The sequence below is a fragment of the Staurois parvus genome, unplaced genomic scaffold, assembly GCF_062004578.1.
Source record: "Staurois parvus isolate SC_StPar_1 unplaced genomic scaffold, SC_StPar_1.0 ptg000151l, whole genome shotgun sequence".
Lineage (NCBI taxonomy): Eukaryota > Metazoa > Chordata > Amphibia > Anura > Ranidae > Staurois > Staurois parvus.
The window spans coordinates 5,571,164-5,711,328 of NW_028317947.1; the positions used below are offsets into that span (position 1 = coordinate 5,571,164).

General features: G+C 43.0%; 2 protein-coding genes across 2 annotated transcripts; both read left to right on the forward strand.

Annotated features, from left to right (window-relative positions):
- The first annotated feature begins 643 nt into the window (after positions 1-643).
- Positions 644-37,530, forward strand: TMEM106A (transmembrane protein 106A). Its single transcript, XM_089674372.1, has 10 exons — positions 644-716; positions 806-883; positions 12,262-12,313; positions 14,188-14,407; positions 15,711-15,774; positions 22,812-22,971; positions 28,509-28,649; positions 33,543-33,586; positions 35,562-35,615; positions 37,024-37,530. Exons 4-10 carry the CDS (start codon positions 14,215-14,217, stop codon positions 37,121-37,123), a joined length of 756 nt encoding a protein of 251 aa, XP_089530498.1. The 5' UTR covers positions 644-716; positions 806-883; positions 12,262-12,313; positions 14,188-14,214; the 3' UTR covers positions 37,124-37,530.
- Positions 37,531-65,185: 27,655 nt separating this feature from the next.
- On the forward strand, positions 65,186-90,734 carry LOC149463871 (amine oxidase [copper-containing] 3-like). Its single transcript, XM_089674373.1, has 4 exons — positions 65,186-66,843; positions 71,944-72,229; positions 77,985-78,114; positions 87,396-90,734. The coding sequence occupies exons 1-4, from the start codon at positions 65,262-65,264 to the stop codon at positions 87,681-87,683; spliced, it is 2,286 nt and encodes a 761-aa protein (XP_089530499.1). The 5' UTR covers positions 65,186-65,261; the 3' UTR covers positions 87,684-90,734.
- The last annotated feature ends 49,431 nt before the right edge of the window (positions 90,735-140,165 follow it).

Below are 140,165 nucleotides of genomic sequence, written 5' to 3' on the forward strand. Positions count from 1 at the left end.
ATGGGCAATAGGGGATCATGGGGCCCCTGTGTCCTTGCCCAAACTCAAAAAAGCCTATGAAAAAGGTACCAGGGGCATTTCATGGGGCCCCCTACTGACCCCGGGCCCTCGGGCAGTGCCCGAGTTTCCAAATGGTCAGTCCACCCCTGCTGCACTCATAAATGAATGTGTGTATGACGTATTCCCAGAATGTGATTGAGAAACACATAATACACATGTAAACACCAATGCAAGAAAGCGGTGTTCACCTGAATATGGCCACATACAGCCATCTCTTTCTATGGACGGCTGTACGTGTCACCTTTTGGCTTGCCATGTGTGGAAAAACCATGGCTACAGCATGCAAAAAGGGTAAAAAAAAAAAAAAAAAAAAAAAAAAAAGGGGGAGGGGGGGGGGGGCAGACATGATGGACCATTTGGTCCTTTTCCCTTGACACTTTGCCATGTTTTTCATATGAGCCCAGTTGTCTTTTTTGTTTGTTTACAATTTCAGACATGCCCGGCCTTGCTAATATATCATTTTCTGTGTATGACTTTCCGAAGGAAGCTCATTGATAAAATCAGCGTGTGCTCCTTTCACGTGTATTTCCTCCTCTCCATGCCTTACTCATGATTTCACAAGGTTCCTCTCCGCCCAGAGGAGGTGCGGCCTGGTCAGGCTTAGTTCCTGGAGTCACTACGTCTGCTCCAAACCTTTGGACTGCAGAGAGGTGCAGGTACTGTATGCTGCGGAGTGCAGGCCAGGACAGACCTAGACTTTATAATATGTTCCCGTTGTGTAATCTGCGTACTGTCATTTTTGTAGGTCGGGTTTTCACTGTGGAGGATAACCCTTCAGATTCACTTCCACGGATGGACGATCTTCGTAGTTTGGGACATATCAGTGAGTGAAATGGTTTACCCTTCCCTGTATATGATCGTATAAAGCAGAGCAGACGCCATCATGCTCCAGAGAACAGATTTATTTCATTTATTGCAGGCTGGACCCTGCGTGATTTGGAAATAGCTTTTAAAAGTTTGTTTCTTTAGGGTCTGTTTATATTCCTGTGCTAAAGGCCTCATTCACACGGGCGCCTAGACACATATGTCCGTGCAGAGGGATGAGTTTATGCGCCCGTGCCTGTAAAAATCAATGACGGGCTGAGAGACGCAGTGGCTGCACATCCTGGCATGTACATCAGCTACAGATGCAGTTTATACGCAGCTAGATCTGTGCTTCCTTCCTTTATACCCCGGTCGCACTGGGTGTGACTTGGCATGCCATACGACTTGCATATCGCATGGCAAGTCGCACCCTATTGTCCACAATTACAGGGATCATATGGGTGCGGTTCTAACTTGACACCGATTTCTAAAGAAGTGCATGCACTACTCTTGGTGCGATTTGTGTCCAATGTCTTGCAAATCTAACCTCAAATCGGCATGTCGTTCAACTTTGAAATCATGTGAATTCACTGTAAGTCATACGACTTGGCATTGGTGTGACTAGGGGGTTATGGGTTTGTCCACATGAATCCGCACCTAGCGTTTGAGGAGCAGATGTCACACTGGAAGTAGCGTCCTAATTGATGGCAGGTGGAACTACCTTCACGGGTATGCACTGGACCCTATGCAGCCCTTTATGGCAGGGGTCTCCATATTTTCTTAACAGAGGGCCAGTTTACTGTCTTTCAGGATTTAGGGGGCCAGGTGGGAGTAGAAAATGCCCCACCATTGGTTTTATTGGGGGAATATTGCCCTATCAATAGTGCCAGTGGAAGTAATAGTGACCGATAACTAGTGCCAGTTAGAGGAATGGTGACCGATAACTGGTGTCAGTTGGAGGAATAGTGCCCCAAAAGCCAGATAAAGGCAAGCAAAGGGCCGCATCCGTCCCCAGAGTCGCAGTTTGGAGGCCACATAGAAAATGCAGTCGTCATATGGGGTACAGATTCATACATCTTGTGTGAACATGGCCATATGACTAAGGCTGGCCATGCGTTAACCAATTTTCTTTCCTTCAACCAAAGGTTGAAGGAAAGAAATTGCTCGATTTCCCCAATCAACACATTCATTGTTGATGGGGGATTGCCTTCCACTGCGCTATTGTCTTCTGACAGCAAGAGGTTTTCCCGCCATCAGAATACAATGATTACTGCTGCTAGCTATAGCCGGCAGCAGTAATCACACCAAAAAAAAAACAGGCCGGTTGTACTGAAGTTGATCGAGCCTGCCCAGAGATGGATCGAAATTCGTCCGATTCCTGCTGAACTATCCAAATTTCGATCCATCAACTGCTGGCTTTAGACACTTGGATGCAGGGGCGGACTGACCATTTAGTCACTCGGGCACTGCCCGAGGGCCCAGGGTCAGTAGTGGGCCCCATGAGATGCCCCTTGTACCTTTCATAGGCCATTTTGGGTGTGGTTTGAGTGTGGGAGAGGACACAGGGGCCTCATGATTTCCTATTGCTCGGGGGCCCCATGAGTTTTCAGTCCGCCCCTGCTTGGATGTACAGGAATACGGATGAGCATAAGCGTGTTTTTGGACGCAAAGTCAGAACCCGCCTGAGCTATCCCACCAGGAAGCTATAAAGTTGACAGCCAATCCTAGGCAGCAGAGACATTCCCCGCAGACAGACGGATACAAGAGACATCTATATGTGCAATTGCGGGGAACAGCTATGCTTCCCGGTAGGATATTTCAGGTGGGTTCAGACCCACTTGACCTCATCACTGTTTCGGAAGATCTGTTCAACCACTGCATCACTTGGGCTGTCATTGATTATGACAGGCTGGCTGCATTTCTTGAGCACACAACCCTCTGTATAAGCGGGCATGTCTATGCACACATTGGAGTGTTTTCCCATACCTGAAACTTCAGCTAAGCCAGTATTCGCAACTGAGCGTTTTGCTGCGTGATTTCTGAAGCATGACAGTGCTCAGGATGAAGAATTCCTTTATCCTCAATGGGCCTGATAACATCTAAGCTTTGTGCTGCTTGTCGCGTCAAAAAAGTACATCAGCTTCTTTGGGGCAGAGTCACATTCTTTTGCATGTTTAGGTGCGTTTTTCAGGTGCCAAAAACAAGCTATTCTGCTCCTGTACTACAGGTTGCGCATAATAAAAGATTAAAAAGGCTTCAAAAAATTGCGTAGCTACGCTCATGCTCAGTGTGACTGGGGGCTTAAGTACATGGAAAGTTTTACACAATTTTTATGCATGGTGTGTTGTTAAAACATTCTGCTTGCTGCAATTGATGGGCAGGTTCAAACCAATGCATTGCAGTAACATGCGTCTGTTTACGCAATGCGCAGCTAATCACGGTGCTTGTATTGGTGTGTTGGATGCCATTCATTTTGATGGTCGCCCATGGCTTGCCACAATGCACTGCATTACCAAAAATGCAGGTGCGAATTTTAATTCATTGTGGTGCGCTGGCAGCCCATTATAACGAATAGGCTGTGCTAATGTGTATGTTAACGCACATGCGTTAAATGCACTGCAGTGGTCTGGTGTGACTGGGCTCTAACGTGTTGTACAGAACTTCTCCACCTTTGGAAAATGGATTAGAAAATGCACCACCATGCATGTCTGCTCCAGTATTCATTGCGGCAATTGCAGTTTTCAAGCTCACCTCTGGGGTTGAAGTTAGGATGCTACATGGCAGAAGATTCAAAACTTCACTTTATTTTTAGTTGTGTATACACCGGGGAAGGATTAGAACCTTTGTCTAGTTTTTACTTCTATCGAGGACTCCATTAGAGAGAATTCCCTGAACGTCCTGTCTTGCTCACAACCGTTTCACCAGACAGGAAGTGAGGGAAAATCTGCAACAGGGACATAGGCAGCAAAAGACATCTGACAGGCACTCTACCCTTCCCCTAACTTCTGGTCTGCCAAACAGTTGTCAGCATGATAGTGTCAACAAATGAAGGTAAAAACCTGACAGGGGTTCTAATCCCTGCTCTTATCTAAAACTAAAAAAAACATACATTTTTAGTTCAATTACATTCAGGCAAGGTGCACACCATTGTGCTGCAGTGCAATTTTAACTGCGTTGTACACGTTGTTCCCATTAACTTCTATTAGACTGTGCATTTTCTGAAAGTGCTGGGCACTGATGGGGGGCACTGGTGGGTGGCACTACTGGGTGGCACTGATCATCACTGATCATCGTCATTCGGCTATAGCGGTGTTACCAAATGATTAATTTGTTATTTGTGTTCAAAGCAAACTCACCCATGTCTCCATATTTTTATGTCTCTCATTTTGAAAAACACCTCCTGGAATTTGGGGCAGTGGCCATCTTGAATAAGGGTAGATAATTCATGCAGCATTTACTTCCTGTAATCCATCTGCCCTTAGCTCAGGCAATGGCTGAGCTGAGAATACCCCCCCCCCACACTCCTGACATCATTTGCCTAGGCATGGAAACCAGGAAGTTACATAAGTAAATGCTAGCATTTACTAATGCTAGCAGCATAAGGATCAAAAATAGTCCATTCTGATTGAGTAAAGTTCTGCTTTAAGTCTCACCACTTGGTGTGCTTGTCCATAGCCCTTTCAATTTACTCTTAAATCAGAACAAGACCACTGTGGGTCCCCAGGATTCTTGCCATAATCCGACTTCAGGTCGCCAGGGCTATTGCCATAATCCACTGTGGTTCCCCACGATTCTTGCCATAATCCAACTTCAGGTCGCCAGGGTTGTTGCCATAAATCCACTGTGGTTCCCTACGATTCTTGCCATAAACCAAATGTGGGTCTCCAGGGTTCTTGCCCTAATCCCATTTCAGGTCCCCAGGGTTCTTGCCCTAAACCAACTGTGGGTCCCCAGGGTTCTCGTCCTAATCCCGCTGTGGGTCCCCAGGGTTCTCGTCCTAATCCCACTATGGGTCCCCAGGGTTCTCGTCCTAATCCTGCTGTGGGTCCCCAGGGTTTTTATCCTAATCCCGCTGTGGGTCCCCCGGGGTTCTTGTCCTAATCCCGCTGTGGGTCCCCCGGGGTTCTTGTCCTAATCCCGCTGTGGGTCCCCCGGGGTTCTTGTCCTAATCCCGCTGTGGGTCCCCCGGGGTTCTTGTCCTAATCCCGCTGTGGGTCCCCCGGGGTTCTTGTCCTAATCCCGCTGTGGGTCCCCCGGGGTTCTTGTCCTAATCCCGCTGTGGGTCCCCCGGGATTCTTGTCCTAATCCCGCTGTGGGTCCCCCGGGGTTCTTGTCCTAATCCCACTGTGGGTCCCCCGGGGTTCTTGTCCTAATCCCGCTGTGGGTCCCCCGGGGTTCTCGTCCTAATCCCGCTGTGGCTCCCCCCGGGGTTCTTGTCCTAATCCTGCTGTGGCTCCCCCCCGGGGTTCTCGTCCTAATCCCGCTGTGGCTCCCCCCCGGGGTTCTCGTCCTAATCCCGCTGTGGCTCCCCCCGGGGTTCTCGTCCTAATCCCGCTGTGGCTCCCCCCGGGGTTCTCGTCCTAATCCCGCTGTGGCTCCCCCGGGGGTTCTCGTCCTAATCCCGCTGTGGCTCCCCCGGGGGTTCTCGTCCTAATCCCGCTGTGGCTCCCCCGGGGGTTCTCGTCCTAATCCCGCTGTGGCTCCCCCGGGGGTTCTCGTCCTAATCCCGCTGTGGCTCCCCCGGGGGTTCTCGTCCTAATCCCGCTGTGGCTCCCCCCGGGGTTCTCGTCCTAATCCCGCTGTGGCTCCCCCCGGGGTTCTCGTCCTAATCCCGCTGTGGCTCCCCCCGGGGTTCTCGTCCTAATCCCGCTGTGGCTCCCCCCGGGGTTCTCGTCCTAATCCCGCTGTGGCTCCCCCCGGGGTTCTCGTCCTAATCCCGCTGTGGCTCCCCCCGGGGATCTCGTCCTAATCCCGCTGTGGCTCCCCCCGGGGTTCTCGTCCTAATCCCGCTGTGGCTCCCCCCGGGGTTCTCGTCCTAATCCCGCTGTGGCTCCCCCCGGGGTTCTCGTCCTAATCCCGCTGTGGCTCCCCCCGGGGTTCTCGTCCTAATCCCGCTGTGGCTCCCCCCGGGGTTCTCGTCCTAATCCCGCTGTGGCTCCCCCCGGGGTTCTCGTCCTAATCCCGCTGTGGCTCCCCCCGGGGTTCTCGTCCTAATCCCGCTGTGGCTCCCCCCCGGGGTTCTCGTCCTAATCCCGCTGTGGCTCCCCCCCGGGGTTCTCGTCCTAATCCCGCTGTGGCTCCCCCGGGGTTCTCGTCCTAATCCCGCTGTGGCTCCCCCCGGGGTTCTTGACAATACTACTATGGGTTCCTTGGGTTTACGTAATAATACCACTGTGAGTCCCCAGGGTTCTTGCCATATTACCTCTGTGCGCAAGGAGAAAGATGGGAGACACCCTGGACTGGCATGATTGTTGCTGGTGACATATCAAGGCCCCGCTAACATGCGCATTCTCAGCAGCAGGATGAATGAGATCTTGTGCGCATGCGCAGGAGTTACACCATCCTGTGTGTAAAGACCCCACACCTAGAAGAAGCCCAAAAGATTTCGCCTATTCTGTCTTTCCTGTTTCATACAGGTCCCCTTTAATTGAGTGTAGGAAGCAGAGGCAGCCATTTTAAGTCTTGGCAGCCTTCGTCTGTAGAGCTAGGAACCTTCTCAATTGCTGAATCAGCTTCACCCTCCTAGAACTGCAAATGCTGCTAAAGATCAGTACTTAGGGTCACTTCCTGTTTTCCAAACTGTTCATTTTGAAGCAGATAAATCTTTGCAGGCTGTCTGCATAATAGTCTGCTTTGCTATTGACTACACTGTATCTACAGTTTAACCATTTTATTTTTGTTTTTGGATTAAAACCCCTGTCATGTTTTTATTGTCTGTATGCCTGCTGGGGTCATTCTCGGTTTCCTTTTGCCAGATCATTTAATGTTGGTGTAAATGATCTGATTCCTGGGCAGGCAGCTTCTACACCCCGAGCATCTTCAGGATCTCCTTGGCCTGTAGTGTAATGCAGCTTTTCTCAACCTGAGCGCTGACTTGCTTTGCCAGTTCACCCGGCCATGTGGGGGGGCCAAATATACACTGAATGAAAGTGAACCTCAGCCAGCAAGAACGTGTCTGGATCATCCATGTGTGTAGGTCTGCATTTTTTTTTAACCACTTCCAGTCCGGACACTTTCACCCTCTTCCTGTCCAGGCCAATTTTCAGCTTTCAGTGCTATCACACTTTGAATGACAATTGCGCAGTCATGCAACGCTGTACCCATATGAATTTTTTAGCATTTTTTGAGACAGATAAAGCTTTATTTTGGTGGTATTTATTCACCACTGGGACTTTTATTTTTTTTGCTATGTAAATTAAAATGTCCAAAAATTTTGAAAAAAAGTGTTTTTCTTATAAAATTTTGCAAATAAATAGTATTTCATCATAAATCTTGGCCAAAATGTATTCCGTTATATTTTCAGTAAAAAAATAATAACCCAAATTAGTTTATAACCAAAATTATAATTTTTTAATTTTTTTTTTTTACATTTTTTTAATTTTTTTTTATATTTTTAATTTATTTTTTACATACTGTCACCCTAGCAGTACAGTGTCACTGTACTACTTGTGGGGGGTGATGAAGATTTTTTTTTTTATTTTTTTTTACACTGATTGCTTTTACACCCATAAAGGATGTAAAAGCAATCATTTCTCTTTCTCTCTAGCTGCATTCTTGCAGCCATTGAGAACTACCGAGTGAGCTGTGATTGGTCACAGCTTGTCACATGGTACAAGGCTATTGTGAATAGCCTTGTACCATGTGACCTCTGTGATCATTTACAGATTTCACACGTAGTAAGCAATGATGTCACAAGTGACATCTTGCGTACTACTTTGCATGTGATCACTGATTGGCCAATGAGTGATTACATGATCGGGACCTCACATTGAGGTCCCGTCCGACGATCAGTGTTCCACTGTGTCCAGAGGACACAGCGGGCACCAGATCGCGGTGCTGTGCGCTCCCAGGGAACGTGCACAAGCATGGTGCAGGGAGGCCATTTGTAAACGGCCACCCAACCCTGCACTGCCACCGTCCCGCCGTTTATATACAATGGCCGGACGGGAGATGGTTAAAAAAAGGCTATATGTATGTGGCTGTGGGTGTATGTATGTATGTGTGTGTGTGCAGATGGCTTGGAAGCAGGGGCGGACTGACAACTCATGGGGCCCCGGGCAAAAGGGGATCATGGGGCCCCTGTGTCTTTGCCTACACTCAAAGTACACCCAAAAAAGCCTATAAAAAAGGTAACGGGCATTTCATGGGGCCCCCTACTGACCCGGGCCCTCGGGCAGTGCTCGAATGGTCAGTCCGCCCCTGCTTGGAAGAATAGAGGACATTCCTAATGAATAACAGAGCATGCCCAGACTGAGTGGCAACACAGAAGGATGATATTCACCCTCAACAGCGTTGCCACCCTGCACTTGGGGACTCCAATGAGCTAGCACTAATAATAGACTTTGAAACCCATAGGCAGACAATATATTTTTTGATGCTTAACTGCAACAACCATCATTTTATTCTTCAGGGCCTTTGATTTCAGAAAATATATCACATTTGGGGGTTCTATGTAATTTTCTAGTAAGCAATTGCAGATTTTTTTCATGTATGTAAGAAAAGTCCAAATTGGCTTTGTTTTGCAAATGGTTACTACAAGGACAGTCACCAAAATGTTGGTATTCCCCTTTGGGTTAGAATGAGATAGTCAGGCTGGATAGCAAATAAAAGAGTAGATTTCCCAGTTGTCAGTGCGGTCATTTTGGAAACCAGAAAGGGTTTGGTCTTTTTTTTACTTTTTGCAGTAAGAAATAGGCCTTAGAAAAAGGAACTGAAATATCGTTCTTTCTGTGTAAGCCAAGAAGTCTAGGTGACTCCAGGGCTCTAGTGGAAGGAAAACTGCAGACCCTCATCAACCAGTGGAAACAAATTTCATTTATTTTACAAAGTAGTAACCAGGGGCAGACTGACAATTCATGGGGCCCACGGGCAATAGGGGATCATGGGGCCCCTGTGTCCTTGCCCACACTCAAAGCACATCCAAAAAAGCCTAGAAAAGGTACCAGGGGCATTTCATGGGGCCCCCTATTGACCCCGGGCCCTCGGGCAGTGCCTGAGTGCTCGAACGGTCAGTCCGCCCCTGGTAGTAACCTACAATTCTCTTTCAGGGCCCCAATTCCTTTTTTGTTGCTAACTGTTCCCAGTAAAGTCTACAGCAAAGCTGGAATATCCACAAGAGATGGTAAACTAACACATTTTAATTCCAGTCCAGCAACTTAAAGACTAATGTGTTTTTATCTCCAAATTTCCGTTGGAGCTTCTGGCCATTCTCAAACTGCTCACTTCCTTTATTGATGACAAGATTTTAATCGGAGACAAGATTTTAATCGGAAACCATCTTTTCAAAAAAAAAAAACAGATTTTTATCATCCTTTTAGTGTTACTAAAATATAAATGTATTCTATCGAATTCTTTGTTTAAAAACATATAAGCATGATGTACCTGCCCATTGACCATTTTTGATTGTATCAAAGGGTAAAGAAATGTGTAAACATCCTTTACCATGTGAAGCAACCGGGGAAGGATGTAAAGATGGTGAGATCTAGGAAAGTATAGATATTTGAGGGTGGGCTACGTCTTCTAAGAGTATGGAGGAAAATGGTAAGGAAACTTGCTTAAAATAATACCTTATGCTTTAAATAATGGATTGTCCTGTTTTTATGAGATCTTTGGGTGTATAACATTTAAAGAAAGGGTGTATGTTACAGGGAGCATGGGGATCTCATACATCTGCTATGGCATCCCTAATTTCAGATTTACTGGACAGGAGTAGAGGGTGAATGGTTGACCCAAACTATTGTATTCTGGGTATACTGGACCCACTAGAATGACAAGAGTCACTTAGGGAGGCTATTTCAAGAGCCTTATTTCATGCCGATAAACTTGTTCTGGTTCATTGGAAGTCTGATACCCCACCTACGTTAGCTGGGTGGATTAAACACAGTGACAGCATGTGGCTTGAACGTCTTATCTGTAAACATAGAGGCTGGTCAGGTTGGCTGGATACACCAGGCCTGAGCCCGCTGGATTGTGTGACTGGCAGGCTGGGAATCCAAGCATAATCTAGTGGTACTGCTCAAATCTTGGTGTATCTCCTTCAGAGACTAGATTATTATGTTTCCATTTACTCTCTGCTATTTAACCACTTTTGGGACATCCGCCTGCAATGTACTACGGACGGATGGCAGTTACAGGACCATTGATGTACGCATCGCTGGTCTTTTGCCAGCACAGGGGTGCTGCTCCTGAGCGAGCACACAACCTTACCCCCCTTCATATTCGCTGTGTTCACTGGACACAGCAGAATGAGAAGCCCTGTAATCGGGTCACGGTGATCACATGATTGCTAAGCGATCACATGATCACAATGACAACAAAGCTTTTATGAATCAATTTGCTTCATAAAAGCTTTGCTTCTGTTCCTGGAGAGATGTGATTGGTCCACAGCACTCACACGATACATGGAGCAAATCCCAGCACCCTGTACCATGTGACCAGGTGGGGCCAATCACAGATCACTAGTATATTGAATTGTCATGAACTTAACACATTCATGTCAGCTCAAAGCAAGCTTTGCATTGCAGAACAATGATCTTCATTGCTCATGCAATGCAAAGTGTTAAAAAAAAAAATCCCTGATCACCCCCCCCCCCCCCTCCCCCAGAGAAGTTACTATGAAAAAATTGAAAGACTGTTTATTTTTTTATTAACTACTTGCCCGCCAACAATGTGCGGACGAGCGGCGACTCTGGGCAAAGCGACATAATCTTACGATGCTTTCTATTTACGTGTGTGCGTGCACATGCGTGTGCCCCCCACTGCACCCTATGCCGTCCAGGGAGAGAGGAACAAACACTACATTTTACATGCACACATTAGATTAGCACATTTAAATCTTTGATTGCCCCTATTAACCCTTTCATCACCCCGCCACCCAGCCAGTGCCATTAGTACAGTGTCAGTATATAGAACTGATCACTGTATTACTGCCACTAGCGACATCAGGGTCAGTTAGCACCCCTCTCAGCCAGGGTCAGCTAGTGTTAGATTGCCCACACATTATCACACTCACTCTATAGGTCGCTGATCACCGCCATTACTAGTATAGTGTTTGTACAGATTAATATATTGATCATGAACAGAACTATACTAGTGCCTCCTTTGTATAGTGTCCCCAAAACCGCAGTGTTAGCAGAATCAGCCCCATTCGCTGCCAGAACTAGCGTTTAGCCCCTCAGCAGTTTTTCAAGGAAGATTTGTATCAATTGATTGTGGGTCAAAGCAATTTATACATACAACAATACATCGTCCCCCACCCACATTCAGCTCTTGCCAGACAATTCGCATGGAAACCTATCACAGTTTCTGAATTTATAACTTTTTTTGATCGAACCCTCAACATGGGCATTACAAAACAGAATAAATTGCGGCCATATTGGTCTACAGACCTGATATATCATTATACCCATGTTCTTTGCTGTTACATATATGCCCAACATGGACCAGCAATGTACTGGTACATTGCTGGACTTTGAGTGGTTATACCGGGAGGATGCCTGCAGCATCATTCTGATATCGTTCCGCGGTTGGCTTTTGTGTAAAAACAATCCTAGCCTCTGGATTGCTTTTACAAGCAGTGGGAAGAGACTCCCCCACCCCTCCTGCCACCTTCCAAGCTTTACTTGGGCTGTCCTGTCCCTCCGGAGAACCCAAAAATGCAGCTGGCAGTTTCACTGGCTGACAATAGAGCTGATCAGAGACTGGATTGCCTCCAATCATCTCTATGATCTAAGAAACTGGAAGCTACAACCATTTATATAATTTCCATTTTGCCAGATATTAATAGCGCCATTTTAAAATTGGGAAAGCATCTGATTACACTGATGTTGGTGTGATCAGATGCTTTAAAGGCAGAGGAGATATCTAGAGTCTAATAGAACCCAGATTTCTCAGAAAAGAGTACCTGTCACTGCCTGTTGCTATCACAGGGAATATTTACAATACCTGTGATAGTGATAAAAGTGATTGAGGAAAAAAAAAAAAATGAAAGGGACCGTGATTTTAGACAAAAAAAAAGTATAGGTTCATGAGGTATGTTTATGTCATCACACTAGATTTAGGCCAGTCAGCAGTCAGATGATGGTTTGTGGGAAGGCACCTGCATTTGGACACGTTTGCTATTATTGTGAGAAGGGAAAGAACTGGCACCACAACTAATTAACATGTTTTCCTTGGCAGGTTGAAGAAGCACTATCGCCAATGTCTGCCTGTCCATGGACAACAATTATCGGTAAGTACCTTTATTTATATATATATATATATATATATATATATATATATATATATATATATATATAGATTGTAAGCTCCAAGGAGCAGGGCCCTCGAACCCCTCGTGTATTGAATCATATTGTTACTGTACTGTCTCGTGTACTGTCTCCCATTATAATTTACAGCGCTGAGAAAACTGTTGGCGCTATATAAATACTGTATAATAATAATAATTATGTACATATACCCAGGGGCGGACTGACCATTTGGAAACTCGGGCACTGCCCGAGGGCCCGGGGTCAGTAGGGGGCCCCATGAGATGCCCCTGGTACCTTTTTCATAGGCTTTTTTGAGTTTGGGCAAGGACACGGGCCCCATGATCCCCTATTGCCCGGGGGCCCCATGAGTTGTCAGTCCGCCCCTGCATATACCTTCTCCAAGATAATTTTTTCCTTGCTCTTTCATCTTGGTGTATTCCCCTCATTTCCCATCAACGATTTGTTGTTGCCTGGCAGCATTGCACATAGCAAACCTTTGCATAGTGACTTATGATTTTATTTCAGGCAAAAAAGCCATTCGTAGTCATTGAAACTATATATCAGAAGAAAAAACAAATTCCATATTTTAAGGTTGCATTTCAAAGGTAAACTTGCAGAAGAATTTACCAAACCTAATTCACATGTTTACATTGTTATAATACACAGATCCTTGCCTAGTGCCATTAATTTTGAATAGGACCCCAAGATACATCCCCCACGAACCACATTGGACCTGCATTTATTAGCACCACAATGTACAGATGTGAGCCATCCGTGGATTGTGGTGTGCTAAAAAAAAAAAACAAGGTGCATTAAAAGGCCTGTTGTGGTGTATTATCAGCCAATTCAGAATGAAAGGACTGTCCTACCGCATGTAAATGCGTAACATAATGAATATTAACATATGCAGTGATGCACTGCAAAGGTCTGAATCCAGCCTTAAGCAGCATCTTGACATTAACCAAAGAATGATTGATAGGGTGAGTTTGAGACTCCTCAAGACTGTCAAATTGTAATTTTTTATAGTTGGTATGTTCAAACGTTCACAATCAAAATTTCCATCTTTAGAAGCATAATGTGATCTGATCTTGGCTGTGTGGGATATAAAATTATAGCACATGAAAAACTGTTAGCACCGAACTAAAGAACTTCGCGGCTCCTGTTAATCTTGGTTTCAATGCCATTCACAATGGTAGAGTCAGATAATGGTTTAAAAACGTTTGGTACAACCTTCAGGCCCCTGAAAGGGACATCCACTATATATACATGTGCAGATGTCAGAACACTGATATCGGTAGCTTTCGATTACACTGGATGGCACAAAGACCCTAATGTAGTCACTACGAGTGTTGCAGCTGTCATCCGTTTGAGAAGTAGTCCAAAGAGACTACCAAGGTAATCCTAAACCGAGATTTGCATTTATTTATGTATTTTGGCCACTAGGAATAAGAATATTTATACGGTATTCTAGTTAACTTGGATTTTAATTCAGACCCCCAAAGCTGTATTTTGATAAATGGGAATTTTAATAAAACTGGAAATTGCAAAATCTGGTGCAATTCTACATGGAAACCAGTTAGAGTTCAGGTTTTATTGCCAAAGCCTAATGAACAAGCTGCAATTAGAAGCTGATTGGCTACCATGCACAGCTGTACCAGATTCTGAGTGCACCAGTTTTAGTAAATCCACCCCTGTGTTTTGGGAAAGGAAGGAGAACTAAATTGGACAGATTGATTGGACATTGGTTCAAGTTTTATAGATCTGTTCTGGTTCCAACCTTCAACTATTACTGAGTGTGATATTAGCTGAATGGTCAATACTGAATGTTATTATTTTTCTTATTCTTCCCATATAGTTCCAAGGGGGAAATTGTAAGGTCATCATGAAAAGATTACTGTCCGCTTTTAAGCGGCCAGACAAAGAAGAAAGGGAATCTATACTGGAAGGATCTGAATCAGGGAAATATCAAAAGTACATCAGTATTAACAGCGATGCATCTGGATCAAGTACTTCTTCTGAAGAGTCCTCTACAGTCACCTGTCCAACCTGCAGAGGGATAGGGAGGATTCCCCGAGGTATGGCAGCTTCCATGTTTTATAGAAGTGTTTTCCCAACATTTTCAGTGGAGGCTTCCTATAAAATTCTGCTGAATCTCCAGACACCCCCTTCTAAAATGTAAAATTCTAAACTAATAGTTTCACATATCACAGCAGCATCCACACACGTGGGCCACCCATCACTAGAGGGGATTTACAAAGCAAATACTCCTTCACACACTGGTGTTGACTAGTATTCAGTGTTTCTCTTCTCCCTCAGTTTTTCCTTCACTCAGCTAATGTGACCCCAGTGGTGAGGAAGAGAGGCGGGAGGGGCAAATGAAGATGCGATGTGGGCGTCCAAAGTCCTTATCATCCGATGATGTCATCAGTTTTTTGGATGCCAGTGGCTGGCCTGCACAGTGACCAAGGTTGTAAAGTCAACAATAAAAAAACAGCATTTTGTCATTGAAAAAGGCTGTTTTATAGTATAGGGTGGGTGGTTTTCGTGTTTGGAAAAGTCCTGGAGTTCATAACCTATTTGGTTCAGAGTAGTTTGCTTTGAGCCCTGGATTGGAATCTAGAGCCCTGAGAATTGGATATGTTTCTCCAAGTACCGTACTTTGTTCTGCTGCACACTCAAACATACTGAATATATGGGTCAATTGGCCTTCCAAATTGCCCCTTATAAGGTAGGAATATTAAATTGTGAACTTTTTTTGTGCACAGTTACTGATGTGAATAGCTCCAAGACCTGCTTTATATTTAGGCATTCGGCTAATTCCTGAATAAATGGTTAGATGTTTTCACTTTTTATAAGAACTATACCAAATGTTACAGTATTTAGAGGGAACAAAACATACTGTATGTGCTTGTATGGTGACTACTAATCTCTAACTATCATGTGTTAATTTATGGAACCACAGCCTCTGTTTTTGTGCACAGAAAATGGGAACTGAAATTGAAACGTCACTTCTTCTTAACAGAACATAGATTGGATTAAAAATAAAATAAAAAAACAGAGAAACCGTGCATCTAGCTATAGTAGTTTGTTGGTGCTGGTTACCATCCTGTAACCTGCTCTTGATATATTCAACATGAATGCTAACTGGGTGCTTTTGGCATTAACTCAACAGTTTTATTTCCTCCAGTTTTTATAAATGCTGCACTACAATGTTCATTATACGACAGAGTTGTATTGTTTTTAAAACCACCAAAAACGGTGGCATCTATCACTGTGTTGTATGTAATAACCATAGGCTTAAATCCCACACAATAATGACTCTGTCCCTCATCTATTGCAGTGAACAAGATGAGACTTTGTTTTTTTGTTTCAATTTAGGCCAAGAAAAGGAGTTAGTAGCTTTGATTCCATACAGTGACCAGAGGCTACAACCACGGAGAACGTAAGTTGGGATCCTTTTATATTTATGTATCACTGTGTTTTATAGCTGTGTGTTTTAGTCGATTTACTATTTGTAATCGGGTATCGGATTCATTACAAGAAAGCAATGTACAAATTAGTTTAGTTTTTGTTTCTGTAGTTTTTGTTTCAATAATTCAGTTTCCAAGTAATATGAAAATGGATGCAAACGCTCAAGATTTTTCACCTTCATGCATTCATGAAGATAAAAAACCTGTGTGCAGCATCCACCCCAGCCCCCCAAATACTCAAGCCCCCTCTCAATCCAGCGATGTACACACGAGTCTCGGCTATCCCAGGACTCCCTCTTCTCATTGGCTGAGACAGAAGTGGGAGCCATTGGCTCCCAGTGCTGTCAATCACAGCCAGTGAGCTAATGAGAAGAGAGAGGGGGCGGGACTGAGCCACAGCTCCATGTGTGAATGGGCACACGGAGCAGCGGGTGCCCCCACTGCAAGCTGCTTGCTTATGGGAGCACCCAACAGGAGGGGAGGGGTCAGGAGAGCCTGCCGGGGACCTGAAAAGAATAGGATCCAGGCTGCTCTGTGCAAAACCACTACACACAACAGGTAAGAATTGACATGTATTTTATTTTTTGCAAATAAAAAAAAAACCTTTAGAATCAATTTTAAAGTGTGTATGTAACTTCTAGGATCCCAGTAGACCAGGGGCAACTCTGGGCATATTAAAATGTTGATGGCCTGGTAGGATACCATGATGACCGTTTTGGATGATCACTTTGGATCAAGTCAAAAACTAAAATGTATTCTTTCTAACCGAACTAAAATTAATTTGTCTAAAATGTCACATTATGGTGACAAAATAGATGGATTGATAGGTTGATTAATAGACTCAGGACTCTCAGTAGAAAACCTGGGGCACGTCAGCCATCAGAATTTTTGGGGCCCCTTACACAGCTTTAGGCCCCCCCCAGGCGTGACAATCAACATTCCCCAGTGCCTACCCACTGGCCGTCTCGCCAAATCCTGCAGAGTCATTGCAAGGATCAAATGTGGAAATGTGTTTGTATTGCAGAGATGTACTGCATATGTTTTTTAGTTTATTTTTCCTTGACCTTTTTTTTTTTTTTTTAAACCAGCATTAGTAAACAAAGAAATAATGAACAATCCTATATGTCGTTCTGTACCTTGTCGCCATCAGGGGTGGACTGACAACTCATGGGGCCCCCGGGCAATAGGGGATCATGGGGCCCCTGCGTCCTTGCCCAAACTCAAAAAAGCCTATGAAAATGGTACCAGGGGCATCTCGTGGGGCCCCCTACTGACCCCGGGACCTCAGGCAGTGACCAAGTTTCCAAATGGTCAGTCCGCCCCTGGTCGCCATTATCTTACAATCCAGTATGCTAAGAACAGCAGCAAAGGATCAAATAGCATTTCACAGCCAATTTCACACTCAGCATATACACATTACATCTGAGTTCCTGTTTATTTATACACAGAAGGCTAAGCTATTGCTTGTTTTGCTTTTTTGGACCTTGTAGCTGACAGATGAGCTGATTGTATACTGTTGTTGCTAAGTTAGTGTCCTATAATTGCTCAGTGTAAAATACTGACTTTAAAGTATATGTAAACCCTCACCTTGTAAAACAAGTTTAAAATAGATATGCAAAGCAAAACATTTGTGTGTGTATATACAGTTGTGCTCAAAAGTTAGCATACCCTGTCAGAAATTGTGAAATGTTGGTACTGAAAATATGACTGATCATTTAAAAAACGTCTTTTATTCAAGATTATTATTATTATACAGGATTTATATAGCACCAACAGTTTCCTCAGTGCTTTACAATATAAAGGGAGACAATACAGCAACAATACAGTTCAATACAAGAGGGATAGGAGGGCCCTGCTCCTTGGAGCTTACAATCTAGGAGAGTGATCATATGAAACCATTTATCATCACATAGTTGTTTGGCTCCTTTTTAAATTATAATAACAAATCACCCAAATGGCCCGGATCAAAAGTTTCCATCCCCTGGAATGTTTGGCCTTGGTACAGACACACAAGGCGACACACACAGGTTAAAATGGCAATAAAGAGTTAATTCCCCACATCTGTGGCTTTTTAAATTGCACTTAGTATCTATGTATAAATAGTTAATTAGTTTGATAGCTCCCACATGGATGCACTGAGCAGGCTAGATACTGTGCCATGGAGAATAAAAAAGAACTTTCAAAAGACCTGCGTAAGAAGGTAACTGAACTTTATAAATATGGAAAAGGATATAAAAATATATCCAAAGCCTTGAATATGCCAGTCAGTACTATTCAAGAAGTGGAAAATTCGGGGATCTCTTGATACCAAGCCAAGGTCATGTAGACCAAGAAAGTTTGCAGCCACAACTGTCAGAAGAATGTTTGGGATACAAAGAAAACGTTACAGGGAACATCAGGAGAAATAAAGGCTGCTTTGGAAAAAAGGTGTTTCGAGTTGCACAATACGATGATACTTGAACAAAATGAGCTGTATAGTCAAGTTGCTGGAAAGAATCCTTTACTGCACCACTGCCACAAAAAACTTGGTTATAATATGCCCAACATCTTGACATGCCTCACCACTTCTGGCACACTGTAATCTAGGTTGACAAGACCAAAATAGAGATTTATAGTCACAACCATAAGTGCTATGTTTGGATAGGGGTCATCAAGGCTTTTAGTGACAAGAATACCATCACTACTGTGAAGCATGGTGGTGGCTCACTGATGTTCTTGGGGGTGTGGAGAGGGGTCATCAAGGCCTTTAGTGACAAGAATACCATCACTACTCTTGGGAGTAGTTCTGCAAATATTAAAATGTCTTGATAGGTGCATGTCGGTCTAGAGGAGTGAGCATTCATAGGCAGGCTGCCCTAGGTAAAATGCACATGCAATGCCAGACCCTTCGTGATTAAAAGAGCTGACACTCAAGCTCCATTTACACCAATGGTTTTTTAGTGCTTTTTGCAGAAACGCACTACAATCCATTTGACATGGTTTCCTATGGAACATGTTCACATCTATGCTTTTTTTTACTGTGTTTTTGGAAAGGGTCAGGGATTTCTGAATTTTTGCTACAATAAAGTTCAATGGAGAAGCTGCTGAAATGCATGGTAGTTTGTTTTTACTGCGTTTTTGCATTTTTATTATTCCCAGAATAAAAAAAGAAAAAAGCTGAACAAAACGCAAAACACTGTAAAAACGTGTAGAAAAACGCAAAACAAACTGTGAAAAGCACTGCAAAATGGACAAAAAGCAAACTGCATAGGTGTGAACGGAGCCTTAATGAATAAAAGATCAGGCCAGGGACTGTAGGACTAGGGAGGAAAAGGCTTGATGATATTTTATGTGGTCCAGCCAAAAAATAAGATAAGCGCTGCCTGACTTCCTAATGCACATTGTGTGAAGCTCACATTGTAGAGTGAAATCGGACTAGAATGTTTTCTCTACGAGAAAGGAACCAAACTGAAGAATTCCCTTTTACCAATAGCCAAAAAGAACATTAGTAATAGTGGTTACTTTATTTGAGAGGCTTTAATAGCTGGAGGAACCCTGGTTGAGAGAGGCTGCCCTAGATTCACACAACCCAATTGGATTCATTTGAATGCTTGCTTTACAAAGGGTGGGGTATGTTGAGTTTTTTCTTTTTTTTCAAAGGAACTGTATCTTGGTTATTGTTGCTAAAGAGTTATTGTAGCATCTCACAGCGCATGGTTCCAAAATGCCATTAATTCTTCCTCCAGGTCCTTTGCAGCAATATGCTGTCTTTGATTTTCATACCTGGCAAGGCTACAACCAGTTCTGCCAGATTTTTTTCTTTATCTCATACAACCTGTCTTGACTTCGTTTTCCTCTATTTCCGTTGCTTAGTGACATTCTGGGTAGTGGGTGCATGAATTTAGATGGTTATATAACCTTCCTTTTTGCTTTTGTAAGATTCAGTTCTCTTTAATTTCTTATCCTCACTCAGCTGCTTAAAGAGGCTATTGGGGAAAAAAACCCTTAAAGCTTTCTTGACACTATGGGGTCAATGTTTAAAATATTTACCCTTCAAATCGGGGCCATCTTAATAGCATCATGGGCCCCTGGGCAAACGAATGCACTGCACTGGTAGGGCCCCAGTGCATTAGTTTGCCCAGGGGCCCATGATGCACTTACTAGAATTAAAGTAGAATTAAAGTATAAATAGTTAATATACTTAAACATATATTTATTTAGTACTTTTAATAGAATAAATTTTAAGCAACAAGAAAACATGCCATAAATCAGAGACTAATCAGCACAAAGGGCACAGTACAGGGAGGAGGCAGATAGGCACCACAGTACGGGGGGGGGGGGGCAGGGCACAATACTGGGATCAGAAGGGCACAGTACAGAGTCCAGTAAGATGCCCGGCACACAGCCATCCCAGGACAGCTTAGTTAAAAGCATGAATGTCCCAGCAAATTCGGGACAGTTGGCAAGTATGATTTAATGCAAAATTATAATGGGGCCCCCAATGCCTCTGGGATGTGGGCAAGCTCTGTGTATTGGGGGGTGCTAGGAGGTGGGGAGAGCTCTGTACATTGTGGTGTGCTACGGGGTGGGGGAGCTGTTTAATGGGGAGGAGGGGAGACTTCTGTTCTTGGGGGGGGGGGGGGGGGAGCTCTGAATTGGGGGTTTGGAAGGAGGGAGTGCGCTTTGTGTACTCAGGGGTGGGCGAATGGGGAACTCTGCATCCAATCAGTTTCCCAGCTTCATTCTCTGCACCGGTTGACCTCGTCCTGGCACTGGCTGTGTCACATCAATGTGAATGGGCACCAGTGAGAACAATGTCATGTGATTCCATGCGACTCAAGTCATATCTGAAATTGCAGTAGTGTGAACAGAGCCTTAAAGACTCAGAAATTATATTGGGCACTGGATTGTCTTCACTTGATTTGGATTAACGGCCAAAAAGTAAATTAAGTTCTTGTACCTAAAACTTAATGCAAGTGCATCCAGTATATTCAACTGCGCAGGTATTTGGCAATTTTGAAATATATATATATATATCCTAGATTGTAAGCTTGAAAGAACAGGGCCCTCGAACCCCTCGTGTATTGTTTTGTTACTGTATTGTCTCATGTTCTGTCCCCCACTATAATGTACAGCTCTGAGCAAAACTTTTGGCGCTATATAAATACTGTATAATAATAATAATAATAATAATAATATAAATATATATTCTAAACATTTTCATTTCCACACTCACTTGGAGCACGAATTGTACCTAATCGGATCTTTGAACTTTGTCATCATTGAAGCAGCTTTTTGCACCATAATTAGACGCAATTCACACACTCACTGGGGCGCTATTTAGCACATTCTTCTATGATTATTGTTTTTCTATTGGGACTTTACACAGCCTGGTTGCCTTAATATGCAATTCAGTTTCTGATGTTTGCACATGCACGTTTATAAACGCATTTTGTATTCATATTTTAAACATTATATATATTTTATGTATTTTAGAGCGCTGCATGATTTATTTATTGATTTATCACTATGGACAGGCAGGTGTAAATCGACTTGTGTCCATTTACACCCGCCTACCTCTGAGTATGATCAGGCCTGCTAAAAAAAAAAAAAAAAAAAAATAAAAAATGGAGGGGACTCTGTCCTCTTCTGTTTAGGCGGATCGGAAGCAGCTGGGTGTAAACAGGCAGCAGATTCCATTTACCCCCACCCGCCCAGGGGTCTCTCCATGGCCACTATGGAGATACTGAGCGGACGGATGTGTCATCCGATCACCAGGGGATCAGTTCACAGATCCCCTGCTGATCGCAACAGAATCCATCTGTTGAAGCAGCCTTTCTGTAAGCTCTGGCCTCTAACTTTAAAGATGGACTCCCGCCTTACATTCAATCTTCAGATCCCTTCCCTGTACTGACGTTGCTTACTCTAAGCTCCTCACAGTGTGCCTTAGACTTAGCAGGTCATTGAGATCCCACCTCATTTCCTGGCTGGAGGACATCTAGCATCATGTATTCCCCTCCTCCCCATCCTGACTGTACCTGAGCTTTCATTTATTGGATTTCAGTTATTTCAATGATGAAGCTCAGCAACACATATGGGCATTACCAAGTGTGGTCTCCATACAAACACAACCTGCCTAAGAAAGCTCCCTCCTCCAGACTCACATCCACCCATCAAGGCATTTTATTATTTGCATAATTCCTGCCAAGAGACAGCTCACTGCTCGTATCAGAGCTGTGGGATTTTGAGAAGAATACCAAAGCAGGGTGATGTGATATTTTCCTGAGGCTATGTACAGTACCCTGCTGGACCCTCCCACCAGCCATGATCTCCCTGCATTGCATAGAGAAGTGCAAAGATCCAGTGATGATTTCACAGAGTCTAAAATAGGAATGAAAACAAAGTAACTTATTTAGTAATTACATTAGCATGTTGCTGGGGGAGCAGATTAAATTTAAGCTTTAATATAGAATTAGGTAGACTGAACAAAGGGGGGGTGGTCCCTAAAATGGACACCGCAAGCCTGGCTCTCAGGCTCTTAAAGGTACACGAACCCTTCTGTGGAAATCCTTGGAAACTTTGTGGTTCTAAAGGCAGAAGGTGTTTTTACCTTCATGCATTCTGTGCCCCCTCCCCCCAGCCACACCTTATATTTACCTGAGCTCCATCTCGATTCAGCGATGTGCATGAGAGCAGCGGCTCTGCCAGGTCTCTCTCTCCTCGTTGGCTCACACAGCAGCGGGAGTCATTGGCTCATGCTTCTGTCAATCACAGCCAGTGAGCCAATGAGGAGAAAAGCAAGAGGCTTTCTATTGGGGTCACTTGGCAGGGAGGAGGAGCCAGGATAACTGACACGGGACCCAAAAGAAAGAGGATCTGGGCTGCTCTGTGCAACACCATTGCACAGAGCAGATAAGTATAACATGTTATTTATTTTTACAACCTTTAGAATAACTTTAATATATTAGAATGAAGAGTTTGTGTTGTATAAACATGTAATAAATATTCTTTTATGGTGGCTGTTTTTCAGGAAGTTATATGTGACCTTGGCTGTCTGCATCTGTCTGCTGATATTTTTCCTTGTTGTATTGTTCCTGTATCCACGTTCTGTCACTCTGGATCATGCAGGGGTGAATTCATCATTTGTTACCCACGATGCTTCCAGTTCAACTGTGAACCTCGAAACCACGGTAAGTTGAGAATAAACTGTTTGTTTGTTTTATCATGGAGTATTCTCTGTAAGGATATAGGATACATGCACTTAAAAAGTAGAGTACTTTGTGGGACTTAAAAGGAATATGTCCTACTGGTGTATATATTTTTTTAAAATAAAAGGCAATATTATTATGTTCAGGGACAATATTTAATTTTCAAAGGTTACATAGTATGGGTGAACCATTGGCTACTGGAAGGTGGCGCGGTCTGCATCCCTGGTATTCATTCCCTTGTTGTGTTGACTAGATTGTGCAAAGCTGAGCGCTATGCAAGCCAATGTCTTTACCTACATCTGTTTTTTTTTTTAGTTTATGTATAATTTTTCTTACCGGTTTCCAGAAGCGTGAAGCAGCTCCAAAAGATATGGAGAAAGGAACCACCTCTGATACTGGCATCTCCAACATTAGAGACACTTTGGGATAGATTTGGTGTTGTGTGACTGGAGGTTCTGTACCACCATTACAATATTTTGAAACTGGTCTCCTAGTGCTTGTTTGAAATAGAGGATTCATGGACGAATAATACCATGCAGTCTTTTTTTTTGTTGTGGGTAAAAGAGGTATTACATTTTTTTCCCATTTCTGTATATATAGTGCCTGAACAGTTGGATCTGTATTTACAACCATAGAGTGAGTATGCCACAGGAAGTGTGTGGTGAATTTGAGCGTAGCTAGTAGGTTTGGATCAGAAAAAAGAATGTAGTATGTTTGAAATATTCTGTTTGGAAATTGATCTGAGCTATTGACTCAACTGTAAGGTTTAAGTAATTTCCCAGCTTCATTTTTAGTTCCTTGGTGGTGTGGAAACTCCCATTTAAAGTAAAGTGTACGGTCCTGAGCCCAACCCCTAGGTGTAGACGTTTAAAGTATGGGAGTCTTTTATTCTAGGTGGGAGTTTGTTGGTGCAAATGGGCAAGGTTTTGTCATCATATGGTTGTTACAATTTTTTTTTTTATAATTGTCAGCATAGGGCCAAAAAGTTAATAGTCCTTGGTATTGGAGCGTAGGGGTATAACCCCTGTCAGATTTATTTCTTTGGCCATCTGTATCCCATTGCGGATATTTCCCTTCACTTCCTGTCCCATAGCCAAAGAGAAAGTGAGAGGAAATCTCTGCAAATTAAGGGAATTCCTTGCATATTCGTATGAATGAGGAAAGAACAAAGAGAGGGCGCACAGGCCTAGTGCATTACCACTGTGGCTCTGAGGAAGAGGCAAGTCCTCGAAACGCGTCAGCCTATTGGATGTCTACATTCCCCATTACGGACTGTTACTCAGCACGGTGTTGACCCAGCTGTTCTTTTATGATGTGCCTTGACTTTATTGTCGTTTGTGAGTACAACACCTATTTTATTTCTTATTAAATATTTTTTATGGTAATGCACTAGGCCTGTGCGCCCTCTCTTTGTTCTTTCCTCATTCAGTATATTTGGATTCCCCCGGTCTGTTGAGGGCAGCAAGGTGTGCATGTTCCAGGACATTCTTAATGTGGTTGCAGCCTGCATCGAGTCCATCCCCAAGCGCAGGAGCATTTGTGTTTGCTGGTTCAATATTCGTATGAATACCTGATGGTTTCAGGATTATTGTTTGCATGACTGGCCATATAGCTTGAGGTGCTGTTGATTTATTTCTGTTTGCAGAAGAAATTTTGAGCCTACCATTTGCAGAAAATACATGCTTTTGCATCGGTAACCCAATCTTTACCGAGCAAGGACAGATCCAGGCTCTCAGTATTCCTAAAATACATCTTTTAAGGCCTTTACTTTCATTGTCATTGAAATTACACATCTCCTGTAATTAAGGAAAATGCATGCAATATGCTCATCCAGAATATGTAGTTTTGGCACCAGTTTGCAAAAAGAACATTGGGGTATTGGAGAAAGTACAGAGAAGGGCAACTAAACTGATACGAGGCATGGAGGAGCTCAGCTATGAGGAAAGATTAGAGGAACTGAATTTATTCTCTCTTGAGAAGAGGAGATTAAGGGGGGATATGATCTCCATGTATAAATACATCAGTGGTTCATATAGTGAACTCGGTGTAGAGTTATTCCCCCTGAGGTCATCACAGAGGACAAGGGAGCACTCTTTACGTCTGGAGGAAACCTCCAAATACGGAAAGGCTTCTTGACAGTAAGAGCTGTGAAAATGTGGAATAGACTCCCTCAAGAGCTGGTTCTGGTCAGCTCAGTAGATTGTTTTAAAAAAGGCCTGGATTCTTTCCAAGATAAACAAAATATAACTGGGTACCAATATTTATAGGCAAAGTTGATCCAGGGAATATTTGATTGTCTCTTGGGGATCAGGAAGGAATTTTGGCCCCTCCCCCCGGGAACAAATTGGATCACATTTTTTGGGGTTGTTTTGCCTTCGTCTGGATCACCTGTGGGTGTAAGTTTGTGTATATAGCATTGGTCCCCAAACTGTGGTGCCAGGGCCAGATGCGGCCCTTGTTATGCCTTTATCAGGCTGTATTCCTCCCACTGATACTAGACACTATTACTCTCATCTACACCAACAGTGAAGAACCATTTTTTCCACTGACATCAACAGTGGGGCGTAATTCCTCCAACTGACACCAACAAATGGGACTTTATTTCTCCCAGTAACATCAATGATGGGGCACTATTCCTCCCACTGAGAGTGGGGCACTATTCCTCCCACTGACGTCTGTGATGGGGCGCTATTCCTTCCACTGAGAGTGGGGCACTATTCCTCCCACTGACGTCCGTGATGGGGCGCTATTCCTCCCACTGACGTCCGTGATGGGGCGCTATTCCTCCCACTGACGTCCATGATGGGGCGCTATTCCTCCCACTGACGTCCATGATGGGGCGCTATTCCTCCCACTGACGTCCGTGATGGGGCGCTATTCCTCCCACTGACGTCCGTGATGGGGCGCTATTCCTCCCACTGACGTCCGTGATGGGGCGCTATTCCTCCCACTGACGTCCGTGATGGGGCGCTATTCCTCCCACTGACGTCCGTGATGGGGCGCTATTCCTCCCACTGACGTCCGTGATGGGGCGCTATTCCTCCCACTGACGTCCGTGATGGGGCGCTATTCCTCCCACTGACGTCCGTGATGGGGCGCTATTCCTCCCACTGACGTCCGTGATGGGGCGCTATTCCTCCCACTGACGTCCGTGATGGGGCGCTATTCCTCCCACTGACGTCCGTGATGGGGCGCTATTCCTCCCACTGACGTCCGTGATGGGGCGCTATTCCTCCCACTGACGTCAGTGATGGGGCGCTATTCCTCCCACTGACGTCAGTGATGGGGCGCTATTCCTCCCACTGACGTCAGTGATGGGGCGCTATTCCTCCCACTGACGTCAGTGATGGGGCGCTATTCCTCCCACTGACGTCAGTGATGGGGCGCTATTCCTCCCACTGACGTCAGTGATGGGGCGCTATTCCTCCCACTGACGTCCGTGATGGGGCGCTATTCCTCCCACTGACGTCAGTGATGGGGCGCTATTCCTCCCACTGACGTCAGTGATGGGGCGCTATTCCTCCCACTGACGTCCGTGATGGGGCGCTATTCCTCCCACTGACGTCCGTGATGGGGCGCTATTCCTCCCACTGACGTCCGTGATGGGGCGCTATTCCTCCCACTGACGTCCGTGATGGGGCGCTATTCCTCCCACTGACGTCCGTGATGGGGCGCTATTCCTCCCACTGACGTCCGTGATGGGGCGCTATTCCTCCCACTGACGTCCGTGATGGGGCGCTATTCCTCCCACTGACGTCCGTGATGGGGCGCTATTCCTCCCACTGACGTCCGTGATGGGGCGCTATTCCTCCCACTGACGTCCGTGATGGGGCGCTATTCCTCCCACTGACGTCCGTGATGGGGCGCTATTCCTCCCACTGACGTCCGTGATGGGGCGCTATTCCTCCCACTGACGTCCGTGATGGGGCGCTATTCCTCCCACTGACGTCCGTGATGGGGCGCTATTCCTCCCACTGACGTCCGTGATGGGGCGCTATTCCTCCCACTGACGTCCGTGATGGGGCGCTATTCCTCCCACTGACGTCCGTGATGGGGCGCTATTCCTCCCACTGACGTCCGTGATGGGGCGCTATTCCTCCCACTGACGTCCGTGATGGGGCGCTATTCCTCCCACTGACGTCCGTGATGGGGCGCTATTCCTCCCACTGACGTCCGTGATGGGGCGCTATTCCTCCCACTGACGTCCGTGATGGGGCGCTATTCCTCCCACTGACGTCCGTGATGGGGCGCTATTCCTCCCACTGACGTCCGTGATGGGGCGCTATTCCTCCCACTGACGTCAGTGATGGGGCGCTATTCCTCCCACTGACGTCAGTGATGGGGCGCTATTCCTCCCACTGACGTCAGTGATGGGGCGCTATTCCTCCCACTGACGTCAGTGATGGGGCGCTATTCCTCCCACTGACGTCAGTGATGGGGCGCTATTCCTCCCACTGACGTCAGTGATAGGGCGCTATTCCTCCCACTGACGTCAGTGATGGGGCGCTATTCCTCCCACTGACGTCAGTGATGGGGCACTATTCTTCCTCACAGGCAATCTGTCATTTCTTTACTCCCTCTGTCTACCAAGCCTGAGGCATTGTTACTCCCACTGGCCACAGTCTAGCCCCTCTAAAGTCTAATGGACAGTAAATTGGCCCTTTGTTTAGAAAGTTTGGATACCCCTGACATATAGAATTGTATAAATTCCCCCCCCCCCTTCTATTGGTTGAACTGGATGGACCTGTCCTTTTTTTTTTTTTTTTTTCCCAAGCAGACTAACTTTGCAATTATGTATGTATGTTCCTGAGCTAGACTGACCCAGATGAATAGTACAACTTTCGCTGGGTTTTGCATGCTTGACACAGATGTCAGTCAGGAAAACTGTTGTGTTGATGAAAAGTCACCAATAAGTTGAATAATTTAGGAACTGCTGGTTTCAATTTACTTCCAACAAAAGCCCCTCTAATATTGCTGGAGTGTAATACTCTGTTTCGTTAGTGACCTGTATTGTATAATTGCAACAAATCATATTCAAATTTTCATTTTCCAACTGTTCCAGGTACACAGTTGCACCTGATTAGTTGATATAAATTAATCTATATATATTATATATGCTGCCATAGCAGTCATCTGTATTTGGATGACTGATACTATTTTACCTGACCAGCTGCCCCTTCTTTGGTTGCAAACCGAGACAATTCTGGAAATTGGGAAGATTTTGGCTATGGGAAGTTATGTGAACTCCTCTGGTGACAGTGCTTGGGTCTTCAGTCAGTCATTAGGCCCAAGTACTGTCACATGATGGAGGCGATGACATCACTGCCCTCCTCTTCCCAATCACCAATTCCAGGCTACACCTTGGATTTCAATCTGATGCGTTGAAAGCAGGAGCTGCCAGGAAGTGCTGGTAAGGATTGTATGACTGGGGCTAGGCTGTGCATGGGAAAATTGACAACAATTCTTCAGACAGTTTGCATACAAAAGATTTTGTAATTTCACTGCATTTTTTTCCACAGAATAAACTGAATATAAGTAATAGAAACATGTTTGGGATAACAGTTCTGAACCTCAACGTTGAGCTTCTACACATGTCTGCTGTAGTCGGTACTCTCAACCTGAAAGAAAATAAAATGGTTGGCCCACTGGTAAACAACCAGGTAAATATTTCCACTACTGTTAATCTGATTAGAAGATTTTATTAAGCTCTTATTTAACCAAAGCTTTCATCAAATCTTTTTGGGAATTTGGATGGGGCATAATTTTTGCCTGGTATTTATTGTGGTCGGTCAGCTATGTGAAAAGATTTACCCTTACTTTGTTTCTGAGTGACACCAGATCCAGAAACGGGGGAAACAAGTGTTGTCTGGGCAGGAAGATACTGGCAGCAATAAAAACCAGACAGAAATTGTAACCTTCCACCATGCTCCTAAAAAGGTTTTTGTTTCCCTACTGAGAAATTTCCCCTTTACTTATGTGTCTCTTACCTGCAAACCAAGAAGAGAGGGAATATTTCCCCAGTTTGGATACCATAAAATCACTTACAGAGATTCTAACTTCCCCTACTCTGTTAAATTAAAAAATAAATTGGAGGGTGTTGGGTTTAAAACTCTGAAACTTTACCAATAAGGAGTACATTGGGAAGTTATGTGGGCTTCTAGTGGAATACCAGTTTTGGATATCCATTTATATGCTTTCAATTACCTCATCTATGCAGGCATGTCCAGCTATCTCTTTTAAATTCAGTTATTCATGTTTTTACCCAGTTCTTGGTCCAGGAAAAAGTTCAGTTGCATATAGGAAGTATAGCACTACCCTCTTGAGGGCTGCTGGATTTGTTTTGGGTCCTTCTAAGCTCTGCATGGCCAGGCAACATGTATTTTCCACACTTGCACATTCAGAGTCAGTAAACAGTCCTTGAGCTGGTTTTTAGTTGTTTTTATTAAGGGGTTAGCAACTTGGTTGAGGTATATGGGATGCACAAGGAACTGTAAACTTGAAGACAAACTTAGCAACAAAACTGTACAAGAAATAGTGGACCAACAATGGCAAATGTCTCTGTTAAGGAGCACTGAAGTCCCCTTGGTGTATATCCTCAGATTCCAGATGAGTCTTTCCTCTTCACCCTGCTGCACTGAGGGTATCCCTTGGCAAGGGATTCCAAGAGCCCTAGCAGTTAAGTAGTTCTGGATGAGAACTATTTTAGTCTTGCACCTGACCGCCCGCTCCCTTTTATCTGGCTCAGGGGAGTAGGAGTACTCACGCTGTCCTGTTAACTTGGTGGGTTGATGCAGCTTTCAGGCCTTTTCACTGGACTGGCCCCTTCCCGGCTGACAGGTTGTCCTCCCTAGGAGACGGTGGAACAATGGAGATCCTTCTGTCCAGCAACCAGCCTGTAGGTAGGCTCCCCTCCCAGGCTCCACACTCCAGCCTTCCTCTCGGTCCATCTTCCACTCTACTCCCCTGCTGCTCAGGCTCTATCTCCTTGGCCAAGGTCCCTCAAACATGCAGATCTGGGCCTCCTCCCTTCCTCCACCCCTGTTCCAGAACATTCTCTGAGTTTCTGGAAGAGTAGGATGGCTCCAGAAGCCTCCCAGCCTGTCTGAAGTGAACGCCACTACCTCACTCCCAGGCTGACTCACCCCAGGCTGCAACCCAGCCTCTAACAAAACTCTTATCTAGCTAACCTAGAGCGCATTACAGAAATATGCACTATTCTTCTTAGGCATACAGTGGTACCTCATTTTACGAACGCCACGGTAAACGGAATTTTCGGTTTACGAATTAAAATCCATGGAAAATAATACCTTGGTTTACAAATTTTTCCCGCAATATGAAGCAAGTTTCCCCAGGATGCATTGCGTGTGGGAGGTTTATAGCACTGTGCATGCCGGAGTCTGTGTTGTACCTGGGAGGTTTATAGTACCGTGCATGCTGGAGTCTGTGGAAAGGTAGGGAGCTGAGGTTTGTCGTTTGCATGCCTTTTACTATGTGTTCTGCATTGTGGGTTGGTTTCCATGCCAGCTCATGTGCTGTGCATGCCTGCTACTGTGTGTTTTGCATTGTGGGGTGGTTTCCATGCCAGCTCATGTGCTGTGCATGCCTGCTACTGTGTGTTTTGCATTGTGGGGTGGTTTCCATGCCAGCTCATGTGGACAGATTTTTGGGGTTTTCATTAGCTTGTGTGGATAGACTTGGGGCTCTTGGACTGGAGCATTGAGAGCCTGGGTGTGGGTGTAAAGCATTTTTTTAATTTTCTGCTCACTTAGTGACTGTGGTGTCATGGCACCCAAGAAAGCAGCGGAAGCTGGGAAGGAGAATGATTCTGCTCGGGTCAAGAAAGAAATCGTCGGGAAGCATGAAGGAGGAATGCGATTGACTGCGCTCGCCAAAGAATATGGAAGGAGTGCATCCACAATCGCCACCATCCTAAAGATGAAAGAGAAGGTAACTAGGAGAGATGCAGCCAAGGGAGTCACCAGGGTCTCCAAGCAATGGCCACCTATTCTGGAGGACGTCGAAAAGTTGCTCCTGCTCTGGGTTGAAGAGAAGCAGCGTGCAGGGGACACAGTGACCGAGGCAATAATCTGCGAAAAAGCCAAGGCCTTGCACACTGACCTCCTTGACCAACAGCCAGGAACGTCAGCTGATGCAGAAGGCTTCAAGGCGAGCAGGAGGTGGTTCAGAAGGTTCAAGACCAGATCTGGCATCCACAGCGTGGTCAGGCATGGAGAGGCCACAAATTCTGATGTTGCTGCAGCTGAGGAATTTGCTACTGAGTGCCTGGAGGTCATGGTTTCAGAGGGCTACCTTCCTCAGCAGGTCTTCAACTGTGACGAGACTGGGCTCTTCCGGAAGAGGATGCCAATGCATACCTTCATAACGGAAGAGAAGACCTCATTGCCTGGCCACAAGCCGATAAAGGATCGTCTCACCCTCCTGTTCTGCGCCATTGCCAGTGGGGACCTTAAGATCAAGCCTCTGCTCGTCTACCACTCAGAGAACCCACGGGCCTTCAAGAAACAAAAGGTGAAGGAGCAGTTGAGCATTTGGGGTGGTCCAACTCAAAGGCTTGGGTCACACGCCTCTTGTTTGTGCAGTGGGTCAATCTGGTTTTTGGTCCTGGGCAATAACCCGCCACTCAAGGCCGTGCTGCTCATGGACAATGCTCCTGCTCATCCTCCAGGCCTCAAGGAAGACTTGCTGGAGGACTTTAACTTCATCACAGTCGTGTTCCTTCCGCCTAACACCACCCCACTACTCCAGCCAATTGACCAGCAGGTCATCTCCAAATTTAAACAACTCTACACAAGGGAGCTTTTCCGGCAATGCTTTGAGATAACAGATCGATCAAGCCTCATCCTTCATGAATTTTGGAGAGACCATTTTGACATTGTGAGGTGTCTGCAGATTATCACCATTGCCTGGGCCGGGGTCATCCAGAGAATCCTAAATTCTGCTTGGCACAACCTGTGGCCAGACTGTGTTGTGACACCTGACTCCAATGCTTCTGAACCTGCACCAGAGTCAGCAGTGTTGGAGGAGATAGTTTCCTTGAGGAGGATCATGGGACTGGAGGTAATTGAGGAGGATGTCTGCGAGATGGTAGAGGGACACAACCGTGAGCTAACCGCCGAGGACCTGGTGGAACTGCAGAAGGAGACAATGGAGGAGCGGATCTCATTTGAGGAGGAGGAAACCAGTGAGGAACAGCTCTCTTCCAGGGAACTCAAGGAGGCATGCCAAATGTGGGTAAACCTACAGACATTTGCACAGTAGCACCACCCAGATATGGCTCTATCCCAGAGACTTGTGAACAGTTTTGACACCGACATCATGTCCCCTTTCCGAGTGATGCTTAAAAGGTGCCGGAGGCAGCAGACAATGGAAAGGTTCCTACTAAAACAGCCTAGACATGAAAAAGAACCTGCTTGTGTTAGTGCTGCCCAGTTGCCCTGCTTCTCCTCTTCCAAAAAATGTTTGAAATTGTTTTGAAAAGTTTGCCATGTTTTAAAAGTTGATGTGTGATGTTTAAAAGTTGAAGTTGGATGTTTGAAATGTTATTGCTTGATTAATCCTGTCCCTGTACAGTATTTATGCCTTTAAAGTGCACTTTATAAAGTGTTTTGAACAGATAAAATACTTTTTTTTTTTTTTTACTTTTTTCTGACTGGATTAATTGGTTTTCAATGCATTCCTATGGGAAACTGCATTTTTGGTTTATGAATTTTTCAGTATACGAAAAGTCCTGCAGAATGAGTTTAAATTTGTAAACCGAGGTATTACTGTATTTAGATGTGCGCTCCAATATATATTACCTATCTCCAGTCTACAGAAAATTGAATTGTCACATACAGTAGCTCTAGTAGCTAGGGCTAGAGAGCTAACCATGTTATTTATGCTGTTGGTGCTACTAAATCCAAAAAAGAAAAAGCAGACATCAATAACTTTTTGGGCTTTGTTTTAAGAATATACAGAATGATATGAGGGGATATAAAGGAAATCAGGATGGAGAGGTGGTAATATGAGGGTACACTGCTTGTTCGCTTTCATTGCAAGCTCCCTGGCCAAATATGGGCACAGAATGGTACTGAAGAAGGTGCCATTTGTGGCAGAGGGACATAGAGTACAGTGGCTTAGTGCTTAGCACTTCTGCCGTGCAACACTGGGGTCCTCAGATTGAGTTTTGGATTTGAGGTAGCATGTTCTCCCTGTGCTTGCATGAGTTTCCTCCAAGTACTCTGGTTTCCTCTCACATACCAAAGACACACTTGTAAGTTAATTAGCTCTTGACTTAAAAAAAAAAAATTACCCTAGTATGATAGTCTGAGCTCACCTAAGATGGCCGCCTCATTTCTGTCCCAATATAACATGGTTTGAGTCCCCAGAAAAAAAAGTACTATAGAAATATTAACTATTACAATTTTAAAAAAGCTTTAAGAAATGTTTTTTTATGTTGGTATATATTTATTTGTTTGTTGAATTGAAATATATGGTTAAATGCTTTTGTTTCTTAGTTATTATAAAGTAATTTATCTCTTTTTTTCTAACAGATATTATATACTGTGAAGAGTACAATCCAAGACACAAACACATTGTACGTCACAAGAGAAACTGGATAATTATGGTGGAGCATAACATGACATTAAAATGATGTATAAGGGGGTAGACAAAATAACACAAAGATTGGTAAAAATTTGATGTAACTAAAGCTCAAACAACTAAAAAGTTTGGTTTATTAGCAAGTGTTTTGGCTGTAAAAGCTATATTAATTGGCACTGTGTTCGGCTTTGTAAAGCAGAATTTTAAAACTACTTCCATTGCAAGTCACAGCAAATGGCTTCAAAAGTAACATCATATGTGAAACAGGAACAAACTACATCTGCAAAAAACAAGTCAAATAACTGACGGGGAAAGTTGGACATTTGACAGAAAGGATGCCAAATGCTATGCTAGTACAACCTCCAAACTTGCCAAAAAAAGGTGGTCTTGATAAAAACGGTGTTCAGTGATCTCCACATACCTGAAATTTCAATTAAGTTTTCCATTTGTAAAACTGCTTGCCTAAAAGACACAGAACCTGGTATATGGAGCATCAAAACCTGGATCCCTGGGCAGTGGAAACATTTAATATGGTGAATGCAGTATTTAGCATATCCAGATTGGTTAACATACAGAGAATATTGGCTGCCAAGCATCTATGGCAGGCTTTATCAACCTTTTCAAAACACAGGGACCTTTGAATTAACTTTCCGGTCTCAGAAAAACCCTGTTAAAAATGACCATATCTACAACTCATGATACATTAGTGTGATGGTCAGTGGGAAGAATGTTCCTTACACTTGTGGTCATTGGGAAGAAATACTCCCTTTATAGATGGCTAAAATGATCAGTGGTATCAGTGGGAACTTACCTGAGAGGCAGGAATTGCTCATTGCTCAAGGAACCCTCAGCAACTTCCTTGAGGAAGGAGAGAAGAAGCCGGGCCTCTAAGATCAGCAGACCACTTTGATACAGCATAAACGTAGGAACACTCATTTGTTAGTAAAGTAATACAGACATGTATAGTATATGGTGTAGAAACACAATGCAGAACGGCTGTCACTGGTATAAATTTCTTCAACCTCCTGGAGGAAACCTAGGCTTCCATGGACTTCTGGTTGAGAAACACCGATCTGTGGCTAAACCTGGAAATCTAAGCAAACTGTAGATAGGGATCTGCTTTAAATATGTATAAAAACACTCATTTTACTGCATAATGCCCATTTATTTTTTTTGCAAGGAAAAAATGAGTTTTGTTCAACAAAGATGTACTGTAGAGAGCAATTAAAAAGGAAAATGTAACAGAAGTTTTAACCATTATGCAGTCAACCCAAAACTTAAATAAAGAACACTATAGTTGGAAGTGGGCTACAGTATCTTCCAACTATAGTTATATTACTATAATAATAATCTTCCAAGTCACTTCTTCCTCATTTTAGTTCCTGGAATTCAGAGTCTGTACTAAGAAATTAAGTATAAACTTAAGACAACTGAAAAAACTACTAATGTTCGATATTATAGGCTTACTGTGGAACAGAATTGTGTTTTTCTTAGAAGTAAGGCTTCATTTCCATTCCTAATTTCATTAATTTAAAACAGTTGCCTATTATTTTTTGCAAAAGATTGGCAAATTAAACCGGTCCCTTGAATATTCCTATGGGCCAGTCATAATTTTCCAGTATTTGATATCTGAATTGGTTTAATACCTGAGGCCACAGTTTATGCTGGCAATAAACTCAAATATCTTTTATATATTTCAGATGATGATATGCCCCTCACTGTTGAGGATTATATGAACCCTATAGCTATTGAAATCTTTCATCTAAATTTGCGTAGCTTATTTGCATGACCATAATCCTATGGCTATTATTAACATCAATAGCAAAATAAAACCAGGGAGGATATGACATGTCTCTGGCTTGCTTAAACCTTAACTCTAGGTTCATAAAATTAGCAAATAGGATTTAAATATTAGAAATGTTTGCATTAATTTGTGCATTTTTATATATATCCTTTTTTTTTTGTTTCAGTAAGGTCTGCACCTGGGAACAGATCAAAGTCCACAACATTCTGCTTATTGTACAGTAAGTATACCATGCAGTAGGTAACGGGGTTATTACTACAATATATTCTTTTAAGTGTAGTTTATCCCCAGTGTGTACTGGGTTGCTTATGCCATGGCTACTGTTGAGGAAAGCAAAGTCTCCATCACCCAAAGTTGGATGGCTGTGAATGGTGTTGAAGTAAGCCCCATACCACCTCATGTATCAGTGTGCATGTATGGCTTCATCATCTATTAAAGTGGTATTAAACCCCAAACCAAAAATTTAATATATTGCAGCTAACCAATTGTCAGATTTGGTGTTTGTATGCTTTTTTTTTTTTTTGTTATTTAAGACTTTTTTCCTGGTAATCTGGAGAGTAACCCACCTCCTATATTACAGTGCCCCACTATACTGGATGAAGTAGCTCAGAGCACCTTTGGACAGCAGCATTATCAGTCTGGAGTGAGGGGAGTGTTAGATGTACTATCAGATTTAGATACACTAACAAATTGAAGGCAAATTCTAGCTCACACAAGCAGTTGCAGCAGCAGTTTTTTTTTGGGGGGGGATAAAGATTTTACATGAATATATGAAAGCGTGTTTAAGCACCCCTGTCAGTGGAAATTGGTTTGCCCCATCCCTCTAACTTCTAGATTTACAGAAGAGCTTGGTCTGTTTAAAAACAGACTTACTGGTAGCATCACCAAATGAAAATAAAAAAAAAGCCTAAAAAAGAAAAAAATAATGCAGCCATTACATCTAAGGATTGGTAAGCTGCAATTTAATAAATATTTGCTTTTGGGTTTAATACTTTAAGTCACTATATAACTTTGTGTTTTTTTACCTGGTATTTTCCAATACAAAAAGCTATTGGCAAGCCAAAAAAAAATGAAGCCACAGTGACCTCTCTCTGCATCCGGCAGTTAGGGTATGTTGATAGTGATGGTGACACTAATATAGAAAACAGAAATAGCTCAGTGATTAATGACATAGTAATAGGGTAATGCAACAATGTTGACAAAGTAATAAAAAGGACTCTGAATACCAGAATTAATGCAAAGTGGATATAAATATTTTAGCAGAAATTAACTATGCAACAATAGTTGAAACAAAGGACTGAAAAAAGTGAATCTGAATTTCTAAGATGCAGATCCACAAGAAATTAAAATGACTAAATTTCTAATTGATATAAATAATAAACACACATATAGCAGACCATCTCTAATTAGATCTATGTCATAGAAAAGCACGGTTTGGAAAGTAAAGAACCATATAGAAAACATGCTGTAGATGGCACCATTGTATCAAGCCATTCAACCGCTTGAATCTTCTGAGTCTTTTTTTATTTGTCTAACCTGTTTGAATCCTAGACTATTAGCTAATACGATATTATTTCCCTATAACTTGCATGAATTCAATATCTACTTTACTTTTTTGTTTCTTGCAGAGGTTCTCTGAAATTCTCATACCTTGGTCATGTGGAACAGATACAATTTTCTGGAAATGAGTACCTAGACTGTAAAAGCAATACCACAATGCCCCACTAACTTTCTTCTGTGGCAACAAGCAGAATATATATTTCTATCCACTTTCTGAAAAATATGAGAATAGTTCCTGTTGTTAGGGATTAATCTTTCTTTTTTGCTGATACATGCAATTTTTCTAGGTTGACCATGACAATCTGAATGAAGAACATTTACTGTATCAATGATTACCTAAAATCACTTATGTGCACTAAGATACATTTAAAAATTCATGAAAATATGTAAATTAAACTTTTCTTTTTGTTACTGTTATTTGAGTAAAATAGACTGACCTAATATTTGACATGGTGGGATTTTTAAGGCACAACAAAAATTATTTTCTAACACCAGTACAGTTTATTTGTACAAAATCTCTTTAAAATATAATTTTCTCATAAAAATTTGCTGTATAAAATCACATTTAAATCATATATTGTCTAATTTGCATTCAGTTTCAAGTATATTTATTTATTTTATTTCAATTTACGCAGCACTTTACATATATATTGAACATTCACATCAGTCCCTAATCCTCAAGAGGTCTACAATCTAAGGTCCTTAAACTTACATTCATACATACACATACTTGGGCAAATTTAGACAGCATCCAATTAACCTACCAGCATGTCTTTGGAGTGTGGGAGGAAACGGGAGCACCCGGAGGAAACCCACGCAAGCACAGGGAGAACTTGCAAACTCCATGCAGGAGGCGCCATGGTCGGGAATCGAACCCATGAACCATTTACTGCAAGGCAGACGTGCTAACCACTAAGCCACTGTGCCGCCCATAGTATAAGATACAATGACAAATGCTTGACGCATTTCTTGGACTTTGTCTGCTTCATCAGGAGCTAGAGATGAATGTCTCTGAATATGCTTATAAAAGAAAAGGAACAAGGAATGCCAGAGGCCCAGGCAGGGAGACTAATCTGAGTGTTGAAGTCCTACCTCTGATTTTGCATGTTATCTGGTGTGCTTTCTGTCTCCTCTTAAGACTTTCTCAAATAAACTCCCCAAATAGTACAACGGCCAAAGCCCCAAAAAGCTGATATATTATGCCTCCTCCGAAAGATGTTGCAAAGCACTTCATAGTTACATAGTTAGTCTGGCTGAAAAATGTTCATCCAGTTCAACCATTAAAAAAAAAAGTTAGAATCCTATACCCACAGTTGATCCAGAGGAAGGCAAAAAACCCAGCAAAGCATTATTCAATTTGCTCCTGCATGGGAAAAAAATTCCTTCCTGATCCCCTGAGATGCAATAGGATATTCCCTGGATCAGCTTTACCTATAAATGTTAGTAACCAGTTATATTCTGTGTATCCAAGAAAGAATCCAGGCCTTTTTTAGAGCAATCCACCAACTCTTGAGGGAGTCTATTCCATATTTTCACAGCTCTCACTCTGAAGAAACCTTTCCATGTTTGGAGATTAAATTTATTTTCCTCCAGACGTAAAGAGTGTCCCCTGTGATGATCTCAGGGTGAATAATTCTACATGAAGTTCACTATATGAACCACTGATGTAATTATACATGTTGATCATATCCCCCCTTAATCTCCTCTTCTCAAGAGAGAATAAATTTAGTTCCTCTATCTTTCCTCATAGTTGATCTCCTCCATGCCTCTTATCAGTTTGGTTGCCCTTCTCTGTACTATCTCCAGTTCCTCAATGTTCTTTTTGTGAATTGGTGCCCAAAACTGAACTGCATATTCCAGATGAGGTCTTACTAATGATTTGTACCGGGGTAATATGATATCTCTCTCTCTGGAGTCTATACCTCTTTTAATACAAGAGAGGATTTTGCTTGCTTTAGAAACCGTAGCTTGGCATTGCATGCCATTATTAAGCTTGTGATCTACCAGAACCCCCAGATCCTTCTCCACCATTGATACCCCCAGTTGTACCCCCCTAGTATGTATGGTGCATGCATATTCTAAGCCCCGAGTGCATCACCTTACATTTATCTACATTAAACCTCATTTGCCACATAGTTCCCCAATTAAACAGTGCATTGAGGTCGGCTTGTAAGTTGAAGACATCCTGTAAGGGCGTTATTCCACAGCACAGCTTGGTGTCATCTGCAAAGACTGAAATGGTATTTTTAATCCCAGGCTATAAATCGTTTATAAATAAATTAAAAAATAAGGGTCCCAACACTGAGCCTTGGGGTACACCACTGACAGCCCTAGATCATTCAGAGTATGAATCATTAACTACTACTCTTTGAATACGATCTTTTAGCCAGTTTTCTATCTATTTACATACGGATTTTTCCAGGCCCGTAGACTTTACCTTACACATTAGCCGTGTGTGGGGAACTGTGGCAAATGCTTTTACAAAATCCAAGTATACCACGTCCACCGCCACCCATCTGTCCAAGGTTTTGCTCACCTCCTCATAAAAAGAAATCAGATTTGTTTGACAACTTCCCAAAAGCAAATTGCGCCTGCCAAATCATTGGTAGACACTTTCACCTGGTAACCATTAAGTCAAATTGCAGCCAGCAGCGCCATCCTCTGCACCTGATACCTTGGTGGTGGTGTGTTGACAGATATAAATAGAGATATATATATATATATATATATATATATATATATATATATATATATATATATATATATATATATATATATATATATACTGTATGTCCACCAGTGAACTAGAGCAAAATAGTTGGGTGTCGTCTGGACAGATATGGTACTGGTGGTATCCCTGGGAGGCTGACCCAAGGAGAAGCTGAAGATAGAAAATAGTGGGTGTCTGGGTCAGGGGATGGAGTTTTTGGGTACAACCAATGAAAGGGGGAAGAGGTAAAGTTCTAGGTGACATTGAAACTGCACGAAAAGAAGAATCAGCCAAGAGCAGAGTCTTGGAGGCCAAGGGAGTGGGGATTTTTGAGGTGGAATGGGTGATCAACTGTATCAAAGGCAGCTAAAAGATCTAAGGTTAAGTGTATTGAGTAGTGGCTATTAGTTTTATCAGACACTAAGCCATTAGTGAATTTTGGGAGGACAGTTTCTGCAGAGTGTTGAGGGTAAAAGCCAGATTGAAAAGGCTTAAGAATGTGGTTAACGTGAGGTGGTAGTTCAGATGGTTGCAGTCTAGGCATTCTAGAAGTTTGGAGGTAAATTAGAGAAAGTAGAAGGGTTTTAGGTTTTTCAGATGGGTGAAGTGAGGGCTTTAGATGGGTGGGGAAAATGCCAGTAGAGCAAGAGAGATTGAAGATGTGAGTTAGAGGGTGAATAAAAGAGCAAAAAAGTGACCACTGTAGTTGTGAGGGAACACAGGGTTCAGGGGGCAGGTGGTTAGGTGGGTATTCCTCTGTGGTAACAAGGTCAAAGGTAGAAAGTTTTGAAAGTGTTTTGTAGATGTAGTATATTAACTATGGGAGATATCTGGACAGTGGAGATCTCATCATGGTTTAAATCTGAATTTATGAAAGATTTTCATATGAACATGGTAAGGGATAGAAACAAAATACTGAACAAACAGATAACACATCCAACCTATCCTACCTATTGTAACAAATAAATGGAAATTGTATCACTTACTGGAGCATGGGAAGGTCACACAAGATTTAAAAATAAATACATTTTTTATATATATATATATATATATATATATATATATATACACTGCTCAAAAAAATTAAAGGAACACATCAAATCTCAATGGGAAAAATCATGTTGGATATCTATACAGATATGGACTGGGTAATGTGTTAGGAACATAAGCATGCCCCATCGTTTGATGAAAATGATCAACCTACAGCGGAATGAATAAAGACACCCCGAAATTTAAAGTTAAAAAAATTATGCAGCAGGCTAGTCCATTTTGCTGAAATTTCAATGCAGCAACTCAAAATGGTACTCAGTAGTTTGTATAGCCCCCACGTGCTTGTACTGTATGTATGCCTGACAAGGTCAGGGAATGCATCTAATGAGACGACGGATGGTGTCCTGGGGTATTTCCTCCCAGATCTGGACCAGGGCATCGCTGAGCTCCTGGACAGTCTGAGGTGCAACCTGGAGACATCGGATGGACTGAAACATGATATCCCAGAGGTGTTCTATTATATTTAGGTCAGGCGAGCGTGAGGGCCATTCAATGGTATCAATTCCTTCATACTCCAGGAACTGCCTGTATTCTCTCGCCACATGAGGCCGGGCATTGTCATGCACCAGGAGGAACCCAGGACCCACTGCACCTGCATAGGGTTTGACAATGGGTCCAAAGATTTCATCCCAATACCTAATGGCAGTCAGGGTGCCATTGTCTAGTCCCCAGGTGTGAAACTGGTGGCCCTCCAGCTGTTGACAAACTGCAAGTCCCATGAGGCATTGCAAGATTGACCGTTACAAGCATGACTCCCAAAGGTAGAGGCATGATGGGACTTGTAGTTTCGCAATAGCTGCTAGTTTGACATCCCTGGTCTAGCCTGTAGAGGTCTGTGCATCCCTCCATGGATATGCCTCTCCAGACCATCACTGTCCCACCACCAAAACGGTCATGCTGAACAATGTTACAGGCAGCATAACGTTCTCCATAGCTTTTTCAGACCTCTTCATGCCTGTCACATGTCTGTCAGGGTGAACCTGCTCTCATCTGTGAAAAGCACAGGGCGCCAGTGGCGAAACTGCCAATTCTGGTGTTCAATGGCAAATATCATCGAGCTCTATGGTGCTGAGCCATGAGCACAGGGCCCACTAGAGGACATCGGGCCCACTAGAGGACATCGGGCCCTCGGGCCACCCTCATGAACTCTGTTTCTGATTGTTTTGTCAGACATTCATACCAGTGGCCTGCTGGAGGTCATTTTGTAGGGCTCCGGCAGTTCTCATCCTGTTCCTCCTTGCACAAAGGAGCAGATACCAGTCCTGATGGGTTAAGGACCTTCTACAGCCCTGTTCAGCTCTCCTAGGGTAACTGCCTGTCTTCTGGAATCTCCTCCATAATCTTGAGATTGTGCTGAGAGACACAGCAAACCTTCTGGCAATGGCACTTATTGACATGCCATCCTGGAGGAGTTTGATTGCCTGTGCAAACTCTGTAGGGTCCATGTATCACCCCATGCTACCAGTAGTGACACTGACCCTAGACAAATGCAAAACTAGTGAAAAACAGTCAGAAAAGATGAGTAAGGAAAAAATTGTCAGTGGCCTCCACCTGTAAGACCACTCCAGTTTTGGGGGTCATCTCAATGTTGCCCATCTAGAGCACCTGTTGAAACTAATTAACAACCCCCTCTGCTAGTTAACTGACCAGATCAATATCCCAGGAGTTTAATTTACTTGAGGCTATACTCTGTGTTCCTTTTTTTTTTAGCAGTGTATATGCGTGTGTATATGTATATATATATGTGTGTGTGTATATATACACACAAAGATTGCATATAAATGAGATAAAAAATATATCAATGGCATGAAAAAACCTTCCTAAAGCAAACATTAGAAAAAGATGTTTTTTTCTCTGTAAATAGAAACAACTGTATGTAAAGGGCAGAAAATGGATAAGACCCCATAGGAGCACATATGAACTACAAGGCCAATCAATGCAGGATAGTTAAGGCTAAAGGAAAAGGGGGGAGGGGGGAACTTTTTTTAGAAGATAAAAGTGGTAAAAAGGAAAAAAAAGTGGGGGAAGAGAAGGTGACAAGAGAAGAAGGCAAACTTGGCACCCAAAGCAGAAGAAAATATAATACAAAGGAGGGCGATTGATTCCACTTCAACTTGCTACAAGTAGATCTTTCAATTCTTGAGAAAGTCTAAAGACCTTCAAGGAGAGCGAAATTTGATGATATTGCTCATAGGTGCCCAGTTCAGGAAAAGTGAGGGCCTACACATGCTCAATATGGTCCATCTCAGAAACCCACTCCAGAAGAATTGGAGCCTGTGTTGATTTTCAGTGCCATGGGATAACTGCCTTGGTAGCTGTTAAAAAATTGCTGTAATATGCTTTCTTAATGTGTTTTAAGAGAACCAGGAAAAATAGAAAACAGTGCGATATGGGGAGAGTTTGGTAAAATCACATTAGTGATTTTTACATACACCTCTGAAATCGAGGTCTAGTACCTATGAACAGAAGGGCAAGTCAGGATCCTATACCACCTAGACAGTGAGTACTAGCTGCTGTGAATAGTAGTCAGGTTGAGGCAGGATAGGGGTAATATTTTGTCATGAAAAGAAAAATAGGAGGGGAAAGAGGCGCCTTTTAAGTGCAGTATCCAAATGATGTTTAATTAACTGTAGTCAAAAACAAGATAAATATGTTCAGATAGCCCATCAAACAGAAATGAAGAGAAGTAGAGGTGCACCGCCAGATTCCACAGCCTGTACATCCGCCAATCATTAGATGCGACTGCTGTTGATGGAAGAGAAACCCTAAGCCGCTGCAGCCGAAACAGGAAGTTCCTGAGACCAGATGTGGAACACACTCATCAGCAGCATGTGACGTGACGTGACGTCACGGGCAGGGAGAGGCACAGCACCACGGAAAGGCAAAGGCTACTGCTCCTTCTGATGGCCTGGCCATTGGCACTATTTATATAGATTTGCTAGCTGGAGGACTAGCAGGCACAGCAAGTGAATAAATAAGTAAGCGGGCATACATAACAAGAGAAGTATAATGGAATAATAATTGATAAAATGGCCAACCATAAGATACATTAATTATAACATAAGATATAGTTGCAATATTTAAAAATACAGCAGGTAAAATAAGTATGGAACATGTCACCATTTTTCTCAGTAAATTATATTTCTAAAGGTGCTATTGACATGACATTTTCACCACGTCCCATGCAATCCAACCACCCATGCAATCCATACATACAAAGAAAGCAAAACAAATAATTTTACGCCTTTCTGTGGTGCTGTGCTTCTCCCCGCTTGTGACGTCACAACCGCCTGAAGAGTGCATTCCATGCTGGTCTCAGGAACTTCCAGTTTTGGCTGCAGCAGCTCCTCTTCTATCAACAGCAGTCACACCTAATGATTGGCGCATGTACAGGCTGTGGAATCTGGTGGTGGACTTCTACTTCAGATTATGTCTGATGGGCTGTCCTAATGTATTTATCTTGTAAGTGCTTTTAGCTGAAGTTTATTAAACATAATTTAGATACTGCACTCTTTCCCCTCCCCTTTTCTTTTCATCTTTATAGAGTTGGCTTAATCTGGGATGGCTGTCATTCGTGCTTCATAGGATGTATGGACTTTAATAGGCTCATTATGGACTGTTAGTAGATACCATGGTCTTTGGAAGGATCATATTAATATTATTATTATTATTATAATACAGTATTTATATAGCGCCAGAAAGGTTTGCTCAGTGCTGTACTTTATAGTGGGGGACGGAACATGAGACAATACAGTAACAAAACAATACACGAGGGGTTCGAGGGCCCTTCTCTTTCGAGCTTACAATCTAGGAGGGAGGGGAAAGTGGTACAGGAGGAAGTGGCTGTGGGGGATGGTGTGGTAGAAGGAGTGGAGGAGATTGGCTGTTAGGTGATGGTGGGGTAGGCTTCCCCGAAGAGATGGGTTTTCAGGGTGCGCCTAAAGGTGAGGAGGGTAGTTGAGGGTCTAATGGATTGGGGTAGTGAGTTCCAGAGGATGGGGGAAGTCCTGGAGAAGTCCTGCAGTCGGGCATGGGAGGTGGAGACGAGGGAGCTAGAGAGTAGGAGGTCTTGTGAGGAGCGAAGAGTAGGGGTTGGGTGGTATTTGGGTATCAGGTCGGTAAGGTAGTTTGGGGCAGCGTTATGAATGGCTTTGTATTTCAGTGTTAGTAGTTTGAATTTAATGCGTTGGGCGATCGGGAGCCAGTGGAGGGAATGACAGAGGGGGGTGGCAGAGGAGGAGCGGTTGCTAAGGAGGATGAGTCTGGCCGCTGAGTTCAGGATAGACTGAAGCGGGGATAGTCTGTGATGAGGTAGGCCGGTGAGAAGGGAGTTGCAGTAGTCAAGTCGTGAAATAATGAGGGAGTGAACGAGTTGTTTAGTGGTGTCCGGGGTTAGGAACGGACATATTTTGGAGATGTTGCGGAGGTGGAGCCTCCATGAGTTTGTCAACGATTGGACATGGGGTTGGAAGGACAGGTTTGAGTCTAGAGTGACACCTAGGACTTTGGCTTGCGGGGTGGGACTGATGGTGGCGTTGTTGGTCATGATGGAGAGGGTGGGGGGGAGGGGGGCACAGGCTGGGGAGAAAATCAGGAGCTCAGTTTTAGAAAGGTTCAATTTGAGGAAATGGAGCGACATCCAGTCTGATATGTCGTTCAGCAGGTGGGTGATACGGGCAGAGACTGAAGGGGTGAGGTGAGGGGTGGAGAGGTAAATTGTCATCGGTGTAGAGGTGATAGTTGAAGCTGTGGGAGTGTATCAGTTTGCTGAGGGAGGAGGTATAGATGGAGAAGAGAAGGGGCCTGAGGAGAGAGCCTTGGGGGTCCCCAACAGAGAGGGGGAGGTGGTAATATGTTCCTTTGTGCGCTGATCATACTCTTCACATTGTAATATTTTCTTGTAGAGGTAGTCTGTTTGTTCTTTGGAGCAAAAGGAGGGTGAAGACAGGGAGACCATGAAACTAATGGGGATGTGATTAGAGGGAGAAAAATACCTGTTGGAAAGGTTGCAAGAAGTACAGAGGTGGGTAAAAGGTCAAGGGTGTTGCCATCAAAATGAGTAGAAATGTGTGTCCACTGTCCATTGCTTTAGGTAAAAATAGATGGATCTGAGAGGTAGCTGGAGCAGTTGAAAGCAGCTGGAGTGTTTATTATAACAGGAATTTTGAATTAAAAAGAAGAGTATTTCAGAGAGAAAGTAGGGTACTGGTCCAGGACAGCAATCTGCAGAAAGACTGGAGAAAAGAGAGAAATAGTTTCAAAAGAGAAGGAAAGAGAGGGAGGTGAGGGACAAACCTGAAAGATGCTTTGCAGGGACTGAACGTTTCCAATGCCCCTTCCCTTTTGTCCACTGGGTTTGGGTGAGTGAATCCAAAGGAGGTCATCATGGCAGCTGGAGAGGCAGAGTAAGATTCCTGAAGCCAGGTTTCAGTAACATCAAGTAGGTTAAAGGAGCTGGAGATAAAAGGGCACAGACAGAACTGAGCATTTTGCAGAAACTGTGGGCAGTCCAGAGGGTACATGGGTGTGGTTCTTGGAGGAATCCATTAAATCAGCATGACACTCAGACAACTAGTATTTTTCATAGTAAAGCTTGCCTTTAATTCACACCAAAATGTGCAGCATATGCACAGTGATCCTTTTACACATTAATGGCAACTAAATATCCTAGAATTATATTAACCCCTTTGTGCTGGCTCCTCCCAGCCCTTTAAGAGTTTCAGAAGGCGGGCGGGTTTTAGGGTCATGTGACCGCTGTGATTCGCTGCCATGGGGGTCACATGATCGGAAAAGGTCCCGATCGCAAGGGGATATCGGGACCTTTCCTTGAGTAACAGACATATGTGCTGGGAAAGTGCAGGGTGCGCGCTCTCAGCACATATGTATTTTCAAATGGTACACAACTATGCGGCCACTTAGCATCAAGGCCCATATGCCGAGAGGTCATATATTTGTGTGCGCTCGGCGTCTAGGGGTTAATGTACATGTAAGCCCTAAGAACAAACTTCCCATATTTGCTTTCTATTGGTTTGTTGAATATTTAATTAAAAACATTTTGTTTTCTCTGTTTAATAAGTGCAAAAACATTTCTGTTGATCCTGTAAATTATCAACAGAGCTTCTAAGTTCCTGTACACTACTTCCTCTGCAGCACCTAAATCCCAAATCTTCGTCTCTACCTCTGAAGAAGTGCGTGCGCACGAAACGCGCCAGTGGAGCCCAGAACGTCATGATGTCATGCCGCCGGTGCCACGTGGAGGCCCGGCGGCCATCTTAGATACTGGATGGTCAGTCATTCGTATTTACCTGACACTGCGATTCATTGCATCCCTGCTATACTTGCACTAATAAAGATTTTACTTATATACTACACTATGAGTATTTCCCTCGGTCTCCTGTGAGGAGCTTTTCAATTTTCAGAGCCCTGATGTGATCCACCAGCTCCAGAGAGGGGAAAGTTTTTTACCATCAAGGGTTTCCTATCTACACATCCCTGGAAGGGGATCTCTGGCTTTCTGGATCCCATCTTCACCACACGAGGGCGCTCCTCCTCATTTTATCCAGTTTCAGTCCATATTCTGACCAGAGAGAGAGGGATCTTCAGGATAATTACACACCGCGTATTTTGAATACGCTTCTGGTTAGTGCGCAGTTCTACCATATGCACTGAGAGCGCAGAGAGCACCTTCACAGAACTTTATTGCATTTCAGTTTCATTTTTATTTTACCATATTGTTTGTGCATTTGTATCATTGGCACCTTTCATTTGTCAGCGCTGCATTTTACATTTTATAGTGTTCTCAGCTCTGCCCATTTCTCCTCTGTGAATTATAGAATACCTCCCCCTATGTTGGAAAGGAGGAGATGTCTTTTTACGTACTTCCTGTACTAGGATGACAACGCTGCTTCTCGGTAAGTTCCATCGTTGGTGTCAGTGGGAGAAATAGTACTCCATTGTTGGTGTCAGTGGGAGGAATTGTGCCCAATCGTTAATATCAGTGGGAGTAATAGTGTCCCAAGGGCCAGATAAGGGCAGGCAAAGGGCCAAATTAGACTTGTGATAAAAATGTTTGTTGAGGTTTTACATTCTGTAGTATGTATCATACTCCTGAAGAGGGAGCATTGGCTTGCTCTCATACACCACTGCTGTATCTATTTCATCCTATGAGAATTTTCACATTGCTGCGCTGAGGTTTGAAAATTCCTGCATGCTGCATCTTTGGTGCACTTTCCAAAAGCTCATCAAAAGATGCACCTCCAATTGAAGTCAATGGGAAATGCACTAACAATACACCCAGGGTGCGTTTTTGCGGACATGTGCCAAAAGTATGCTGGTTGTTAAGGAGCTGGCACCCGCCGGCATACTTAACAACCAGTGAATAGCTGATTGTTACGGAAGCAGGCATATGCTGACTCCTTAACAATCAGTGGATAGATACAGAAATGCACCCCCGCAACTCCCCCTATCTTCCACCAGGGTTGCATGGGAGTTGCACAATTTTGCAGTCCAACTCCTCCAGTCTGGCCACCCCACTCTCCGCCCCTTATAACTGTTGCTCCAGGCTGACCCACCCACCTACTTGCTGTCTCTCCTCCTCTTCTTGCTCCTGTGGTAGCACCGCTCCTGCTGACCACTGAGTGGGAACCCTTATTACTGGTTATTAAGGACACCAGCAGGTCCTAGATCCTCAACAACCACCTGTCAGTGTCCTTAAAAACCAATGAATAGCCAATAATTGTTAGGGGGTCGCCACCTGATGGCATCCAGCTATTCACATAGATGGGCTGTTATGCAAAGCATTCAAAAAGCGGTATGGGTTTTTAAAGACAGTACATGTCTTAGGCTTTATTCACACAGCCATGTACATTTTACTGGTATCAGGGGCGGACTGACCATTTGGAAACTCGGGCACTGCCCGAGGGCCCGGGGTCAGTATGGGGCCCCATGAGCTGCCCTGGTATTTTTTTTATAGGCTTTTTTGAGTTTGCGCAAGGACACAGGGGCCCCATGATCCCCTATTGCCCGGTGGCCCCATGAGTTGTCAGTCCGCCCCTGACTGGTATTACACACATTTCTAGGAGAAATGTTCCTGCATAATGATCGATAAAATACTTGCGTATAGGTGGGTTTAAATGCGTAAAGATGCATATGGGTACATAATTTTTTATGATACTTTTTTCCTCCTTTGTTTAGATTTAATGACCATGCTTACAAATGCGTATACAAACGTAAAGTGCAAGTTCTCAGATGAAGATTTTTGGATTCTGTGTTACAGATCTGAAAGCAGCTCATGTTTATGCACCTGTGTGAATGGCTCCATTGAAAACAATGCAGTTGCATTCAGATCTCTAATTAAAGACAGCTTGTATATTTTTTTTTTTTTTTTTTTTAATGATAGGTCTTAACAGAATACATCTTCTGAAGGCCTAAATTGTATATACTAGATCTACTGTTTTGCAAACAGCTTGAACACTGTGATTAACCATTGGTGCAACTGCATCGGCATTTTAAAATGAGAGTGGGAATGGAGTGTCTTTTGATCTGATTGTATGGTACCTCTAACAATTCAGTTTTTTGTTTTTTTACATGTTTACTGAATAAGGGACGATGGTACAGACACAGAGATGCTTGTGTGCTGTCCTACTAATAGTTAACCAACAGCTAGCTAACAAAACTGACAGAAGCAGCATTGTGTTTCATTCCAAAACTGAATTTACTTCTGTGAATAATTTTGTAAAACTGCAATATAATCACATAAACTGAAATTACAATATGCTTGTAAACATGTCTCTCACAAATGCATACAATGAACACATTTCTTACAAATCGCTACCTACAAATCACACTGAATACATTTAAATGCGATCTAGCTATGTATGTGACTTTAACAAACCCAATGAAAGAACTTACAGGCATATGTGTATCAGAGGGAGAATAGAGGAGACCTTCACTGGTGTTCTTCAGAAAGCTAAAAAGGCTGAAGTTCATGGGAAATTCCTTATTCTTAACAAACATGAGACACTTCCTGTTCTTGTTGAAAAAGAAAATAAAAAAAGGTGCAGTGAACACCCCATAGATGGCTCCCTACCAGGGGTGGACTGACAACTCATGGGGCCCCCGGGCAATAGGGGATCATGGGGCCCCTTGTGTCCTTGCCCAAACTCAAAAAAGCCTATGAAAAAGGTACCAGGGGCATCTCATGGGGCCCCCTACTGACCCCGGGCCCTCGGGCAGTGCCCGAGTTTCCAAATGGTCAGTCCGCCCCTGCTCCCTACTCAACACAAATTGATGATATCTAGACCAGCTTGCTTATGTGACCCATTAACAATAATCTAAAACGATTTACTAATATACTTACCCTTCCATTCCATGGCCCTCCGCAGGAAAGAATTCTCTTTGGCATATGGATGTTTTGTCTTTGTAAAAGTTAAAGCTCCACTCCATGCTGCCAAACATTCCCATATGAGCTCCTTCTGATGAATCTTGTGCTGTGTTGCCATCATGTGCTCAATTCTTTCCCTAAAATAAGCAAAATATTAAAATAGTTAAAAGGTTTATGTTATGTTTTCTGGACTATCATTAGGAAATAGAAACCACTGAAATCCCCCCAGGAATAGTTACAGAACTGAGCCTATCTAGGATAAAAACAAAAGTGATGGCTTAGGGACAAGTTGTCACTGCAGGGTACCCAGTAGAGTCACCAGGAATGAGTCCACTGCAACTATGCCTTGCCAAGACACATAAATGGTAGGAAACATGAATGGTGCTTTGGGGATAAAAGTGTCCAACCACCCCCAAGTGCAGAAGTGTACAGCCCGAGTGTAATGAAAAAAGTTGAGATTCCATACCCCCATTGCAAGCAATGTCCAGCCTTGTAAACTATGTAAGAATAAGGGCAAGTGCAATAGATGAAGGAGAGATTTGCATGACCTCACTTACTCATACCTCCCAACCAGGGGCGGACTGACCATTCGAGCACTCGGGCACTGCCCGAGGGCCCGGGGTCAGTAGGGGACCCCATGAAATGCCCCTAGTATTTTTTATAGGCTTTTTTGGGTGTGCTTTGAGTGTGGGCAAGGACCCCATGATCCCCTATTGCCCGGGGGCCCCATGAGTTGTCAGTCTGCCCCTGCTCCCAACTGTAGACTTTCACAAAGTGGGACAGGATGCAGAGGAGTGACCCTACGGAATAATGAAGGGTGCCACTCCAAGCACAAACATAAGCTTCAATGCTGCTGGGTGGAGGCATCCAACAGGGCCTGCCAAAAATAATTAACAAAAAGAATATGGATCTGCGCACCAGTTGCCAGGCCAATCACCGTGTATAGGAAAATGGTTGTCTTGACGCATTTCACCCTCCCGTAGGCTTAGTCATAGAGGTCCTGGAGTCTGGAGAGGGGGATATTAGGGCATGTATAGCTGCAAAAAGTGGGCATGGCCTCTTCACCCTAAATATTGGGCATGGTTTTAGGAACATACACATAACATACATTGCATACATGTGTTGCATTCCTTGTACCTACAAAATACCCTGAACTGTGTCACAAGTGAGATTCTTAAAGACACACAAAAACCTCAGCACAAAATATAATTTTAAAAAACTCTTCCATTACATATGCTTCCAGTTTGAGCCTAAGTTCAAGAACTATTCTATCACCTGGAGCTACTGAGCAACCAGCAACTGTTGAAACAACAAACACATTGTTCAGAAGTATGTGGCATACAACACAGCAAACAGAATAGAACTGCTAGGATTTTACAACCTAGTGAGTCATTCAGTTCTACTCAATGGTAGGAAAAAATGTCCTGGCATCAGTGGTCAGTGGTAAGAAAAATGGCTTTAGCATCAGTGTTCTGAAAAAAAGTCTCCCTTAACATATTGAGACCATAAATCCCCCCTTAACTTATTCAGCCTCCCTTAACATAATGAGACCCCGGATCACCACCTCCCTTAACATTCAGATCATAAATCAGCCCCCTCCCTTCCCTTAAATTTCAGATCCCAGGTCAGCCCCCTTTAACATATTCAGACAGAAAATCAGTTCCCCTTAACATTCAGACCTCAGATCGCCCCCCCCCCCCCTTACCTTCAGACTCCAGCTCAACCCACCTTTAACATTCAGACCCTAGATCGGCCCCTATTTAAATATTCAGCCCCCAGATCAGACCCCATCAGTGTTGTGAAAAAATTCCCCCCTAACATTTTCATTCCCCAGATAAGCCCCCTTAACATATTCAGACCCTGATCAGCCCCTTTAACATTTAAACCCCACATAAGCACCCTTTAACATATTCAGAGTCTTAAAACACCCTTAATGTGTTCAGATCCCAGATCAACCACCCTTAACGTGTTCAGACCCTAGAGTAGCTGCTCTTAACATAGTCAGGCCCCTGATCAGCCCCTCTTGACATTCAGACCCCATATCATTCCCTCTTTGCATTCAGTCCCAAGATCAACCTCCCTCAACATATTCAGACCCCAAATCAGCCCCTCTTAAAATATTCAGACCCCTGATCAGCCCCTTACAAGTTCAAACCCCAGGTCAGCCCCTTAACATATGCAGACCCCAGATCAGCTCCTCTTAACATGTTCAGACCCCAGATGAATCCCCCCGTAGCACATTCATACCCCAGATCAGTCCTCTTAATGTATGCAGACTCCAGATCAGCCCCTCTCAACATAGTCAGTCCCCAGATTAGCACCTCTTAACAAATTCAGACTCCATATCAGCCCCATTAACATATTCAGATCACAGATCAGCCCCCCTTAACATTTGTAGCTCTACTTCCTTAGGAGTTGCTGAGTTTTGGGTCCCCCTATAATCCTGCAAAGCCCAGCAACACGCATCTTTCACAGGCTTGCATTCTGGAGACAGTAAAAAGTCCTTAAGCTTGTTTTTTTTTTGGGGGGGGGGGGGGTTCGTTTTATTAGGTATAGTGAACTTGGATGGGGTAAGGAGTGTAGGGGATGCCCAAGGAACAGCAAACTGAGGACAACTCCTTGACAACCATGTACAAGTCCGAAGACAGTAAATGCTTTTCTTGGAGAGCTCTCCTAATGTACCACCCCAGACCCTAGATGAATCCTCTCCTCATCCAGCTGTACTGGGTGAATCCTTGGGAAAGGAGACCTGGAATCTGTCTCCTTAAATAAACAGTTCCAGATGGGGACTAGTCAGGTTTCTCACCTGAATGCCCTTTCCCCTTATCTGGCCCAGGGTGTGTAGGACTACTCTCTCTTTCTCTCCTGCAAGCTTGTTGGATTGGTGGCTGCCTTCACGCCTTCTGCTGGGCTGGCTCCTTCCCTGCTGCATGGGTGGTCCTCTCTCAGGGGACTGCTGAGGTTGAGAGATCCTCTTTTCCGATTCAGCATGGAGGTAGGCCCCTTCCCACTGGTCCCCCTTCCAGGCTCCTGCATCCCAACCTCTCACTCCGTCTTTCACCCGATCTCTCCTGCTGCTGAGCAACCTCAGTCATACACAAGAGCTGTCCTGACCCCATGCCAAGCCTCCTGCCTGGGGATTGGTCATTATCCCTTAAGTATGCAGATCAGCCCCTTCTCACCCCCACTGCTTTCTAGAAACTACTCAAGTCTCTAGAGCAGGGGGAGGTATCAGGGAACTGATCTGCAGAGCCCTCAGCCCTGACCTAAGATGAACTGGCAGACTCCCACCCAGGCTGACTCATGCCCAGGCTGCTACTCAGCCTTCCTCTCTTAAAAAAAAAATTAAAATAAAAAAATAACTAGCTCTCCCTGGCTACCTAGAGGTGCACTACACATTAATACCCAAGATCAATCCCCGTAACATATTCAAATCCCAGATAAGCCTCTCTTAGGAGAAAAATAATAGAAAATAGGAATATATTGGTCCACACAAACAGTGTATACCAGCACTGACATACCCAGGGGCGGACTGACCATTTGGAAACTCCGGCACTGCCCGAGGGTCAGTAGGGGGCCCCATGAGATGCCCCTGGTACCTTTTTCATAGGCTTTTTTGAGTTTGGGCAAGGACAAAGGGGCCCCATGATCCCCTATTGCCTGGGGGCCCCATGAGTTGTCAGTCCGCCCCTGGATATACCTGTATACTAGCACTGATAACACATGAGGAAGAGGGGAGGTCATGTTTTTCATACAGACCTCCCCTCTGTCAGTGTTCATTGGCGATTGCTGGGTGCTAGCGGGGAATCTACGGTCAGGACCCGGTGACTGACAGCTGAAGTCGCCAATGGCGGCGTTTGTAGGGTGGTGATTTTGCGCAGCCCTACCACCCTGTAGCAGTAGTTCTGCTATAGGGCGGTTGGGAAGCAGTTAATTAGTTACCATTTCTGCAAATTTCCATTTCCAAAACATGCAGCTTGGGGCAATCAAAGGGTTAACTGTGTGCTGTTTTACTGTGTGCTGTGTGCTTGACTGTGTTAGCACATTCATTTGTATTGCTCTGCTATGCAGAGCAATGCAAAGCAGTGTGCAGGAGCTGACAGGGGAGAGATCTGTATTGTTTACATACAAACCTCTCCCTAGTCCAGCGTTTTTCAACCACTGTGCCGCGGCACACTAGTGTGCCGTGAGATATTGTCTGGTGTGCCGTGGGAAAAATTCCAATTTCATCCGCAACATGTGGCCTCGGCTCACAAATAGACCAATCGTTAGAATCTAATGATTGGTCTATTTGTGAGCCGAAGCGCATGTTACGGACTATAAATAGCTCCGGTGTCACTGTTACACTGACAGGAGAAGACATCGCAGTAGATCGCCGATGCGCAGAAGAGCACCGAAGGATCTGGACTCTGGAGGATTATCGCGGACTCAGCACAGAAGAGCGCTGAGTGATGGATCTGGAGGAGACAGGAGCAGAAGAGCGCTGACTGATGGATCTGGATGGAGTGTGACGGACAGCGGCTATCTGGAGGAGACAAGCGCAGTAAGTACTGAGTGACAGTGAGACAGGAACAGATACTGCAGTGATGGACAAATTTTTGAAAAGGAAAGAACTGGACTCTGAACAAAATTCGGAGCCAGATAAGAGCCCAAGTATGAGTGGGGATCAAAAGAAAGCAAAGATGGTTAGCTCAAGGAAATTCTCTGGCACAAGGCAATATAGCGAAAGCTATATTTCATTTGGATTTACTTTCACCGGAGATGCAAAGAAACCAACTCCACTGTGTGTGGTGAAAAGCTATCTAACAGTGCTATGGTCCCAAGTAAACTTAAACGCCATCTCCAAACGAAACACCCTTCGCTTCAAAACAAGAATGCAGACTTTTTTGTTCACCTGCATGAAAACACGGAGAAACAGGCAACTTTCATGAGAAAAACCACAAAGGTAAATGAAAGAGCTCTTAAAGCTAGCTATCAAGTTGCTGAACTTATAGCCAAGTCAAAAAAGTTGCACACTGTGGCAGAGACATTAATACTTCCCGCCTGCAAAGCTATTGTAGAGGAGATGCTCGGACCTGAAGCAGCTAAGTCAATATAGGCACAGAGGTAAATTTTTTTAACATTTTCTAATGGTGGTGTGCCTCGTGATTTTTTTCATGAAAAAAGTGTGCCTTTGCACAAAAAAGGTTGAAAAACACTGCCCTAGTCAGTGATACTTGCCGGGTGCCGGTGGGGAATCAACGGCCAGGACCTGGTGATTGACAACTGAGGCTGGCGTGGGTAGGGTACGCGTGCACGCCTGGCTCATGTACGCCCCCTACCTGGAAGTGCAAAATCACGTATATATATATGTGATTTTGCGCAGCCCTGCTGCCTTGCAGCAGCATTTATGCTATAGGGTGCGGGGAAAGCAGTTAAACAAAATTATAGTATCACTTTAATTTAATAAATTTTTTATTTTTTTTTAATTTGTTGATGCTGGCAGGCAACATACAGCAGAGGCCCAGCACATCTGCAATTCATCTGCTTTCCCAGCATAATCATCCTTCTACCAAGCAATGAGCAGCCAGATTATTTTTATTTATTCCATTGTAATCAGGGTACTGAAGGCATAGCTGCAGAGGGAGAAACTATGGCTATAGCATCCCTGCCCTTCTACATCACAGGGGGAAGGGCAGGCAGCAGCAATAGTAAGTTAACCATAGAATCTCATGGCCATAGGCTGCCTGTCCTTCCGGAAATCTTCCTTCAAACATCAAACATATGAAAGAGGCAATCTGGGGGGTGACAACCGCAGTCATAGACTGGAGGTTATAAATCAAAAAGATGAAACAGCGCCAACCAGGGGAGGACCGACAACTCATGGGGCCCCTGGGCAATAGGGGATCACGGGGCCCCTGTGTCCTTGCCCAAACTCAAAAAAGTCTATGAAAAAGGTACCAGGGGCATCTCATGGGGCCCCCTACTGACCCTGGGCCTTCGGGCAGTGCCCGAGTTTCCAAATGGTCAGTCTGCCCCTGGCGCCAACCCAATACCATTCAGTTATGCCATACTAGTGCCCCAAAAATAAAAATATGAATATTATCTAAAAAAAAATGCAAATATATATAGCGGTTGCTGCCCCTTTAAGTGAATTTCACTTGACCAATAAGTGCAAATAAATGAAAGTGGGAGCCCACCAATTAAAGACACAAATGTGATACCTCACATGTACCATATATCATTCAATTATAACATAATAATGTCTCAAAAATCAATTCAAAACCATGCAAAAAAAATGTGTATAACGGCAGCTCCCCTTTAAGTGGATTTCACTTGACAAATGTATATAATAAATAAAAGCAGGCGCTCACCAATTAGTGACACAAATGTGATGCCTTCACATATTAATGTAAATGGAGAGACATAATTACTCATACACAATTTAAAGTGAATGATGGTGAACCTTAAAAAATGTCCTAAAAACCAACGAAAATGTGACAGTTTAACTGTCTTCAAATCCTGCAACTCCAAAACTGTCTTCCACTACCAAGTATAGCCAAAACTGGGACTCACAAGGCCAATTCGGCCACAAAGTGGCCACCCAGCTTTTTGAAAACAGATCCCAGATGCTTCAGGTGCGATGTACAATCCTGCAGAATCCTTCGGAGCACGCCCAATCAAATGGTATAACACCTCTTCTATTCTTAATTATCATCTCAGAAAAAGGCTAGAGAGAATAACCATGGTGCAGCACTTTCTTTATTAAAACCGTAGTAAAAAAATGTACTCACATGATAATGGTGCCAGAGAGTGTACCAACCCAAACCGCTTACTAGGAGGATCTATAGCTCCACACCGCCACTCTTCCCATGGTCGGCATGCATTCCAAACCCCGTATGTGACATCAGAGGAACCGGAAATGGCGTCAGCGGCTCGAGCCTCATTTATTTGCACTTTTCTGTTTGTGGAAACTTACAAAGGAATCTGACCACTGGTAGCCTATTGTACAGTTGTGCTCAAACATTTGCATACCCTGGCAGAAATCATGACATTTTGACATTGATATTGAAAATATGACTGATCATGCCAAAACAATGTCTTTTATTTAAGTATAGTGATCGTAAGAAGCCATTTATCATCACATAGTTGTTTTTGCTCCTTTTAAATCCTAATGATAACAGAAATCACCCAAATGGCCCTAATCAAAAGTTTCCATACCCTGGAATGTTTGGACTTGGTGCAGACACACAAGGTGACACACATGGGCTAAAATAGCAATCAAAAGTAAATTTCCCACATCTGTGGCTTTTAAATTGCAATTAGTGTCAGTGTATAAATAGTAAATGCGTTTGTTTTGGTAATTGAGCCAGGGGAGAAAAGAACTGTCAAAAGACCTGCGTAACAAGGTAATGGAACTGTATAAAGATGGAAAAGGATGTAAAAAGATATACAAAGCCTTAAATATGTCATGGTTTATGTCAGTACTGTTCAATCACATATTAAGAAGTGGAAAATTTGGTGATCTCTTGATAACAAGACAAAGCCAGGTAGACCAAGAAAGACTGCAATCACAAAGAATTGTTTGAGATACAAAGAAAAACCCATAGGTGCCCTCAGCAGAAATACAGGCTGCTCTAAAAAAAAAAAGACAGTGTGGTTGTTTCAAGGAGCACAATACGACAATACTTGAACAAAAATTAGCTGCATAGTCGAGTTGCCAGAAAGAAGCCCTTACTGCGTCAATGCCACAAAAAAGCTGGGTTACATTATGCCTGACAACACCTTGACACACTTCACAGCTTCAGGCATGTCAAGGTGTTGTCAGGCATAATGTAACTGGGCTTTTTTGAGTTACTGTGTATAACTGGCATAACATGGAGTAAGCAAAGAGAGCAGCTGCAGCTCTTAAAGCAACAATACTGCTCCAACATGCCCACAACCCAGCCTGGCAAACAACTACTGCAGAAAGGTTTTGATGTGATCACCCAAGAATTCATTCACTGCAACTCCTTGCATATTTATTATGAAGTTTCTGGTTTGCACAGCCCCATAGTAAATTGTTCGTATCCCCTGTACATTTTTTTAACTTACATATTTAAAAACTTTTTAAACTTTTTTTTTCTACAATTTAAATTTTTTTTTTCTTGTAATATATTGGAAGGTTGGGGGTGACCCTCAGGTAGTAGGAGGTCAATCCAGATAGGTAACAGAGTGCCACGTCCCAGTATAGAATATTGAAGGGAAGAATATGGAAATGGACTTTCTGGGCACAGAAACTCAGTACACAAAAGGATAAAATCAATGTTCCTTTATTAACCACCTCCCACCCGCCATATAGTCCAATGACTGACGCAAGTTGGTTCTCTTATTCTGGGAGGACGTCATATGACGTCCTCCCATTCTTACCGCTCATGCGCGGCTCAGGGAGCACGCAGCGCGGCAATCGGCCGTGCGCTGTGTCCCTCGGACACAGCGGATCACCAATCACGGAAAAAGCCGAAGATGTTGGTTCAGTCATGTGATCAGCTGTGTCCAATCACAGCTGATGACATGTAAACAGGGAAATGCCGGTTATCAGCATTTCTCTCTCGAGCTGTCACGCTGACAGCTTGAGAGGAGAGGAGAGCCGGTAATCGGCTTTCCTTGGAGGGGACATCTACACTGATCATCAGGGCACTGATGATCAGTGTGCCCTGATGATCAGTGTAGCCCCAGCAGTGCCACCTGTTAGTGTCCATCAGTGCCTTGTGTCAGTGCCCATCAGTGCCACATCAATGCCACATATCAGTGCCCATCTGAGCTGCCTTTCAGTGTCACCCATCAGTGCCAGTCAGTGCCACCTATCAATGTCAATCAGTGCCACCTATCAGTGCTGCCAATCAGTGCCACCTATCAGTGCCAGTCAGTGCTGCCTATCAGTGCCATATATCAGTGCCATGTATCAGTGCTGCCTTTCAGTCCCCATCAGTGATGCCTGTCAATGCCCATCAGTGCCACCTACCAGTGCCTCCTCATCAGTGCACATCAGTGCCACCTATCAGTGTCCATCAGTGCAGCCTATCAGTGCCCACCACTGCAGCCTCATTAGCGTATATCAGTGAAGGAGAAAAATCACTTATTTACAAAATTTTATAACAAAAACTAAGAAAAAATGTTTTTTTTTCAAAATTTTCAGTGGTTTTTGGTTTGTTTAAGAAAAAATAAAAAATACCACCAAAATAAAGCTCTATCTGTCACAAAAAAATGATAAAAATTTCATATGGGTACAGTGTTGCATGACTGCGCAATTGTCATTCAAAGTGACAACGCTGAAAGCTGGAAATTGGCCTGGGCAGGGAGGGGGTATAAGTGCCCTGTAGGCGAGGGGTTAACATCACATCATCTCTAAAATGTATCTTGTATGATATCATTGCATAATTCGCCCACAGCTAATATCCCATAACCCACCGACCACATAGAATGATAAGAAAAGACGGTAGCAGTATGGATAGTACCAGCAAAGTAAGGATTACGTTTTTCCTTGTAAGGCTGTCCCTGCCCCGGTCACACAAACACAGGCAGAGATAGCAATGCAAATTTTTGTTTGGCTGGAGACTAATTTCTATCCCCCTTGGTTCTCGTTGGCCTTTTACTGTGAGTCTATCTCCAGAGAAAAGAGGACAATTTGCAATTTCCCAACTTGTACCAGCATACATCAGGCCAGAGATAGATAGAGAGTCATTTGCAGCCAGCATGCTATTGTCGACTCCTCTTGCATTTTTGGAGGAACTTACAGCCCTCTATGGACAATCTCAGCCCCCTACCAGCCACAGTGTAATCTGGCCAGGGGCGGACTGACAACTCATGGGGCCCCCGGGCAATAGGGGATCATGGGGCCCCTGTGTCCTTGCCCAAACTCAAAAAAGCCTATGAAAAAGGTACCAGGGGCATCTCATGGGGCCCCCTACTGACCCCGGGCCCTCGGGCAGTGCCCGAGTTTCCAAATGGTCAGTTCGCCCCTGAATCTGGCCTAATGTGCACTGATAAAAGTTGGGAAATTGTGGGTTGCCACGTTGTTTTTATTCTTAATAAATGTTGTTTTATTGCATGAGGTATGCATGCTCTTGTCTTGTTGCTGTTGTAGTTCTTTGGATACTCTCCATTTATTATTACCGCCTGCTAATAATTATATGGAATAATACTGGAGAATGCTGATCCAGCAAATGATCAAACTGTCTTTGGGGAAAAGGAAGGACATTTTTTTTCCATTAGAAAAAATTGGCTGACCCTTTAAAGAGCCCTTATTGCCAAACCATTCATTTTAGCTAAATTTTTCTATAAGATTATATAAGTATTTTAAAATATTTCTTGCATGGTATTTGATTGTAAACAACTCCTATGTGTAGACATCCAGAAGATCTGTGACTGCGGCTGGGCCCCGCCATCTTGGATGTAATGTCAGCAGCCCCAGCAGGCTCAGAGCTGTCACTCAAGTGACACTATCATATTTCCCGTCACCCCTTCCCCCGAAGCTATATAATAGGTTGTGTAGGGAGGAGAAGCTGGACATGTGCCCAGAGTAATTACACTCCCAGAAGAGAAAAGGGCCATAGCATGCAAGGAGGTTGGTGGCTGTGCTAGGGAATTGACTCTTCCTGGAGGAGTCAGTTTTTTTAATAAGTTCAAAGGCAAGGCATTGCAAGTGAATAGAAACTTGTTTATGGAGAGGAAACGTTGCAAGTGCATTTACAGTTTATACATCATTTTTTTGTTCCTGCAGTTTTCATTCACAGGGTTTCTCTAATTACATGAAATTTAAACTGCTGATAATTACAAAAATAAGGACTAACTTCTACAAGTTGTTAGAAAATGGTGAAGTGGTTGTAAACCTCAGACATGAAATATGAACAAAGCATATCCCTCTATAATGTGTACTTGTATTTATTATTAACACTAAGTGTCATTTCTGTCTGCTGCTTTGTTCCTCTGCTTTCTGCATGAGTCATTTCTGACAAGTTTTCCTGACACCCAGAGAAAAATGGTGACCAGAGAGACCTTCAGCAGATTGACAGGCTCAGCTCTGTTCCTGTGAGCTGTGTGGAGGGGTGCGTGTCTCTTTCCTCCAATCAGCTCCCAGAGCTCTCCTCATTGAGCTCTGCAGTGTGTAATTTCAGCTCCCCGCCCCCTGCTCTCTGACCTCTCGGACAAGCTTTATAAATTCAGTACTTTGAAGAGAAGTAGAGAAGAGAAAACTGCAGATAAACGGGTACACCTTATGTATGAGGATTTGTTTCATTTCTGTGTATCCCCTGAGGCCAGTCACATCACTGGGTATATGCAAGGGTTTACATCCACTTTAATCCAGAGAGTTATTCAACTGCCTTGTGCATGAGGATGACCCTGTTTTCGCTGTTACAGAGATTTGTCCCACATTTTAAGGTTTTATTTTTTTTTGCTTCCTCATGTCCTGTCAAGACATCATGCCTTCTGTTACTTATTCTTAGGTTTTTGTATTCTATGGTGTACTATACTCACTATATATTTACAGAGATTAAAAAGTATTGTCTGCTCTTGCACCCTTTGATTGTTGAATCTGTTAAGGTTCGTTCTCCAATAGCTGCGGTGCTCCTGTGCAACCAATTGGAGATTTTTAACTTTCCACTATCTTTCTCTTTTCCTGCACTTCCCTTTTGTGTATGTGTGAATATGCATGACAGAAAGTCATGACTTTTGGGATTTGGAAAGTATAATGTACTATCAGGGGTCTCCAAACTTTTTAAGCAAAGTGCCAGTTTACTGTCCTTCAGGCTTCAGGGGGGCTGGAGTTTGGCCAGTGGGAGCAGAGAATGCCGCAGGATCAATGCTCCATCATTGGCTTTAATGGGAGGAAAAGTGCCTCATTTCTGGTATGAATGAGAAGAATACTGCCATATTGATGGTGCCAGTAAAGGGAATGTTGCCCCATCATTGGTGTCAGCTGGTGAAAAAATGCCACAAGGGGACGAAGAGCACTTAAGAGTGATTTTTTATTTTTTTATGTTGTGATATGTTAATTGGAACATGTAGCTAATATAAAGTAGGTGTTATCCCAGTATGGATACAAAAGTGGAAATTTACTTTAAGATTTCACTTAACATCTTCCAAACTAATTGTACTTCCTAAGCTCATGCCATGTATTTCTTTGTGTCTTTTAAGGTTGTGGTTGTTTTCAATAAAGAGCAATAATGCGTGGAAGCTTTACCTCAATTGAATGATAATGATACCTATCACCCCTCCCTGGCAACCCTACTTCCAGGTTTAAAGCAGATATGACAGGTCTTCTCCACAGAGGCAAGGATATTGGAGTTTTAATTCCTAAAACAGCAGAGTATCTCTATGGGGAGCATTCTGCTACCCCTATATTTCACCATCTACTCAAAATTCACAAATTGACCCTAGGTTTACTTTTAGAATGATTAGGGGAATGGGTAGACATGCATTTGCGACCCCTGGTATTACAATTGCCACGCTACATTCAGGACACAAATCTTGTTTTGTCCCAGGTGGCCTTTCTACATTGGACCTGTGCATTCTAGTGAGTGGCCTTGGATATCCGTGTTTTTTATTCCTCAATTCCCCATAGTTTGTGCTGAAGACCGCGCTGGACTGACTGGATCAGTCACTGGTCGTGCTTGGGTGGTTGTGTGAGTAGGTTGGGAGATGTCCCTCTAGTTGTGCCCAATGGCTGATACTGGCAGTTGCTAAAGTAGTTTCCACACATAGACATCGAATTTTAGGAAAGAAGGAGTGTCCAGTGTCCAAAAGAATGCACTTTTGCTGGTAGATTAGGAGGCATTTATTGAGAATAATGACAAGTACATCAAACCAATGCGTTTCGGGAAGACTCTCCTTTCTTCAGGGCTGTTGCTGCACACTATTAAGTGGTAAAGATTGCCATGATGGTTATATATTTCCTTCAAAACCTATAAAATATATAACTATCGGGGGAATCTTTCCATTTAGAAGCGTGCAGCAACAGCCCTGAAGAAGGGAAAGTCTTTCCTCCCGAAACACGTTGGTTTGATGTACTTGTCATTATTCTCAATAAATGCCTCCTTCTTTCCAATAATTTCAAGTCAATTTCCACAGAGCTGTGATTAATGCCATCAAATATCACTTACCTAAGTATAGTTTCTATTCATCAGAATTAGTAATTCTTACATTTATCAGTGGAATTCCTGTTAACTCTTTTTTATGTTTGATGGTCAATATTATCTCCATGCTTATGAGCCATTGATGGAGGAAATCTTCTCACTCCATGGCCAATTCGTACATGGGGTGGTGGGAAGAATTATTCCTGTTCTCCCCACATAATCCTTTTAAGCAGTTCATACACTGCTATGGTTGTTATATCTGTTAATGGTGCAGTATGGCGAGACAGAGGCTTTAGGTAGATTTCTGGATTACATTAATGATAATCAGCTCAATCTTTGGGTTTACCAAAAAGTAGACATGTTTGCACCGCAAAATTTTGTTTAGTTTCGGATGCATTCATTAGGTTGGTAAATTTTCGTTATGCCGGCCTGGTTTGTTTTTGGAATCTGTTTAGTTTCTTCGGGTTTCGTTTTGTATATTCGTTATAATGAAAGTCATTTGAAAGTACTGCAAAATTTGTTGTTAACTTTCAATTTTGGCATGAAGGGACTTTTCCAGAATTAAATCCACATACCATCTTAAAAAATGTTGGTTTGAGAAACATTTTCCTTCGTGATCCTCAAAGTTTTCTTATGACTGCATTTGAAAACATTCACTTGATCCAAGTAAAGATTAGAAAATTAGAAAAGAAGGAATGTTCTTTAATCAGAAAATGTAAAAAAAAAAATCAGTATTACTAGTTTACGGCAATCTTTAAAATATCTTGCTCAAATAAATAATAGAATCATGAATGTGTGATAAAAACAAAAACAAAAAAACAGCTGTTACTGGTTTAAAATATGCACAATAATTAAATTGGCTGTAAACCTCAGACATGAAAAATTAACATACAATATCCTTCTATAGCGTGTACTTACCTCCATCCAAAGCACCGAGTGTAATTTATCTCTGCTATATTCGTCCTCTGCAATCCACATGAGTCTCTTCTCTCTGCATGAGTCAACACAAGACAATTTCAGGTGATGACCCCTCCAGCACACAGCAGGTGATTGACAGCCTCAGCTGTCCAAGTTTTCCTATGACAATGTGCAGAGGGAATGTGTCCATTTCCTCAACTCAGGTTTCAGATTACACTGAGCTCTGTGCAATGTGTGATTTCAACTCTCCACCCCCTGCTTCCTGGAGCTAAGAAAAACCCTTTGATCTGTGTGTTTTAGAAGCCTGTAGAGAAGACATGGCAGCAGGTACAAATTATGTCCAAAGACATGCTGGTAGGTGAATTGGATCCTGTCTAAATTAGCCCTAGTATATGTATGAATGTGAGTTAGGGACCTTAGATTGTACGCCCCTTGAGGGTTAGGGACTGATGTGAATGCACAATATATATATGTAAAGCGCTGCCTAAATTGATGGCGCTATATAAGTACCTGTAATAATATTAATAATAATTTCATTCCTCTCTGTGTATCACTTGAGGACAATCATTTTACTGGATATATGTAAAGGGTTTACAAGCACTTTTAACTATACATATATATATATATATATATATACATTTTATTTGCACACAAAGATTCAATACTATAAAAATGTATAGGTTTATAATGCTAACATCAAACATTTTAAAAGAAAATTGTTAAAAATAATAGAGTAGTGAAAGATTGTGTTCTAACAAATTAGATTGTTTCCATTTGAAAATCATACTTATTTGCTTATTAAAGGAATATAATATTTGCAAAACAACAAAAGCACTATACAACATATTTGAGGTTTATTACTAAAATGTAATTGCCTCTAAAAATGTGGAATTTGAGAGGAGAAAAAACAGGATATAGTTATGATGTATGAGAGGTTGCCAAGGGGTCTCAGTTGAAAAGTTCCAATATAAATCACATGATCTCTATTCCTACAGCATCCAATTCCTTCCCCCTCCCTTTTTAGCAGTTTTCCAGGTTTCTCCTATCCAGCAAGTTAAAAAGGCTGGGAATGAGTAAGCAAAGTTCTTTCTGTGCCAAGTCAAGCCTGGATGTTCACAATTCTGCAGTGGAGCTGGTTTACTACGACTAAACATGAATGTTAAAGTGGTTACAGCAATTTTGATTCTTGCCATTCTAACAATTTTAGCTTTGGTGCTGATCATTGTGTTTGATCCAAAACCCAAATCCTGCAGTTTGGCAAATGAAAAAGTTTTGCTCCTAAAGCACCATGACAAGAGTTTGATTTTTGCGGATCTCACACCTGAAGAAATTGATGAAGTGGTCAGCTATTTAAAGAAAACTCTCCAAGAAAATCTAGTGGACATTTCTGAGGCTGAACCTGCTTCCAACTGCATATATTCAGTGGAGCTTCTACCACCAACAAAACAAGATGCCTTACTGTATTTAGATAAGGGAGGACCCAAACCCAGAAGAGAAGCATTGGTAGTAGTTTATTTTGGAAGCCATCAAGAACCAGAAATTAAAGAGTATGCAGTGGGACCCCTTCCAAAACCAACCAATTTTAATGATATTACTGCCAAAAAATACAAAGGCAAACTTCCTTACCATCGTAGACCTGTAATTGGCAATGAATACACTCAGATAAGAAACTTTTTATATGCCAAGGAGTTTCCCAAAGCAAAAAGTTTCCTCAAAGAAGTGTTTGGCCATAATGAGTCTGATATTGAATACTTCATTGGTTTGACCAGTGCTCCAAGAGGATTACGATCTGGAGACCGAAGCACCTGGTTTGCTCTTTTCTATAACACCCGGGGCAGTGGCTATTTCCTACACCCAATTGGATTAGAGCTATTGGTAAACCACAAACACTTTGATAAAAAGAAGTGGACAGTGGATAAAGTATTTTATAATGGTCAGTATTTTGACACATTTTCTGAATTAGAGGAGCAATATAAAAGAGGAAGTTTAAAGACAGTTAAGATGCAAAAGCCACATCTCAAAGATGACATAGGTTCACTGAAGCCTCAAAAACATGCAATATCTGATATACCCATGCAATATGAGCCACAAAGTGCCCGCTACAGTGTCAGAAATAATCAGGTGTTATTCCAACACTGGAGTTTCGCATTCGGGTTAAATGCAAACACAGGACTCAGACTATATGATATTAAATTCAAGGGTGAAAGAGTTGTCTATGAGCTTGGTGTCCAAGAAGCAATCAGTATATATGGTTCCAATGCCCCAACTGGTATGTCAACAAGGTATATGGATGGACACTTTGGTATTGGGCGTTCTGTCTACCAACTGGTTCGTGGTGTTGACTGTCCTTACTTTGCTACTTATTTAGACACCCATTACTTGCTTGATTCAGATAAAACGGTACTAAACAAAGGATCCATATGTGTCTTTGAGTTCAACTCTGGCATTCCTTTGAGACGTCACTTTTCAAATCTGGGCTCTTCTTTTTATGGCGGTTTGGTCAACACTGTTCTTGTCATAAGAACTGTTGCCACGCTAGGCAACTACGACTATGTGTTTGAATATGTATTCTATCAAAATGGGGCTATAGAATCAAAGGTTCATGCAACAGGATATATCAGCACATCATTTTTTATGGAAAACGGTGTAGAACATGGACATCGAGTGGGGCCCCATACACTGGGAACTATTCACACACATTTCATCAATTACAAGGCTGACTTGGATGTTGGAGGTAAGAATGCATCAGCGCAAATGATAATTTAAGTGTTCTAAGCATATATTTGAGTTTAAGATAATGTTTTAAAGCTATAATTTAAAATCAGCCCATTTTCAAATCTTTCAGCAATGTATGTAGGAGAAAGATGGGGGTGTAAAAGGATTAATTGTGAAATACAAACACATTGTATATTGATCATGTTTGGGTTTATAAATTATATTCAGTAAGCAGATGATCAGAAATCAGCTTGGAATGCAGTCCTGCTACAATTACATCCAGTCAGCAGCTAAAGTTTTTTTTTCCTATATAGTTATGAGTTATTATATAAAGATCTAGAGATATACACAGACCTTGCATAATTGTTATCAGAGTCCCAAGCGATCTGAGAAATGTTTATGTATTTAATAAGTACAAGCACCAAGCTGACTTGCAATAAGATGTAATGAGATAAGTAAAAAATATTTAACCCATAAAATATTTCATTACTTGGTAGTAAAGTGTTTCTCTGTAATATTAAGGGGTAGATGATCCAGGGAATATCCAATTGCTTTCTGGAGGATCAGGAAGTATCCCCCCCCACTGGGGCAAATTGGATTTTGTTTTCTCTGTAATAATGCATTATAGTTAATTATAATCTGCAAAGCAAGTAATAGTTGGTGGTTAAACCAGGAAAGCAAACGTATTCAGTAGCCTGCATATATGTATATATATATATATATATATATATATATATATATATATATATATTTTTTTTTTTTTATTTTGCACAAGATTTTAATGTTTGCAAATAATAAAAAAAAACTTTGTCAGTCCACACATAGGCTGGGGTATTGAAGAATATGTACATAGGCAGAGCTTATCTTAAAGGAGGCTGCAATTAAAGAATTATATAAACAATTACATTCTTCTGTGATATACAGTGACAATCTCTCCCCATTACGTATGCCCACTGAATGGATCTTCATATTTTTAACCATTAAGGATTAGTTGAAAGAGATTTCCACCATGGTGGAAGAGTTCACCCAGACCCCATGGTTAATCAAAGATGTAACTCCCTGTAATCTACCAATAATGATTATTACCAGTAGTAGAGTTTTGTACCCGAATAGTCAAAGATTATTGCAGAAAGTTGGAGTCTCTGTTATTAAAGATGCAGGTTTTTGGAATGAATTAGATCTGTTCCTCAGGGTTTGTACAATTTGTAAAGCCTGGAGAAATTATCTATTACATCCCAAAAATGTGCATCCTAATTAACCTATGTTAGCCAATAAAGGGTGCCTTCGAAACCCCAAACATTCATGATTATTACCAGCAGTTCTCAAAACATTTAAGATCAGACCAGGCAGCTATGATATACCAAGCATAGAGAAGTGAATGCCATTTCCAACAACAGTTGTAAAGTAAATAAATGGAGACACCAGGGGCGGACTGACCATTTGGAAACTTGGGCACTGCCCGAGGGCCCGGGGTCAATAGGGGGCCCCATGAGATGCCCATGGTACCTTTTTCATAGACTTTTTTGAGTTTGGGCAAGGACACAGGGGCCCCATGATCCCCTATTGCCCGGGGGCCCCATGAGTTGTCAGTCCGCCCCTGGGAGACACAATATGGATTTTAATTTAAGCTTTGAAAATAATAAGTGGGGGCTGTGTAGGAGAGGAATCAGAAGATCAGAGGATGGGCATTTTCTTATGTATGTGAAAAAAGTCAGCTGGAAGAGATTGGACCATTTGGGGTAAAGAGCATGGGAAAGGGTATTTTGGGACAGAGCATCGGCAAGGCCAGATTGTGTATCAGCTATGAAGAAATCCAGGACAAGACTACAATCTGGAGGAACAGAGGATAGGATGGGGGAAAGAGAGAGTGTTAGAAATAGCTTACAGTACAGAGCGGGGGAAAGTAGACGGTGGGCACAGGTTGTGGTGGGGAAACAGGAGACAGCAATAGCAAATTACATTTAAGGGAGGAGAAAGGAGGCAGGGGATCATTAGGCAGGAAAGACAGAACAAAATGTAGATTTCTCATGTCTGTGAGGAACACCAGTTTATACCCCTTCTTCATTTGTGTGATGTAGAACTGAAGCTTTCTGAACAAGCAGAACACAGTGAAATGCAAGATCAAGGCTAAAGCCGGCCATACATGGACTGAAATTTCAGGTTCAGCAGGGACCAGCCGAATATTGACCTATGTATGGCCTGGCTGATTGTACACAAGTTGATGTATAGATCAACTTGTATACAACCAGTTTGTGGGGTTTTTCTCAAATGATTAGGGCCACCGGCTACAGTCAACAACACCAATTGTGTTCTGCTGGCAGAGAAAGCTACACCGGCAGAACACAATAGCATTGCAGGAGGGATTTCGTGTGTTGATGGGGGAATTGAGCTGTTTTTTTTCCTTGCAAACACGGTGGAAGGAAAGAAAAATGCATAATCTATGGCTTACCTTAGTGTTAAGATGATTTTGGCACTATAACCCCCTGTTTAAGTTGGCTTCTGGTCCCTTAAAGAGGAATTTGATTTCTCATACAAGTCTATAGGAATGCAAAACCTGCTTGAAGCAGGTCAAATGCAGGTCAGAAGGTCAACTGCAATTGCATGAATAAAGTATCCTTTGATGCGCCATTCATGTTCCTGTAATTTCAGCAGTCTTGTCCATTGAAGGTCTAAAGCGCTATGCAAGGTGGAAGACGAGAGTAGTTCTAGTAGAGACAGAGAGAACAGGGGTTCTAATGGACACAATAGTGGCATTAGGAACTTCGAACAGAAAGAGAAATGAAATGAAAATGAAACATGGATAATTATGAAGAGAAGGAGCAAGAAGGTGCACAAGAGGGAAACTGATAAAATTATGGAGAAAATGCCAGAAGTGGGGGGTAGCATTGACAGTAAGATGAGACAGAAGGTGTGATAAGGGATAGATCAATGGTGATTAAACCTCCACCATGGAAAATGACTACAGAAAAGAGAAAAAAAAGACACTTAAAGGGATAGTGTAGCTTTGAGGGAAGCTGGTAAAATAGTACAGCTGAGAAGAGAAAGGAGTAAGCAATTTGTAGCTATGACCAAAATCAAAGGCAGTGTCTTCAATGGACTTCCCTTTGGTCCTGACAAATGCACTAATCATTGGCCCCATGGGTTATTGGGTCTGTATACTGGACCAATGGCCCAAGCAGGCCATTTGTATACCAATGCTATTATGCCCCTCTCCAGTTTCCTTTTTAAGGAAATTTTGAGAGTAGCCATTGTCCTTATCACTGACTGGCATACAAGACTATTTGGTGCAACTATAAAGATATTTGGGGTGGCACAGTGGCTTAGTGGTTAGCATGTCTGCCTTGCAGTAAATAGGTCATGGGTTTGATTCCCGACCATGGTGCCTCCTGCATGGAGTTTGCACGTTCTCCCTGTGCTTGCATGGGTTTCCTCCCACACTCCAAAGACATGCTGGCAGGTTAATTGGCTCCTGTCTAAATTGTCCTAGTTTCATCCCTGGCCATGCAGGATCTCCTGCATGGTGGGGGTTGGGGAAAGACCTGGCAACCTACCCTGTAAAAATAATTGCTAAGAGAATTCATGGAAAAAGTCCCTTATGAGTGACGGTCCATGCAAGAGTCGGATAAAACTGAATGGGTAAATAGATAGATAAAGATATTTGAGGTTTAGAAATTGTTCTTGTCTTGATATTCTCACTGTTTAACTGGTTCCTAACCACGCTATAGCCAAAGGACGGCTACAGCGCGGTTGTTTAATCCTGGGGCGACGTCCATGGACATCATTCCAGGATGTGCCCCCAGCGGCGCACACCCGGCCCCGCCAGTGATCGCTTTGGTACGGTATATGGCCAATCACATCGGCTTTTTACCACGTGATCAGCTGTGTCCAATGACATAGCAGATCACCAGGTAAATACAGTTGCCGGTTATCGGTTGCACTTTCCTCACGCTGTCACAGCGTGAAGAAAGTACTGCCGAGAACCAGCAATTGTCAGCGAAGGAATCGGCACTGATCATCAGGGCACTGGTGATCAGTGCCGCCCACCTGTGCCACCCACCTGTGCCCAGCAGTGCTGCCCTCCAGTACCCATCAGTGCCACCCGCCTGTGCCCATCAGTGCCAAACACCTCCATAAGGCCACCCACCTGTACCACTCAGCAGTGCTTCCCACCTGTGCCCATCAGTGCCACCCACCTGTGCCACCCACCTGTTCCACTCAGCAGTGCTGTCCATCAGTGCTGCCCAGCAGTGCCACCTATCAGTGCAGCATCATTAGTACCACCTATCAGTGCCCATCAGTGCTACCTATCTGTGCCCGTCAGTGTTGCCTATCAGTGCCCATCAGTGCTGCCTATCAGTGCCCATCAGTGCTGCCTATCAGTGCCCATCTGTGCTGCATATCAGTGCAGCCTCATCAACGCACATCAGTGAAGGAGAAAAATTACCTGTTTGCCATATTTTATAATAGAAACTTTTTTTTTCAAATTTTTTGCTCATTTTCTTGTTTATAGCGCAAAAAAATAAAACACCCAGCGGCGAGTAAATACCACCAAAAGAAATCTCTACTTGTGTGACAAAAATTAGAAAAATGTCATATGGGTGCAGTGTTGCATGACCGCGCAATTGTCATTCAAAGTGCGAAAGCTCTGAAAGCTAAAAATTGGCCTGGGCAGGAAGGGGGCAGGGGCGGACTGACAACTCATGGGGCCCCCGGGCAATAGGGGATCATGGGGCCACTGTGTCCTTGCCCAAACTCAAAAAAGCCTATGAAAAAGGTACCAGGGGCATCTCATGGGGCCCCCTACTGACCCCGGGCCCTCGGGCAGTGCCCGAGTTTCCAAATGGTCAGCCCGCCCCTGGAAGGGGGTATAAGTTCCCGGTAGGCAAGTGGTTAAACCACCTATCCCAAATTCAGGTAAATAGGCTGCACACTATCACCATTGTCATCATTATTCTATTGTATAAAATGTTTCCATATTTTTTGCAGAATATGATTACAATTCTATCACTGTTCCAATAGAAGAAAGATAATTATAATGCGTCCCTGTCCATCCAACAAAAAACAATAAAATATGTATTTTCTGTTTTGTTTTTTAATAATTATGTTTTTTTATTTACAGGAATAAATAATTCTGTGGTGGCCCTTGACATGGAGTTTCAGGATATAGACATTCCTTGGAATCCTGAATGGAAGTTAGATCAAACAAAGATTACCAAAAAAGTACTCGAAACTGAAGATCAGTCGTCATTTAGCTTGCATGAACCAATGCCACGATATATCCAGTTTGCCAGCAAGCAGAAGAATAAGTGGAACCACAATCGTGGTTATAGGATCCAGATGATCAGTTTTGCAGGGGACTATCTGCCAGAGAGGAGCAAATTGCACGATTCAATGAGCTGGGCTAAGTGAGTGAACTACATGTAGTGAAGTATAAAATGCATTATGGTAAATGTATTCTTAGCTGTCATTTGGTGAAGGTCTACAGAAATGATGACACCTTCTATGTGTTTAGACTACCACCACCTGTACTAAAAGGTCTATCAGTAAGTTGTACAGAGTGTGGTCTTCATAACGGGGAAAAATAGTCTACTAATCGTTTACAAAGTCCAATGGTCCAGTTTGTATTATGAACTGTATTGCATATATGGAGTGATGGGGATGTAAGGGATCAGTAGTTCCCACCAAGCTGGCCCAGGTCCTACTTTACTTCTTCTCCAGATAGAACACTCGCATATCTATCTTTTGGGGGAGACTTTGCTATTTTGTGTCACTGTTACTCCTGGCTGGAGGCCCACCTTTAGAATAAAGAATGTTCACTCACAATGCTCCTCAGTGATTTACTGTAGAAGGTTTGCATAGCATTACAATCCATCATCCACCTTCCTAAACAGTGTCTTTACAGTGCAGAACACAATTCCCCAAATACACAACCCCTGAGCAGTACCTCCACTGCAGCTACCATGAACCCATTGAGTCCAGCAATCACTTCTTTTGCTCTTCCGTGAGTCCCCCAGCAGTGGGCCCTCACATATGGAGTCTCGCTTGACTGTAGCCCCAAAAGGCTATTCCAGTTCCAGACCTGCATAAAAAAAAAGGACAGGGGTAGCAGCAGGGGTGGACTGACAACTCATGGGGAACTCGGGCAATAGGGGATCATGGGGCCCCTGTGTCCTTGCCCAAACTCAAAAAAGCCTATGAAAAAGGTACCAGGGGCATCTCGTGGGGCCCCCTACTGACCCCGGGCCCTCGGGCAGTGCCCGAGTTTCCAAATGGTCAGTCCGCCCCTGGGTAGCAGCCTCCTGCTGCTCCCTTCCTCTTGAGTCCTCCATTAATGCATCACACCAGTCTAGTTCTGCAGAGGGTTCTCTCTCTGGTGATTAACAGAATGTTTTCTGAATAGTCTAGGAGTTGTGATTGGGCTGCCCCAAGCAGGGCTGCTGTTAGCAACCATGGGGCTCCATACAGCCAACCTGACAGCCCCCCCCTCCCCACAGTTATGAATGAACACAGTGGATAATCGGTACAGATCACTCATTATGTTCATTTGGGAAAGGAATGGCTGTTAAATGTGACATATTTACCGGACCCCTCAACCCACTCTCCATTCTGAAGGATCATATTGTGTACTTGTACCTGCTGGTGGGAAGGAGAAGAGGGAAGCCAGCAGTACTGCAGGGGTAAGGGCACACAGGAGGGCCTGGGTAGCAGGGGAAACATATGTTCCTCAGGGAGGGTGATTGGGTGCAGCAGGAGGCAATTACTGGAACCAATCCCCTATATGGCTCTCTCTGCAGCAGCTGAAAGCCAGCGGGAAGGAGAAGAGAAGAAGCCAGCTTCAGCTGCTGCAGAGAAAACCATACAGGGGATTGGTTCCAGTAATTGCCTCCTGCTGCACCCAATCACCCTCCTTGCCCACATCCGATTCTCCTAGCTGCCTTGTCCCTCCTACTGGCTTGGGCCCCATACAGGAGGACTGGTGGTACCCCCCCCCCCCATCCACTGCCCTGGGACCAGTTCTGTTGAATTTGTTCATAAATGATATAGAGGTTGGAATAAATAGTTCAATCTCAGTGTTTGCTGATGATACAAAGCTAGGCAGGGCAATAACTTCACAACAAGATATAGAAACTTTACAAGAAAATTTATTTAAAATAAAGTGTGTGTGGGGGGGGCTATATGGCAGATGAGGTTTAATACTGAAAAATGTAATGCACTTGGGAGCTAAGAATAATCATGCAATTTACTTGTTAGGAGGAAAACATTTGGGGAAATCGAGGATGGAAAAGGATCTGGGGGTCCTGGTAGATCACAGACTTGGCATTAGCATGCAATGTCACACTGCTGCATGGAAGGCCAGCAGACTATTAGCATGCATTAAAAAGGGAATTAACAAATACATCTTCACAAACAGTTCTCCTCCCCGTCGGAGATGCTTGGCAATCACCTCCCGGCACCCGGTGATTGATAGCCTGTGGCCGTGAATGGATTTTGCGCACCGGTGCAGCCCTGTAGCAGTATATCTGCTATTGGGCAGTCGGGAAGTGGTTAAAAGCACACTTAGATCCAGGGGCGGACTGACAACTCATGGGGCCCCTGGGCAATAGGGGATCATGGGGCCCCTGTGTCCTTGCCCAAACTCAAAAAAGCCTATGAAAAAGGTACCAGGGGCATCGCATGGGGCCCTCTACTGACCCCAGGCCTTCGGGCAGTGGCTGAGTTTCCAAATGGTCAGTCCGCCCCTGCTTAGATCATACAGTATCCCTAAGGTGCTTTTAGTCTATTCTGTCCTATTTAGTTCTGCTAATATACAGTGAAAGCATGGGAATGACTCAACATGCTTCTTGGAAATATATTAGTATCAGGCCATACTGAAGAAGTGGAACATTTCCAAGACATATAACACGGTGCCTCCTCACCGCCTGTCAAACATCCTAAGAAAAGCAATCCACCACAGATCGCTCTTCAGAGGGCTATTGCTAGTGTTAATTAGCCACAGAGTCTCGTTTCAAGGGGCCCCAGTGTAAAACTGACACATGTATGTCAGGTTTGTATTCTGAGCAATTAACTGTAGCCTTGCAGTCTTTGGCAACGTGTTCTACGTAAACGTGCAACATCAAATTGAAGGTTTGTTTAGAAACTTTGAATAATGGAAATTGTATGAAGCAGATCACTGGTATGTTAGGATAGGTCATCAACCCCAGTTTGACCGATCCAGATTTCTCCAAACTATTTACAATAGGCTAAATTAAGAGTTTCTGATTGCTAACTTCCACTAAGTACTGTTTATGATCGCCATGTATGATTGGGTGATTGGGCTCATTAACAGGCTGTGCAGATTCTGGCCAGAATTTTTTTCTACTGGAATTTATGATAGCCTGCTTCATGTCTTGAACTTGGCTGTGTCCTAGTGTTGGGGGGGAATTCAGTCTTGTCTGTGGATTTTAAAAGTTGTTGCTCCATGGAACACAAATATCAGACTCAGCCCTCATGCACACTGGACATTTTTGCAGCAGCTGTTTTTGGGTTTTGACGTTTTTTTCTACAGCTAGTAAACCCCACAGCATGTTATCCAGGGGCAGACTGACCATTCGAGCACTCGGGTCATAAGGGGGTCCCATGAAATGCCCCTGGTACCTTTTTATAGGCTTTTTTTGGTGTACTTTGAGTGTGGGCAAGGACACAGGGGCCACATGATCCCCTATTGCCCGGGGGCCCCATGAGTTGTCAGTCCACCCCTGATGTTATCCTATGTGTCCATGCACACAGACTATAATCAACATTTTTTGGCTGGGATGTTTTTTGGCTGGAAAAAAAACCCAGAACAGTGGGTGTCTAGAGGAATTTTTTAGCTGTAAAAACGCTCTAACGCTGAAAAACATGGTAAAACGCAAACAAACGTTTTTGGACATTTTTTGACCGAAAAATGTTTTTGGCCAAAAAAACACGCTAAAAACCGTAAATGCGGGAAAATGCCACTAAACACTAATGCAAAAAACGCTAAGAAAAGCTGAAAAACTCACGTTTTTAATGTGACTTTACACAACTGATGTTACTAGCCTTATGAAAACGTCCCGTGTGCATGAGGGCTTAAGGCTAGGTTCACATCTGTACGGGTAGTGCCGCTGCGGATCCGCGTGAAAATCCATGCAGCCGCACCACCTTCACAGTGAAATGCGGACCTGTGGGCGGGTGCCATTAGTTCCGCACTGGAAAACACAACTGTACTGGAATCCGAGGTTCCCGTGTGGGCTGCGTTTTCGGAAGAAGTGCAGGGACTTCTTCTCTGCGTGTCACAGGAGTCCATTCAAATGAATGGGATCTTGTGCCTGATCAAAATGCGGCCCGCAAAAAAAAGCTGAACAAAACGCGAAACGAGGTAAAAACACGTAAAAAATGTATTTAGAAAAACGCAAAATGAACTGCAAAAACACTGCAAAACAGTGACAAAGAGTGCAGGGACAATTTTAATGAGAAAGGCTGTGCACAAATTTACTAGTGACAAAGAGCACAGGCTGAAAACTTACTACAAGAGTAAAGGATACAGCAGTGTAAAATTGTTTGGCAACAGAACACGGGGATAATAGGCCTAACCAGTGTACGCCTAACTTTTATTTTTACTCTGGGAATAAGGAGGTGGTGTGAATGTGACTGGTATAATCTGAGGTGATTTAGGAGCACACCATTCTTGCATTTTGTTTTTCTATTCAAATGATGCAGTTGTGAATAAAAGGCAGTTTCAAGTACAGATAATTAGTAACAAATAAATGTTGCACTTTGAACACTCTTAACTTAAAAAAGGCCCTATCAATAACCTCCCTCCCAAAAAAATGCTATCTCCAAAATAGCAGGCAGTTTTTATTAAGGATAGCCTTGCACTATAAAAAAAAAAGCAGCTTAGCCTAAAAAAATTACCAATGAACATAAAATAAAAACCAATATACCTTCAAAATAATGAAACCACCAAAATACCACCAACCTCCCCCAAACAAAAGCTCATTTTTACAAATTTAAAGATAAACGGCGAGCGCTACAAAGATGGAAGCAGCTGGCACAAAAAGAAAGTGACAAAATCTTAATACTAAAGTAAATAGCAAAACAGTACAATGCATAAAAAAATCTATCAAAGCGAAAGGTGTAGCAAATCAATAAATATATAAAAAAGATAAATTCTATCCAAAAATCTGACAGTGCAACCAAAAATGGAATGAGTTCATCTTTGGCACACATTCAGACCCGTTTCACATCAATGCGGGCGGTAAATGCAGCGAATCCTGGGTGATTCCCGCACCGCATTGCAATTGCATTGCATTCATGCGATCTGGTGTGGGTGTCGGTGATAAATTAATGACACCCCGAAACAGATTGCAAAACGTGATGCAATTGCAAATGCGATACAATGCAACACTCATGCGATACAATCAGGGGCGGACTGACAACTCATGGGGCCCCCAGGCAATAGGGGATCATGGGGCCCCTGTGTCCTTGCCCAAACTCAAAAAAGCCTATGAAAAAGGTACCAGGGGCATCTCATGAGGCCCCCTACTGACCCCGGGCCCTCGGGCAGTGCCCGAGTTTCCAAATGGTCAATCCGCCCCTCGATACAATTCAGGTGCTGACTTAATAAAGGGTGGGGATGCGATGTGATTTGAGCCATACAAAGTGTATGCCTCAAATCACACCCCACCAGGGGCAGACTGACCATTTGAGCACTCGGGCACTGCCCGAGGGCCCGGGGTCAGTAGGGGGCCCCATGAAATGCCACTGGTACCTTTTTATAGGCTTTTGTGTGTGTGCTTTGAGTGTAGGCAAGGACACAGGGGCCCCCTGATCCCCTATTGCCCGGGGCCCCATGAGTTGTCAGTCCACCCCTGCACCCCATAGATATTTGCATGTAATTTGCACAGGAATGCGGTGCGATTCCTGTATGAATTACATGCGGTTTCCCGGGCTGAAAGGGCTATTGTTTCTCTTTCTTTCGCGGGCCTGGGAATTATTATGGACGTTGAATCTTGCAGCATTACTTGCAAATACAGGACTGTGCATGGAACCCCTTACACTAGTAAATGATACAATAAATAAGGTTCCCATACATAATAGGGTTTTTTAACAAAATCTACATTATTTTTGTAACTTTTCATTGTTATAATTTGTGTCTTTTAGATACAAGTTGGCAGTTACCAAGCACAAAGACCATGAGCAGCAGAGCAGCAGCATCTACAACCAGAATGATCCATGGTCACCATCAGTGACATTCTCTAGCTATATTAATAATGAAAACATTCAAGATGAGGTGAGTTTTTGATTAAATAATGCCAATCCACCTGAACCCCTTGACTACCGGGCTCTTATACCCCCTTCCTGCACAAGCCAATTTTCAGCTTTCAGCGCTGTCGCACTTGAAATGACAATTGCGCGACCATGCGACACTGTACTCAAACAAAATTTTTTACCATTTTTTTTGGGTAGATAGAGCTTTCTTTTGGTGGTATTTAATCAACACTGGAGTTTTTTATTTTTTGCTAAACAAACTAAAGAAGGCTGAAAATGTTGAAAAAAAGTTTCTGTTACAAAATTTTGTAAATGAGTAATTTTTCTGCTTCACTGATGTGCGCTAATGAGGCTGCAGTGATGGGCACTGATAGGGGGCACTAATAGGGAGGCACTGATAGGCGGCACTGATGGGCATTGACAGGCATCATTGGTGGGCATTGACAGGCATCACCAGGGGCGGACTGACAACTCATGGGGCCCCCGGGCAATAGGGGATCATGGGGCCCCTGTGTCCTTGCCCAAACTCAAAAAAGCCTATGAAAAAGGTACCAGGGGCATCTCATGGGGCCCCCTACTGACCCCGGGCAGTGCCCAAGTTTCCAAATGGTCAGTTCACCCCTGGGCATCACTCATGGGTGCTGGAAGGCAGCACTCATGGGCACTGATAGGCAGCACTGACTGGCACTGATTGGAGCTGTTAGGTAGCACTGATGGGCACTGATAGGCAGCACTGACTGGCACTGATAGGCAGCACTGACTGGCACTGAAAGGCAGCTCTGATGGGCACTGATATTTGGCATTAATGTGCATTGATGGGCACTTGTATGTGACATTGATGATCACTGACAGGTGGCATTGATGGGCACTGAGAGGTGGCATTGATGGACACTGACAGGTTGCACTGATGGGGCTACACTGATCATCAGTGTCCTGATGATCAGTGTACATGTCCCCTCTGAGGAATGTCGATTACCGACTCTCCTCTCCTCTCCTTATGAGCTGTCAGCATGAGGAGAGAACTGCCGATAACCAGCATTTCATTGTTTACATACAATCAGCTGTGATTGGACACAGCTGATCACATGACAGAGCCGACATCATCGGCTCTTTAGTCCTCATGCACACGGGATGTTTTGAGAACGCTGGTAATGTTAGCTGTGTAAAGTCACATTAAAAACTTTTTTTAGCGTTAGAATAAAATTTTTGGAATAAAATGGAAAAAGTACCATATATGTGTTCACAGGTGGCTCAAGGGTATGTATGTCCAAAGGACATCTACTGAATCACGTATAATGCAGGCCATACATGGGTCGAATTCTGAATTAATTTTCTTTAGAAAATCATAAATTTTGTGCATTTTGCAACCCGATGGCGCCACCATTGATTTCAAAATTCGACAAACTAAGCCTTCAATTTCACCTCATGTTGCTACAGAAACGAATTTTCGTGGCCAAGAATTTTTGTTCTTTCCAGGTCACAGCTCATGCTTATTTCTTTTATGACTACATTTCTCACACGACTCCCTCATCATTGATTATAAATTTGTTTGGTTTTTAAAAAATTTCCAGCATGTCTGATCCCTCAAACTCGACAGTCACTCGAAAATCGGCCACTGCTGTGGCCCACTAATGGTGCGAAATTCGTACGAAAATTCTTAGAAAAGATTTTCGAAAGAAAATTCTTTTGGAATTCAACCCGTGTATGGCCGGCTTTACCCTTGGCAAGCTGTCTCTAATTTATCAGCTGATTCTAATAAACCTGTTGAGTTGGCAGCTACATGGCTAATGAGTAGGAGATATGTCACCTGCTGCAAGTCTGCCCATACATAGCCAGCCCAGAGGAACTCAGGTGCCGATGTAGACTAATGCAGACCATAGATGGGGAGAAAACCGGCCGATTTTTCTTTAAAAAAAGAAAAATCGGTCGTTCAAGCGGCCGACGTTACCAGGAACGGTAGAAAAAAATCGGCCGATTTTCATCCCGTCTACAGCCAGCAAAAAGTGTCCCTGCAGAGAGCTCCGCTATTTCTTTGACAGTTCCTTGACATTTATAGCGGTTACAACAATGTATGTATTTGTTTCTGAATAAAAACATCTGTATCCTAAATGGATACAAATACATTGTTGCAGCCGCTATAAATGTCAAGGAACTGTCAAAGAAATAGCGGAGCTCTCTGCAGAGACACTTTTTACTGGACTGGAATTCCTCTTCTTCTTCATCCTCTTCTTCTTCTTCATCTTCTTCTTCTTCATCCTCTTCTTCTTCATCATCCTCGTCTTCTTCTTCTTCATCCTCTTCTTCTTCTTCATCCTCTTCATCCTCTTCTTCTTCTTCTTCATCCTCTTCTTCTTCTTCTTCATCCTCTTCTTCCTCTTCATCCTCTTCTTCTCTTCTTCATCCTCTTCTTCTTCTTCTTCATCCTCTTCTTCTTTCTCTTCTTCTTCTTCCTCTTCTTCTTCATCCTCTTCTTCTTCATCCTCTTCTTCTTCCTCTTCCTCTTCCTCTTCTTCATCCTCTTCTTCATGCTCTTCTTCTTCATCCTCTTCTTCATCCTCTTCTTCTTCTTCTTCATCCTCTTCTTCCTCTTCTTCCTCTTCTTCTTCCTCTTCTTTTTCCTCTTCTTCCTCTTCTTCTTCTTCCTCTCCTTCATCCTCTTCTTCTTTTTCTCCTTCTTTTTGTCTTCCTCTTGCAGGTCACTGCTCATGTGCAGATTTTTTTATCGGTAAAAAGATCGGCCCATAATTGCCGCGAAAATCAGCCGATCTGCAAAATCGGCCGATCTTTTTCCAACTTTACCAATAAAAAAAAACTGCCAAAATACCGAAAAACGGCCGAACAATTAGCCCACTAACGATCCGAAAATCGGCCGATTTTATTTTCGGACGAAAAATCGGCCGATTTTCGACCCATCTATGGCCTGCATAAAGGTGGGGATACACGATTACAAAATCGACCGATTGGTCATCTGACAACCGAAAGGCGTTCGTTCATTGGTCGAAATCGTGGCCCACATTAACCAATCCAAAAAAATAGTTTGTCGGGCAATACGTAGTGTTGACGTCTTCCGTACAAGTGGAAGTGATGCGGTGTGCGTGTGACCTTGTAGCCACGCCCTGCCGCCCAGAACGAGCGATATACACAACAATTACCAGCAATGAGTATAATATAGTTTATTACATCACCTATATACATAAATAGTGATACATAAAAATATAATCTGCAGAATTCTGGTTTCATTATCTCATTAGGCCAATCTACTTTTAACATTTCGATTTTTTGTTCGCGTTTACAAAGATTCCTTGGACATAAACATCCGGGTCATCTTCTGTCTCCGCTCATGCATGATAGCGCTTGATAGATTTTTTTTGTACGACCATCATAAAACCGCATAGAAAATCGGTCGTTCATATTTTTCACTGTTGTTCAACTGGATTTTTTCATTCACAATATTCAATATTGTTATTGATTAAAAACATCCTGCTCATCAACAAAGAGAAAATAGTTCGATCGGTGGTTCCGTGAAGTTTTTCGTACGATTTTCTTATTGTGTGTATGGGGCATTATGCAGGTCATACATGGGTTGAATTCCGAACAAAGTTTTTTAGAAAATCTGAAATTTCGTGCTTTTTGTAATCCGATGGTGCCACCATTGATTTAGAAATTCAACCAACCAAGCCTTCAATTTCTTCTCATGTTGCTACAGAAAGGAATTTTCGTGGCCAAGAATTTTCTTTTATTTCCAGGTCACAGCTTTATATTTCTTGCACGATTCTCCCATCACTGATTCTAAATTCGTTCATTTTTTGAAAAGATTTCCAACATGCCCGATCACTCAAATTCGATGGTCACACGAAAATTGGTCGTTTCTGTCACCCACTAATGGTGTGAAATTCGAACAAAAATTCTTAGGAAAGATTTTGGCAGGCTTTACTCACAGCCCTGACAACAGATACCAAAGAGAAATGCAAGATTACAACTTATGTTCTTTATTCCAAACCAGCACGGGATTTGTCATACAGCTCTAAATTGTTTTCTTTATTCCAAATCAGCACAGGATACAAGATATAGGTCTAACCTCTTTCCTTCAATCCAAACCAGCACAGGATACAAGATATAGGTCTAACCTCTTTCCTTCAATCCAAATCAGTACAGGATGCAAGTGTTAAGAATGTTATCTTATATCCCGTGCTGAGTTTGAATAAAGTAATTGAGGTTATTCTTTGTGTACAGTACATGGAAAATAATACTCAAGGGAGTAGAAAAGGTCCCGCTGTCAGTGGTGGAAAAAAAAATGCTCCATCTTTGGTGTCAGTGGGAGGAATTGTGCCCCATTGTTGGTGTCAGTGAGAGGAATTGTGTCCCATCAGTGGGGTCATTGGGAGAAATTGTGCCCCATCATTGTGAAGAATTGTGCCCCATCATTGGTGTCAGATAGGGGAAATTATGCCCCTTTGTTGGTATCAGATGATGAAATAGTGCCCCAAGGGCCAGCTAAAAGCAAGCAAAGGTCCGCATCTGGCCCTCGGGCTGCAGTTTGGAGACCACTGCAATAGAGTATGGCAGGGTTAATGCTCTTCCATAATAGTAGATATAGCCAAGTCTGCAGCACTGACAGGAAAGGGAGTCTGTCTGAAAGCAATGGAGACTTCTACACAGGCACAGCTACAGTTGGAGACTCTTAGGCTGGATTCACAATTGAGTGATCAGGTGTGATTAGGTGTGAACAGGCACCATTAGTTAGTGCGTTAGGGTGATCAAGTGTGAACAAGCACCATAGAGAACAATTCATTTTTTTAAGTTTGAGTGTTTTAGGAGCTTAGAGCTACAAATTGCTCAAGTGTGAATCCTGCCTCATTGTAGAGCTACTGTATGTACAGCCAGAGTTGAGTCCACCCTCTACCCAAGAGGAAGGTGCACAGGATGTAGACTGCAAGGATTGTGGGAGGTGTAGTTCTAACAGACTGAGCTGGTTTGGTTAAATGGAAGGCATAAACTGCAAATCCTACAAGGCACTGGGGCAAAAAGGAGAGGTGGTTTGCTGCTGTTTTCCAGGCGGAGGAGAAGTATTGAGGTTATTCTGAGAGGACTGAGTGCACATCAGGCTGCTATCAGACCATTCACCCCTACACCTGAGATGGAGAGAGACACAGCCAAAGACTTTCTGAGACATTGGAGAGTGCCACGAATGTTGATAGATCTTCCTGCTTGATCGAGGGGGAAGGACACGGCAGAAACAGATTAGCTATGTGTCACCCTGCATACAGAGAGAGACCACCTGCTAACACAAGACGTGGATGAGAGGCTGCTGGCCAAATCTGCATTACACTTGGACAAAAGAAGGAAAGTGTTACCTGCAAGTATCACAGAGCTAGTAACTTTACCACTGCTTAAAGGTTCACCTTAAAAGATAAATATTTGCAGAAAAAAAAGTGCATTTTTTTTCTAAAGCTTCTGCAGAACATTGCACCTGTGATCAGTAGATTGCAGGTGCAATGTCAGGCTCCTGCAGACATTGCCTCCAGCTTGCCTGTCTGTACCATCATACAAGCATACAGTTACATAGCTGGATGAAGTATCTTTAAACTATGAAAGTACTCATCAATGACCTCACAGTTCACTGAGAACTACAAGCCGTCTGCTGCAGTGGAAGACGGGTCTTGTAGTTGCTTTTTTCACAGATTGCTGTGAATGAATGATGCGTTTGTGTGGGCAGAGCCCTGCACAACCACACTGTTTTTGTAAAGTGACAGTGGCTGCCGGGAGAAGATCCCCACCTGTTGTCATATAGGAGGGATTGGGATCTTGAGCACTCCAACTTAACAACTGGGCCCCAAGGAGCTTGCCAGCAGAAAAGAATATATTTCAGACTGCTATTATGGTTATTATATTATATTATATTATACCTGTTATGGTGGCATAGTTATCTAGTTAGGATTGTGCTGGTACAGGGTTTAGGAGAAGTTTCTCTCTACATCCATTGCTTGTTCTTACAGTATATGCCATTGTTTCATATCTCTTGTGCTACCGGGGTCCTGCATATACAGTACATCTGCAATAAATATTCCCCACCCAGCCAGGTGTGTCACAGTGTATGGTACTATTTGTGGAGTTGTGGGCACAGGAACAGGGGACCCGATACATCCATTGGGGTAAGTGCTACATAGATATAGAGAGAGCATAAACAGAAAATAGTTTAGATACAGGGAAAAAGAAGATGAGAACTGCCAGGAATGAAGAGATTGTTGGAGATACAACAGCATGTACTATATAGTTTTGTGTGTTAATATCACTTGACCAGTAGATGGCACTGTACACTAGGGTTACTAGTTGTGCATATGTGTAAAACTTGTTGGTTCTCTTTCCTCTCTTCTCTCTCTTCAAAACCAAGATGTCTGCTGAAATGTGCTCTGTATGTTTGCAACTTAAGCCACACAAGTAAAACAGTGTTCTGCCTCATCGCAAGCTACCAGTGTCTTCTCTAACACATAACCAACAGAGATGTGGGGTAGCTGTCTGGCACAATGGAAATATCAACATATCAAGTTTTCATGAGGGGTAAACATCTATATATAGTGTTAAGGAGGATGGTTCAGCCTTTCGTACACTAAAGTGAATCTACCGTTATCAAAAGGTCTCTGAGTCCATCTTAGGATTCAAGGCTCCCAAATGAGGTTAAAATAAAATTTAGGTTTTTTTTCATGTAATTGAGTTTGCTGCTGCATTAGCATTTTCTAGCTTGGGGTTGGTTCTGTATTACTCAACTGCAATTTTTTGGTTGTTAAAACAGTTCATAGATATGTATTTTCTGTTTCCCTGGGGTTTAATGGGCCTTTAATGGGTCAGTCCACTCAAATCTAATATTTCAGTTTATGGTAGATGCTGGAGGGTTAAACCACTAATAATATCTTACATATCTCAAGAACTATTGGTGGACATCTGTGTTTGAGTTCCGGGGTCTGCACACCTGTTGTTGCTATCACAGTCTTCATTCTTCCTGTAGGAAATTTTATCTACTGTTACTTATTTTGGAGAATGCAACAGGAAATGCTGTAATAGTAATGATGATAATAATGAAGGAGGGTATAATCACCTAAAATTCCCAGATGGACAGCAGCAAAGTTGAGAATTATGGAAAGTAGATGTTGTTGTTCAGAGTGTCCAAGACATTCATGTGTGCTGTAAAGTTTGTGAACATTTTTTAATTTTCAGTAATTCTGCAAAAATATGACATTTAAAATAATCTATTTTTCTTTTTTAATGTTTTTTTGTAAGTTTTATAAAAACAAAGTAAGTAATGTAGATAAATATATACAGTGCATATACTCAGTTTAATAACACAATATCAAGAAGAGGTCCTTATGTCAAATATATACCAGTACCAGAATCATTCTTGACCTTTTTCTACTGACACGGAATGAGGTAACATTGTTACGTAAGAAGTTCAGTGGTGTTTTGACTATGAAGGAAAGTGGTATTACATGGTAATCTGGATTTTTATGCTATTTTTCAAATTTAGAAAAGTAGGACTAGGGGAGACCAAAAAAAGGCTTTGAGTGGCTTCATTATGATAGTTTATTAGGAAAAGTGGATAATAGAGAGAGAGGGTAAAATAAAAGAAGGGTATAGAAGAATAGTGGAAAGGTCCAGTGGGGCTATATGGTACCAGGGAAAGGGAGGATCAGAAGGAGACACTTTAAAGGGATAAGGACAAGAGTCTCCACCCCTGGAGATTAGCCAACACTCTGGTTTTTATCATAAACATAGGGTTCTGTCAGAGTCCAAAGGTGCAACCTCTGCTGTGTTGGCGATATCTCTACTTGCTGAGGGACCTGGAATGCTGGACAGCTCTGTGGAAAATTCCTTGAATGATTCTGCCTTGAACTTTGTCTTGAATCTTAAACTCTTTGCTCCTCTCATGAACTTCCTATTAAAGCTATGTCTTTGCACTTTCTGTTTGCCAGATTATTGTGCTCTCTCCAGCCAATATCTTGCTTTTGTCTCTCCTGTTGCAATCCATATCATTGCTACTGCTCATTACTGACCTTTGGCTTGTTCCTCCACAACTCTTCTGCTTGATCTCAACCTGCAGTCACATGTTACTGACCTTTGGCTTGTTTACTGACTACGTCTCTGCCCGATCACTACTTGCTATATCTTCTACTGGATCCCAGCTTGCTCACCTGCTGGTGGGGCGATCCTGAGGACCCCAACTTGATATTAACATGTAGTAAAATCCATCTCTGCCCTTAGAAGCTCTGGTGAACACCGATTAGTACTTAGACCCCACACTTTGGGTGAGCCTGTGTCATCCGCCAGGGAGACATTCTTGTGTACTTATCCTGCTGGTCAGTGGGAACATCTCTACTGCTATAGCTACTTGTTCTTCAAGCTCTCTGGTTGGGTTGTGAGGCTATCCATGCAGACCAGATTTTTAGGAACTTCTCATGTTTATCTATGAAGAAAAGTGATCTATTTTTAACTAAGTAGATATAGAGAAATCATTTAAACAAAGGAATCAAAATCATGGCTGTTCATTTATATATAAAGGAAATTGATACAAATTGATATTACAGTCAACACAAACCTTTAATTTGCTCCCCTGCCACACATTCATCTAACAGAAACCGAAAGGAAGTGACATCCTGGATACTTCTACATATGGAAGACCATGTGATTAATTCCTTTCTTTCACACATGATGGGAATTGTGCTTGGCAGTGTAACATGGGGTGTGACGGACCCTGTGTAAGATCCAACTTGTGATTTGGATTGTAGACAGAACTTTCTTTCCCAAATGGAGTGGCAAGGAAGTGAAAGGAAGAAGAATATAATGAGCTGGGAAGCAAGGAATATCTATGAGGTGCAATATGGAAGTTAACCTTCAGGGACAAAACACAAGTTTAATGTAAGTCATGACTAGGGATGAACTCATGCTTGTGGTCAGATCCTAGCCCAAACCCACCTAAGCCAGCCCCCCAGGAAGTTGTTACCTGTACTGGACCAGTCATCTACTAGTGTTATGTATACAAGTAGGTATTGTTGGGGAATGTGTCTGGACTGTTTGGCTCAATACAATGACAGTTTCCTGGTGGGCTCACTTAGGACGGTTTAGACTAGGATCTGAACACACTTGAGCTCATCCCTAGTCATGAACGATCCTCAGCCTTCAGTATTAGGTGTTAGTTCATTGCCTACTAAAATTAGTTATAATGTCTACATCTTCCCTATTACAAACACACATTTAACAGCAATAGGCAGGATACATTTTTATTACAAATATAAACTTCTTTTTTTCACACAGGATTTGGTGGCTTGGATTACAACTGGGTTCCTACACATCCCGCATTCTGAGGACATCCCAAACACAGTGACAGCTGGAAATGGAGTTGGATTCTTCCTCCGACCTTATAACTACTTTAATGAAGACCCGTCGGTTCACTCAGAGGATGCTGTCTACTTTTTACCCAATGAAGACCTCGGTTCTTGTAGTGTTAATCCTCTAGCCTGTATACATGAAAAAGCATCTTGTGCTCCCAAACCTCCGCCATTTACCTATAATGGGTTTGATAACACCTACATTATATTATAACTGAATTACATCTTCAGAAACTGTGATATGTGGTTTTAGATTTATCTCATTTAGCCAATGATTTCAGAAAAAAACAGACATCAATTAGGTTTTTGGTAATATTGATAACTGCTCTGTTTATAGAATAAATGTACTATATAGCCTGTACTGTGGTCATTACCTCTGGTGTTTACAGAACTACAATTCTGTTCATGTACTAAAATGAAGAAAATGAAAAGAGGGTTGGCAACACTGTTCTGTCACAGTCATTGGTTATATATCCCTCTGTTCTTTAACACGCATTGAGGGGCCCATTGAAATCAATGGAAGTACATTTACATGCATGTTATTGTGTGTAGGTGTGTGTTGTAATGCATGTTAATAACTGTAAAAACATATGTCAATATGTATAAAAATACACATCCTAACTTAATGACACATGTTTCAACACACCCTAAAAAACAATGAGCAGTAGAGAACACATAGGTGTGAACCCAGCCCTAATACTGCTGCATTTTGCTAGATTTTAGCACTCTTCAGTTCACTTTTAACATGTATAAGTTAAAGCGGAAATACTCATGCTAAAAACAGTGCTTTCTAATACATACATAATTTACGCGGATCTCTATTTTTGTGCATTTTGTTGTGTTTTACATGTATTTAACATGTTACATGTTAAAATGCGAAAGTGTAGATGCAGCTCCCCTGAATAACAGATGTATATTTTTACCTAAACACTACTGGCACTTATTGCTGAGGCTAGGAGGATGGCAAGGTTGGCACAGCTCAGGCAGGCCAGATCTGGGGGGGGGTGCTGGGGAGGGCTGTGCCCCCCCAGATTTTAAGCGTGCCCCTGGATCCACTAATCCATGGGACTTGCTGTGGAGGGGCATTCTAATTGGGCATTTATTGTGAATGGGCATTCTGATGGGGACAATTGATGTAAGCAGGATTCCGATGGGGACACTTGATGTAAGGCGCACTCTGATGAGGACAGTTGGTGTATAGGGGCACTCTGATGGGGACACCTGATGTAAAGGGGGACTCTTATAGGAACCCTGATGTAAGGGGGAATTCTGATGAGGACTCCTGATGTAAGGAGGGATTATGATAGCAATACCTGATATAAGAGGGCAGAGGTTATGTTTAATCAATAATCTAATAACAGCCCAGTGGCGTCCCGAGGTAGGTGCGGTGGGTGTGGTCCGCTCCGGCTGACACCGACCACACAGGGTGACACCGGACCCGCTCCACAAAAAGGCAAGTTGTAAAGCAAGCCGACGATCCCCACAGGATGGATCTGATCCATCCTGCGGGGATCGTCGGCTTTCTTTACAACTTACCTTTTCTTGGAGCGGGTCCTATGTCACCCCGTATAGGTTGCATGCTGACGATCCTCGTTGGCATGCAACCTATACGGGGTGACCCTGGACCCGCTCCAAAAAAAGGTAAGTTGTAAAGAAAGCCGACGATCCCCGCAGGATGCATCAGATCTGTGGATTGAGCATAATGGATCGGAGTCCGATCCATTATGCTCAATCCACAGATCCGATCCATTCTGCGGGGATCATTGGAGGGGGTGTCACCAAGTGTTACCGCACCGGGTGGCACCAACCCTAGGGACACCTCTGTAACAGCCTAATGCATACTGGCATTCCCTGTTTGCTCCTGCACCGCAGCTGCACTACCTGTCAGATGTTATTTCTGGGTTGCGACTCATGTTGCAGAAGAATGCTGAGTGAACGGGGACTACCGGTTTTCTGCAACTCTGTCACACTGTTGACATTATGCCCACTGACATATTTTACTGCACCTCCAGATCAGACCACAGCTGCTGAGCGCAGGGCAAGAGGTATGGCATGATGTAGAAGACAAAGTGGAGGTACAGTAGCTTCTAGAGCCTTTGTACCCAGCTAGATATAAGGCAAAGTGGGGTAATGACTACAGTAATAGATAAATTCATACTTCGGGCAGTTAGTGACAGCGCATTGTAACGTTTGCCTTTTCATTTAGATGTCTCGCAGGCATCTTGTAGTCTACAAAAGTGTCACCTGTGTCCATAGATGAAGATGGCCCTCTATTCCAAGGGCTGTCTCAAGTTTTGGAGGTTTGTTCCTAGAAATGTTGTTACTATTATTGCCATACCAAAATGTTATTTTTTAAATGTTACGCTCTGCTCACTATGTCATTTTTTGAGACACTCTAATATGCACATTTTGGACACTTCCTAACAATATCGTTGTCTTATCCACCTCTCCTGTACCCGTCTTATGGTCTGTAAGACCCAATAGGAAAGTTTGAGACTGGAGAAGACGGCCATCTATTAACACTTCTACTAAGTGTCAAAGTGCCCCCATCGCACTTATGATGAACCAGAAAGGTAACATTTTGGGAGTCTCTTACACCCTTTGATATGAGCACAAGTAGGCAAATGGCCACAGATTTAAAGCAAATCTGGAGTGCTATATATTTCCTTAATCTGGTGCTACAGCACATAGCAGGCCCCTCGTAACGTCGACACTTAAAGTCAGTGTAAGAACCTTGGGTGTTCAAGTGTTTCAATGTTCATACACACCCAGGGTTGATAGGTCAAACCCAGGCCTCACCCCTTTATGTCTCCTAAGTTTCTCTAGTGGCCCATGACAGTGATGGACACCTCCTGTGGTTAATAGCGAAACAGGAAGGGCTGGGGTAACCTTCTGACCTATCAGCTGAGAAAGAAAGTGCATATCAGGGCACTTGGACATTCCAGGCACCCTGCGTGCCTACGCTGAAAAATAACCCAAAGCACAAGTACCCAGAGGCCTCTTCTTTGTGAGGACAGTGCTGGAATACGTAAGTAGTTCATCTATATCGCATCAGATTTTCTTTCACTTGCATTAAATAGTGATCAACAAAATGGAAGTGGCTCATATGTTATTTTTTTTTTTTTTATCTGCAACCACTTACGATTAGTTGGTATTAACCTTGGTCATAGAACCAATTACTTAAAAAAAATCATATATTGTTTGTAATAATCCAGTTCATGTGATTGTGAATTTCTCATTTTACTAGTAAATGGAGTACACACTATGATGTTGTCCTTTTGATTCTTTCAAGTGCCTTGTGCGCCATACCTAAAAATGTCAGAGGCATCACAAAATGGGTTGTCGGTGTCATATAATTCCAATATAAGTCCCCCATCCCCCCACTACCACCTTCCAAATTTCAGTAATTTGGCTCAGATAGCATAGAGAGTGTTCTATTTTGGCTCACTGCTTTTGGGCAGTGGTGTACTTATTCTGACATTCATGAAGATTGCTATTAAAAGTGAACTGCTAGCTTTGGTGACTTAGACCCAAACCCCTCTGTGGCATGTGCTTTTTTTTCCATACCATATATAGTGTATCTGTAACTGTTGAATTGACCAATTTGCACAATGCCAGCAGCCTGTGCATGTTTGATCTTCTAGGGCAGTGTTTCTCAACTTTTTTCAGTCAAGGCACCTTTTAAAATTATGGACAGTCCTGAGGCACCCTTTAAAATTATAGACAATCTTGAGGCACTCCATTCTAAAGTGGGGTGCCTCTAGACCAGTGGTTCTCAACCTGTGGGTCGCGACCCCTTTGGGGGTCGAACGACCCTTTCACAGGGGTCCCCTAAGACCATCAGAAAACACACATTTCCGATGTGTAAAGAGCAGCTACTGTGTAGAAAGCAGCTGCTGTGTTGAAAGCAGCTACTCTGTTAAAAGCAGCTACTGTGTTGAAAGCAGCAGTATTGGAGGTAAAACGACACTCATGAATTATAATTACTGGGTAAATAATTTTATGGTTAGGGGTCACCACAACATGAGGAACTGTAATAAAGGGTCACGGCATTAGGAAGGTTGAGAACCACTGCTCTAGACTGTCCATTATTTTAAAAGGGCACCCCATTCTAAAATGTGAAAAAACTATTCTAATAGTTTTATATAACGCAGCAACATCCACAGGACAGCCAACGATAAAGGTAATTTATTCTTCCAAAGCAAATACACTTTTGCACACTGGTACTGACTAGTATTCCAGTGTTTCTCTTTTCCCTCAGTTTTTCTCCATCACTGAGCTAATGTGACCCCAGCACTGATGAAGAGGGGCGGAGAGGGTCAAACCAGGATGCTGTGCAGCAGCTGATATTCTCCTTATCAACTGATGATGTCACTGGTTGTCAGGACGCCGGCGGCTAGAAGGTCATAATGGTGCACAATGAAAACCTGTGGCTTTTTGAAAGCTTGTTCCACCCGCTGGCTTGTATACAAGTTTTGGGCAATTTTTAGACATTTTGCAAAGGCACCCCTGAAGAAACCTCAGGGCACCCCAGGGTGCCTGGGCACCCTGGTTGAGAAAGGATGTTCTAGGGTGCTACACAGTCAATATTCTCAATGTTCGAGACAGTAAGGGCTCATTCAAACTATGTCTTGCAGGAATGCAGAATTAAAATGCCTGGTATCCCATGATAGGCAGTGCTTTGTAGTGCTTTATGTAGTGCTCCCCAATGTACCTATACAGCTCAATACAATGCATGTGCATTTTAGTATACAGCAAAGCACAAATATGAACCATCTGTGGCCACTGGGGTGCGTTGGCAGCCAATTCAAAATGAACGGGCTGCCTTAATGCGGTGCACAGTATACTGTAACACTGTAGATTGTGCTCTGTTAGTGGCACCTTGATTTTAAATTAAGGGGTTGGCTTTATGTAAAAATGGATATACAGTTGTGCTCAAAAGTTTGCATACCCTGGCAGAAATCATAAAATGTTGGCATTGATATTGAAAATATGACATCATGCAAAAAACTGTCTTTTATTTACGGATAGCCATTTAATACCACATAGTTGTTTGGCTCCTTTTTTTTAAATCATAATGATAGCAGAAATCACCCAAATGGCCAAGATCAACAGTTTCCATCCCCTGGAATGTTTGGCCTTGGTACAGACACACAAGGGGACACACACAGGTTAAAATGGCAATTAGACCTTAATTTCCCACAACTGTGGCTTTTTAAATTCCATTTAGTTTCTGTGTATAAATAGTCAATGAGTTTGTCATCTCACACATGGATGCACTGAGCAGGCTAGATATGGGGAGCCATAGGGAGCAGAAAAGAACTGTCCAAAGACCTGTGTAACAAGGTAATGGAACGTTATAAAGATTGAAAAGGATATAAAACGATATCCAAAGCCTTGAATATGTCAGTCAGTACTGTTCAATCACTTATTAAGAAGTGGAAAGTTCGGGGATCTCTTAAAACCAAGCCAAGGTCAGCTAGACCAAGAAGGATTGCAGCCACAACTGCCAGAAGAATTTTTCAGAATACTAAGAAAACCCCACTGGTAACCTCTGGAGAAATACAGGCTGCTAGAAAAAGACGGTGTGGTTGTTTCAAGGTGGACAATACAACAATATTTGAACTAAAATGAGCTGCATGGTGGAGTTGCCATAAAGAAGCCATTACTGTGCAATGCAAAAAAAAAAGCCTGGTTACAATATGACCAACGACACCTTGACATGCCTCACAGTTTCTGGCACAGTATAACCTGAAGTGATGAGACCAAAATAGTGCTTTATGGGCATAATCATAAGCGTAATGTTTGGAGAGGGGCAGGGGCGGACTGACAACTCATGGGGCCCCCGGGCAATAGGGGATCATGGGGCCCCTGTGTCCTTTCCCAAACTCAAAAAAGCCTATGAAAAAGGTACCAGGGGCATCTCATGGGGCCCCCTACTGACCCCGGGCCCTCGGGCAGTGCCCGAGTTTCCAAATTGTCAGTCCGCCCCTGGAGATGGGTCAACAAGGCCTATAGTGACAAGAATAACATCCCCACTGTGAAGCATGGTGATGTTTGCTACTGTTCATTTGGAATTGGGGAAACATGGACATAGAGTGGGGCCCCATACACTGGGAACTATTCACACACATTTCATCAATTACAAGGCTGACTTGGATGTTGGCGGTAAGAATGTGTTAACGCAAATGATAATTTAGGTGTTAAAAGCATATATTTGAGTTGAAGATAATTTAACAAACAATGGATTTTCAAATACTGAGAAATTTGTTTAGAAGAGGGATAAAAATGATTCATTGTGAAATGCAAACATGTTGTATGTTGATCATGTTTGAATTTAAAAAAAATACATTTAGTGAGCAGACAATCAGAAATCAGCTTGGGATGTATTCCTGTTATGATTGCACCCAGTTAGCAGCTACAATTTTTCTCATAGAGTTATAATTCATTGTCTGTAGACATACACTGCTCAAAAAAATTAAAGAAACACTCTGAAAACACATCAGATCTCAATGGGGAAAAATATCATGCTGGATATCTATACAGATATGGATGAGTAATGTGTTAGGACCGTAAGGATGCCCCATCGTTTGATGGAAATGAAAATGATCGAACTACAGATAACTGAATTCAAAGACACCCCAAAAACCAAAGTGAAAAAATGATGCAGCAGGCTAGTCCATTTGCTGAAATTTCATTGCAGCAACTCAGAATGGTACTCAGTAGTTTGTATGGCCCCCACATGCTTGTATGCATGCCTGACAACATCGGGGCATGCTCTTAATGAGACGACGGATGGTGTCCTGGGGTATTTCCTCCCAGATCTGGACCAGGGCATCACTGAGATCCTGGACAGTCTGAGGCGCAACCTGACGTCATCGGATGGACCAAAACATGATATCCCAGAGGTGTTCTATTGGATTTAGGTCAGGCGAGCGTGGAGGCCATTAAATGGTATCAATTCCTGCATCCTTCAGGATTTGCCTGCATACTCTCACCACATGAGGCCGGGCATTGTCGTGCACCAGGAGGAACCCAGGACCCACTTCATCAGTGTAGGGTCTGACAATGGGTCCAAGGATTTCATCCCCATACCTAATGGGAGTCAGGTTGCCATTGTCTAGCCTGTAGAGGTCTGTACGTCCCTCCATGGATATGCCTCCCCAGACCATCACTGACCCAGCACCAAAACGGTCATGCTGAATGATGTTACAGGCAGCATAACATTCTCCATGGCTTCTCTAGACCCTTTCATGTCTGTCACATGTGCTCAGGGTGAACCTGCTCTCATCTGTGAAAAGCACAGGGAGCCAGTGGCGGACTTGCCAATTCTGGTGTTCAATGGCAAATGCCAATGAAGCTCTATGGTGCTGGGCAGTGAGTACAGGGCTCACTAGAGGACATAAATTGTATGTTTACCGCTGCTCAAGGTAGAGAGATGCCCAATCTCCAAGCACAACTACTTCTGTAGGTGCTAGCCCAGCTCGTGTGCTGCATAGATGAGAACAGAGGATGTCCGATCGGCTGCACTCCAAACAATCCACTTTATCGAACCAAGATAAAACCAATACATACATTCATTACCACAGGGGGAATTAATAAGCTCTGTCTTTATCGAGAAACACATTCACCTGCCAGTTCCCTACTGTATTTCCACTACCTGTACTGGTTTTATCTTGGTTCAATAAAGTGGATTGTTTGGAGTGCAGCCAATCGGAATTCCTTGGTTCTTGCCCACTACAGGGCGTCGTGCCCTCAGGCTCATGAAGTCTGTTTCTGATTGTTTGGTCAGAGACATTTACACCAGTGGCCTGCTATTGGTCATTTTGTAGGGCTCTGATAGTGCTCATCCTTTTCCTCCTTGCACAAAGGAACAGATACCGGTCCTGCTGATGGGTTAAGGAACTTCCACGGCCCTGTCCAGCTCTCCTAGAGTAACTGCCTGTCTCCTGGAATCTCCTCCATGCTCTTGAGACTGTGCTGAAAGACACAGCAAACCTTTTGGCAACGGCACGCATCGATGTGGAGTTGGACTGCCTGTGCAACCTCTGTAGGATCCAGATATCACCTCATGCTACCAGTAGTGACACTGACCCTAGCCAAATGCAAAACTAGTGAAAAACAGTAGGAAAAGTTTAGTAGGCTAAAAAATGTCAGTGGTCTCCACCTGTACAACAATTCCTGTTTTCGGGTTCGTCTCATTGTTGCCCATCTAGTGCACCTGTTGTTAATTTAATTAACAGCAAAGCAGCTGAAACTGATTAACAACCCCCTCTGCTACTTAACTGACCAGATCAATATCCCAGGGGTTTCATTGACCTGATGCTATACTCTGATTAAAAAGTGTTCCTTTAATTTTTTTTGAGCAGTGTATATATATATATATATATATATATATATATATTTATAAATATGAAAAGAACACTTGCCTAATAGTCTCTGCTTCTGGTCTGGGTAAAATAACAGCAGCGGCTCCTGCATAGATGATCAAGTAGTCCAATTCTCTGTCTGTTTCCTGAAAGCTCTCATATATATAAAATCACAGTCCTCCAGCTAGCAGGGACAAGAAGTACCTGTCTATAACCAACTATGTGCTAATTACAAGCAATAGCTATTTACAAATACAATTGTAGTATGATCCTCCTGCACTCCTAAATAAATTGCTATTGACCTTGGGGAGCTGCTAACACCCAATCATATACCGTATGAAAAATACAACAATAATACTTCAAATGGTGCAGCGCTAACCTATAGATAAACTATTACAAGAATTTATACTAATATAATTGCATACAAGACAAAAAACATGAACTTGATCACCACTGGGATCTATTTCACTCTCTGAATATTATGTTCAACCACTTTTTCTCACTATAGATCCCAGTGGGGATCACGTTCATGTTTTTTGTCATGTATGCAATTATATTAGTATAAATTGTTGTAATAGTTTATCTATAGGTTAGCGCTGCACCATTTGATGTATTATTTACAAATACAGTGTAGAGGGCAACGGATCCCTAAAGTAAAAAGATATAAAATTAAACCAAAAAAAAATTTGTCCCAAAGCCATTTTAGTTTCCCTCCAACAATATTCAGTTATTGTGTACAAAGGGTCTGGTCAAGCTCTAGGTCCCATTCAAACTTGCAAATGAGTCCATTAGCACTTAAATGTGGGGGACAGCTCCCCGCAGCTAATCCTGGCTGCTTGCATGCAATCACTTAAGCAGCAATTATCTGCGAATGATTGGACAAAGGGATGGGAGTGGATATAGTATACTATACTATAGCTATAGTGGTTTACCTGGTTCCTTACAGGTGGGTAGCTGTAATATGTTACAAAATACGCAAATCAATCTGAATACAGTTTTCTATACATTTACAGAAATTTATGAATTATACTCCAAATGGTCTAAGATTATTATCCCAAGTTTCATTTTTGGCTCATCAAACCGGTTTATAAATTACTGTATATAGACTGTGGAATAAAATGGAAGAAGTATCATATCTACATGTATGTATAAAGATATCTATGTAGTTGAGTGCAGTTCTTGTAAGATGCCTCTAACTTACCAGCTGATTTTAATTAGCTTGTTGAATGGGCAGCTACATGGCTAATGAGTAGGAGATACAACACCTGCTTCAGGTTTGCCCATACTTAACCTCCCTGGCGGTATGATTATTTAGAAATTTTGGTGCTGAAAGAGGTACCATTTTTTTGCATGGAAATATGTATTTTTTTATTGTAGGCTGTAATTTTTAGGAATAACTCAATGAAATCTGTCCAAACAAGAGTCTAGTAAACATTCCGGGTATGATAAAATTTGAAACATGAAATCATAAATTATAATTTAATAAATAATCATAAAAATAATAATATAATAATAATAAATTTAATTCTATAATATAATCAAACCAAAACACTGAAATATTAAATAGAGCGCCAAGTTCACACATCACTAAGCAAAGTCGCAGAATCGTTTTCAGTGTCTGATGATGAATTTCCCCCACGAATCATTATCACTCAATTCTGCAAGTGGTTCTGATTTACTATCGCTGTTCTCTAGCTGGTCTAAAACCGCTTTTGACCTAAAGGGACGCTTTTTGGACGCCATGGACGTTTCTCAGTTTCCAGGCAGAAAGAACAGTAAAAATGCAGGCAGGGCACAGGACAAAGCACTCGGGACAAAATGTATGTGAAATGGTTTGATACAGTAATGTTTTACTATGTGATTTTAGTGTATTTAGTGAATGTCAGTTTTTGTCATTTTTTAATTTCTGGCCGTTCCGTCCCCCGTATGTCCCGACGTTGCAGGAAATGGAACCCAGAAGACAGATGCCGGAGGACATTGCCGGGGACACTGCAGGAGGGACATCGTGGGAGTGCAAGACAAGGTAAGTGATCGAGGGATCCCGAAGCAACGCTGCAGAGTATTCCCGAGTGTAGCTCGGGGTTACCGCTTGTGGTGCTGAAACTTTACCCCGAGCTACACTCGGGAATACCGCCAGGGGGGTTAACCAGCCCAGAGGAGCTCAGGTGCAGATGTAGACTCATTCCCAGACCTGACAACCTCTAACAAAGAAAAAGAGAAGATCACAAACCTCTTTTCTTTATTCTAAACCAGCATAGGATTTATTATAAACCCTTACATTTTTTACTTTATTTTAAATCAGCACAAGATAAAGGTCTAAATTATTTCCTTCATTCCAAATCAGTACAGGATTCAAATGCTAAGAATTTTATCTTGTATCCCATGCTGAGTTTGAATAAAGAAAATGAGGTTATACTTTGTGTACAATACAAGGAAAATAACACTCATGCTTCATAGAAATTAGGGGAAATAAAGTTGGGTGAGCCCATGGTTGAGAAGGATTTGGCTGCCCAGATAGATCATAGATTTTCTAAATGTGTGCAATGTGTATGTTTTTAGATTCAGTTAGATCCTTTCTTAGAAACCGTGGATATAATAATTTTCTTCTTTAATATTCTTCCTCCAAAGTGTAAGAATTCTTCTTATTCAAATAAACCTCAAAAGAAAAAATTATATTCGCACATATTGCATTATTCCCATTATGTGATATATTTCACAAAACGCACTTCCAAACTCGTGAAAAAATCATGCAAAATTCCACCTTGTGACCACTTCTAAAATAACTTATCCTTATGCAGGCCATAGACAGGTCGAAAATCAGCCAATTTTTCTTTAAAAAAATGAAAAATCGGTTGTTCAAGCGGCCGACGTTACCAGCAACGGTAAAAAAAAATGGGCCGATTTTCATCCCATCTACAGCCGGCAAAAAGTGTCCCTGCAGAGAGTTCCGCTATTTCTTTGACAGTTCCTTGACATTTATAGCGGTTGCAACAATGTATCTATTTGTATCCATTTAGGATACAGAAGTTTTTATTCGGAAACAAATAGATACAATGTTGCAACCGCTATAAATGTCAAAGCACTGTCAAAGAAATAGCGGAGCTCTCTGCAGGGACACTTTTTGCCGGACTGGAATTCCTCTTCTTCTTCATCCTCTTCTTCATCATCCTCTTCTTCTTCATCCTCTTCTTCATCTTCCTCTTCTTCTTCTTCATCCTCTTCTTCTTCTTCATCCTCTTCTTCTTCTTCTTCATCCTCTTCTTCTTCATCCTCTTATTCTTCTTCTTCATCCTCTTCTTCATCCTCTTCTTCTCCATCCTCTTCTTCTTCATCATCCTCTTCTTCTCTTCCCCTTCTCCTTCTCCTTCTTCCTCTTCTTCTTCATCCTCTTCTTCATCCTCTTCTTCTTCATCCTCTTCTTTTTTCTTCTTCTTTTTGTCTTCCTCTTGCAGGTCACTGCTCATGCGCAGATTTTTTTATCGGTAAAAGATCGGCCGATTTGCCCATCATTGCCGCGAAAATCAGCCGATCGGCAAAATCGTCCGATTTTTTTTCCAACTTTACCGATAAAAAAAATCTGCCAAAATACCGAAAAACGGCCGAACATTTAGCCCACTAACGATCCGAAAATCGGCCGATTTTCGACCCATCTATGGCCTGCATTACTCTTACCCTAAAAAAACTTTAAATCAATTTCACTGTTAAATGACTCCGTGACTTCACTTCTTAATCCGTCCACCTCAACGTAGGAGATGCACCTCCCAAAAAATTTGAATATACTGTAAAATCCTTAAAACAATATATACACTCATGTGCTCCCTTCATGTCTCCACAAATCACCAGTGTATGTGAATGCATAAATATACATAAACGCACCTTATATATATAATGCACCTTACCAGACGGTAAGAATCAACCAGCATTGAGTAGATATATGTTCTTCTCATTCCAGAATATACATGATCTCCAATGGCATCATAACATATATCAGAAAAAAGTAATATAGTGTAGTAGGCAATAGTAGAAATTCAACCATTTATTTAGCTAAAATTGCGCTTACAAACAAAATTCTTGTATCTCAGCATGTATTCATTCATAAAAAGCATGATGTGTAAAACCTTCTCCAAAATGGCCGCTCCGCAAAATCCGGTTTACCTCCTGATGCGTTTCGTCACTTCTGACTTCATCAAAGGCTCTTTGCGTTTTGTGAAATATATCACATATTGGGAATAATGCACTCTGTGTGAATATAATTTTTTCTTTTGAGGTTTATAATAAGAATTCTTATACTTTGGAGAAAGAATATTAAAGAAGAAACTGATTATATCCACGGTTTCTAGGACATTTGCACATTTAGACGCTAAAAGACATGGACTATATATTTTGGACTTTCGGGGGAGAAAGTGTATTATTTTGGCGTTTGGGGTTTTTGTAGATATTATTGGCACACGGATGTATTCACTTATAGATCCTTTCTTGTGGTAAGTTATAGAAGAGAATGAGAAATGAGAATGAGAAATATATCACATATTGGGAATAATGCACTCTGTGCGAATATAATTTTTTCTTTTGAGGTTTATAATAAGAAGAATTCTTATACTTTGGAGGAAGAATATTAAAGAAGAAACTGATTATATCCACGGTTTCTAGGACATTTGCACATTTAGACCCTAAAAGACATGGACTATATATTTTGGACTTTCGGGGGAGAAAGTGTATTGTTTTGGCGTTTGGGGTTTTTGTAGATACTATTGGCACACGGATGTATTCACTTATAGATCCTTTCTTGTGGTAAGTTATAGAAGAGAATGAGAAAGGGAGTTGTGCTTTGCAAGGGGATATTCCCCAGAGCTTATTGAATGAAGTGAAGCTCTGCTGACTTCCATCATTCAATCATGTGCTAGTAAAAGTGCTGCTTCCCTGAACTTCTGGTCTTCATAGAAAAAAGTTAACAATGGACAGTACAGTCTCCAACCAGTTTGTTAGCTTGGAGAAGGAAGGGGAGGGAGGAGGGAAGAACAGGGAGTGACTTGCCATCCTAGGCTTTGGGGGCTGTGTGATTCTATGAATGCACACAACGTAGGGAGGCACAGCTCTGATCACTGCATGCAAGAGTGACTTCATAGGATGCTGCAAGAAAAGGAGCCAGCCTGAAACAGGGCAGAGATCGTTGCACCAGCTTAACCTGGAGAATAGGCAAGGATTAAAAGAAAAAAAAGCTGCATACTCAGTACGTGATTAAATCCTCTGCTGAAAGTGCATTAGCCCTGGTTCACACTGATGCGGTGTGGAATTTGCAGCGTTTTCTGTTCGAATTCCTCACCGCCTCAGAATTGCACCCTGTTTATGCGAACCACTGCAGGTCTGTATGTTAAGTTAACAACACCCTGAAAGCGGTCTGCAAAACACGGTGCAATGTGCAGAATGGGATCACATAGGTGTGAATATCCATGCAATCCGATTCTAGTACGGACCCAAAAAAGGTTCCTGCACCTTCTTGGTGCGGGTGCGGGTGCGGTGCGATTAGAGCCATACAAAATGTATGGCTCCAATGGCAACGCACACAAATCACGTGATTTGTACAAGAATGCGGTGCGGTTCCTGTGCAAATCACATGCGATATACTGCACTGCATATATGTGAACCCAGGCTTAATGTATGTTTTTTGCTTTTTTAATTTTTTTTAAAATGTTTTTACCCAAGAGAGTTTTACAAAAGAAGGAGCAGTACATAACCAGTAATACACGGACCAAGTAGGTCTCCAATAAACAGAAAGCAAGGTAAAAGTATTGTATGCACTCAACACCAAGGTTGAATCTTGGAGACAGTTGCTGTATGACGAAGCTAGGGTCCAATGGAGTATGGCAGGGTGGATTCACTTCCCTTATTGTAACTATGGAGAGAAAATAGAGAAAAGGAAGAAAAACAAAATACAAGGAAAGGGAAGGGGAGAAAAACCAGGGGAAGGATCATCTGCATATGGTGTTAACCCCTTCCAGTCTGGACACTTTCACCCCCTTCCTGTCCAGGGCAATTTTCAGCTTTCAGCGCTATCACACTTTGAATGACAATTGCGTGGTCATGCAACACTGTACCCATATGAATTTTTTACCATTTTTTTAGACAGATAAAGCTTTATTTTGGTGGTATTTATTCACCACTGGGATTTTTTATTTTTTTGCCATGTAAATGAAAACATCCAAAAATTTTGAAAAAAAGTTTTTTTCTTATAAAATTTTGCAAATAAATAATCTTTCATCATAAATCTTGGCCGAAATGTATTCCGTGAACTTTTTAGTAAAAAAAAAAATAACAAATTAGTTTATAACCAAAACTAATAATTTTTAAACATTTTTTTTACATTTTTATTTTATTTTTTTATATTATTTGTGGGGTTTTTTTGTTTTTTTTTAACATAACATCACCATGGTGACACGGTACTACTTGTGGGGGGTGATGAATATTTTTTTTTTTTTTACAGTGATTGCTTTTACACCCATATAGGATGTAAAAGCAATCATTTCTCTTTCTCTCTGTCTGCATTCTTGCAGCCATTGAGAAATACTGAGTGAGCTGTGATTGGTCACAGCTTGTCACATGGTACAAGGCTGTTGTGAATAGCCTTGTACCATGTGACCTCTGTGATCATTCACAGATTTAACACGTAGTAAGCAATGATGTCACAAGTGACATCTTGCTTACTACTTTGTGAAAGTAGGTAGGTGGTCTTTTTCCTTTTCCTTGGGGGCCCCCTCAAGATACCAACGGTCACACCTGGACACAGCTACGAGATCTCGGAAAGTGAATGCACTCAAATCACCTCAGTTGCGATTGCAAACACTTCAGTTTTATTGGCATAACATCAGGGTTATTATACTGTAGTCTTTAGGCAAACACACCCTCAGACCTTCCAATCAAATACATGTACTTTTTTTTTACCTTAACTCAACAATTATTTGTATGAGGTTTGCATTTTCACTCTTCTGCTTTATCTATCATACCATATCTGCTCTATCGCCCAGACCATGGCTGTAATCTGACCCAACGCCCAGACCATGGCTAAAACTTTTCAGAAGTGAGAGTAAACCTTATCTGCTTTTTTGTAAGGTTTGCAAAAACACTCATTTCTACATGAAGCTGACATAGACAGTTTTGTTAGTGTGTACATATCTCATATATGTATATTAAACTAGCATCTTGTATTAGTGTATACAAAATGGATTCAGTTATATTCCATTTAATCCTTTCAGTCCCCTCTTTTATCACATAGTGATAACACTTTTCATTGACTTACTCTCCCTATCGTCTCAATCCCATGCATTTCCTCATATTGTTGAAGCAAAAACATTTCCTCCCTTTCCTTCTCATTAAGTCTCATTTTGATACACATGATCATTCGGTATAACAGATATCCCATAAAAATCAATAAGAAAAACATAATCATGAGGGAGATCAATTTTCTAAAGCTGCTGAATATGTTCCTAAATCAGGAACCATCTCCTATGCCCTTAAAGGGATTCCACCCATCCTCAGCTATAGCTCTAGCTTCAGCCTGGAGATCCTCCACTTTTACCCTATGCTTATTAATCATTTCATAGTAATCTGGTATTTCAGTGGTTGTATTGTGTACCCAGGTACAGCACTTATAATCAGTGGTGGATTCACAAAGCCCAGTCAGTGCTGCACCAATTTGTTCTACCTTTATCTCATTAATAAGCACTTGTTTTCTTAAGGCCCGTAATTCTACGTTTATTTCAGCTTGTGTTTCATTTATTATTTGATCCATAATAAGTGAGTAGTTATTAAGTCTCCTCATTAACTCTATTCCCCATCCAGTCCATGTAGGAAACCATGACCAAGCCTGGTCTTCTACCTTGAACAAATCTCTCTTATATCTATATTTCAGAGGATACCAGGGATGATTACTGGCCAATAGGGCATCACTATGTTCTCCTCTTATAACATCCATCACTGGTACCAAAGTGGCCAAATAGCACCAACCCTCCTGATCCCGGGGAATCCATGGGTAACAAACTTTCCCACAGCACACCTGGACTCACTGAGTAAAAGCTACTGATTGGCTTTTCCATCCTTTGCTTACATTGGAGTCAGGGTAACCCACTAGGGCTAAAGTAATAAAAACTCGTCCTAATCCGTAATGTTTCGGGCGATCTTTTTGGTCAATTATTTTTTTAATATAGTTCTCCCATTCTCCCTCAGTTGTATTTATTTGTATAAAATGACCACCTGTAGGTTCCTTCCCAGTAATATTTAATTCAGATTTACTGCAAAACTCTTCCCCTTCTCTCGACCCCTTACCCAGATGAAAACACCATTTGGGTTTCATAACAACCCCCAATACCTCAAATTTAGGTTGGGTGGTAACATTAGTTAATATAATACTCAGGTTACCCTCCAACATAGTTGTGACATTTAGAGGTACTGCATATATGGGTATGCTCATAGTTTCAGGGTGGAGCATGCTACAAACCCAACAACTTTTAAACCCTGAGAATTTAGCATACTTATATTTAACCTTCAGTAAGGACATATTTTCAGTTTAGACCTCTTCTGTCTTTTTACAGGTATGGTACACCCAAAATTAGCAACCACTTTGCTTCCCTTCTGAACATGTAACAGAAAACTTTCATTCCATGTACAAGTTAGTGCCTGACTACACTCATCCATAATGCAACATGTAAAGTTATGTGTAGTACTAATGTCTATTTTACATTGACCTTTAAAAGGTATCAGATGGGTATATGTTTGGTTAGCTCCTTTTACCATATGTGATTCAGATGGGCTATTCCATATTAATGTAGTACATGACTTATTCTCATCCGGTTGTGATGAGGTACAATCCCCCACCCATCCTGAACTCCCAGAGGGTTTTTGAACCACTGGACCCTTTCTATCATATGAATTCTCCAATAGAAACCATAGTGGGACAATGATAATAGTCACTATTGATAAGATAATAATCAGGTTCATCCAGTCCTCACGGGGATCCAATAGGTTGGGTAGCAAAGTTCTTGGCTCCTTCTTCTGTTGGTTGATCAGCTTGATTGTGTCTCTCATCTTGGGAAATCCTTTTGACTCTTGATGCATGGATCCAGGTGCCTGATCCTTCAGTAAGAACAGCTGTACGTGTAATGGCCACGATCACTGTAGGTTCTCCAAACCGGGGTCTCACCCTTGGATCCAGTCTTCGGATCACCACTTGATCACCTACCTCGAAGGGGTGGGTTGGTTGATCTGCAGGTAAAGGAAAAGAGGCGGCAACATCACAATATTCCCTATTCATCTTTTCACACAATGCTTTTACATATTCTGCCTGTATCACCTCTAAATCGCCTTTCTGCCACAGAGGGGGTTGCTGTCTAGTCCAAGGGGTAGGGAATGGTCTTCCCATTAGTATCTCAAAGGGAGACAACTTACTCTGTTTATGAGGTGTCATCCTTATTTCAGCTAGTATAGCAGGTAACACAGCTGGCCAATTCTTCAGAGTCCCTCTCGTGGCTTTCACTAATTTATCCTTAATTGTTCTATTCATTCTTTTCACTACTCCAGAACTCTGAGGGTGGTAAGGAATATGGAGCTTCCATTGAATACTCAAAGCCTTTGAGACTCCCTGAGTCACTGCTGCAGTAAAAGCTGGTCCCTGATCGCTTTCTATGAACAAAGGACAACCCCATCTAGGGATGATTTCCTTACACAAAACCTTGACCACTGTCTCTGCTGTTTCATTCCTACATGGGAAAGCTTCCGGCCAACCTGAAAATCTGTCTACTACCACCAACAACTTATCTCCTTCTTTTGATTTAGGGAGATGTGTAAAATCTATCTGTAGATGTGTGAATGGTGCCTCAGGGGGTGTTAAATGTTCATGTTTCCCATGCTGGCCATGCCCAGGGTTGTTTTGTAAACAAGTAAGGCACCTTCCCAATGTTTTCTCCACCAGATCATGGAGAAACCATACACAAAATTGTTTGCGCATTTCTTTCTCCACTAACTGTTTTCCCTTATGACCTACGCCATGAAAATTTTGAATGAATAATACAGCAGCTGCCTGTGGAAGTCCTACAATCCCCTCTTTTGACATAAGACCATGTTTGTCTTGTGTCAAACCTCTGCTAGCCCAAAAATCAACTTCACTCTCAGAGGCTTGTGCCTGCAGTGTACCTAAAAGCTCATTTGACAGTAGGGATGGAGTGGACAACATTACCATAGATAGATCTGCTCGATTATGCAGTTGCCCTGCAGTTTTTGCAGCTGCATCTGCCATAGCATTGCCTTTTGTGACTGGGTCTTTGGCATTAGTATGTGCCCGCACTTTAATGACCGCTATCCTTCTTGGAAGTTGGAGTGCAGCAAGCAAATCCTGGATCAAAGAATGATGGGATATTGACTTGCCATCGGCCGTAGTGAAACCACGGCGTTGCCAAATACGGCCAAAATCATGTACAACCCCAAAGACATATTTAGAATCTGTGTATATGTTAACATCTCGATCTTGATAAAGAGTGCAAGCTCGTGTTAGGGCCACTAATTCAGCTGCTTGTGCACTGGGGTAGGGGATGGAACCTGTTTCAATAATAAGAGGTGGTTCTACTACTGCATAGCCTGTGATGTATGTAGCATCACTAGGGCGTGTACAAGATCCATCGACAAACACATCAGGGGCTCCAGGAATCGGAGTCTCCAACATATCTAGTCGCGGAGAAGTGTCAGATTGGATAACATCCAGGCAATTGTGCTCCTCCTGCAATTCTGGTGACCTTGTGTTGTGAAGATTAAGCAGGGAGGACAATAAAAGAGACGGTCCCGATGTAGATGGGCTGTATTTATGTTAGTGCCCCATTCATCCAAGATTGGATAAAAAGTGATCCACACTCTCTACCAATCAGATCCATTCCCCCTTCTTCCAACCAGACTTTCTTAAACCTTTTAATAAAGTTAGTAGCAGTCTCTGTGACATTTTGTCGACATGCTACTATTGGAGCAAATGATTTCCTTTTTTTGTACAGCCTAAACAATTCACATATCACCTCCTCCCATGCAGCATCCCATTGTGCTCTAGTACGTAAAGGATACTGATCTACTCCCTGTGATGGGTCCTACTTTTTGTAACCAGCTCCATCTTCATTATTAAAAATTTTACAATTTTCCCATTCAAACTCTCCTGTAATATCTCCCAATACTTTCTCAATTATCAACCTGCAATCTTCCATTGTATAGTTCCTTCCTACACATGTCCTCTTTAACCAGGATACCGCCCCACCCGGGGATTTCCTTGGATTAGGGCATCCCTGTACTATAGCATCCAGCTCCTTGGGATCTATTGCCTTTAAAATCAGCTGCTCCCCAATCATCATGAATGGAAAGGCTGAATTCATCATATCTAGCTCAGCTGTCTCATCTTTAACTTCCCCCTTGTTACTTTCTGCTGACCTAAGAATTCTATCACTCTTTTCTACCTTCTTTATCTTCCTCTTTACTTTCTCTTTACCCCTCTCAGTATCCCTTTGACTAACATTCCCAGTTTCCCCATCTGAGCTAGATTCTTCTGACTCCCCTGTATATATCTGGGAAGCAGCAATAAGAACCTCTTCATCTTCATCTACTTGTTTTACCTGTGGGAGTGCTGGGTATAATGGGGCTGCATGTGGAGCTGTAGGGGCAGGACGTGCCTCGCTGTGTTTGTATGGCGGTGGTGGTGTGAAATCATTTGCTACAATTAGAGTCTTATAGCCTGGTGCATACTTCAACCAATTCTTACCCCCTTCATACATATAATTCTTGTCCCAATCTGGATTTCCAGTCCCCCAGATACCTACCTGAGGCTGTTCATGCAAACACATTCCTCTAATCATATCCATACACATAGTGTCATTTCCCCCTTCACAAGGAAAACTAGCTCCACCCAGTCTTTTTGACCATCCCACTAAATTATCCACCCAGGGATTAACATAATAAATATCATAAGGGGATACCCTTGCTACATATTCTTTACAAGTTTCATTTAAGGTAGATGTGTTCTTTCCCCTCAGCTTTCTAGTTTTTCTAAACAACTTAATCAACTTTTGTGGCGGCACATGACGAGGTCCTTCCTCCTTACCTGAGGAATTACCCATAGCAGTAAATTAGTAAACTAACAAACAAGACAAAAAAACAACAATAACACACTTTTTACAAATTATACAAAGTGCTGTGCCAGGTGTGTCCTGGTATTATTCCCCGAGCGGAGAATCCCTTAGTCTCGCTCCTAAAACTCCAACCACCAAATTTCCCTGAAGTTCAGAATAATTACCTCGGTAAAGAAAGCATTAAAAAATAAAACTCTCACTTACCTTGGCAATTATCCCACTTCTGACACCACTGAAAGTAGGTAGGTGGTCTTTTTCCTTTTCCTTGGGGGCCCCCTCAAGATACCAACGGTCACACCTGGACACAGCAATGAGATCTCGGAAAGTGAATGCACTCAAATCACCTCAGTTGCGATTGCAAACACTTCAGTTTTATTGGCATAACATCAGGGTTATTATACTGTAGTCTTTAGGCAAACACACCCTCAGACCTTCCAATCAAATACATGTACATTTTTTTACCTTAACTCAACAATTATTTGTATGAGGTTTGCATTTTCACTCTTCTGCTTTATCTATCATACCATATCTGCTCTATCGCCCAGACCATGGCTGTAATCTGACCCAACGCCCAGACCATGGCTAAAACTTTTCAGAAGTGAGAGTAAACCTTATCTGCTTTTTTGTAAGGTTTGCAAAAACACTCATTTCTACATGAAGCTGACATAGACAGTTTTGTTAGTGTGTACATATCTCATATATGTATATTAAACTAGCATCTTGCATTAGTGTATACAAAATGGATTCAGTTATATTCCATTTAATCCTTTCACTTTGCATGTGATCACTGATTGGCCAATCAGCGATCACATGAACGGGACCTCGTACAGAGGTCCCGCCCGACGATCGGTGTTTCACTGTATCCGGAGGGCTTAGCGGGGACCGGATCATGGTGCTGCACGCTCCCAAGGAGTGCGCACAGCTAGGAATGGTGGGTTCCGTTTATGAACCCGCCCCTGCAGTGCCACCGTCCTGCCGTTTATAAACAGCAGGCGGATGGCAAGTGGTTAAGGAGCATGGGTATCATGTACCTGAAAGGAGACTGAAATGACAAGGCTAGCCTCTCTTGTATCTTCAGACCAGGCCCCACTGGGAGTGGAACAGAGGATGCCGAAGGACAGGGGGAACACGAGTGCCAGCAGATGTTGATAGATGATCCTTCAGGAGGAGATGCGGTCTCAAGGGGACTTGTGAACCATCAGGTCAGGAACAGCAGCTGTGCTCAGTAGTCCAGCCGAGGTTAAAGGGACTGACATTAGTAGTGTCAGTGCTTTTTATTAGCACTGATCACTGTATTAGTGTCACTGGGGATGTCAGTCAGTTCCCCCCAGTTTCAGAATGTCCACTGCAGTCCCGTTATAAGTCGCTGATATCCACCATTACTAGTATAAAAAAATAAAAAAGCAATTACAGTATATACAACCGCTTGTAGATGCTATAACTTTTACATAAACCAATTCATTTACATGTATTGGGACATGTAGCAGAATACATTTTGGCGTATATATTTATGACAAAATCTGATTTGAATTTTTTTTTTACTGGACATGTTTAATAGCAAAAAGTCAAAAATAAAATAAAAAACACAGAGGTGATCAAATACCACCAAAAAAAAGCTCTATTTGTGAGAAAAAAAGGATGTAAATTTCATTTGGGTGTTGCACGTTGCGTTGCATTATCGCGTAATTGTCAGTTAAAGTAACACTGTGCCGTATCGCAAAAAATGGCCTGGTCAGGAAGGGGGGGGGGGGTAAATCCTCTGGAGGGCAAATGGTTAACAACACAGTATCAAGAAGAGTAACTATGTCAATTACGGAGAACCAGAAGCATTCTTTACCTTTTTATAATGACACAAAATGAAGTTAATGTTGATCGGTAAGATGTCCGGGGTGCTGAGATTATGAAGGCTAAAACACATGCTAACCTAGATTTTTATACTAATTTGCAACTTTAGTAACGTAGGACTAAGGGGGTCTGAAAAACGGCTTTGGTACAATAATTGTTGGTTTATGGTATCTGCATTTCCTATGAAAGAGGAGAAAAAGTGTAAATAAATAAAAACGTATAGAAGAATATTGGAAAGGCTAGAGAGCCACTGGGTCTATATGGTGCAGGGAAAGGGAGTGGAGCACTTACCCTCAAAGAAGCCACGGTTCTAGGGGCCTCAACTCTGAAAATAGCACCACGCACTCTGACTCACCTGGCAGGGTAAGGAATATTTACTACAGATGTATATGCAGTATCCCAGTTGCAAAAGAGATATAAATAACAATAGCGACACAACAAATAGTTAAACAATAGCAAGAAATATACTGCAATGGGTGAAAAGTAACAAGAAATATACTGAGAAAACAAACAGTTGGTATAGAGAGGAATTTCTCTTAAACGGGGGCAATCCTAATTAAGGTGAGTTCAGCCACCATAACAGTTCAGCAGTTTGTAATATACCCTCTCTCTTCTGCTGGTCAACTTGTTGGGGCCCAACTCTTATGTCGCAGCGCTCAGGATGATATTCCCTCAAGCACTGACAAAAGCACTTTGTAATACTTGCAGACATCACTGTTTCTCTTTGTTAAAGTGCAGTGGATTTGACTTGTGGCCTCCTGTGGTAGCAGGATATCCCCAGATGTTTACTATTGGTAGCACAACCGGTCAGTGTCTGTTGTGTCCTTCCCCTTGATCCAGAAGGTAAGTCAACCAGCCTTAGTGGTGCGCTCTGGTGTTCCAGGATGTCTACCACTGCACTGCTCTACCTCTCAGGTGCAGTGGTGAGCGGTCTTGTCAGGGCACTGTCCACAGCAAAGGTACTCAGGGACCTGCATGGCCGCAGAAATGTACACTGGTGAAAATCTATGTGCATTGGTACACGGACGCGAGCCGGAACACGCATGCGCACTGGTGCATAGTTATGCATGCATTAGCCCAGTTTGGCGCAAGATGGCCTTTATGAGGAAGACCATCATTCTGCCTCTGTCTCCCCAGTACCTCTGTCTGTGTTCCCTTGCTACCTGTCTTCTCTGCCTGACTACTGATCTGACCCCAGGCTTGGCTAATGGATATTCTCACCTGCTCTTCTGATCTGACCCTGGCTTGGCTAACGGATATTCTCATTTTCTCTCCTGTGTATGACCCTGGCTATCCTATTGACTATGCCTGCTCCAATCTCCACCTGGCATCTGACCTTGGCTTTGAGCTGACTACTCTGTGGTCCTCTGACTACTCTGAAATGCCTGTGTACCTCTCACGGCCGCCACCTGTCTGTAGACGCCATTCCAGTGCATCAGCTGTGCTCCTGTATATACATCTGACCAGCACTCCTACTAACGACCTGTGCTACTTTGGGCCTGACTCCTTCTGTCCCATATCCAGGGGAGTCTGGAACTTAGCAGCCCTCTCTCCAATGGCCTCTAACACCAGGAACGTGATAGGTCTGCTGGCAGCCTAAAGCACACTCAGTCCCTCTAAACATCCTCCCCACTCCTTCTTCTCAGCCCAGGAACAACAGCCTGCTCCTTTTTCTCTCTGCCGAGAACTCTAGTTAATCTGGGATCTGTAGTTTCTTTTTGCTCAGTCCATAAAGAAGCTTAGTTGGGTTGGAATTACTTTTTCCATGACCTCTGTTCTTCCCATCCTTCACGGGGATTTAAGCAGTCCACATTCCCTTCCTCTGTGTAGTGGTTGGGAGGATGGGAAAGAGGAGCTTTAGAGGAATAAGGGGTAGAGTCTCCCATCCCTGGGGGTTAGCCAGCCCTTCTGTCTTTATCATTAATCTAGAGCTCTCCAATAAGGCTGTGAGTAGGCTAACCACGGAGAACACATTTTTAGAAATTTTTAGAAATTTCTCATGCTTTTCCATTGAGATAAAAATTATCTATTTTTTGCAAACTAGATAATGAGAATGAATAATGAGCTCAGCAGCTGTGGGGCAGGGAATGTTTGGCTAAATACAGTGACAGCTTCCTGGTAGACTTACTCAGGTGGGTTTGAATTAGGATCCAAACATGTTTGAGCTCATCCCTAGTCATGAGCCATAAGTGTTTGCTTATTGCTTGCTAAAATGAATTATTATTTTAATTTAAAAATTAATTATAAATGCTAAATTATGCTAAAATTATTAGAATATTATTATTAATTAGCATTTACAGCTTCCCTACTATAAACACACATTTAACAGCAATAGCCAGGATCATTTTCTATTACAAAAATAAACTTCTTTTTTTTATACATAGGATTTGGTGGCTTGGCTTACAGCTTGGTTCCTACACATCCTGCATTCCGAGGACATCCCAAACACAGTCACAGTTGGCAATTGAGTGGGATTCTTCCTCTGACCATGTAACTATTTGATGAAGACCCATCGGCTCATTCAGAGGATGCTGTCTATTTTTAACCTCAGTTCCTGTAGTGTCAATCCTTTAGCCTGTACAGTTGTGACCAAAATTATTCAACCCCCACTGAAATTGAGTGTTTTGGCCAGTTTGACATTGCTTTTGATCATTCAGTCATCTTGCTTACATTTACATTAAAGAGGCACTTGTAGGTCAGACAAATATAACATAACAGTTATAATGAAATAACCACAAATGTCTTTTCTGTGCTCACAGCATTATCAGTTTTATTCAACCCCCAAGTGACATTCAATCTTAGTACTTAGTACAGCATCCTTTTACAGTTATAACAGCTTTTAAACGTGAAGCATAGCTTGACACAAGTGTCTTGCAGCGATCTACGGGTATCTTTGCCCATTCTTCATGGGCAAAGGCCTCCAGTTCAGTCACATTCTTAGGCTTGCGCACTGCAACTGCTTTCTTTAAGTCCCACCAGAGGTTCTCAATCGGATTTAAGTCTGGTGACTGCGATGGCCACTCCAAAATGTTCCAGCCTTTCCTCTGCAACCATGCTCTAGTGGACTTGGAGGTATGCTTGGGATCATTGTCCTGTTGAAAGGTCCAACGTCTCCCAAGCCTCAGGTGTGTGACGGACTGCATCACGTTTCCATCCAATATCTCCTGGTACTGAAGAGAATTCATGGTACCTTGCACACGCTGAAGCTTCCCTGTACCTGCAGAAGCAAAACAGCCCCAAAGCATGATTGACCCTCCACCATGCTTCACAGTAGGCAAGGTGTTCTTTTCATCATAGGCCTTGTTCTTCCTCCTCCAAACATAGCGTTGATCCATGGGCCCAAACAGTTCTAATTTTGTTTCATCAGTCCACAGAACACTATCCCACAACTTTTGTGGTTTGTCCACATGGCTTTTGGCATACTGCAGTCGACTCTTCTTATTCTTTGGAGACAGCAAGGGGGTACGCCTGGGAGTTCTGGCACGGAGGCCTTCATTACGCAGTGTGCGTCTTATTGTCTGGGCTGAAACTTCTGTACCCACATCTGACAAATCTTTTCTCAGTTCCTCAGCAGTCACACGGGGACTTCTCTCCACTCTACGCTTCAGGTAGCGCACAGCAGTCGAAGTCAGCATCTTCTTTCTGCCACGACCAGGTAGCGTTTCAACAGTGCCCTTTGCCTTGAATTTGCGAATGATGCTTCCTAAGGTGTCTCTTGGTATGTTTAACATCTTTGCAATCTTCTTATAGCCATTGCCCTTCCTGTGAAGAGAAATCACCTCTTCTCTTGTCTTCCTGGACCATTCTCTTGCCTTCACCATGTTTGTAACCACACCAGTAAATGTCTAGAAGGAGCTGAGTATCACAGTCATTTTAAAGCTGCCTAATTGGTGCTTATTATGCTTGATTGCTGCTCGGTGACATCCACAGGTGTTTTCAATACCTGATGGAAAGCACCTGTATGAACCTCTGTTCTTCAGAGTGGTAGTCTTTAAGGGGTTGAATAATTGTGGCAATGAAGAAACCACATAAGAACCATTTACTACTGTATTACATAAACAATTGATGTCATTTTAGTTGCATTTGGGTAGTTACAACGTCCTTGTAGGATTTGATTCTGAATACAATTCCAAATGTACACTATAGTCCCTAAACCCCTTTACAGCATTGGGGGTTGAATAATTTTGGTCACAACTGTATACCTGAAAAAGCATGCTGTGGCCCCAAACCACTGCCATTTACCTATAATGGGTTTGATAATACCTACATTATATCATAGCTGAATTGTTATATGCTCAGAAACTGTGATGCGTCCTTTTAGATGTATCTCTTTTCTTTGGCTGATGATTTTAAAAAAGCAAATTTAAATTTAAATAAACAATCTAGGTTTTTGGTAACATTGATAACTGCCCTGTCCATAAGATAAGTCTACTTCTGTATATGGCCTGTGTTCTGGTCATTGCCTCTGGTGTTTCCAGGTCTCTTTACAATTCTGTTCATGTGCTAAGATGAAGATAGATTAAAAAATTGAAGGGTTGGCAACACAAATTGAAGGGCTGGCCTCCAAATCATTGGATTCAGGTGTTCCAATCACCTTCATGGCCACAGGTGTATAAAATACAAAGACAGGATTGTACAAATGCAGTGGTTGCAATGATTTATGGCTCAGCAAAGCTATATCCCCATTGCATTTGATGGCTACTACCACCAAATTCAACACGTTCAAGTGAATGGGACCACACCGCCACCTTGAACCAAAAAGTGGGGTATAAAATCTGCACCTAGGCATGCAGACTGCTTCTACAAACATTTGTGAAAGAATGGGTTGCTCTCAGGAGCTCACTGAATTCAAGCGTGGTACCGTGATAGGTTGCCACCTGTGCAATAAATCCAACCGTGACATTTCCTGGCTACTAAATATTTCATGGTAAACTATTAGTGGTATTATAACAAAGTGGAAGCCACTAAGAACAACAGCAACTCAGCCACCAAGTGGTAGGTCACGTAAAATGACAGAGCGGGGTCAGCACATGCTGAAGCGCACAGTGCACAGAAGTCACCAACTGTCTGCAGAGTCAATAGCTAAAGACCGCCAAACTTCATGTGGCCTTCAGATTAGCACAACAACAGTGTGTAGAGAGCTTCATGGAATGGGTTTCCATGACCGAGCAGCTGCATCCAAGCCTTACATCACTAAGTGCAATGCAAAGCGTCGGATGCAGTGGTGTAAAGCACGCCACCACTGGACTCTAGAGCAGTGGAGACATGTTCTCTGGAGTAACAAATCACGATTCTCTGTCTGGCAATTCGATGGACATGTCTGGGTTTGGCAGTTGCCAGGAGAACAATACTTTCCTGACTGCATCGTGCCAAATGTAAAGTTTGGTGGAGGGGGGTTTATGGTGTGGGGTTGTTTTTCAAGGGTTGGGCTTTGATAGTCTTCAGATTTCATAATGCTGTACACATGGTCAGGACATCCAATACCTGAAGCAGCAAAACAACCCCAAAACTTAAGTGAACCTCCACCATGTGTGACTGTAGAGACTGTATTCTTTTCCTTAAAGGCCTCATTTCTTTTTCTGAAAACGGTAAAATGATGGGCTTTAACAAAAAGCTGCAATAGTATTTTGTCTGTCCACAACACATTCTCGCAAAAGGATTTTAGCTTTCTAAGGTAAGTTTTGGCAAACTCCAATCTGGCTTTTTTATGTTTTTGTGTCAGCAGTGGGGCCCTCCCGGGTCTCCTACCAAGGCGTCCCTTTTCATTCAGATGGCAACGTATAGTGTGAGCTGACACAGTTGTACCCTGTGTCTGACGGTCAGCTTGAATTTGTCTGGATGTTGATTGAGTTTCTTTAGCCACCATATGAACAATCATTTGTTTCAATCTTTGATCAACTCTTTCTTCCATGTCCAGGGAGATTAGCTACAGTGTCATGGGCTCGAAACAATGTTGCGCGCAGTGAATCACTGGAGATGGACTTGTAACTTTGAGATTGTCCATGCTTTTCCACAATTTTCTTTCTCAAATCCTCAGACAATTCATTGCTGCTATTTTTCTTCTCCATGCTCCGTGTGGCACACATAGACACCCAGCAGAAAGGTTGAGTTAGTTTTTCATCATTTTAGCTGGTTGCCGATGTGATTTCTATATTCAGAATCTTGAAATACTATTATTTCTTCCAATTTTGAGAAGATCCTAATAATTTTGTCCGGTCCATTTTTGGGGATTTGCATGGAATGTGTCAGATTTGACTTTTTGTTTCCCCACTTTTTGTGTCATACCAATACTAACAAAATAAACAAACATGAGAATGTCTAAACATTTGTAATTGCAACAATTTTCTGGGTAGTGCATTACAGTATCTGAGAAAGGCAGGGGTGCCAATATTTTTGGCCATGACTGTAGAAGACTGAGAGTTATTGAGGCTCAGGAAGTTCAACTTAAAGACTGTCAGTTGCTGAGGCTCAAGACAGTTCACCTAGTAGACTGTGGGGTAGATTTACTAATACTAGAGCACTCGGAATCTGATGCAGCTGTGCATTGTAGCCAATCAGCTTCCAACTTCAGTTTGTTCAATTAGTTTTGAAAGTAAAATCTGGAACTGATTGGCTTCTATGCAGAGTTGCACCAGAATTTGCACTTTTCAGTTTTAGTAAATCCTCCCCTGTGAGTTGTTGAGGCTCAGGAGGGTTCACCTAGCAGACCGTGAGTTATTGATGCCATGAAGGGTTCACCTAGTAGACTGTGGGTTATTGATGCCATGAAGGGTTCACCTAGCAGACTGTGGGCTATTGATGCCATGAAGGGTTCACCTACCAGACTGTGGGTTATTGATGCCATGAAGGGTTCACCTAGCAGACTGTTGCTGAGGCTCAGGAGGGTTCATCGAGCATATGTTACTGATGCCACAAAGAGTTCACCTAGCAGGTTATTGCTAAGGCTCAGGAGGGTTCACCTAGTACACTGAGTTGTTGAGGCTCAGGAGGAACCCTGTGCAGACTGTGAGTTTGTCACATACCTGATGGGAGACTGAAATGATGAGGTCGGCCTCACTTGTGTCACTAGCCCTGACCCCACTGGAGTTGGAACAGAGGGAGTCTAGGACCCAGGGGAACAAGAGCACCAGTAGTTGTTGTTTGCAGCTCTTGCAGATGATAACTCTGGAAGACTGATGATCTTCTGATTCAGGCACAGTAGTAACAAGCAGAGCGGATCTTGTAGATTGCCAGGCGTGCACCAGAGCAAGGCAGGTAGTGAGGGTAAGAGACAGGAGCAGTGTCATAGGAATAGCCAGGGTTATCAACAGTCGGGCAGCACGGTACCGAATGAGAAGGAAAGCCAAGGTCAGGAGCAGAGCCGAAGTCAGGAACCAGTATCAATCAGGAGAGCAATCAGAGTCAGGTGAAGAACAAGCCAGGTCAGCAACAAAGGAATCACACAGGAACAAGCAGGACACGGGGGGAGCTGAAGACCAGTCAGCACTCAACATGGACAGAGACACTCTTTAAATAGGCCGTCTGGCGCCAATCTTCACCGTGCGTGTGCACGTGAGCGATCGCGCGTTTCTGCGCGCATGCGCACAACCAGTAATTCTTCTCCGAGAATTCCTATGCGCATGCGCATTTGCTATCGCGATTCGTCTTACTGGAAATCCCTAACAGAGTTTCTGAGGCTCAGGAAGGTTCACCTAGCAGACTTTGAGTTTCTGAGGCTCAAAAGGGTTCATCTAGCAGACTGTGAGTCGCTGAGGCTCAGAAGGGTTCACTTCGCAGACTGTGTTCCTGAGGCTCAGGAGGGTTCAGCTAGAGTTCTTGAGGCTCAGGAGGGTTCACCTAGTAGACTGTGAGTTTCTGAGGCTCAGGACAGTTCACCTAGCAGATTGAGTTGCTGAGGCTCAGAAGGGTTCACCGAGTAGACAGTGGGTTGCTGAGGTTTAGGAGGGTTCACCTAGCAGATTGTTGAGTTGCTGAGGCTCAAGATGGTTCACCTAGTAAACTGTGAGTTGTTGAGGCTCAGGGGAGTTCACCTAGCAGACTGTGAGTTGGTGAGGCTCAGGAGGGTTCACCTGGTAGACTGTGGGTTGCTGAGGCTCAGGAGGGTTCAGCTAGCAGATTGTTGAGTTGCTGAGGCTCAAGACGGTTCACATAGTAGACTGTGAGTTGTTGAGGTTCAGGGGGGTTCACCTAGCAGACTGTGAGTTGGGGAGGCTCAGGAGGGTTCACCTAGTAGACTGTGAGTTGTTGAGGCCCAGCAAAAGTCTACTGAATGGACTTTGAGGATTTATTTGAAGTAAGTAGGACTTTGTTTTTTTGTTCTCCTGCTGAAGTGAAGTATTGTTTTCTGACGACATATAAATAAACGTGGTGCCAATAATCCCTCAAAGAAATTGCATTATACAGTGCCTTCCTGCCACAGAACTACCATCTGAGCATGTCCCCTGCTAAAATGCATAGGTGACATAGTATTCCACTGTCTGTGCAGGGGGCACTGCTTAGTTAACACTGGCAGTTGGGGTGGTAAAAATAGGCAGGTGGGCTGCATTTTGTTCTGCCTCCTTAAGCTACAAAGACAGGGTTGTACAAATGTAGTGGTTGCAATGATTTGCTTTATGGCTCAGCAAAGCTATGCCCCCATGGCATTTGATGGCTACTGCCACCAAATGCAACCCGTTCAAGTGAATGGGGCCACGCAGCCACCTTGAACCAAAAACTGGGGTTGCAGCATGAACACTTTCAATTCCAGTGCATTTTTCACATTCAAAATCCCTGTCAAACTGTCAAAAACAAATAATTCAGTATTGCCACCGGAATGCCTGCTGGCTGCATCTGCACCATTCTCAGAAAAGTGATCCACCATGGACTGAACTTTAGAGACTAACACAATTGAAAATGGGCCCTTAGGGTGATACTAAATCTGTATTTCCAGGTTGTACAGGTTTTGCTGAAATGACATAGTGCTCCTCTGTCTGTACTCTTGAGGACTTCACCACAATACGCACTCTTGGGCCCTGTGCGATACACATTCCTGAGCCCAAACCCTGCGCAAAACACACACCCGAGGCCTGCACCCTGATATATAATCCCAGGTCTTGTTTGATACCCACTTCTGTGCTAAAGCCCTTTGCAATACACACACCTGAGGTCTACACCCTGATACATACTCTTGTGCCCTGCATGATACCTACTTCTGAGCCCAAGCCCTTTGTAATACACACACTGGAGATCTACACCCTGATATGCATTCCTGGGCCCTGTGTGACACTCACTTTTGAGCCCAAGCCCTTTGTAATACACACACCTGAGATCTACACCCTGATATGCACTACTGGCCCCTGCATGACACCCACTCCTGAGCCCAAGCCCCTGCAGCATTCCTTAAAAAATAAAGCCTGGTCATCCTGCTATCCTGCCTTTTTTGTCTACTGAGTGAGAGTAGAATCCATATAACATCAGACAGTACTTTATACAAAACTTTCAAATTAGTTAATTTCATAGCATAGCCTCCACCCTCCTTGTATGTCCTAATCTTCTCATCCTTTGGGGGTTTCTAATTACTCTGTGCTGGCCAAACTCCTTTGTCCCTTCCTTTACCTCCCTACATTTTTTTATGGGAAGAAAAAAGGGGAATACTATAGAGTGTCAGATAAGTGACAGCTCTGAGTCTGCTGGGAATGCTGGCATAACATCCAAAATGATGTTCTCAGCAGTCTTAGGGCTTTTGGATTCTACACAAGAGAAGATTTTGCAGATAAATAGCACATCTAAAATATGTTAAAGGCACATATAATCATATGGAAAAATTGTTCTTGAAATGAATGGTTCAGGGACAGGATCTTTTTAAGGTGAACCTGTGCAATAAATACACCTGAGGCTTGCACCCTGATAAATACTCCTGAACCCTGCATACACCCACTTCTGAGCCCAAGCCCTTTGTAATACACACACCTGAGATCTACACCCTGATATGCACTCCTGGGCCCTGCATGACACCCACCTCTGAGCCCAAGCCTTTTGTAATACACACATCTGAGATCTACACCCTGATATGCACTCCTGGGCCCTGCGTGACATCCACTCCTGAGCCCAAGCCTTTTGTAATACAAACACCTGAGATCTACACCCTGATATACACTCCTGGGCCCTGCGTGACATCCACTCCTGAGCCCAAGCCTTTTGTAATACAAACACCTGAGATCTACACCCTGATATACACTCCTGGGCCCTGCGTGACACCCACTCCTGAGCCGAAGCCTTTTGTAATACATACATCTGAGATCTACACCCTGATATACACTCCTGGGCCCTGCGTGACACCCACTCCTGAGCCCAAGCCTTTTGTAATACACACATCTGAGATCTACACCCTGATATGCACTCCTGGGCCCTGCGTGACACCCACTCCTGAGCCCAAGCCTTTTGTAATACACACATCTGAGATCTACACCCTGATATGCACTCCTGGGCCCTGCGTGACACCCACTCCTGAGCCCAAGCCTTTTGTAATACACACACCTGAGATCTACACCCTGATATGCACTACTGGGCCCTGCATGACACCCACTCCTGAGCCCAAGCCCCTGCAGCATTCCTTAAAAAATAAAGCCTGGTCATCCTGCTATCCTGCCTTTTTTGTCTACTGAGTGAGAGTAGAATCCATATAACATCAGACAGTACTTTATACAAAACTTTCAAATTAGTTAATTTCATAGCATAGCCTCCACCCTCCTTGTATGTCCTAATCTTCTCATCCCTTGGGGGTTTCTAATTACTCTGTGCTGGCCAAACTCCTTTGTCCCTTCCTTTACCTCCCTACATTTTTTTATGGGAAGAAAAAAGGGGAATACTATAGAGTGTCAGATAAGTGACAGCTCTGAGTCTGCTGGGAATGCTGGCATAACATCCAAAATGACGTTCTCAGCAGTCTTAGGGCTTTTGGATTCTACACAAGAGAAGATTTTGCAGATAAATAGCACACCTAAAATATGTTAAAGGCACATATAATCATATGGAAAAATTGTTGTTGAAATGAATGGTTCAGGGACAGGATCTTTTTAAGGTGAACCTGTGCAATAAATACACCTGAGGCTTGCACCCTGATAAATACTCCTGAACCCTGCATGACACCCACTTCTGAGCCCAAGCCCTTTGTAATACACACACCTGAGATCTACACCCTGTGATATGCACTCCTGGGCCCTGCATGACACCCACCTCTGAGCCCAAGCCTTTTGTAATACACACATCTGAGATCTACACCCTGATATGCACTCCTGGGCCCTGCGTGACACCCACTCCTGAGCCCAAGCCTTTTGTAATACACACATCTGAGATCTACACCCTGATATGCACTCCTGGGCCCTGCGTGACACCCACTCCTGAGCCCAAGCCTTTTGTAATACACACATCTGAGATCTACACCCTGATATGCACTCCTGGGCCCTGCGTGACACCCACTCCTGAGCCCAAGCCTTTTGTAATACACACATCTGAGATCTACACCCTGATATGCACTCCTGGGCCCTGCGTGGCACACATTCCTGAGCCCAAGCCCTTTGTAATACCAACACCTGAGATCTACACCCTGATATACACTCCTGGGCCCTGCGTGACACCCACCTCTGAGCCCAAGCCTTTTGCAATACACACACCTGAGATCTACACCCTGATAAATATTCCTGGGCCCTGCATGACACCCACCTCTGAGCCCAAGCCCTTTGTAATACCAACACCTGAGATCTACACCCTGATTTGCACTTCTGGGCCCTGCATGACACCCACTTCTGAGCCCAAGCCCTTTGCAATACACACACCTGAAGCTTGCACCCTGATAAATATTCCTGGGCATGCATGATACTCACTTCTGAGCCCAAGCCCTTTGTAATAACCACACCTGAGATCTACACCCTGATATGCACTCCTGGGCCCTGCATGACACCCACCTCTGAGCCCAAGCCCTTTGTAATACAAACACCTGAGATCTACGCCCTGATATGCACTCCTGGGCCCTGCATGACACCCACCTCTGAGCCCAAGCCCTTTGTAATACCAACACCTGAGATCTACACCCTCATATGTACTCCTGGGCCCTGCGTGACACCCACCTCTGAGCCCAAGCCTTTTGTAATACAAACACCTGAGATCTACACCCTGATATGCACTCCTGGGCCCTGCATGACACCCACCTCTGAGCCCAAGCCCTTTGTAATACAAATACCTGAGATCTACACCCTCATATGTACTCCTGGGCCCTGCGTGACACCCACCTCTGAGCCCAAGCCCTTTGTAATAACCACACCTGAGATCTACACCCTGATATGCACTCCTGGGCCCTGCATGACACCCACCTCTGAGCCCAAGCCCTTTGTAATACAAACACCTGAGATCTACGCCCTGATATGCACTCCTGGGCCCTGCATGACACCCACCTCTGAGCCCAAGCCCTTTGTAATACCAACACCTGAGATCTACACCCTCATATGTACTCCTGGGCCCTGCGTGACACCCACCTCTGAGCCCAAGCCTTTTGTAATACAAACACCTGAGATCTACACCCTGATATGCACTCCTGGGCCCTGCATGACACCCACCTCTGAGTCCAAGCCCTTTGTAATACCAATACCTGAGATCTACACCCTCATATGTACTCCTGGGCCCTGCGTGACACCCACCTCTGAGCCCAAGCCTTTTGTAATACCAACACCTGAGATCTACACCCTCATATGCACTCCTGGGCCCTGCGTGACACCCACTCCTGAGCCCTGCAGCATTCTTTAAAAAATAAAGCCTGGTCATCCTGCTATCCTGCCTTTTTTAAGGCACTTCCTGATATAGGGGTTGAGCTGTCTCTTAACTGTACTCCTGCATCATCACACTGTGCACAGCATTTATGTACCATGATTTAGCAAACTAAATGTCATCTAATTAGGGATTAGATCTACTTTAAGCAAAAATGTCTACTGAGAGAGAGTAGAATCCATATAACATCAGACGGTACTTTATACAAAACTTTCAAATTAGCAGATGGTCCATTCCCTGGAGCTTTATGCAATTTGTTACAAAATAACAGGATGCCATCCAAAAACTGAAAGAGTACTCATGTATTCCTTACTTTAGGATAGTGAATATGAGTCATGCTAATCATTCTTTCTTTCCCCTGTGGCTAACTTTACATCTGCTTGTTATTAAATCCGATACAGTGTAGCTTCCATTTATTCCAAGTTATTTATTCTAACTTGCATTGAGTTGTTTTGGGGGCTTCGGGAAGGGTAAATCAGCTGAGGTTTAAAGAAACCCTTGTCACCAACTTAAACCACTGTAGGTAAAAGCATAGAAAAATTGAGTGTTTTAAATGCTTTCCTGCAGCAATTTCCCTTCTCATAAATTATTTTAATCAGTTGCATAATGCCTTTGAATATACTCATAAAGTTGACTTCTTCAGGAAGAGTTAATTTCATAGCATAGCCTCCACCGTCCTTGTATGTCCTAATCTTCTCATCCTTTGGGGGTTTCTAATTATCGTCTGTGCTGGCCAAACTCCTTTGTCCCTTCCTTTACCTCCCTACATTTTTTTATGGGAAGAAAAAAGGGGAATACTATAGAGTGTCAGATAAGTGACAGCTCTGAGTCTGCTGGGAATGCTGGCATAACATCCAAAATGATGTTCTCAGCAGTCTTAGGACTTTTGGATTCTACACAAGAGAAGATTTCGCAGATAAATAGCACACCTACAATATGTTAAAGGCACATACTATAATCATATGGTAAAACTGTTGTTGAAATGAATGGTTCAGGGACAGGATCTTTTTAAGGTGAATCAAAATGAACCATAGAGCCCTTCTAAACAATGTACAAGGGTAGTATGAAAAGTTCACAGCCCAAAACAGAAGGGGTGACCACACAGACATGAAACTTTATCACTGCACCAAGCCACTCTTGCAGATGTTCAGCACTTAAAATGATGCATGAGCACTATACGGGTTTCATGCTCTCTTTTCAAACAGTTGGCACCCCTCGTAGTCAAATTGAAAATGGAGAAAGTGGAAAGAGAAGGTTCAAAGTGTTCCATCACCTGACACCCTTCAGCTGGGACTGACAGTGTGAACTTTGGTAGCCGGCCTTTCCTGTGGGACAACTTAAGCAGGACAAGCAACCTTCGCCTCCGGTCGCGGCTCTTCCTTCCCCAGGCTCCAGGCTGTGGCTATCATCTGGCCTCTTCCACAAGAATAGTGGCGAATACTTGACTGACTTTAGGACTGCACACACCTCTTGATTTTCTCCAGCCAACTGGGATTCCTCTTTCCTCTCTATGCACAGTCCTGACTTCAGGTCCACTGAGTAAATGTCTGGTGGCAGGTTTCTGGGCACCAACCTCAGCAGTGGTTCGTCACAGTACTCACACCTTATCCAGGCTCCAATCACTGCAGTGGGTCTCTGGCAGTCAAGACACAGCAAACACAATCTTTCCATTCCATTGACTGTGCCAAGAGCGTATCCCCCCTGGTGATCCAATCGCACACCAATATCCACCATCCAGTAGTCTGGTACCGATTCCCGTTCTTTGGTAAAACTTGTCATTTGGTTGCAAAGCTGCAGGTAACCCGCCATGTTGCTCCTGTTTCTCACTCTCTCTCCATGCTGGGTGTACTGGACAGACTTTGGGGGGTTGGCCATGCCCCTCACTTAGACTTGTTGGTGTCAGCGGAACTGTTTTGCAGGACTTTTCCAGCGCTTGTGTTAACCCTTGCTCAGCCAAGCAGAAGTGTACTGACTGGGTTGCAGGCTTAAGGAGGGCTGTTTCCCGAAAGGAACATGAGAACAATCTACTAACATTTGCAGAACTTATCTCAATATGATACTTAGCTCCAGCCATGGTTGGGTAACTGGGCCTTTGTAATCCACAAAGCAATAAGCTGTCCTGGTTGCTGTGGGCAATGACAAGCAAGATCACACAGTTCACACTGACTTTAGCAGAGCTTGCTGTAGGATGATCTTGAACCTCAGCCACAGTTGGGCGACTGAGTATTTGTAATCCACATAGAGATGCTGGCCCACTGTAGTAGTTGTTACAGGTAACAATAGAATAAAAATAGCATTCCCTGACCCCTGTCGCTGTTGGGCAGATGAGGGGTATTTGTAATCCACTTATAGGCAATGGTCTGCTTTGGTTGCTATGGGCAACTGCATGCAGAACAACAGTACAGTCTCCTTTAGAACAAGCAAATTGAACATTATCACAGACCTTAGTTCCGGCCACCTGTTGAGCAGCAGGATATGAATGCGGCAGCCCGCCATGGTTCTATGGGTGAGGGCACACTGGACAGGAATACAGGTCTTACTGACATAGGCAGGTAGACAATTAGCACAGCCTTTAACTCCAGCAACCTGCTGAGCAGCAGGAAGACATTTGTACAGGCTCAACATGGTTGCTAAGGGTGATAGCATGGACAACAGCATTTGAATAGCACAATCACAGCAGTACAGCACAATTTCACTTTCCCTCTTGATTTCTGTGATCACTTCGCAGCACATAACAGTTTTATGGCTTGATGGTTGCTAGTTTCTAAGGGCAATGGCCATGCAGGCTGCTATAGGGACATCCCGGACGAGCTCCCACATGTAGCATTACCCTCGTGAGTGCCACTATCTTTCTAGGTCCCCCTAAGCTCTACACAGCCATGCAACATGCATTTTCCACACTTGCATCCACAGTCAGTGAACAGTCCATGAGCTTGTTTTTTTGTTATTTTATTAGGGGAATATCTTGGATAGGGTAATAGGGATTATAGGATGCCCAATTTGACTGAATCAATGCACAAGGACAACTTCCTTCCTATTTACAGAAACAGATCATGGACTGTTCTTTTCCTTGAAAGCCATCAGTATTTGCAGCCCCTCTGAAAATCAGCTTAACTTCTTGCAAACTACATACAGAGATGTCTCCTCTCCCCCCGTAAAACTGCTCCCAGCTCCACAGCCTGCAGACAATACCAGCCATCCTAGGCTGCTCTGAAGATCTCCCAGGACAAGGATAAAGGATTAAGCACAGCACTGTCCTTTGAAAGCTTGCTACACGTGGCAGTCTCTCCCCCTTGTTAATCCCTGGGTGTGCTGATGTACTCACTCTGTCCTCCTTGCTCCCACAGTTCCCAGACCTTGATCCTGTTCATGCCGTCCTGCTGACTAGATCATCCTGAGCCAGCCCAAGCCCAGCCTGGAGGCCAGCCCTCCCCTGGACCTAGGGAACCCCTCCCAGGCCACTGAGTCTCCTCAAAACTCTATCTTCCACCAGATTCCCCCTGCCAGCCTGACTATCCCATATTTATGGGTTGGTCTCACCACTCCACCAGGGCCTTCAAACCTAGGATTGGTTAGACATCCATAAACATGCAGATCAGGTCTCCAACTCTTCTGCCTACTGGCTTTTGGAAGGTTCTATGGTTCTCCAGAGCCAGGTGGAGGCAATAGAATCCCAACCTATTAAGCCATCCAGATTGACCTGCAGTAAACTAACCTTAATGACAAACTAACACAGTTACCATGAGTGGTGCGTTACTTTCTGTACAGCCCTCGCAGCAGTATGCATTTTTGTGCAGGACGTACAGTACATACTTGGGAAGTTTCACTATAGGATGGGTTTGAGGTATATCCTAGCCACACAAGCTCATGAGTTGTGAAATTTCTAATATTCACTCTCCACTATGAGGTTGGCTACAGAGCAGGGGCGGACTGACCATTTGGAAACTCGGGCACTGCCCTAGGTCCCGGGGTCAGTAGGGGGCCCCATGAGATGCCCCTGGTACCTATTTCATAGGCTTTTTGAGTTTGAGCAAGGACACAGGGGCCCCATGATTTCCTATTGTCCGGGGGCCCCATGAGTTGTCAGTCCGCCCCTGCTCCAGAGGTTGTAGCAAAAAACCATGTTGGGATAGCTGTTTTAAGTGCTCATTGGAAAAGCAGGCCTACGGCTATAACAGTAACGTGGAACATGTGTGTGTGACATGGAAATAAAAATTGACAGGAATTCCACTTGAATCCTGTGTTGACTGTTATCTTATCTGATATCTATGTAAAAATATATTGTGTGACATGCTTGAAATCCTTGGAATTTATGTAATTTTATCTGAATGAAATGGTTTATTGCAAACAATTTGGATACATCTTGTTTCAGTTGTGAAATAAGTAGGGAGGTGGTTTTCCTCTCTAGTTAAAATATAAATAAATAAATATATATCCATCTTGCCAGTTCCTAGAATGTGCTAATCTGTTAACCACTTGATGACCGCTCTCAGTACTTGTACTGTGGGTGGGTGACATGTACAGGCAGAACGACATACTGGTTCCTCGCTCTGGCTATTCTAACACACAGTGAATGCAGGTCTTGGTAATCAGGACACAGTGATTACGTGATCGCTATGCAATTACATGATCAGAATGTTAGCAAAGCTGTTATGAATCAATATGATTCATGACAACGTTGCTTCCTTTCCTGGTGAGCTGTGATTGGCCCACAGCTCTCACATGGTACATGGGCCAATCACAGCACCCAGTACCATGTGATTAGTGGTAGCCAATCACAGATCACTAGTATTTTGAACTGTCATGAACTTAACCCATTCATGACAGTTCAAGGCAAGCATTGTATTGCAGGTGCAATGATCTCTAATGCACCTGCAATGCAAAGTGTAAAAAAAAAAAAAAAAATTTCTGATCACTCCCCCCCCCCCAGGGTAGTACAATGTTAATTGTAAAATGAATGTTAAAACAATTCTAGCCAACCAACATAAAAAAACAAATAGAATAAATTAAAATAAAAGTTGCCTATAAAGAACTTTATACTTGCAGTTGATCCATATGCCCATATATACTACCCATATACCAAAAACTGGCAGTGTTTGTGTCCAAATACCTGTCAGAGATCATTGGTGCATCTGCGTATATTCTGGATTTTATAAGATTTAAGTAAAGTGGAAAGACAGCGCTGGAGCCACAGGTACACTCCACTGGTATTGTTATGTTAAGATATTATGTTGTTGTAAATGATCTAGTTCCTGGGCAGGCAGCTTCTACATCCCAGAGGATCTACACAGTCTCCCTGGCTTGTAGTGTATTGTAAAAAAAGTTGAAATTGAAGCTCCACACCACTGTTAAGAGGTCCGGATACAACTTTATTCCATTAAAGGTTAGGGGTATAATTTGAGAAGTAGCCAACGTGTTTCGGGGGTCCAAGAGCCCCTTCATCAGGGCTTGACTGGCAATAAAGTGAACAGGCCAGGAGTGAACTGGACCTACAATGGTATTTATTCCAGTGTGAATTAAAAGCAAAGGCCTAATCAACAGCTTGTTTGGCAGCTTCTAAAAGGGATTTTAGAAGATGGCAGTGCACAAGAGGGATGGGGGGAGGAAATTTATGTGGCCATGAGGTTACACTTCAACTTTTTCTGTATGGTGCTGTCAGATATCTAAACTAGATTTGAACACTGCCCTAACAAAGAGTCAAACATTCAAGAGCTGAGGTTCTTCATTGTATGTTAACCACTTGTCGCCCACCTGCCTACCAGAGTCATCTAGTGCCAGACTGCCCACCACACTACCGCAGCCACACTATGAGTCTCTGATCACTGCCATTACTAGTATAGTGTCTGAATGGATCTATATCTTGATCAGGATCATAACTATACTAGTGTCCCTACAAGTATATTGTATCCTGTGTTAGCAGGATCAGACCTGATAACTGGAAGCACTTGGGTTTAGCACCCCCTTCCCCAACAAGTGCAGTGTCAGTATAATTTTTCTGATCACTGCCATCTCTGATACATTGTACACAAAACCACAGAGTTAGCAGGACCAGGCCTGATCTCTGCTTGTACTAGCAATTTTATTTCTAGCTTGTAAGCAGTCCCTGATTGCTAGTCAGGAGCTCTTTTTCCCATGTGTCACCACTAGGTACCTGTAAATTTAGTGCCCAAAATGTCCCAAAAAGGTACATTAGTGAGGAGGCCTATAGGATTCTGAGCATGACAGATGAGAATGAAGGGGAGGCCTCTCTGTCAGAATCAGGCTCTGAATATGAACCTGAAGAAAGCAGTGGCACCCTGGTAGCTTGAACGATGATGAAGAGGTACCTGCTAAAACCAGGCATACCGGACCCCAAGTTGCTAAAGTGCTAGAAATGCATGACTATGCTCATATACAGCAGGGCACAGGTACTAGTGCTGCACTAATTTTTGGTGATCTGGCAAGCACCAGTGGTACAGTACATCCTGGCCTTTTAGACACCAGCATTGCTGTATTTCATGCCAAAGTGGCGAGTGCCAGCAGTGCGGTACAAGCTGGTAAGGAGGCTAGCAATAGTAGCGGAATGCAACCGCAATTACCAAGAATTCACAATCCCGTAAAGCCTATAGTAAAAGAGAGCACACTGGATAGTGCAGGTAAAAAAAAACTTTAACCACTTCAAGTCCAGACACTTTCACCCCTTTCCTGTCCAGGCCAATTTTCAGCTTTCAGCACTATTACACTTTGAATGACAATTGTTTTTAGCATTGTTTTTGAGACAACATTGAACATTGGAGAAGTCATGGGACAGAAACTGCAGAAATCTCTCAAGCTAGAACTAGAAGGGAACCAAATCTAGGTGTGTGTTGAATTGGTACTTCCACTAAGCTTACATGTTTTGGGACTCAAGCCCCTTCATTAGCGTGTTGGTGAGAGATACTGTGAGCTTAAAATAGGCTCACGTAGCTTTAAACATGGAGACCTAGTGTGCTCCATGGTATCAGGGGACCAGGGAGAGGGAAACCTCAAAGCAAGGCTAGTGCTGGGAGGGCTGGCTGAGCTTTCACGGAGCTGGGTGTAAATGAAGATTTGTCAAAACTTAGCGTATCCATGACATCTGTTGGTGGGTTCTGGTGTTTGTCAGGATGAGTTATTGTTGGTCATATGCACTGTTTTCTCCATGTATATTTGGCCTGTGAAGCTTCAAGGATATTCAGATGTGCTTTGGTTTCAGTGAATCATAATACATTTGAAAATTTTATTCAGGCATAATAAAGAGAAATACTGTATAAAAGATGACATTGGTAGGGTACATGAATATTCGGACAAAAGAGAAAATGGAGTCACACTACACAAAAAGCAATTAGCCATTAGTTATACAGCTCCTGGGATCTCATCATCAAGTGTGCTGACAACTTTCTAAGATGAGAAAGAGGGACAGTTTTTAATACACAAAAATGATCAAACCCACAATTTTTTTTACCAGTACTTATCCTTTATACTGGTTTAGCACCCTTCTAAGCAGGCTGCTAGGTAAATTTGGCTCTGTTTGTGGTTTCCAAGGTGGTGAAATTGATTATTTTCTCCTTCTCTGTTGAGAAACTTCCAGAGTTTATGAAGGGAAATGCAAATCTCTCATCTGCATATTTGCTCTCTTCTGGCCATACCTGGGGACGTGTGCCCAGTAGGTGGGACCTGTTTAGACTTGTTTCTTCTGCTAGAGGAAGGGAGACCATGTGCTTCATGGTGTTGCTAAGCCCTGAAGCCTTCCTTACTGGCTGCTGGACTACTCCCTCCTTGAATCGAGCCCATGGCCTCGCTTCTACTGGGATTCATGAGTAGAGCCCAATCTCATGAGCTGCAGTTTATCTATGGTCCTGAACTGTGAATATTACAAACTGCTCCAGTATGCCTAATTTGCCAACCATCTTCTGGACTTCAGCTTCCAATCTGCTCCTATAGCTGTCCAAACCTATCCTGTGGTCGTCACCTGTAGGAAACTTTGACTGTTCCAGTCTACTTACACATCCTATATATGATTTAATATTCCCCTGGTCTACAGCTGGGAGTTAATTTTGTGGGGTTGATTTACTAAAGGCAAAAAGACTGTGCAATTTGCAAGTTGCACCAGAGCTTGGTAAATAAGGTAAAGCTTCACTTTGCAAAGAATACTCAATCGCGTGCAAGAAAAATTAAAAAAAACACCATTTCTGGTTGCACGTGATTGAATGATGGAAATCAGCAGAGCTTCTGCTCACTTACTAAGCTCTGGAGCAACTGCTCTTGCAGGGTGCAACTGCACTTTGCAAAGTGCACAGTCTATTTGCCTTTAGTAAATCAACCCCGATGTGTTGCTACTGCCAAGTGTAGAGGTGCCTCTGCTAATTCTGTGCCTAATATTCTTCTGGTCCACAGATGGGATTGAAAGACGGTATTGCTAACACCTAGAGAAAATGCCCTCTGCAAAATTTGTGCTTTGGTGTTTTGGAGTATCCCATACTCCATTATCCTCCCCAGGGGTGTATTTACCAAAAGGCAAAGAAGGCATTTGCCTAGGGTGGCATTTATTTGGGGGGCAGCACTGCCCCCAGAAGAAGGGGCATATGTGGCATGGGGACCAGGTGGGATCTGAGAAAGGCTGTGGGCTGCTTGATGGTGTATGCAGAGTCCAACCGGAGTTCCTGGGGATGGTCAGATCTGTGAAGGTGAGTGTCTTTCTCTTTGTCGCCGGGGTGGTGGTGTTAGTGGAAGGCTCTCTTTAGTGGGGGGGATGGGGCAGGGGTGTTGTTGGTCACTGTTAGGCTCTCTCCGGGGGGGGTCGGACCATGTTGGTTGGTGTCAGGCTCTCTCCATTGAGGTTGGGGGGGTCCTAGGGAAGCACAGAAACAAAATACACCACTGGTCCTCCCCAGTTACATGTTTTCAGCAATAAATCAAAAACAGACATCCCTGAGACTGATTATTGAGCTGGAATGAGTGATCTGTTGCTGTGTGCCTGGCTGCCTCTGCAATGTGTGGGGAAAGAACATGTTAACTACAGCGGCTCCTTCGCTGGTAGCGATACACTGGCTATTAAAAATAACAAATATGACCATTTAGAGGATGGGTGAAAGGTTTAGGCCCCTTTCACATGAGCATTCCATATGTCTGTTTTTATCTGTCCATTTATGGATGAAAAACGAACCCCCATGTATTTCTTTGGACTAGTGGATGTAAACGGATAGTCATTTGTTTACATACATTAATGTCTGCATCCGTTAACATCCATTTTATTGAACGGAAGAACACCCTATTTTTCTTCCATAAAAAACCCCAAAACGGACGAAAAACGGATGTAAATGGATGTAAACGGACATATGGTCTGTTTTTGTATTGGTAAAGAATGTAAAAAACTGATGTAAAAACCGACGAGAAATTGATGAAAAACCAATGTAAACTGATGTAAACTGATCCTTTTTTTCTTTGAAAAAACACGACTGAACTGGTGATAAAAACGGAACACCCGTGTGAAAGGACCCTTAGTGCAGGATAACTCTTATGTTAGTTATATATGACAATTTTATAGAGGTCTGTAAATTCAACAAAAAGGAACAACTAAGGAAGAGAAGGGAACAGAGGGGTTTGGTTCTAAAAACAGAATGTCCATCCAAATGAGGAACATTGGGAGCTATGAAGATATGTTTACATTGTAGGAAGATCAAGCTATAAAACCAGCCATAGACGGTGCATATTTCTTTTCTGCAACCAGGAGTTGCAGGAAAGAAAATCGCTCGATTATCCCATCAACACAGTCAGCATTGATGGGGGAATCCCTCCCGTGGAGCCAATGTGTATAATAGCCGCTAGCAATATAATCACCTGTAAAACCCAATAGGCTGGTTGCATCCAAGTTGATTGATCAACTTGGGTATATTCAGCCTGCCCAGACATGGTTCAATTCTCCACCGGTCCCTGGTAAAACATCTAAGATTCAAACTGTCTATGGCCGGCTTAAGATTCTTGGATATGAATTGAAAATCAAAAATTAGGAAAATCAAATTTTGTGATTTTTGTCTGTACTAAACAGCTATTTTGACATTGGGGGAGTGGTGAGTTTAGTACACTATTTGTATTTGAAAAGAAATAAAATGCTTCAGAAATGTTCACTTTGTCTCCTGAGCCAACATTACAAGATTTAAAACCATTCTCTTTTCTTTAAAGTTCACAAGAAGGAACTGAGCTGACATCACTTATGTCCATGACACTTTTTTTATTTGCTCTAACAGTTAAATTTTTAGGACAAGCTTTCGGGGTGTATCCCTTTGTTCTTGGACCAAGCAGTACTGATACACAAATCTTGAGGATGTTTACAATAGCTGCTAACATGTCAGCTTACATTAAATCTTCATAAATCACATTTAGCAATGTTTGAAGTCTGGGTTTAAGCTATTCATTACATAGGGTTAGGAATTGTAAATGTTATGGGGAAGGCTAAGAGTTAAGAATAAAATTTTATGGCTTGGTTAAATATTTGAGTGAAGGTTAATGTGGTGTTAACTGTTGGGATCAAGTGAAGGATTAGGGATAAATGTTACTTTGGGGACATGTATTCTTTTTATATTTGTTCCTGTCTAGCTTGTCAGCCCGTTGCATGCTGATAAATTTCCCAACAAGTCGTATTCCAAAAAAACCTAAAAAATAACAGCTTCTGGAAAATGTAGTGTATGCTGATTGTCTGAGAGTGCTGGTAACAGGGGCGGACTGACAACTCATGGGGCCCCCCGGGCAATAGGGGATCATGGGGCCCCTGTGTCCTTGCCCAAACTCAAAAAAGCCTATGAAAAAGGTACCAGGGGCATCTCATGGGGCCTCCTACTGACCCCGGGCCCTCGGGCAGTGCCCGAGTCTCCAAATGGTCAGTCCGCCCCTGGCTGGTAAACACAATAAGCACACTTGTATGAGATTCTGTTGGGCAGAAAGTGGTTCTTCAGTTTTGAGTTTTATCTTCTCTCTCTTTATAATACTGCAAGTGGCTGTAGCCAAAAAACAATTATGTAATAAAAAGGTACGCCAACCAACCTTACTACTATTGACTGGATGCTGCTAAAAGCATATGAACATGCTGGAGCCTTTGAACACATCAGAGGTACAGTAAGAAGACCAAACCTGCATTGTGAAAAATTTTTGGTCAAAAAATGCTGCTCCCTGTTGCTTCTAATGACCAAATTTGCAGCAAATCTATTCACTCAACAGAGCAAAGGTAATTTTTGAATTAGCTGAACAAGCTCGATAGGAGTACTAGTATGCTCTTTACACCGTTAGAAATGCCTGGAAAAAAATATCATATGATAAATATTTACAGCATGTTTACCTTCTTTATTCAGAACTTGACTCTGGGCAAAACTGTTTGGTTTGCAGAACATCCTAGAGACCTACACCGCTTGAATCCCCCACTTGCTTTTCTAGTCTACTGGTGAAGCAGGTGCCTCATCTCAAGAGTCCGTCTCCGCTCTGCATCCACAGCAATCATCCAAAAAAAGGCTGTCCACTGATGATGTCACTCTAGATGTTTATTCCACCAACTGACTTATTGGTAGTCCCTGTCCTTGGCCACTCTTCTCTAGTGGCCATAGCCAAAGACTACCAGCAGGCTGAATGGTGGAATAAACGCCACTGGACTGAACTCATCAGTGTGTGACCTTTTTTGGATATTTAGTTTGCAGCACATACAGTGTGTAGTCCTACCCAAATGTGGCACATTTTCCCATCATATTTGTCTGAAACTATTAATAAAAAAATCACATGGATGTATGGGTGGGGCAAAGAGCTAAGGTCCCCAATGCACAGAGAAGGCACATATGGAGACCAAGAAGAGTTAACAGTTCTTGTGAGAGAGAGGTAGGGCAGAAGAGTTACAAGAGTACTTGCAGCAACACAGTGGTGGTAACTTGCAGTAACAGGTGCAGCAACAAACACTTGAAGTAACAGATGCAATAACACTTGCATTAATAGATAAACCTAGTGCTTTGTTCAGCTACAGAACGGCCACCAAGAGTATGCAGGTGCAGGCACTAATGGTACTAAGGTAGTGTGGGCAGTAGCAGTCTTACTGGCAATCCCAACAGGTCATGCAGCATCGACATATATATGCAGAGCTACTTTGAACATTGTGGGGGGCACTGTCAACAAGGCCTACTTGACTGGGACAGCATCTGCAGGGGGTGGCTGACTGGCAGGGTAAAAAACTGAGCTGGAGATTGAAGGAGGCTTTAGTGAAGGTGGTGACAGTAGTTCCAGAAGCTTGAAGTGAGTACAGCGGTAGCCCTATGCTTGACCACCTTGGGTCTTCCCTAAAAAATTTTAAATCTGTGTCCCTAACAAGTGGGATCCTGTCCCTACTCTATTTAATTGCAAATGCTTGCCAAATCCCCCCAGGATCCCTTATTTATAAGCACTGCCCCATCCAAGCTTCTCTCCCTATGACGCCTATACGGACTAGAGAAGAACATCATTCCTCTGAGTCTCCACTCCATCCACACAGCAGTACAAAAGCCACAAATCGGTGCTGTATACAGATTATGATTATAATGCCATATCATTTTTAAAAGCTAAAATCTCGCTTTGTAACTATTTTTTGAAAAAGGAAAATCAATTTCTTTTATCTGTGATATTTTAGGAATACTGTAATGTGAAAATAATTGTGCCCAGAGAAAGCAATAAGCATTGTGCTGTGCAAAGTGTGATAATCTATAGTAGTGGTCTCCAAACTGGGGCCAGATGCAGCCCTCTTGACTCTTTCCGGCCCTTGTGACATTATTCCTCGAATTGACACCAATGATGAGGCACCATTCCTCCCACTGACACCATTAATGGGGCACCATTCCTCCTACTGACACCATCAATGGGGCAATATTCCTCTTGCTAAGACCAATGATGGAGCACTACTCCCCCCACTGATACCGTAGATGGGGCACTATGCCTCCCATTGATACCAACAGTGGGACACTATTCCTTATGCTAAAACCAACAATGGGGCAATGTTTACTCCTACTGATGCCGAGACATTTTCTACTCACACTGGACAAAGTACGGCCCCCCTAAATCCTGAAGGACAGTAAACTGGCCCTTTGTTTAAAAAGTTTGGAGACATCTGTTCTATAGCAATAACAAAACTGACATTTGATTGGTTTGATTTGGATTTCTACTTGGCATATCACCAATTTAAATAAGTCTGCCTTTACTTGTTAAAAGAGATTTAAAGTTGAAGATAAGTCAACTTATATTTTGTCTTCCCTGGTCCCCCTTTTCCATCAACACATTAATGAAATGTTTTAATAAAACCTTACAGTTTTCTTTACATACCTAATTCCAGACTATGTAACGTCATCGATGTGACATCTCTATGCTTCAATACACAATGCAGGTATTTTAAATAAAATAATTTAACAATGGTATTTATGTGTTTAATTACATTTCACATTTATATTGTGTATGAGTAACCAGAGGTACTATGTAACTTTACTTTTTCCTTAGGGGGGGGGCTGGATATTTGGTGCCCTCTCTTTTTAAAAGGGGGCTTTAAAATTCCAAAACGTCCCTGACAGACTCCTACATCTACTGAACCAGGGATGTCAGGAAGAGGCCCTTGTCTCCATCAACATAGGGGCATGCTGGGAGGGAGGTCACCAGCAAGGTACCCTCAAGATGATGAGGCACATGGCCTGGTATAGTTCAGAAGGGGAGAGCAGGGCTGTGGATAAGGGATAAGTACCGGCAGTCCTTCTATATGGGGCCTAGGCAGGCAGGGGGCCTAGGCAGCTGGGTAAATCAGATGTGGGCGGGTGAGCGGCATGGTGGGGGGGGTGGATAATTACTTGAACTGATCCCCTGTATGACTCTCTTTGCAGTAGCTGACAGCTGGCTTCTTTCCTCTCCCACCCACTGGATTTCAGCAGAGAGAGAAACATACAGGGGATTTGTTGGAGTAACTGCCCCCACACTGTACCCATCACCCTCCCTTTGCATCATATGTTTGTCACCCAGGCCCCCCTGTGTGCTCCCACAGTGCTTCTGACTTCCCTCCTTTCCTTCCCATTAGCAGCTGCAAGCACACAATAGGATCCTTCAGGATGGAGAGTGGGGGAAGGATCTGGTATATATGTCACATCTAGCAGCCCCTTCCTTTCCCAAATGAACACCATGAGTGATCGGTACCAATCACTCACTTTGTTCATTCATAACTAAATTGTAGTAAACTGATTTTTTGGGGGTGGGGATCCCTGTCAGGTTGGCTGCATGGAGCCCCGTGGTTTCTAACAGCAGCTCTGGGGGTGAGCACATGTTTTTTGTCCCTCTCTTTTCCTGGTCAACCAGGCTGCATGCTTGGATAAGAGTCTGGTTTGGATCAGACGGAGGGCCCCACACTGTTTTGTCTTTTTGCATGGGATCTATCCTTGAAATCCATACCAAGTCCTTATTCTGGATAAGAGTCCGTTATAGATGTTGAAAGACATTCCTCAAGCAACAGAGCAGAGCCACTGGGAAGTCAAAGCAGTAATAGTTTTATTTTTTTTTTAAATGTCACTTTTTCTGTAGTACATACTACAGGCGTGTCACTTCACAAGTAGGTATAGAGCATCTCCCAAGCATGGTATTTAAAGGAATTTTGTATTTTTAATGTTATTACAAAAATACAGTATAGATGCACTAACATCAAGTATGGGGATGTTATCATACACAAGAGTATAATGAAATCTATGTCTTGGAGTGAGGGGTGTATTTACCACAAGGCAAACAAGGCATTTGCCTAGGGCGACATTTTTCAGGGGGCAGCAGCATTTTTCAGGGGGGTAGCGCCGTCCCCCAAAAGAAGGAAAGGAAGAAGGAAAGGGGACCAGGTGGGATCTGACAGAGGCTGCGGGCTGCTTGATGGTGTATGCAGAGCCTGACTCTTGTTCCCGGGGATGTCCGGAGCTGTGACAGTGAGTGTCTTTTCTCTTGCCAGGGTGGGAGGGTGGGGTTTGCCAGTGTATGGGGGGCGGTGATAGTGAAAGGCTCTCTTGGGTTGGGATGGGGGGGGGCTGTGGTGTTGTTGGTCAATGTCAGGATCTCTTGGGAGAGGGGGGTGTTGGTCGGTGTCAGGGTCTCTCTGTGGGGAGGGGAGCAAATTTTTGTGTTGCCTAGGGCAGCACGAAACCTACATACACCACTGTCTGGAGCCCACCTCTCCGTTAAGCCACTTTCCTTCATGCGGTAGTGGTGATTATTTTCAAAAGAGTCTAACTCATGCCCCTGCAATGTGCTACAAGTTGGATGAAGAAGTGACGTTCTATACATGGGGAAGTATCTCATGAGTGTGTTGGTGGACATGTTTACTGATTTTATCACAGAGGTGTTTTGTTTTATTTTACTTGAATTTTTTTAAGCACTTCAGTACAGATATAAATGTATTTTTAATGTTGCCTTTTAAAAAGACTCACTCCCTGCTGAACAGTATTTTTTATGAACAAAATCTTGCAAAATGGCCCTGAAAAAATAACAAGATTACACTTTAATAGACTTCAATGGAGTTTGAGCACGATGTTTGGGGATTGCAGATTTTTATTTTTAAAACAAAATAAGGTCAGTGCTAATCCAAAAAATCAGAAAGTGAAAAATATGCTGTGTAGCTGCATGCAATGGACACCGATATACTAAGATCCTATTAGTGCTGAAAAAAGAAGCTGCAGCATTAAACACAAAAATATTGAATAATGTCAATAGATAAATACCATCAAGTGCGAAAAATACAATTCACATAAAACAAAAAATAATGTACATAAGTCCAATGGTGTTCAAGTCAATGATTGTGGACTGTGATAAACTGAATAGAATACTCCCAATGACCACTGTATAATAAATCTTCACCCAATGATCCAGGAACAACAGACGTGTCACCTCCACCAATGGCTACAATGAAAACTCACCAGAAGATGTTGCTGTTTAGAAAAACAGCAATAGTGCTTGTATGATAATAAATTCCCAAGTTACGATCCTTCAGTGTGTCAGGAAACTCGATAGTCCTCCTCATATCCCGCTCCACCAGATGTCAGTACATGCACTTTCATCCTCCAAAAACCTCCAAGAAATCTCTCATAGTGTAGTAGTTTTAATAAAGTGCACAGATAAAATAGCCAATTAAAAACAAAGAAAGCGCTGTGTATTCACTTACATGAGGGGACAACAGACACTCGGAATGGCAACATGACCTCCAGCAATAATGTCTAACAACCCAACACCGATTCACGCGTTGAACCCCTGAGGACGTGTTGAACCCCTGAGGATGCGCTGAGGTCCGAAACGGTGTTGGGTTGTTTCTTTGTTTTTAATTGGCTATTTTATCTGTGCCCACAAAGGCTGGTTTGACATGTTTTACCACATTTTTCCAAGTTTACCTGCGTTAGAGCATTTTTACAGCTACAAAACTCCTCTAGAAACCCATTAGTTCGGGGGGGGGTTTCCAGCCAAAAAACACCCCTGCAAAACGCTGATTAATCCCCCTGGCTGTATTCCCAGTGTAGCTCGGGGTAAAGCTTCAGTACCAAAAGCGGTAACCCCGAGCTACACTCGGGAATACCTTGCAGCATTGCTCAGGGATTTCCTGCAGCACTTACCTTGTCCTACGCTCCCACGATGTGTCCTCTGCAGCGTCCCCGGCCATCTCCTCCGGCCGATGCTGGCATCCGTGTTCCATGTTCCGGTCCCTGTGAGTGTTGGGACGACTGGGACGTAACCGGTGGGAAATTTGAAAATTTTGACATTCACTAATACACTAAAATCACATAGTAAAACATTACTGTATCAAACCATTTCACATACATTTTGTCCCGAGTGCTTTGTCCTGTGCCCTGCCTGCATTTTTACTGTTCTTTCTGCCTTGCAACTGAGAAATGTACATGGCGTCCAAAAAGCGTCCCTTTAGGTCAAAAGCGTTTTTAGACCGGCTAGAGAACAGCGATAGTAAATCAGAACCACTTGCAGAATTGAGTGATAATGATTTGTGGGGAAATTCATCATCAGACACTGAAAACGATTCTGCGACTGAGTTCAGTGATATGCGAACTTGCCGCTATATTTCAAATTTCAGTGTTTTTAGTTTGATTATATTTTTGAATTATATTTATTATTATTATATTATTATTTTTATGATTATTTATTAAATTATAATTTATGATTTCGTGTTTCAAGTTTTATCATACCTGGGATGTTTACTAGACTTGTTCGGACAGATTTCAGTGAGTTATTCCTAAAAATTCCTAAAAATTACAGGCCTACAATAAAAAAACTACATATTTCCATGCAAAAAAATGTACCACTTTCAGCACAGAAATACTGACATAATCATACCGCTAGGGGGGTTAAAGCCTATGTGTGCATGGACACATAGGATAACATGCTGGGGAGTTTACTGGCTGTAGAAAAAAATGCCAAAAGTCAAAAACAGCCGCTGTAAAAACGTCCCGTGTGCATGAGAACTAATATATCAGTAAACTGACTTAAAGTAGAATTAAACACATTGATTTGCAGCCAAACTAAAACCTC

Excerpts from the sequence above, each read along its gene's own strand:
- TMEM106A (XM_089674372.1), top strand. The coding sequence starts at position 14,215 with ATGAAAAGATTACTGTCCGCTTTTAAGCGGCCAGACAAAGAAGAAAGG. Across the intron at positions 14,408-15,710 it reads GATAGGGAGGATTCCCCGAG|GCCAAGAAAAGGAGTTAGTA; the intron begins GTATGGCAGCTT and ends GTTTCAATTTAG. Across the intron at positions 22,972-28,508 it reads CTGTGAACCTCGAAACCACG|AATAAACTGAATATAAGTAA; the intron begins GTAAGTTGAGAA and ends TTTTTTCCACAG.
- LOC149463871 (XM_089674373.1), top strand. The coding sequence starts at position 65,262 with ATGAATGTTAAAGTGGTTACAGCAATTTTGATTCTTGCCATTCTAACA. Across the intron at positions 66,844-71,943 it reads GGCTGACTTGGATGTTGGAG|GAATAAATAATTCTGTGGTG; the intron begins GTAAGAATGCAT and ends TTTTATTTACAG. Across the intron at positions 78,115-87,395 it reads ATGAAAACATTCAAGATGAG|GATTTGGTGGCTTGGATTAC; the intron begins GTGAGTTTTTGA and ends TTTTTCACACAG.